The sequence below is a fragment of the Toxotes jaculatrix genome, chromosome 23 (assembly GCF_017976425.1).
Source record: "Toxotes jaculatrix isolate fToxJac2 chromosome 23, fToxJac2.pri, whole genome shotgun sequence".
Taxonomy (NCBI): domain Eukaryota; kingdom Metazoa; phylum Chordata; class Actinopteri; family Toxotidae; genus Toxotes; species Toxotes jaculatrix.
Genome location: NC_054416.1, coordinates 7,193,657 through 7,337,835, shown reverse-complemented (window position 1 = coordinate 7,337,835; position 144,179 = coordinate 7,193,657). Strand labels below are relative to the sequence as shown.

Sequence of the window (144,179 nt, the reverse complement as noted above, 5' to 3'; positions counted from 1 at the left end):
TTAGGGTGTCAGTTTTGCAGCTTAAACAGAATTTGTAGGTTTAAGTACAAGCTATACATCAGGTCAGTGTCCACGTATTGTGCGTTTTTATGTTAAGACCCTGCCAAATGATGATTTCTAATTCAGAGTAATAATTGAAAACATGTGGTCTAACTCTGTAAATGAGTCATTCTGAATGCTGGACCACAATAGAGGATTATTAACTGAGGGGATTCCAATTTACCTCTCAGCCGATTCCCTCAAAATTTCACCGCGTCTCTTTTATATCTCTTGAAACCAATTTGCAATTCAAATTTAGACTCAATGAACTGCACAAGCTATTTTCAGTGAGATAAATATAAGTTAACCCTTGTTTCCCTCTATTGTATCTAGTTAGTTCAGTTAGTTCCTTTGAGGGTCGTTGTGGGGGCTAGAGCCAATCCCACCTGACACTGGGCAAGAGGCGGGGTGCACCCAGGACAGATCACCAGTCTATCAGAGGGCTGACATCTATAGACAGCATTCAGTCACAGTCACTTTCACTAACCTGCATGTCTTTGGACTGTGGGAGACACAGCCAGAGCATGCAGACTGTGAGGCGACGGTGCTAACCACCATGCTGCCCTGTTTTACCTCTGTTAACGGAAGTTTTGTAATCACCAAACCATATTTATTGCTTCATTCATTTGGATTGAATTTCTTCTCAGAAAAAGCCAAAACTTCCATCTTCACCTTGATATGCGGCTCAGCATGCCATGCCAGGCAATTCTCAAGTGTCACTCAGTCATGCTGTTTTCCTTGCTGTGTGCTGCTCGTGGACTGAGAGGAAGCGTCTCATGCAGTGGACCTGTGCAGTGGTGTGTCTAGGTTTTTGGGGACTGATGGGCTGGATGTGGAGAGAGGGATCTTGAATTATGGATTTCCCCCCTTATTTGTGCCTATTTCATGAGTTTAGGGACCTGGTGCTGAAAGAAAGTTTGCATTTATTTTTTTTTATATATGGGTTGGTGAATGGTAGCTGGGTTGGCAAGCTCCCTTGTGTGTTGCACACCCTTGCCCCCCTGAATAACCACCCTTGCAGAGAAACACTGATTACCAAACCACCGACGGGGCTTCAATTGAAGCAATACTCCAACCCAACTGAGTTTTTCCAAACTTACTACAGCATGAATTATGTTGGTTGTGAAACAGATGAGCACGTTTCCTGCACTGCATTTTGCATGAGAATTACGATTGTTGCTACTGCTGGATTATTAGGTTGTTGAACTGTCGTACAGTCTGATGGCAGCGGTCACAAATGAGCACCTTTCTCTTTGTGGCTGAATGAGTTCCCACTGTGCCAGAGTTCATCAAGGAGTGGACGAGGGGGATTGTTAAGAACTGCACTGGTCTTGTCCAGTTCCAGTCTAAAATAGGATCTTGCATTTTAGCATAGTATGCTAATTTTAAATGTAAAATCTGTTTTGATAATGATTTAATTATCTTTTTGATTCTTGCTGCTGTCATTATTATAGTTAAAGGTGTAATGTCCACCAATCTCCTGTATTCTTACGGTAGTTTGTCTCCATTTATTACTTGACTTTTTTGTACCATCTATTATCTGTTACCTGTTTGTTTTTCATTGAGGATTTTGCTGCAGTGTAAATAGTAAATGTCACTGCATATGCTTTGGTGTTGTGCTTGTTACCACTGCTGCTTGTTTTCCATCGTTTTGGAGTTTTGTCCTCTTCCAGCTGACAAACCAGTGTGAATTTATGACACTGCATATGTTGTGTCCTCTGAACTGGCTGAACAGATTTAAATGGATATATTAATACACAGATTCATAGGTTAAAAGTAGAACAGTTATTAGTCCTATTTTCTGACATGTTGAACTTCTTAAACAAGTAATATTTAGACACTGGAATACCAATTATGGTATTACAGGCCAAGCTTGTCTGCATGACATATGACATTTGTGAACAAATGCAATGAGTCTGTGTAACAAATGAGCATGGGCAAAAATTTAATTTCCAGTGTTGCCAAGTGGATGGGAGCAAAAGAAATCGATGGAGAAAATGTGAAGAAGAGAAAGTGCAGGGAAGGAAAATTCAAATAAAGTGAAAAAAGTTCTGGCACATCAATCCTCTCGGCCAGCTGTCGGAGGTGACATTTCATTAGTACACTTTGTCAATAGAGAAATCGTCCGCAGAGAAAGCAGTTGGGTGCAAGTAACAAGGAAGGACAGAGACATACAGAGAAAGAGAAAGCCTGTGAAGACGAGGAAAAGAACACAGTCCTTTTTCATTAGACCCTTCCAGATTCCAGCCACTGGAAATTACCAGCACTGTGGCTATGGGCGCAGTGAGAGAGAAGGTGGGTGTCCCTCTTCCATTTTAAGTCTCTATCAATCATCCACCCTTCACTTTTTACCCCCTGCCGATGTGGCATCGCCCACGTCTCTCTGTCTGTTCAGGGTCCAAGAAAGTTGCTGTTCATCCTTTCCTCCACCAGCCAAGTGGCAGATACATTTGAAGTAAAATCACCGGCATAACGACTCCTGCCATTTCCCATAACGTCCTCATCCATCAATTAAGAGGTTTCCAGTAAGTGGGAGATGGATATGGCAGAATAAGGCCAGACTTTTTGATGACTATAGCACAGTGGGAATCAAGGCCCCCACTGTAACCCCCATCCAGGCTCATAATCACAGCTGTGGCTGCAGGCCGTTTGACGCAAGAGGGGTACTGTCAGTCACAAGACTTATAGACTGCACACACCAATGGTACCTTGTTATCACTGAGTGATTTGGATGTTCCAGTAAAAAAAGTGGTGACTTTTTTCCCCTCAGAGGGCAAATGATTAATCTACAGAAATTAATCAGTTTTTAACCTTATGAAATTAACATTGATAAATCTGTATTTTTGATGCAGTTCCATTTCTTATGTCTGTGGTGATGAGACAGTGGTCTGTTATGGCTTTTGACTTGTGGCTGTGTCTGAAATCAGTCCCTAGGTCACTTCACTTATTCACTGTTCCCTACTTAACACAAGGCAGTTCACACTTTAGTGAGCAGTGCAGTAGAATTTAAGCCTTTTTTGAATCATTATGGTTTAATGACCATAACTCATAGGCAACAGTGATGCATAAAGTATATTTAATTTATAGATCTATCAGCGGTGAAGCACTGAATTGTACTCAAAAAATCAGACTGTACTTAGCCTCATAATCTTTGATCAGCTGGTTAGTTTAATATAACTGACTGTTACTGACTGCTACTCTGAATGACTCCGTCTTTCACACATTTATAAGCATCACGATATGTAAATAGCAGCGTCACCCTGCCAGATTCCACTTCCAAGTGTTCCAACCCTTCACAGCCCACTTAGCCCATATTCCCCCAGCACTTCAGCACAGCCTTTGCTGTTACTAGTTCAACAGCGATCCACTGGGCTTCCCGTTGACTGCTCCTAAACTGCCTGCGCTTAGAAGCTCGCGAGATACACATCACAGGCAGCAAAAGGGGAGAAGTCATCAGTTTTCAGTCTTTTCAAGTGCAGAGTGGAATACCTTGAGGCTCTCACCGTGTGAGACAGCGTTTCCAGATCGAGACATCGCAGATGGCAGAAAGTCAAAATAAAACAAAAAAAGCTGTGTCGAAAGCTTTAGTTTAATTGTTTAAAGTTCAGGGCTGAGGGGAGGGAGGGGGCTTAACACAGTGTCTGTACATAATTAGACCTTTTGGGGTAAACAGATACAGCGCTCTGCTGTTTAGGGGCAGTTGATGCTGTCTGTTGTGTTAGTTTGCATCAATTAACAGTAGATAAATAATAATTAAGTGGCGATAATCAGGATGAGTGCAGGAGATTCAGACAGATTTTTTATGGCACCTCTTCAGCACATTTAAGGTGAAGATATAAGTCCCTTTCAGCTGAAACGAAAAGTCAGCTGAAGGTGAGTTGCTCTTTTCATATCGTTAATGAACTCAAATGATGAAAGATTTAGAAGTATTTTTTTTTGCAGTGGTAATAAGGTAGTGAAATGTGACTCAAGTCAAGAGAAATCTACTGGAGGATCATCTGCTAAAGCATGAAGTTTATCGCTGCTCAACGAAACAGCCTGTCTTAGGGTTTGCCGTGAAACCATTTGCTTCCTTGCATATTGACTGTAGAGCCTTGATGACTGAGTAATCTCTTCAAATCCTTAGATGTTGTCTACTTCCACCCACAGCGGAGCAATCAGAGGACTGCAGAAGACTGAAAATGTGTGATTTTTAGCTGCCAACAGAGCACTTTGTTTAGGAGGACATGGGCAGAATTCTTATGATAAATTATGATAAGTGGTTTTCTTTCATTTTAATTAGATTTTACTAGTTGTTTGTATGAAGCATTTCAGAGCTTTCTTTTTGTTTTTGTTTTTATCACATTTATCCTTGATTGCCCAGATAGTTCTTCACATGTTTTTGTGTAACAATACGAAGGAATAGTCTGATGGACCCATTTCTGAGCTTGGTCAGTGTTGTGTGATTATAATGGCACTAAACCCATGATAATCCAATCTATCAGAACGATGGCCAAACATACAGTAATAAAATCCAAGTAGTAATAAAGTGGAAATATCCTTTAAATTATTCTAAACAGTGTGGCTAGAGTTGTTGTCATGATCATCTGAGCAGCTAGTGTCCAATAAGCTAGGCTGTTGTTGCATCAGCTGCCTCTTCCATCTCATTTAGATCACTGAAACACACACGTCATGGTCCATTATGGTGATTTAGCAAATTCTGGGTGATGCATGTATGACCAGAGCCACTCAGTGCTCAGTGAAGCTGTTTGTTTCACAACCTGATATGATGAAGACGTTTAAATTAACTTCCCTCTTTAAAACTCACTTCATTTATGCCCTCAGTCCTCTGCAGAGTAGTCTCCTGAATGAATGGGCTGTGTCTTTGAAACAAATGTGCAACAGGATAATGGAGGAACTGTGAAAAATGTTTCCAGAGTTTGCACATTGTGTTAAGCCGCCATTTAAAGTCCTGTCAATACCTGCAGCAAAGTATTGATCTCCTGAGTCTTCTGGAAGGTCCAAAGCTTTACAGCGTATTGATAGATTATGTAGATTCACTTTGCGGCGTTTGGATGAGCTGTCTGTGCCATGATATAAGACCATGACAACAATCTCATCTACTTACGTGACTTGAGTTGCTGTTGTGAATTTTAAAATAGGCTTCTGGGCTGCCATGGGCAAACTGCAAATACATTTTGATTTTGGAGAAATGGATGATAAAGGAGACTCTGTATACAGTCTATTTGACTCTATATAGACTTAAATTTACAGTCATAAACCAAAATATCAGTTTTCATTCAAAAAGCTTTCAAAGTTACCGAGAATACTTTCTCAGTTTCATTTAAGTAATGCAGGTGTTGATGCTTCTTTGAGGGGGAAAACAGGATTAGGGAGTAAAGTAAATTGCACTGTCACTTTGTGATGGGTACTGAGGCTGTATTTCCCCGTGACACTACTGCTACACAGACTGACTTAAACACAGATGACAAGGTGTTGCTATGGAGACCCTAGCGAGGAACCTGCAGCGGCCTATCCATGGACAGTTTATGCAAACACAAAGACGAGTGTATCTATAGCTCTGTTTTGTGGAAAACATCAAAGGCAGCCAGGTTAAACACTGTCTCAGTGACATTGGGAATGTTAATTAAAACAAAAGAGCAATGTGACAAAATATTGTTTTCTGAAATATACACTGACAGTAAGGAAAGGAATTCACAGGTGACCACATAGAATTACTGCCTTCAACTGTGAAGTAACTGAATCAGAAAGAAAAAAATAATGATAACAAACCAAATTAAGAAAGTAAACATGATGAACATTATACCTGCTAATGACTGGGATGTTAGCAATCTGATGTTAGCATTTAGCTTGAAGTACCGCTGTGCCTAAAACAGCCTCATTGATCTGTTAGCATGGCCAAAGACTAAGTCCAGTTCTTGTTCAGCTGTAAAATCCCCTGCACAGTGCCCATCTTAATTAGAGTTATTTAATAACCTAATGTTAGGGAAAGTGTGTGTTTGTCAAGTCAGGAACACATTCAGACCCCTGTTCTAAATTGATAGATCAGGTCACTGGCAGGTCACCGTGGACAGCTGGAACATGTTGTAGTTTGTCCAGGTTTGAGGATTTTGCATTTCGCACCTGTTAACTGAGCTTCAACTAGTCAGAGCAGTCATGAATATATCAATCACGGTTGATTTTTCTTCTTCTTTTTTTTAATCTGCAGTTTGAACCGATTAGTGACAGAAATCTGAGCAGCGCATTTGCCAGTTTTCACAACCTCCAAAAGGCAGCCATTAAACGTGTGATTCAGATTCTTGTCATTGTGAGTTATCATTTTTTTTTAAATTCTTCCGGTGTGTTCACAGCTTCAGGTGTGCTGCAGCAAGTGATAGTTTGTGACACGTAACCATGACCCACATAAAAACATAGTTTCTGTCTTCATTTCTCTTTGTTGGTAAAATGACCTAAAAATTGAATAATTCTGGGAACTATGCAAATAGGCAAAGCAAATGACCATTATGATTATGCATCATTGAAATTCAGATGAAAAAGATGAAGCCCCTATTTTGTAACATCCATCAATATGGTAATTTTAACATTTACTCCCCCTGTTCTCCATTTCTTGGTTCTGTACTTTCTACTCGGAGACTTGAAAGCACTGCAGCTGCTTGAAAGCACACAGCCATGAACCACACACAGACACGCTCACAACACACATGCATACACTGTACACACTGCGGCAGCAATAGAATTATTCTATGTAGGTAAAGTGGCCTTTTTTCTCCTTACCTACTTATTCTGATATTAACATTCCAAAATATTAATCACTGAATTATCTTTGGCACAAAAATTTCATTTAATTTGCTCCAGGCTCTGTGGTCTCTAGACAGTCCCCGATGCTCAACCAAAGTATGCAAATAGTGAAGGAGTCTTTGTAATAATTAAGGAATTTTAATTTTAAAAAAAAGGAAAAACACACCGTATCCATTAACATAGCATGTTTTTTCTAGCATGTAGTTGTCTGAATAGGATTGTGGAGATTTAGCTTTAACATTATCAGAGACAAACATGTTCTGTCACTCTTTGGGACGGGGCAATTTTCTGCATTAAGTGATGGGGCTGGTTTTATTCTGCATTGTTCTAATTGTCAGTGAATTCAATGAAAAGGGCAAAATCAACAATGTGTTAGTCCATCTCTAAATACTTCTTTACCCTGTCTATGGCACCCAGCCCCAAGCCTATTTGCTCCTACTGAAGACATAAATATTCAGAAACTGGTCACCAGTATGTAGTTTGTAGTATCATGTTTTGAAAAGGCTAAATAATGTCCTAATATAGCTAGGTGCTGCAGTTTTTAGCAAACATTAGAGGCTTTTTTTCAGCTGCAGATTTGTACTCATTTGGTTCACTGGGGAGTATTTACTGTTTCAAGATGGCGTCTGTGGGTTTGAATCAAAATAAACTACAGTTCAGGGTAATGAAGGAAGATCTCAGTCAGTGCAACTCTGTGGCTCTGTTTTAATAGTTTTTGCTCACCTAAGGAGGTCAGCAGCAAGACTCGTCAGGAAGATGGGATTTTCATGAGATTTATTGACATTAAGGAAACATAGAATATCACCAACCTTGTCCATAAGTAGTTTTAACAGGAATTTAATAGCAGTATTGTTACCTGGTATACAGTACAACATGACATGATGTACCTTTGTAGCAGTGTGAATGGTTCACATCTATTTTCACAAGCATTATTGTTATTTTGCTTTTTTCGTCTACCCCCTGTAAGTGTATAAGGATATCTATGCAAAGTCATCAGGGAGATATGGAGTAATTTTGAGTCATAAGCAGAGCGTAAGTTTATGCTTCAAGCAACAAAATCAGTAATTTCTTGCTATTCATCAAAATAAAAGCGATTATAGGGTGGAGTGCTGCTGGGAAAATTGTTGCAGTGCTCTCTGCATCAACAATACGGGTTTAGGTTTCTCCTCTTCAGCCTGACTAAAAATAAAGCTGAATTGCAGCCAGGGAAGGTCAGTATGGATTATGGAGCACTGCGCTCCCCGTGGAAAAGAGTTGTTTGTTGTCCGTCCCAATGTCAGATCGAGAATCAGGAGGGAAAGTGCCTCTCTCAGCAGGTCCAGACTTCCTGTCAATGATAATCCGATGGAATGGCTGATCTGGGCCGGATGGACTGAAGCCAGCATGGAAGAGACAAGCCGGACAGTCTGGATGAAGCTTGCATAGTGCTCACAAACTGTCCAGGCTGATAAAGCAAGTAGAATAAATCGATTGTTTGCCCAGATTGCATGCTGGATATGGCTGTTTTTAAAGTATTTCAAAATAATGCAGTTAAGCAATGGAGCATTTCTTTTATTCAGCATGTACATAGTGCTTTAATTAGGCCTTAAATCTTTAAATGAAGTGATGTTAGGATTTCTCTGTGCTTAAGAGAACAAAGTAGCCCGTGCCCTTTCAGTACAGTTGTACTGTTCAGGACAGTAACACTTATTCACTGTAAGACAGGAGCACATCACAACTCTAGTGTGAAATCTGTACCTCTGTAACACCTATTGGACTACCTGTGCTTTGGACATCAGCCGGTGAGGCCCAGCTTTAAAATCATTTATACATCTCCTCAAGTTGATTCTAGGCCAACCAGAGGTGTAGTAGAGTTATATTAAGTTGTCCGAATTTGGGAAAAGAGAGAGATATTCACTATAGGAGATAAAATAACACCAGCAGGAACTTGGCAGAGATGGAGGTCACACCTGTGTTTGCTGACAGGACAGCATGTTCCACACTCAGGGCCATCATATCCAGATGGTGAAATCTCATAGAGGTATGAGGTGAGGCCCAATTACTGGAGCTTGAGAGTAAATCTTCTCCAATATTCTTTTAAACAGTGTCCAAGATCTATCTCTGTGTAGCAGCTAAAACCTTTTTGCTTTAAAGAGCAACTGCACCCAGGTAAATGAGCTTCCTTGTGCTGCCAACTCGTGGTGACTGTGTGCTCTTTCCATGCCCTGTGGATCAGTGTACAAGTGGGTGTGGTCCCATGTACAACAGGGCACACCTAACCACACATAGCTTTGATTATAGATATGGTTACACACTGACTCCTTAAAACCCGTAGAGGTCAGTGCATTGTATCCCCCCCCCCAAAAAAACCTTACCTGTTTTCATGGCAGAAGGCTTCAGAGAGTTGATCATTGAACTATTATTTAGGTAACAGGCAACCTCTGTACCCTCTGTTACATACATTTATAATGAAACAGTTAATGTTGGGTCACAGTGGCTTTCTTCCATTTTATCTGAAAGATACACTAGATGCAATAATGTTGTGATAATGGTCAAGTTAGTTAAGTTATAGTATAAGTAGATGGGTTTGGTGTAAAACTAACAAGTTACAACAAAGCAATTCCTGTTGATTTGACAATAACTGTGCTTAAATTGCTACATTCATGTGGTGCAGCAGGCTACTGGTGTTTGTCTACAAAGTCATAACTGAGAGCTTTTGCAGCAGTTAGGCTCTCTACACATGATCAGCGACAGATTCTCTTTGTGCTGGTTTAAAATGTCATTAAACCTAGCGGGAGTGCTACCTTTGGCATTGTGTGCCACTAGCATTTTAATCCCCGCAGCTATGTCCAAAGTTTGATCAATTTAAACTTTGTTCTTGTTTGTTGGTGAACTTTCAGTGAGATGACATAGCTGTCTGCAAGGCAACCAGAAAACAAAACTGTGATGGATGCACAGGAGGACAGTTGGTCGGCCCCTACCCATCTTCTGAAATAAATGGTCTTTGCCGGGATCATTGTTTTCTTTTTCAAATTTCCCAGTTCTGTCCTGCTGTCTTGCATACATGGTGATGTTTAAACCTTCACGACATGTTGCCTCTGCACTGAGTTCTGCATCCCACATTTCTGTGAATATAGCCCATACTGCTGAGCATGCGTAGGGGGGCCTTAAGCTGGAGTTACAGTTAATGCAAGGGGTTAACAGGAGTCCAGCTGGAGGTACCTAAGGCATTGACTTTTGATTTATAATTGAGTTAGATTTCATCCATTGATATCACCTTTGTAAAAGCATGTGTTGTATATGATCAGACCATATCGCGCTTTATATTCTCCACAGTGTTTAAATTCTTTCATTTACTTTGTGATACAGAGCGACAGTGAGCTATAGTGAATTTATTGGACTGAAGTTTGTTGAGAAAGTTACTATTTTTTAACTTCCTCAGCAAACTTCACCAGCATCAGAAACACGTAGGGGAAAGCACAAGCAGCCAATCACAGTTCTTACTGTGCCCATATGGCGTAACCTTGGAGCCTCTGCACATAGCAGTCGCAGGTACTGCGTAGACCCTTGACACAGAATTATAAATCCAACTTAAGTCCTGAGCTAGGATGGCAAAGCAACTGACTGAGTAGATGACCTCCTAGCCAAAAAACTGGTTCAGGTAGATATTTCACCTGTTGTGGAAAGAGCTCTCAACCCACAGTGGGATGAATTGTGCTTTCAGTTCTCCTGCTTCAGAAAACTAAGTTTATAACCACAGACTTTTTCAAAATGAGGAACAGGAAATTCACTGTGTTGATGCCGAGAATGGAGGCTCATGTAATTGTGCCGAAATCTGAGAAGTACAAGTGAGTCATAGAATAAATTATGTGCTGAACACCCATCGCTCAACCAAATGAACACACACAAACACTCAAGCTCACCTCATTTTGAAGATAATTTCTCATCATCGTCTTTATCACTTTTGTCAAATGATTTGACTTCTCAGCATGACAAAGCATTAATGCCCAACATTACCGGCAGTGACGCCAGAGGTGATGCCGCGCCTTCGTGTTTACTTCTGTGTGATTTGGCCACTTAAGCAGTCGCAGCCTATGTCCTTGCGGGAGAATGAGAGAATGTGTGTTTGCGTCCTTGACTAATGCTAATGTGTGATTGATTGATGCATTAAGTAGAAATCGATAAGTAAGCCTTTTCAAAATGAAACAGAATGATGGGCCTTGTGCTTTTTTTTGTACTGTATACTAATTTGCAGCATAGCCACTTGTGTTGTTGATGTTTGTGAGCAGAATTGTAAAAGAGGTGCCACAGTCATAATACCACTATAGAGCAGAATAAAGCAGCAGAAATGGTTGGTTACCTAATGTCCAGGGCCAATTTTCCACTCTGTCTATGTGCTTCATCTTCCCTGCATTGCATAAACAGCTTCTGCAATGTGATTCATGCTGGTGTACTAGTGTGTTCCACCAGATGTCAAATGAGACATGAGCTGTGTCCAAATTTATTCATTCTCTCAACTCCCTGTCCTCTTAGACTCTGTCGTGCTGTAAATTCTGTTGTCATAGAGTTGTAAATTGACTTACCATTTTAATTACTGTATCTGGGTTGTATTTGCCTTTGATCACTGCTTAGCTTTTATATCACATCAATTTTTTTAGTGAATTGGAGGTTACTTTAATATCTGGATTTAAAACCTCTTCATAAAATAATAAATGCATCTCAGCTGAGTCAACAAATGAATTAATCAGAATGCCCTTCAACAACAAGTGGGCCCGTTATTACCAAGATCTTTTCCGAACCTCAACCAAGTTTCATAATTACCAAACCCTAGCAACCGTCTTCTCCCTACTTTTAACCGTACTGTACCATAGCTGCCATGTGCAGATATTACCAAAAGTGAAAATCTTTAAAATATCAGCAAAGAAATTGTTATTGAATGAAATCCTGGGTTTTACTGAATTCTGTAATATCAATTTTACTGTCTTGTAAGAAGGTTGAAACAATAAGTTGATTAGTTGATTGGTTGGATTGGAGAATTAAGGAAAATCTATCAATGACAGTTTTTGCCACTTTTGACACTACAGTTCAATATGAAAACAGTTGTTCAACTTATAGAGTAACTGTTCCCAGTGTCATAAAACCGAAGCCTCGGGAGTCTGCTTGTAAGTTCAGTTGACTATAGTGTGGGTTTGACGCCCTTGTAGCGCTCGTAATATCAGTGTCATCCATGATGGCAAAGAGGTCCAACATTATGACAACCAGCCTAACTCCGTAGGACAGCCTTCACCATATTACCCTTCATCTGTGATGAGTATTGAAATTACACTGACCCATGATGACCAATCCTTTATGTCTGTTGTAATTGTGCGTTCACATTTCCTCAGGTGGCAGCTTTAATTGTAGACCAAGAAGAAACCTGTGAAAGGACAAATGTTGAATCATTTCCAGAAAGCAGGCCATTAATTATGATGTGCTGTAATTGCAGATCTTTGGGGCAGGCCAGTTATTAGATTGAAGTGAAAGCTGGCAGCCCAGGTCCCCTGTGTTTTGGAAATAACTGACACTAACTGCTAGATTGCCACTGCTGTGACTCAGTCACATCAGATCAGATCATATTTACCATAAATAGAGCCAGGGTCATGAGGAGGTATGAGGTTGCAAATGAACACATGGCATGTCAGGACATTTCAGGGAATTATGTGATGATAATTTCAATACTTCATTTCATGTAGTTTGAGTTTGTCTCTTTTAATACGTTTTAATGGCCATTGTGCAGGGCTGATGATGTTTGTCAGCTATGTAAAAAAGTTTGGAGTTGGATCTTGAGATATGCTTCAGACATTTTATTTTCAGCCATTTCCCCATAAGTTTTAGCAGAGAACAAAGCAACACTATGAACAAACAAGATCTTTGGAATGAAGTCACATTGTGAGCATTAAAATCCAATTAATCTGGATCAGCTAAGTGCCCCATCAACAAATATAGATTAGCCCTTAGATGCATAGGTGGAGTGGGTGTGTCTTTGGCGATTTGTCTAGGACTGCTTGGTCTTCAGGTCGAAAATTTATGATTGGTTTCTTCCTCCTGTGTTTAAGATAGCAGCATAAATTGTGACTTGAAGACCAATAAAACACCAAGCAACTGTGCAGGGATGTTTGTGTTAATGTCAGGGTTGTGCAACTGTGGAAGAGTCATAGAGGAAGAGTCATAGAGTCATAATCTAGCATACTGATGATGCTAGAGGTGTAACAATGATACAGATCCCATATATGTCTATCATTTTTATCAATTCAGACACAAAACCTGGTTTTCAGAACATTGTGGGTAAGCAGATAGATGCCTCATGCTGTGCATTTGGCTGTTGTTAAATGAAAGCTTGTTGCAAGTTGAATATGTACCCAGTTCATTATTTCTTCCTGCTGCTCTCCCTGTGATTTGATTTGCTGTTAAAAGAAGCAAACAAATAATGCACCTCTGGAAAACATAAAGACCTTCAGATGATTTCATACTTTATTTGATACTCTTCAGGTCTTCAAGAGTTTCCTTCCGTTCTCCCCCACACTTCCCAATTATAATTCCTCAGCGTATCTCATCTTTTTTTCATTTAGCTATGCATAAGCTTTATCATCCCCCATGTGACCTGACTCGGGGTCTCACTCACACCATCCATAATGGGAATCAATTGTCCTGAGTCACTAAACAATCATTGCCACCTATTTAAAAATTCTTTTGTGTTCAAGTTAGAAAAAAAAGGGAGGCTGCCTCAGTTGACAGATTAATTTGCCGTTTGTCTTGGACTTCTTATCCAATGCACTAGTTAACACACATAGATCCCCTATGGGGGTCGTGGCAAAATCAAACGCTGCCACAGGTCCTCCTGTCCTTTACCATTCCTTGTGGACACACATCAGTGACAGGGTGATGAGAGGGAGGCATGACTGCCCTTTCCTCTACATCTTTGTGACCTTTTTAAAATTTGGAAATAGTGCTCTGGGCTTTCAGTTGCCAAAGATGGGCCCATGGTGCTCAGAAATGAGCTGCTCTCTAGGAAAATTATACAGCACTTAAAAGAAAGGCCTTGGTACAGCATTTGGCCAAGGAGACAATGGGTATGATGAAAAAGCATGGAAAACAAACCACACCGTGAAAACACAAAGCCCCCTTTTTAAAGCCAAACTAAAATTTGTGTTCTACTTCTCTTTTCAACTTTTGAACTAAACTTTTTTTTGTTTAGTGAAATACAAACTATAATGATACTGCAAATATTGTGCATACTTTTCAAAGAGTATAACGCCTTTGTCGGACATATTTGTGGAAAGAGTGTTTAAGCTTCAGGCCTCTGGGGGGGCATTCGCCGTGGCAGCAGCTGACTGACATTTGAGAGCCGGTGTTGCTAGGAGACACAACTTCTGTGATGCGCTACCGTCTGCCTACAAATGTTGATACAAGACATTGTTTTCCCCCGTTTTGAGCAAGCCTACATAGCATTGGTTATGTAATGTTATTTAATGTCTTTCCCTTTGCCGCATTGTTTGTCTTCTACTCAGGATGAGTAGATCCCACTCACAAAGTGAGAACTAGTTAGCTTAGCTTGCTAATGTAAGCACTGAGTCCCACATGACGCTTCTCTTTGTTCATCTTATTTAAAACTTGCTAATTCAGCTCCTGCACAGGTCAGTGTTCATCACGTTGTGCATTATTGATAGGAGGAGAGGTCTATCTAGTGTTAGCTCTCTCTCTTCAGTCCAGTGTAATACTTATGTAGCTATTTCTTGGCAAAAATCAATACTTTAAACATGTGGGTAACTTGTCATGTTCTTAACATGGTCAGTGCCTGATGTTTGATGTGTGCCTGTTCTTTGTGGCTGTAAACACACCACCACTAGTTAATCTCATTGCTCATGTTCCGTTTCAGTGATGGAAACCATGCTTCCCCTGGTGGCTCACTTAAACACACTTGCCCTTTCAGCCCCACTTACCTAATAGCTGTCGGCACATTGATCAACCCCTATGCTGTCTGTCACCTCCCGTGTGCACCGATGAGTTCGGACAGACAGCGTCTCTTGTGTGGCGTTCCTCGTAAGGTACTAGGATCCATGACCTTTACAAGTTTGGACCACAATTTACCAAAAATTAGCGGAGTCCAACATATAAATTATCTGGAGAAAGGGCAGTAGAATCAATTTCTCTTTAGTTTAGATATTACTGTATTTTCTGGGAGGAGAACCAGTGGGACAGAACAGAAAACAATTACGAAGATTTAAGAGCAAAACAAGGAAGGAGATAAGCAAAATTTGTTTGAAAAATAAAGTGTGGGGGTCTTTTAAGAACTGTGAACTTAGAAGTGATCACTATCCACAATTTTCTCTGTGTAGGGAAACTGAGGCTGTATTTCTGTATATCTTCACATGTGGAAGTTTTTCCTCTTCACGGCAAAGTATTATCCACATGCATCATGTCATCTCCATTATAATAAACATCCTTTAAAGAGGCAGCATATGCAGCCATAATCACAGTGTTCTCTCGTCATGGGGCCTTGCTCTTTAAATCCTCTGGTTCGTTTTGGATATCAGGCATTGATATGCTCTCCCCGATGGCACAATACTTTTAAAACCAATTAGGTGGCCCTGCCTCCCAAGACATCACCATTGACAAGTAGCCAATGCAATTTCCATAACAGAGCGATTGGCACCCTCAAGGCCAGTCCCCACAGCATTCAGGAAGGCGCTGCCATGCATCTTAGCATTGTTCTCAATTTACTGGTTTGGAAAGTCACATCATCAACAAGCCAAAGACTTAAATGTCTCAAAAGATTAGAGTCAGCAAAGTTTTGAGCTTTAATTGCCAGTCTGTAATAATGTCATCAGTATAACTCATGACTGGCTTGATGCTCATTACTCTACCAGCGGTGTTTCTCAAGGACAGTTACCAGTTTTCCTTCCTCTCCCAGCGTCTGAGAACACCACGACCCATATTACAGCAATGCAGTGAATCAGCTTTATTGGATTACCTCCCAACCTTGACCCCTCTGTCTGAGTAGGAGGAGACCATCTCAATGTGGGAACTCATCTCCCACTAAACTACTTCAACCTGACTCCATGCTCCAGTAATGTATTAGATCCTTTGTACTCTCTGGGGGTTGTTTATGTTGACCTCTGATGAGGCTAAGTTGAGATATAATGGATGTGACAAACCTCCAGATGAGAAGATACAGAAGAATTATTACACAGTGGCCACATATTTAATCATTAGGAGGATTAGTCATTGATACTAGTCACTGTTTGCTGGTTATTTTAGCTTAAATAATACATACTGGTGCTGCAAGCTTGTCTGCATGTCTTGAACCTTTGAAGCATCTTTTGCCCTTTTAATTGAGATGCCTAAAAATATTGTTGCACTCTAAAGCAAAGCAAATACCCCATAGTTAATTATAAGAAAAACTTAAAAAACAGTATTATTTGTAAAGCTAATATCACTCCTGTTGTTTCCTTCTCTGTGGTAGTTTTACCTCTCCAGGTCTCTGAAATGATTAAAATTAAATAGTCAAAGGAAGAAAAAAAATATGACATTTAGTAATATTTAATTTCTGCGGTGCATTTATAAGTTATATTAACAACTACTATGGGCTATAAGAGCTAACTTGCAGAGACAGTGGATGGAGCATGCACGTATATTGCCATGGTGTTTTTTTCCACAATGTATTTCAACTTTAAAAAGGTCTGTAAGTGACAGCACAAGTGAAATTGAGCAGACACAGCTCCCAAAGTTGTCTCTTTTGTCATGAATTGTCGTGAAATGTCATGATTCAAACATGTCTTTGCTTCTCCATGGTCACCGTTGCCCTTTAGAAAGCAACACGTTGCATTCAGAGACTCAGACCACCACATGAATAGATGTCAAGAGATGTTATCACAAACATTTCAACCTTTTTGAAGTATCAAAAGCCTGCCTAAACATGTCTGAACATGAGGCTGAATTACTTAAGCCTGCCAGGACCCCACTGATGTCCTTGATGAGATGTGATATCCATGTAATCAATCCCAAATGGATGCCTCATGCTCTGAACACTCCCTGCATTATAATGTTTATAGATATATAATCAGGGTGACACAGACAGCAGGGCAGTAGGGGAGATGAATGTGCAGCATATGAAATTTTACATGCTTTGTCCCCTTTTAAAGATCTGCTTTGTGATAAAAGTCTGTCTTATCAGTGCTGGATGCTGTGATAACAGGGGCTATGTTAAATCAGTCTATTGGTAAAACACTAAAGGGACTTTTAAGGCAGTTTTTGTCTGACTGTTGTGAAAGAAGCATGATTTAAAGGGGCAGAAAGAGGTATATCATTTTGATTGAGAGCAATCCATAAGCCAGGGGTGTGAGCAAAATAAAGGAGAAAAACAGTTGCCTCCTGTTAAAGAATAAATGCAATGAAATGTCAAAGTGTCTTTTTTCACTATTTACAGGATCGTCAGAATGTTCCAGTTTAAAAAGCATGAAAATCCTTGGTGCGCAAACATTTAGTTGAGACTGAAACGACTATCTAAAAACCATCAAAATGGACATTTTGTAGTCACATAATCACTGAAAAAGAGCTTCGCTGTAACACTGGTCAGGGCATGTCGCTCTGCAACTGACACAAAACCAAAAAGCCCCAATTGAAAATCATTTCAAAACAGCAGGAGAGCAGTGTAACAGACTTCCAAGGCAGCAGCAGCGGCAAGAGCTGCTGCATCCACAGTCTGAGGCTCTTCAATTGAGTCTCTCTAGTCACGTAAGGTGCGTGGGCGAGTGAAGGCTCTGGTTTCTATGTCTTTGCCGGCCTGTCGGTTTCATCAGCGGGTGCACCGCTCTGTTACTCGACATCCTCCTCCAGAGAAGACACCTGCTGTTTTCATCTTGAAATCTCATGTCGGTCTGTGATCAATCACTCCCTGTCAAGAGAAAGCAATATTGATCCATAGCTGTAGTGTTTGGCTGTTCTGAGTGTGTTGGGTGCGCCGCAGCCTACAGTACTTGAGTTGTTCATCGTTTGCATGTGGCTTTGCTGTATCAATAACGGCACAAAATATCAGAAATTGTCCTGCTTATGGAGCAAAAGCACCACATTCTTGGTGCCTCATGTTTGAGATGTTTGATTTCGGGTAACACAGAGCTTCAGATGTGCCACAAGAAAGAAAAAAGAAAGTAAGTGAGGATGGCCCTTAAAGTGGGTGGCTTTCCTAGCTAATGGTGCTGTCAGTGTCTAATCACGCTGTCAGCTACCATTACGATTAAGGCGTCCATATTGTCTTTGTATTCAGCTTTAGCCTGAACTTTAAAGCGCTTGAATTCTCAGATGGACACAATTACCCAAACCTTAGAGCCCCAGGCTTTTTCAAAGCCTCCCTTGAGAAAACTTTACTACCATAGAATCTCTTTTGCAGGTTATTTCTCTCTTTTCATATGCAGTTATTTTGGTATTTTGTGTTTTTTCTTCCCTTTGCATTGCTCTGCAGGCACTCCGTGCGTCAGCTAACGTTCAAGTTAAGTTATAGGTTTTAAATTGTACTGCTACCAGCCCCCGTGGGGAAATTTGTTCTCTGCATTTGACCCTTCCTAACTATGTAGGAGCATTGTGCTGCCACAGTGCAGCGCCTTGGGAGCAAATCCAGTTCTGAGGCCAGTGTCTGGGTCAAGGGCAAAGACCAAAAATGCATGTCCTTAGGGTGCAAAGAAACCTACACAGACACGTGGAGAACATGCAACCTCCATAGAGAGAGGCCTCTCCATAGAGACAGGCTCAGGCCTCTACCTTACCTAGGTCTAAGCCCAGGACCTTCTTGCTGTGAGACAAGAACCAGTGAGCCGCTGTGCCACCTGTATATACGCATATAAATGAGGATAAGGTTGTAGTAACAGTTTCCTGTGGGTGGCTATGGTGTCATCACAGTTGACAATCAACATTTTCATAAGTGATTTGTGTCCATGTACTGTATGTGTGAAAAAGAGTGAGAAATGAAGTGAGAGAGACAACATGCATGTAATGTTTTTTTCAGAATTGTCTAAACTGTAATTTTTTTTGGTTGATGGATGAATTGCTTAGTCTATAAAATGTCAAATCACGGTTTCTCAGAACACAAAGCAACATCTTTGAATTGCTTGGTTTGTCTGTTTTACAGTATATTCAATATATAATCATATGAAAAAGAACAAAGAAGCAAGTCCACACATTTGTGAAGCTGGAAATAATGAATGTCGGTCGGTCCACAGCTTTGGTCCGGACTGAAATATCTTAGCAGCTATTGGACAGATTGCCCCTCATTCATGGTCTGAGGGGCATCAATCCTACTGATGCTGATGATCCCTTAACTCTTCATCTGGCGCCATCATTAGGTCAAAGTTTTCATTTGATAATACTTTGGTTTATGACCAAACACCCGCAATGACATTTGATCGTTATGAACAGTACACAAACCATTTGTAAAACTGCACACAGTGTATTTTGAAAGCTTTTTTACCTTTGTGATCTAGAGATACAGTGAACTCAACCCACAATTTTTTCTCATTAAAATAATCTGATAATCTCTTACTGCAGCTGCACCTGAAATAACACTTAAATGTATGATGAAAACACATTTTGCCTATGCTAACTGGTTACCTTTTCGGTTAGGATACTGCAAACATTTTCCCTTGGCTCTAATGTTTCCTTGCAGTGATTGATGTATGGCTGTTGGAAACTATTTTGCATTCTCAATTAGTTAAATCAGATCAACCGAACCCACTTTTTGGGGGCACTGTGTGTCAGATTTGACTGCCCCTCGCGTGCCACATCAAAGCAGCTCATAAATAGATTCCTCCCCCAAAACCATGCAAATCAAACATGGCGGTTGTTGTTTGTCAGTGTGCCGACGTTTGTGTGCTCTTATTAATCTCTGTAATTTCAACAGACATAAGTGGGGATGCTATCATTTTTGTGTCACAGGCTGAGCGCTGGAACATTGGCTCATTGGTTATGGTTGAATTATTCATTTGAACCACAGGATTGCTGCTTAGCTATGTGGTCCATGTCAATGACTGTCTGGGGGCTGATGGGCCGAGTGGTGCTGGGAACGGTACGATGATGGGAGACTGAAAATGATGCATTCTCTCGCCGCTAAGTTTTCTCCATCAGCAGAAATGCTACACTTGTTTCTTACCAGCACGATGGAGCTTGGCCGTGATCCAGCATTGCCTTTTTTCATCACCAGCCGTATTGCACAATGAAACATTTTCCACATGTTCAGATATCTGCTGATAAATTGATCTCTACTGCTGCAGCAACATAGTAGTATGTCACAGTGATGCATGTTTTGGTGGAACTGATCATCTCAAACCACTAAGGCTAAGGCAATTTATGCCAACTGTTTGACAGCAGCATATATCCAAAGGTCTTCTTTGCACAGGAAAAGTTCCAGACAAGGTGAAACTGTCATTGTCTTTGAGATGAAACTTTGATTGTGCAGGTTTCTTTTCATACATTCCCACTTTTGACAGCCAATATGCTAATAAGGAGAAATTGAGATTAAAAGACAAGATTGTCTGTTTTGTTACAGTAACCTTAGTTACAGTACATTATTTGTTACTTCATCATAAGAATATTTGGTACTACTTTCTAATAAGGCCCCTTTAATAAAAGAACTCTCAGCTGTAATTAATGGTGTATCAATAAGAAAATAAGAAAATTACTGGCAGATTCAGTGATAGTGGCAGCTATGCAGCCTTAGATTTTTCAGAAGTTATACTTTATACTCTTAACTGATCAGAAAAGCATTAAAAATAGTTTATTACAAATTAATAAGCCCTGTACAGAGTGTGTCTTATTGTGGTACCAAATATTTTTCAGCTGTATCTGTTCCTTTAGTCTGGTTGTCATATATTTAGCCATTATTTGTGCACAGCCAGTTCTGCTGTGGACGTTTACATTTGTGCCAGATATGTTTGGCACCATCATATGAGTCTACATGGAACTTTAATTCCATATGTTGACTAAACTGAAGGATTGCTGGGCCCTTAAGCCCACCAATGATAATGCCAAATAAAATGTAATAGCCCTAGAGCCTATGATTCATGTCTTGATCCCTGCAGCTACATTAAACAAGCATTGATCGTCCCCAACGCCCACCCTAATCCTAATGCAAAAAATAAATACCGTGTAAATTCCCCCAGCAGATATGCCTCCGCTTTCTCTGAGAGACCGTGCCGAGTGTGTGCAATCAATACATGCTTTTGGGTGTAAAATAACCTTTTGATGACCAGTGAGGAAATGCAAGCCATTCAGACCGTTTCTCACACACCCTTATTGATTTCCCCATCTGTGTTTTGTTTCTCCCCCTCTCTCTCTTCACTCCAACATGCCGCCACGGTCTCTTCTTTATTCTGGTGTTCAGTGGAAATCCTCTTACTTTCCAAAACATGTGGAGTTGTAAATTTAACCGCACATGTGGTTGTGAGTGCAGGCACAGGGGTAGCAGCTCCTGCTCCACCCCTTCTCTTTTCTTCTGTGGTTTTAAAGGTTTGTTTGGATGGTTCGCTTCCCCTCTGGGGTGAGGGGGAAATCTGTCCTGCTGCGCTTACTCAGCTGAGCAACCATCGCTACAGTCCACTTAGTCATTTCTTTTCCTATTCAACTCTCTTTTTTAGAAATGTTGCTTGGTTTTGGAAAGTAGTGGGGAATATGGAGCTGCAGATCCTTTGTTTGGTAAACAGATCTCAAACTGAAAAAAATGGTAAAAGCATTATTTAGGACAGGAGGAAGCTGGATATACAAGTAAAGTTGATCGGGCCTGTGAGAAAACTGAATCAAATTAAGTTTTTGACTGAGTAGAAAGACATTGGTCACTGGTATTTTCACCTCCCTGACCTTTAAAACTATTTAGAAAGTACCTTATAATATTTGTGTGTATGCCAATTGCTTTTAAACTGTCTGCCAGTTTTTTTATATACATAATTTCCCATCTTTGCTTTCAATGTGTTGCACAGAAAGACTTTTTTTTTGCCTTTTAGAGATAATGATGTTTTACATTCTCTTAAAAATCTGGCCTCATTTTCTATAATTTTGATCCAATCTCTCCTAAAAGATAGCTACTGCATCCAAATATTTGAACCTCATGGTCCCTGGTTGTTCAATATATTTAATGAAATATGTTAATAAATCTCCCTGTTCCACCAGAGTAAGCAGCTCCAGTGCAGACTCAGCTTTCTTTGTGCACTCTGGCGCGGGCCAAATAAGATTTGTGCCCTACATCGTGGGCATTTACTTTGTCTGACGGCTTATTACTGTGCCCGTGTTGCAGCATAATCTACAATGGGATGGGAGGCTAAGACTAATTTGCTAGGTCGTTAGGTTAAGGGTAAAGTTATCACACGGAATGAGAGTCTATTGCAGATAAGCCTGTGAAGAAAAACAGATGATATAGAGTGAGTGGTACAAAATAAGGAATAGGATAGCAAATTAGAGGCAGTTTTTTTATTGCAGTTTGAAAGATTTGGACTTATCTCATAATTCATTTTGTGTATAAAGTAAAGCATAGGATCTTATGAAAATGCAGCTCTTCTTGAAATCGCCGGAGGGTCTTTTCATCGGATTATAGACGAGTCAAAGTAGAAACATAGGAAAGAGTAATTGATATTTCGCAAACAAGTGTTGAATAAACCCGCAGGTGAACTAATCAATCTTCTCATCACTTGGATGTGTTGGTGCACACGTGCCTGGGCCCCGTTGTTCATGTAAGAGTCGATATCAGCCATTGATTGTACATGTGCAGAGTGCAGGAACCTTTGTTTGAGATAGGTAATGAACATCTTAAGTGCTTCGTGTCAAGGGGTTTGGTCATAGCTAGCGTAATAATGAATGCAAGCTTCTGTTCTGTCAATTTGTGGTTGTTTGTGAATGGTTTTCTAAGTGTATTTGTGACACAGGATATCATAACCTGTAACCATACATGGCTACGTGTCTAGGATTCTTTTAGTACGTTGGCAGGGGAGCTTGCCTCCCATCTCTTGGCGGAGCTATCCCTGCAGCAGCTGCTCCAAGACATTGTCATCATTCTCCCCATAATGAGCCCAGGGTGAGATGGGAAGGTTGGGCGGTAGGGGTGGGGAGTGCCACTCGGTGTTGAGGGAAAAACCCTGCAGTGACACAAGCTGTCTACATGGACACGTGTGAGCGCCAGACTTTCTGAGACTCCTCAGGTGAACCAATGAAGCTCCCTTGTTAATGGAGTTTTGTAAAGTGTTAACACTAATCTATATCGATCTATTTGATCTTATACCTGTCATATATTTAAATGTCATGCAAACCTATGGTAATAAACAGTACTGATGATCTCATTGTCAATGGGAAAATACAAGTGCAATTAATAAACCTGTAATAGTGTTTGACAATTTTGCCACATCACATTATCATTTCATGCCCTCTCGCCTCGAATCACTTCATAGCAGGCGATGACACCTAATCGGCCGCAATTGTTGCTAATCAGTGTAAAGATCCCTACAATTTCTTAACTGCAACTGCTTCCTTTTCCCCCTCTCCTCTCTGTTTCTCAGGGCCCAAGAACCTGAGCAGAGAGAAAGGCAATTAAGCTAATGCAGTATGGGTGTCATAAGGTTGTAGATATTTCAAGAGCAGAGCAATTTACCACTTGGAAAAAGAAGAGAGGGCTTGCATAAAACATTCTACTCTCTCCCAGATTTATTATGCTTTTAGTTGTGTTTTATGTGATACAATTAGCGGGAGGTGCCAATAAGGCTCGCAGCTCAAGGACGTGGTCATCGCCTGGCCATCTGTCATTAATTGCATTCTCCTGTTATGCGGCAGGCAGGCCGGCGAGTGGGCAGGCCCAAGGGGGAAGAGTTGAGCTGTGTGTCACAAGGCACATCACACCACAGGTGTGGATTTAACATTTATGTCAGTGTGGATCTGTGCTTTAGTGGATAAAAAATAGGACGGTGGACTTGTCCTAGAAACAGTTTAAAGTTAAGAACTGAGCTCTGAATGTTCCTCTGATTGCAATGTAACTTTCAGAGCTGATTTTTGAGGAGTTTAATTGTGAGACTTAGGACGAATTCAAATGTCAAGACATGCAGAGGATATCTTATCATTAGAAATGGCTGTTTTATATTTATTAGAATAAATGACTAATGCTTTCCACAAAAGCTCCATCACAGGACAGCAAAAGCCTATACTCAAATTAGAAATTCAGCATTGTCATACAGCAGCCCATTATAGCCTTATCAACTCCTTTGGCTGTGTCATCTTCATTAAGAAGCAAATGGGAGTAGAACTGCAGAGGGCAGCAATGATATGTACAGGGATGGTCCACAAGTGCCATGTTATCTGTGCAGAGGGAGGGGAGACCTGACTGCAAATTTTCCCATAGTGCTCACACACATCGGCAGCGCGTATGACTTATGTCTTTGGAGCAGCCAAGTTGGCTCTTAATCTGCTCTTTTTAATCAAGAATCTGGGACTAGTTGGCTTTATGGGGTTTTATGTGCTTTACATTAGTGTGTAGTCTGATATCTGAGAGAAAACAGGACATCACAACACCCAGAGAATACAAAGCACCTGATCTTTTTTTTTTCACTACTGCAGTAATGGACATGCTTCTCTTCATTTCTGGAGAATGCCCACTGATATTGGTGTTTCTAGTGCTTTTTAACAGCTTGTTTCTATGCTCCAGCAGCATGACAGTAACACCCTTTATCAAGAGCTGTTAAGGTGCACTGTGAAAATTTAAAAGCAGGTGTGAAAAGCTTCCTATAGGTCAAATAAACCCGGTGTCAGGCTGATGTGCTTTACTCTACAGTCTTTTAATTCAGAAATGAGTACAGTATGCTTAGCCACAGCCAAGAACATTAATTTGCCACATTAAACAACATACAGCAAATTTTCCCTGTTTGAAAATGGAACAGTTAACACTTGAATTTTCCATCCTGTAGCAAAAAGTCAGCTCAAAAAAACACAAAATAACATAGCATGATGGACCACAACTGTAGAAGAACATGCACAAAATTAAAAGTAGTTGCTGAAAATTTCAGTGCGTGAACATCTTATATTAGACTGAGTCCACACCCTCCACCAGTGTGTCACTGATGTTTGCAAGCTTAATGGGATTTGATCTAAATTTAGAGGGATCATGTCTCGCTTGTATTTAAAATTTGGATTGCAGATACCTGGGCAAATTGCTACTTTGCGCAGCTTTCTGACAATGTGTCATGACAAGGAAGACTCACTGCTGCCAAGAAGGACACGAGACATGGGGTCTATTTTGGGGGAAGCGGGAGGGGAACGGCACCATGTCCTCCTCTCATCAGTGAGAGCGAGTAAAAGCAAGATGGCACCCTGTGGCATTGTTGAAGGACAGGTGGGGAGATGAGTTCCTGACACACTTTGGCATGTGTGCGCAAAATCAGCCGTCATGTCTGGGCTTGACAGCATTCATTTTGTCGGTGAGGGTTTGACTTGACAGGCTGGCAGAGATGCAAATGATCATTTCCTGCTCTTTTTTTTTGTTCCATGCAAGCCAAAGGTTGGCAGGCGAGCGTTGCTTAAGCATTCAAGGCTGCAAGACTGGATGTCTGGTCCATCTTTGGGTTGGTTGACGGACTTGTGATTGACAGATTTTTATGAGTGAACTGGCAGAGTACATGCAAACAAATAGACAAGGGCAAAGTCAACATGTTTGAAATCTTGGAGGTCTGGTGAAAATGCGAATCCTACTGTTTTGATTGGCTCAGCATCAAGCAGAAAATCTAGTGAAGATTAGCATCACAGCATGCACTTTTCAACATATAGTCAAACAGCACTGAAACTGTGACATGAAAAAATATGGAGTTTATCTCAGTCTTCTAATTATGAATTAATTCAATAAATGTGCAAATCGGTTCATCTGAGACATCTTGAGATTTGTAAATATTTTGAAAGTATTTGTTAAAGGGGGTGCAGAAGAATAGGCACAGAAAGGGCTCGCTGATGGGCTGGGGAATAGCAGGCTGGGATACACCATCTGGCCTATTCTGCATATTCTTTCCATTTGAATTGCAGATTGGAGGTAGACGAAAATTTTGGAATGTGAGCGGTGGCAGACTTCACAGGGAAACGACCAAAGCAGGAACAACAAACCGTTTGAGGGCGACCGTTTTAATGAAAAATAAGGACAGCAAGGGCTAAATTAAGAATATGTGACTTGAATAGCCCATTTTGAACTACATGCATTGACTTGTTGCCTTGATGTCGAGGAGAAAATGCAAAGAAATGTCAGTGTTGTAAAGCTTTTACTGCTAGTGAAGAGAGTGTGTAAACATTGTAGTAGTAACCTGAAGCCTCTATACCTCTTCAGACTGAATGGATGTTCAATGCTAAATACAAGGCCATGTTTTAAGAGTTCACTATTTCTTCCTAAAGGAATACTCTGACTGTTTGGGAAATATGCTTAATTTCTTGCCAAGAGTTAGATGAGAAGGTCGAAACCACTCTCACATCAGAGACAGATCCAGAAGGGGATTAGCCTAGCTTTGCAATGACTGGAAGCAGGGAGGAACAGCAAGCCTGGCTCTCTCCAAAGTTCAAAATGCTAAGGCTCACTAATGAAGACGTTTTATCTTGTTTAATGTTTTATAGCATGCTAGTGAGCTTTAGAGGTGTTGATAGGCCCCCTTTTTTAAACTTTGGAAAAGGCCAGGTTAGTAAGTTAGTTTCCCATGCTATGAATATTGTTAGTTAGCTAAGTCATTTGACTCTTTATTATATCTCCATATTCCATTTGCAGGCATTGTCCTATCTTTTCAACCGCATCCCATGTTCTTCGTCAGTGAGTGCAATTTGCTAAGTTGTCATGGAAATGACTCAGATGACTCAGATCATGCATTAGGTCAAGTGAAGATTTGTGGTTGTTTTTGCACATATTTGTACATTTCCAGCAAAATCCCACTTTTTAAATGTGCTGATTCATTTTCTGTGCAATTTAAGTAACCTCGAGTTTGTGCACCTCATTGCTATGGTTATAAACTTATGCGCTGTTATCGTCACCCTTAATAATTACAGCCGTTCCATTCCCAAGAATTTTAGTTTCACATATCTGAGATGTGTGTGGACCCTTGCACCCCCATCATAGACAATTTCAAGGACTTTGTTTTACTTAACACTTTAAAAATGTCGGCCATAATGTGCAACTGTGGTCAGTGTTTATGAACAACCATAAAGGCAAACTTAGTGTAGCGTCGCAGCCAAGCTATTATACAATAAAAGTTAATGTCCATGAAGAGAGGAGAAGAGAGGAGAGGACAATGCAATCATTAAATAAGAAATTACTGCTGTGTCACTCAAATGAATGCTGTGCATAATAACATCATTGTAGGTTTTAGTGCAGTGGTAAATGCACAAAACTTCAAACTGAACTGACAAAATGGAAAAAAATAGCTGTTTTAACATGGCCAAAAAGAAGAAGATCGTAATGGGATTTGGTACATAAGACAAACCTAAAGTACATATTGTGATTTCTCAAAAGTGAAAACACTTAATAACACCCCAAGGCATTGAAAAACAGATCTGCAGAGTAGTTTTGAGAGGGAGCCAGAATATATGAAACTCTCAAAACTTGGCCACTGACTCAGAGCAGACATAGGAAAAATCAATAGAAGCAGATGCCCTATTTTCCCTTCGTCTTGAAAACAGATATATAAAAAAAGCCCTATCCTCAAAGGTTAATGCCTGTTCTCTCGGCCCATGTAGGAGCACTTGAGCCTGGGGACACAAGGTCTGATGGAAACGGGAACTGGGATGGAGTGTACATGGTCAGAAACATCTCTGGCATTTCATCCTCCTCTGGAAGTGATGCAACGCTGCCTTGACATTACTCAGCCCAGAGAAGATGAATCAGGTGCAGAAAGAGCCCGAGCCACAATGCAGTATCAGGTTTTTGAGGCCAAAAAGGTGCCGCTATATTGAGGATGTCAAGTGAATTTAAATTACATACATGGATTTATGAGTGATTGATGAAAATACATTAAAAACACCACAATCGAGAATAGAAATGCTTTAACTGGGGTGAAATGGATTCAGCTAGAGTCACATTCCTGATTCCTTAATGTGTGCTTAAAAATGTTCGTTTATAAAACACATTCAGTCTTTATAGTATTGTTCAGAGCTAAAAGCAGTACACTGGGATAATAGAAAGCTTCTGGTGGGTCACACAAATCTTTTCTTGCCCTTGAACTTAAACTTATTTTTGTCATAGGTTGAAGTCATAACACATTATCTGAATGAGTATTAGTGGGTTGCGGCCACTCGATGTGGGAGGTTTTCAAGAGGCAACATTATGAAAGTGCAGCTGTATGTATTGGGTATCGATGTTAACTCTTTCTTGCTTGAGTTCAAGGTTCCAGCCACTGTACGCCTTTTTGTTGACAGTAACTTCATCAAAAGAGCTTTGCATAACATATTTCTTTCCGATTACATAAAGCAGTGCATCCTACGCTTCCCAATGGCAGCTCCAGACCACCTACTTGTTAACAAATACTTTTGGGAACAGCACATTTAAAAGAGCGATTATTAAGCACCTTTAATGTGCAGGAAATTATTTTCTATTCGGTATTTCAGGACACCAGTGTGTCACATTTTGGACTTTGTTTCAAGGAGGTTTCTGAACAGAAGGAAAGACTTTCTGCAGACAAAGGCAGAGGAGCAAGCTGACCCCAGGAAAGGACACACAGCTAGCTGCCACAGGCAGAAGATTACACTTTATCACATTTAAAGGATTGGGACCTTGAAATAATGCACCTTTAATATAATTACCTGCCAGCAGCGCAAGAGGGGAAAAAAACACACACACATCTTTTGACTGTCACTTCATATCTGGCCTGACCTTCGGTGAGCCACTTAGAATTTCTGCTGGCGTAAAATCTTTTGTCCTCCTAAACTTGATTTTCGTTTCAATTGGGGACAGAGGTTTTTACTCCAAGGCCCGAACAGTTTAATTAAGTCTTTTCCTTATCAGTGTTTTTTGATAAGGTTTGTAGAATTGGTTCAAAAGGTGTATTGATTAAGGTAACTACAGAGAAGTAAATGTAGCTTATTTTAATTCTCAAACTTTCCTAAGAAGATTGGAAATCGTGGAGATCAAGACTGAAAAATCAGAAAAGCCTCACACAGTATGAGCGGAAAAAAAATTAGAGGAGACTTGCATTGTTTTACTTTATTCAATCCACCTGACAGTGAGTTCATGTTATCTGGTTATCTGGTTTCTTATTTGGAGGGAGAAGTTATATTGCTCTGTTTTTGCCTACCATTTCCTATTCTTAATCCTATCTACAAAGCTCTGATTTTTTTTTCCCTCACCTTGGAGAAACACCATTAAATGTTTTCAGCAATAGCCATTCAGTGTCAAGAAATGTGGAAGACGATAATTGAAGAGTAGTTCAGTTTTACTGTGTTAGACAACAGTCTTCTTTAGCCTCTGTGTCTTGTCAGTGTGTTGCCATGAATCCTTTCAGCCCAGGGGTGTGTTTTTCTTTTTTTTTTTCCATTTCTGACAGAGTAACCGCTCAAGACAGGTTTGTTGCCCCTAATGGTAGATGAATGTGTCACTTCAAATGGGACTCTGGAGCTTGTATCATTAGTATGCCCTTGTCATTACCACCAGTAACAGCAAATGTGGCCAAATCAACCAGGACTGAAATTTTATAACTTCTTTCAAAATAAGCTTGTTTTGATGTGCTTTAATGACCAGCCAGTAAAATGTGTTAAAGAGCATCTTGATTCATGCTTGATTCATCATTTTTAAAAAAGTCTGTGCAAGGTGACTCCTCCAACATTAATCAAACCTTATGAAACATTACCTTGCTGCTTCCAGGCTTCATGCGTGTTAGCTATTGCTGTTCTTGATGGGGTCAGCTGGATGTGTTTGCCTGGCCAGATTATAACTTGATTGGCTCCACTGGTAATGATCTGCATTAGCTCCATTATTGGAAACTATAAAACGCAGCAGAGAATGGACTCAATCTTGTTAATATCAATTTCCTTAATGTTAAAAGCACTGAGGTAAATATCTAAAGGGAGATGTAGCGGAAAGATGGAGAGGGAAGGGGAAGGACATGTTCTGATGCACTACAGCAAAGCGAATGCGTATCTAATCTGGCACCTAGCTCTCCTGGCTAATGTCTTGATAGGGCATAAATGGATCATTTCTGCCCTGGGAAGATTTTCCCTGGTGCAGCTTAAAAGAAAGAGACTGAAAAATCTCTGCCTTTTCCCTGAACTGTGCCTTCTGTTCTCTTACTGTTGGTGTAATATTTTCTCTGTCTCCAGCCTTATTGATTTCGGATTACAGTCGCTTTATGTTTCCCTGTATCTCGTGCTTTTGTACAGTGAGATACCTCACAATGCTGCCTACTGTAGTGTAGGTTTACAGCTCATCAAGCCCAAGGGCTGTTTATAGTCCTCGGTTACATTGCTTCAAATGTCAACACAAATTCCTCAACATGTCCATGTTGACGCTGGAGGAAGGACAAGCACATACATACATCACGTCTTTGCTTTGTCACGGCTGAAATGAAAGTACATTGCTGGGTGGAGCTTGTTGGAGTGTTGTGTTACCCTGTTTGCCAGCAGTGGCGCAAATGTTCCGAGCTGCACTATAATAATCTGCCTCTTTGATGCTTTGCAAGGTCGAGATAAACCACTATCTTTTTACTGTTTATAGAACCTTAGCTGTGCTGTGAAGTTTAAAGTACAAAATACCCGTCAGCACATTCTCCTCATAAAATTGCGTTGACTTTGGAGTGAAGCTAGAGTGAATACTTCGTCAAGCGAGTGACTCAGCCCTTAATGTATGCTTTCATATGTAAATGTTTGACCAATGGATCATTTTTGGAAACGGTAACCATTCCTTTTAGTATTTGCTGGACTAATCACATATAGGAGGCGAGAGCCAATAATGTGGCGATGCTGCGAGTCAACAATTACCCAGTGGATGGTGGAAATGACAGGGTAGACGTCAGCCGTTCCCATGTCCCCACTCGCCACGATTGATGAGTTCATTTATCTCTCCCTGGCCTGTCTTCTGCCTTTTCGCCCCTCTGTTGCTATGAAAATGAATAGTCCATTTAAAATGGAGAAATCATGCCCTGAAAAAAACCTGTCTTTACAATACCACAGAGGCATATTTATTTCATCTTAAAGGGGAGGTTTGAGGTCACCCTCCAGTCCTTTTCCAGTGACATTTTCCGACTTGACATTCTGTGACATTTCCAGTTAAATATTGCTGATATTCCTGCAGAGGAATTAAAAGCATGTCTAAAAGGGACACCAGCATTAAAGCTCTTTCTCTCCCTCTCTATCTTCCTCCCTCGTTCCCTCCTTCTCGCTCCCCTCTCTGTCTCTTCATCCTGAACGCTCTGTTTCCCTCCTCTTCACGCAGCAACACAGGCTTACATGCACTACCTACTAAGTGTGGTTGCATCTCCAGGTATTAGAGGAAGTCTTTTTAATCCAAAAGGATTACCAAAAATTCTATCACCCAGAATATACAGGAGACAGACACAAAGTGTGTGACTGGAGAAAGCTTATGATGCTATTTTAAGCAAAAATTCTAAGATTTAGATGCAGGAACATTCCAAGAAGCACACATGCAGGAGAGACAAAATGGCCTTAACAAGTGGCCTACATATGTAAAAATGGATGGGATGAAAGAATATGAAGAATCTAAATTCACTCACTAGTGCTAAATATAGTTTCTGTGCATTTTTTTTTTTAAATTTAAGCCTACAAATAGAGATGTTTTTGTTATTATTTACACCGGCTACTGTAACTGCCAGTTGTACGCACCGTTGCATAGCGAACTGAACTACACACAGCCATCTGAACGTTTGTTAATATAAAGGATACTGATAAGAGGAGCTTTAAGCTTTAAATTAATGGGCTGCATTTGACCAGTTAACACTGACATACGTAGTTAGATATGTTGGTTACTTCCAGGCTGGCTTTTTCCTGTGGTTTGTCATTATGCTCTTCTCGTCCTTGGCGGCAGAGCCAGGCTCTGTATCCGGCTCGGACTGATTCATGCGCCACGTCTCCACTCCCCACACATCATCCGCACTCATCACAGAGAATCTCTGTAAATAATCCATGATAAATATGGTACTACACCCACCTATAAATCTTTGTCATTAGAAGCCTCTGGATTTCATTTTCTACTTCCATTGCCAACAGGATAATGATCAGTGCCTAGGGTCACTGAGCAAAACCATAAATGAACAGAATTTCTAAACCCTTAAACTGTTACTTTTATGAGTGGCTGAATTTTCACTTTGGAGACTGCTGTTCGCATCTGCAGAGACAAGCATTTTAACATTTGGACTGAACCACAGAATCAGATCTGCAGCAGGATAGTAATTGATTGTAATCAAAATGTAAAGTAAGTCTGAGCCATCTCGCTAATGGATTTAATAGTTTATTTGACTGGAGAGGTGAATCAATCTTAAGATATTGACCACAGGATCCTGAAGGATTAAGGATGGGCCAAAGGGTCGCAGGGCAGACCAGTGTTTTTGCTGCGAGAGGGCTAGTGCTTGGATAAAGTCCTGGGTTCTAAGCAGTTTAGCATATTGAATGGAAATTAACCTTCCTCTGAGAGAGAGCCCAAGACAAGCAAATCCTCTTTCATTTGTTAATTCATTCATTAGTCCAGGAATGACAGGAGTACCAAAGACGCTGTGATGCTCAGTTTGCAAAAGTTTGCCAAAGACAAAATTCTTTCAGTAACTTACAGGGAGCTGTTTACTACATTCTGCCAGTAGGAAGTTATTAATATTGGATAGATTTCATTTTGAAAAACAAACACGAAAAATTAAAGCGTTTATAGCCCCACTTTGGGTGAATAAGGGGCTTGCCATTAAAATTATGTGTACTTTCTGTTGCCAGGTTCCACTGTGAATATTTCCTTGAGGATAATGCAGGATCAGGTGCTCATGATATTGACATTGTAAGCATCGTGGTGATGGAGGGTCTCAGCAGTTTGTAGCCCTCAATGGAGCACAAACAATAACTTCTCTAGCAGCCAGTGTCAGAACCAATCAATAGCACTGTAAAAAAAAAAAACTCTAGTGAATAAAATATGGATCATGAGCGCTCACAGCCTTCATCTCACATCCGTGGGTATATATGCATGTGGCATATTTTCTCAGTAAATGGAGATAAACCACCGACCTATCTATTTACGTGCTGTTGACACTGGCACCCGACCATGCAATCAACACAGAGCACTCGCTTCAGTTTGCAAAATTAGAAGTGAAATTTTTGATTGTGCCATTAAAGAGGGCCCTCATTATGACTTGGCAAGGACAATTTGCATGCTCTATTCCACAGAATCTGAATGAGGCTCCAATCAATTATGCTCATTATCCAGGCAACTGATTGCTATGTGGTCAGACGCGAACCCTGCAGAGGTAGTGCCGTGGTTACCGGGCAGGCTAACAACGCACACGACACACAATAGAAAAGAAAAAAAAAAAGAGGGAGAAAAACTTTAGCAGCTGGCTCTTTTTCTCACGTGTGCAAACATGCCCCCCCTGCACACACACAGACAAGACAAAGAAACAATTCATTAATCAATTCATTATCAAATGTTTTGATAGTTTACTAATTGTTTAAGTCATTTTTCAAGCAAAACACTCCCACTGTTCTCTGGCTGCAGCTTCTCCAATGTGAGCACTTGTTGTTTTTCTTTGTTTAAGATCACTGTGAGCTATAAGTCAAAACAAGAAATTTATAGACTTCACTCTGGTCTCTTGGAAATTCTGATGGATATTTTTTCACAATTTTTTGATATTTCATTGATTAAAGTGTCTTTATTTGGTTGGCTGTAACAGGATCTATGGATGGCACTATAAAGGCCATTTGAGTTTGTTTGATGAAGAAATATTTACTCAAGTGGGTGACAGTGGTAATGCTTGTCCTCTCTGATATTGTCTGTGATTCTTGAGATTTTTTTTACTCAAGCCCAGGTAGGATTAGAGTGTAGAGCTGCATAACTCTGGAGGGTTCAGGAATCTTATTGAACATGTATTGTTGAGGTAAATGTGTGGAGTCAAAATTTGATTTAATTGAACTTCTGGCTGCAGAACCTGGTAGAGAACAGTGTGCACACCCCATTCCTTTATTCGAAACAATAGCCTATAGTAAATTTGGGAGAGAGAAATTTGTACAGTAACTTGATAAAATCATATCATCATGATGTGATGAGTTGATAAATCATATTGAATAAATTTTGCTCAAAGAATTTAATGTTAAATCTTTGCACTTGTAGCATAACACAGGCAAAAGTTAAAGTCAGTGACATCAGAGACAATAATAGCTAGATAACACAGTCTTTGGATGAAGTCATGTCTTCAGCTGTGATATTGTGCAAGTCAAATTATTTTTATCAGTGAGCTTATCGGGGAATCTCGTAGCTGTGATGTACTGTAACTGCTGGCAGACGTTAAAAAGGTTGCTCCCGCCCACACACTGTATCTGTATTGTAGATGAGAGAAGCCTCACCCACCACCCCAGTTTAAATATTAATAATAACGTAAGCGACCTGTGTTTGTCTGAGTTTTTGTAGCTTCAGAGGAATCCCCCAGCGAGGCTCCCCTAACAGCCAGGAGAAGAGCTTGCGAACATAGTGCCCACCGACACTTTGCCAACTTGAGGAATGCCTTGGCAGTTATTAGATAAGGTTTCCTTCGCCTTGTGGTTGTAACCAGACTGCTTTACTGCCACGGGCTCAGCTAGGCTGCAGGGCAATATTTGCTCTCATGAGTATCTCCAAGATCATGCTGCTATTGGCAGGTTAAATGACTGGACAACAGCCAAATGCACGATGGCCTGCCACAAATCAGCTCGCCCCTCTGGCAAATATGCTTCTGAACAGAGACACAGTCAGGGATGGATGCTGCATTTCAGTGTTTGTGGAGGAAACACGGTGGCCTCAGTAATCAATGCTGGATTAACCTCTCTCATCAGAGAGATATTTGCAGCCTCAATTTAAGCTACCACCGCTCATGTTTTGTGCATTAAACCACAAATACCATGATTGCTTTGCCTATTTGCGCTCGTCTATAGAGAGTTGTTCTTGTTGACAGAGCTATTAGTCTGAGAGATACCACAAAATTCATCATAGTCACCCTGCGGTTGTTTCACAAATTCATCATTTCATTACTTTTCCACAGAGGGCGGCGGCGGGGAGAGGGCTAGTGGAGACACCATGTTTGTGATAACATCAAATTCCCTGAAGAAAACAAAGCACTGTGGTGCTGTTAGGGTGTGGCGCGTTGGAATAAAATGCCCACTAATCGCCAAAACAAGGGCAGGAATTAAAATGTAAATTCATGAGTGCTTGGTTGGAGGACCTAAAAAGGTTTTCATTATATCTTGATCAGAAAGCCATTTATCTCAAGGCTCTCAATAAGTCTGGCCCCCTAATCTGTCGGACAGATAATTAATATCTGCTTATTGAGTAAATGAAAGTCATTATCTTGATTTCCTTCAGATAATTTATCTGTCTGTGCTTCACACTGAGGACACTTTATGGTGTGGGCCACTTTACCTCAGCAGGCATTGATTACAGCCTTAATATGTGCTGTTAGGCTTTTTTTTTTTTCGGACATAATCAGCTGGAAGGTCAAGTTGCTCTTTGTCAATAAAACAAATTACACGAACAACATTAAAACAATACATTAAAACCATGAGGATCTGTACAGAACTCCAGACACTTTGGAGCTATTTCTCCTCTTCCTCTGGACATGCATCAACATCAAACCACTCCTCTTTTCTTCTATTACAATGCCCCCACATCACTACAAAGCCCACTCTCAAATGTAGATCACAGCACACATCAGGGCGAGAAACCATGGCAACCAACATACATACATACATACATTGATTGCTACTTTCACTGACTATGTACGGGCAGTTAATAAATAGTTTGCTGCATTAACACGGGCACAATAGAGAGTCTGTAATTTGAAAATGTGTTTTTAAATGATGTTGTAATTACTGATTTTCACATTTACATAATAAATGCAGCTATGTCTGACCAGTATTTCACAGCTCACACTCTAAATGTCACATACTGATGTGCATGAGTGGTCACTGACTCAAATAATGTTGTTAAAAGCTGATTTAATGAAAACACTGCCTAACAAATTTAATTGGTCACTTCCAGTGTATAAGAATGCTGAATATTTATTATCATGTTCTTATTTTTGTCTTTCTTTCTCTCTACAGGATACGTCTAGATAATAGGAGGAAGATCTGATCCTGGATCCTTTGCAGCTTCGACTGTAAAGTAGGTCAAAGGAAATTCACAGGTTGGTGCCTTCGAATGCCAGCAAGGGGCCATTCTTGGAGGGGAGAAATTTGGGATCACCTCAAACCACAAAACAGTGAGTGTCCATCTTTTGCTGACTGTCTTTTTTGACAAATCTGCAGAATTTCACTCAGAGGGGATTGGGTGCTTTTCTCAATCCTGACTCAACTTTATTGATTTAGGCTTAAAATAAGGTACGTTCTCAACACCACCAAACATTGCCTTGGATATTAGACATTTGTTCTTTTATTCCCCTATTCTTTCTTGTGGGATTTGGTTGAGCAAATCAGCAGCGTCTCTGTATCCATGTCGTGCTGTGAGCCCTCAGGGGTGAGTGGAGTCTGTGGTGCTTATCGCCCAGGTGGACATCCAGCTAGAGAGGCTGCCTCAGCCCAGGCCAGGCGCCCCCGCTGGCAAGCCTCTGGCCGGGTGCCTTGGCTTGGCTGCTCCCTGTCGTCTGGCTCAGCGGGTGGGCTGCGGTCGGCGCTCGCTGACAGGGGTTGTCCCTCTGCCCAGCGGAGGCAGGGCTGGAAATAAAAGCAGTGTGACTGCTCATCTAATGGGCCGAGGCATTACCGCGAGATCGTGCAACTGATGGTGTTGTTCACACTTGTGTGCAAAGCCAAGCAAACATACAGTTGGTGGTTGGCAGGGTTGCGTGGGATGTTCATGCCTTGGGCTTAAATTTAAACCCACCGTACAGTAGTAGCCATTGTGGCCATCCTCCTTTATCCTGCATCTGCCCTACATTAAGGCTGCAGGCAATTCTTTGTTGAACCAAATCAGTGCACTGTCAAACAGAACTCAAGTGCTCTTAAGCAACTAGTTGCCAGACCAGAATTTATAATTTGCAATCATTTAAAAGAGAAGCAAACTTGATTTTAATTTTCAAAAAATCCTCAAAATGCAGCTCCAGCAGTGGGAGTAACACGAGGAGCAACAGTAATCATGGAAAAATACTTGTACAATGGTTACGTGTGGAGGTTGAGGCTGTATTTATGAGCTCAAATAGCAGGTTTGCATATTACTTTTTTTTTTTAAACCTTTTTTTTTAAAGGAATAATTTGACATTTGGGAAATATACTTACTCACTTACAGATGTGAATATAAATACTATTTCATAAACCCCCACAAAACCATAAATTGGTGATTATACACTTTTTTTCTGTACAAATTAAGCAATATATATAATGTTCATTTGTGAACTTTAAAGGTTAGCAGGCAGATTTTGTTACCTACCTGCCTGAGAGTAGTATCTATCCTCTCATGAGAGTAGTATCAGAAATGAGAGTAGCATCATCCTCTCATTTAACTCTCAACAAAACAAATATGTGTATTGCCAATGTTCCAAGCTATTCTCTGAATATGGAGCTGGAGCCATGAGATGGTTGGCCTTGCCTAACATAAAGGCTGAGCCTAGCTTACTTCTCTCCTATTGAAACACATACCTGTCAACACATAGCCTTAGAGATCAAACTCTCAGAAAGATAGCTGATGAGCTTATTTTCCAAAAATGTCAAACTATTCCTTTAAAGAATAGAAAGCACTCAGTCAAGTCCGTGTGACAGGAGTGTCAAATCTGCCCAGGGTGAAAAGGCAAATTTAAACCTGTCCAGGAGCATTTTCTGTCACTTCACTGTGTCTGTCCTGTCTGTAGGAACCTGAACAATAACTCAGATTCACAATAATTCTGTCCTTTTTTGAAAAGAAGCAGTCAGGCTGCAAGAGAGAAGGTGAGATAGACAAAAAAAAGCGAAGGAGCGATGGCTGTGTCTCTTTACAAAGCAGATGTTTGGCTTGTCTAATGTTGAGGCTCGTGATGTATAGGATCTCCTCTGTCCTGTCTGCCAGGCCCCTCGGGGATGAAGGGTGGTGGGGGTTGGCGGTGACGGTGGGCAACACTTGCTGGAGACTGACAGGAAGCTTTATCTCGAAATCTCTGTCACTCACCCACGTTTAGACCTTCCCTCAACTTTCGGAGAGCTGTCATGCCGCGGTTTGCCGCTCAACTCCTCTGTGTCCCACCGCCGCCTCCCCCTCGTTACGTAACCTGCCACCTCTATCACAAAGACCCGTTACAATCCCCAAGGCCTAGCACACAAACACACACCCTGCACGCACATCCACAGCACCAGGGCTGGAATGAGATCCAACTGCTGTGAATGTGCACGGTGAAGGGCGCTACAGAATATGTGAGTGAATGAGGTCCATTGCAATGATAATACTGATCATACAGTGCTGGAGTCCAAAGCAATTTCCTCCTCTCTCCCCAGCACCTCCGCCTCTGTATCGGACATAACATCCTGAGACGGCGGAGATTGGTGGCCAGGATACTGAATTTTTCATGAGGCAGGAAAGGTTAGATAAGATCCTCCCACGAACTGGAGATAGTGCACTTACAGATCTGTCTTTGGAGCCGAATGGTAAAAAATAAATTTGAAAGGCTCAGGTTTTGAATGTGACCCCTTAGCTAAAAGAACATCCAGAGATGAAATGTTTCTGAGCTCAGAAGTATAGAAACAGGTATGGCCGTGGTACATCTGAGGCAAAATATGGATGTAATTTATATAAAGTTAAAACAAATTGATATCAAAATTGCCCCTGATACTTCATATTTTTGTCAAGTCACATTTTACAGCTTCAACTTTTCTTTACCCACAAATTATAATGGGTTACTTGACAATTACAGTGATTGTAAAGGATAAAGGAAATGTGCCTTTTCAGTTTTAAAAAAGAAAACGGAAGAAATAGCCACTTACAGGAAAAAGGAGACGTAATTCTGATTGTTGTAATAATTTTTCATTTGCACACAAGAGGCAGGAAAATAAATATAAAATGACTACAAAAGCAATAATAAGGCAAAACCGGCAGTGTGATTGTATGAGTGATGCCATTGTTCAGGCAGTAGACGGTTCTTAATTTTTTAATTTTGAATAAACTGGAGAAAGGAAATGTGTTGCTAAAATTTCAAGGATTTATTTCAGTTTCCTCAGTCATCCATTTAATTTGTTAACTTTTAGCTGCGTTTAGCTTATGGTGATATTTGCTGTAGCAAGACATGTTTGCTAATGTAGGTACAGCATGTGTTTCATAATGTTTGGTGATAGAGAAATGTCATCAGAAACATCCCCGTGATGATACTTCTGTTTTACTCCAAATGGTTCTTGGGGAAGAAGATTACAGGCTTAGATACAACCACAAAGCCGCAACTAGGAGGAATCCAACACAGAGATGGGAGTTTGGATGGAGGGGAGGCTTGATGGTAGGCCTCATAAATGCCCCCTGGGGCTTTCTGAAGGCAGAGACATCTACAAATATTTCCATAATCACCGAAAAGCCCAGTGATTGCCAGGCTCAAAGCCCAGATGTAGCAGACAACATGTTTGAGCTCTTAGTCGGAAAGGTCAGTAGCTGCTCCTCAAACATGGATAAAAAGCCACGCTGCCATTTCCAGTCTCATTCTCAACCACAGGTTGCGGTCTTTTCTTGACAGGAATGAGCTTCTTTCCCCACAGCCAAGACAAGATAACATCAGAAGGCCAGAGCGGCGCAAATCGTGTTTTTCACTCAAACTTCCCAGCAGTGTCTAGCTCTGTTTTTACTTGGCAGTAATGTGATGCAATTTGGTGAGTTTGTTTTGGCCCAGATCATTTAAGAGTTTGTGTGTGTGTGTGTGTGTGTGTGTGTGTGTGCATGAATCCAACATAATTATCGTGTGTGTGAATGTTGCTGGTCATAGTCAGCCACATCTTTTTCTTCCTGGCATACAGTAGCCCACCTAATCAGCTCAGTCTCAGCTAAACCTCTCACTGCCTCACTGGAAGCCCTTCAATTGAGGACGTATTTTGACATGCAGGTCAGCTCTAAATTAAGCTTGCATGACACTAGCAATAATCAAGAAATGGCATTCCATTTGTGTTAAACTCTGCTTGTTGAGCTGACCATTAACTGACTATGACTCACCACTTGTTTGGCGGCTACAGTGACGTGTGCCAACTCTTTTGCAAATAATGATTAAAGGACTTTTATTGGAGTGAGCTTTTCATGTTGCGGGATAAAAATGACCTTTGAGTGCTTTTCAGAGCTGAAGAGTTGTCAAAGCATTATGTGGGAGTACGAGTTGATGGGTATGTAATTTTTGGGGACGCTATGAATTTGTTTTCACATCGGTGTCGGCAAAAAGAAGTCTGTAAAAATTTATGAAAGCTGTTCACCACAAGAAATTTGTTGTCTCAGAGCCCATTGGTAAGAAAAAAATCGCTGCATTTTTAATCACTCTGTTGAACAATTCAGGATTATGTTTAAAAAAAAAATTGTAATTCATGTCAGTTCAGTCTGCAGAGCTTGTAGCCTAAGCTCATTTTACCATATTAAGGATCCCTTTGATAATGGTTGGAACTGCCAAATCAAGGGCAGGTAAATATTCCAGGAGTGCAGGTAGTCACATCCTCTGACATCCAAGGACATATTTGGTATAAGCAGGCAGGGAAGCTGGGCGAGAGTCCCCACGACTTGTTTGATGACCCCTGCGAACGTGCTTTGATAAATATGTATGTGTTAGTAGCGTTTTGTGCAGTCGGGCAAGGTTACTGTACAAAGGTGAGTGTTTGTAAATCCAGGATGGACGCAGGCCACGTTGTTGCACACAGCGATTAGACAGTTGTTTCCCCCGTGCTGAACAAAGTGAGCTCTGCGAGCGGTACATTAAATGAGGCTGCGTAAATCGCCCATCATTGTCCGACCTGTCTCTTTTACGAAATTACATGCATATACAACTAAACTGCAACAGCAAATATGTTTTGAAGGAAATGGAATCGCTGGCTGGATGATGTTCAGACACAACGTATTTCTTTGAATGAATGAAGCTCTGCATTTATTAATAGCAGAGTCACCAGGAAATGGCTGGGGTGGATGGCAGGCTTACAAAGCACAAGCAAACATAACCATAACCATAACCAGGTGCTATAACGCTGTAGTTCTACAAGATCAGATATTTTGGCAGGAACCAAACACATTGCCTGTGAACACTTCACTGATAGGTTCAGTATCAATGTGTTTGCGACTTGGCTTGGGGGAGGCCATCTTGCTGTCGGGGAGCTAGGGGAATGGCAGTAGTACAGTTGAGTGTGAAAGTTCATTATTTACTGTGGACATGGTAGTATACCTTCTAGCTTTTTCTGTAGCTTTCAACCACACCCTACGGACTTCCTCTGTAAATCGAGTTAGTCTTGCATGTGATGTAAAACACATAACAGGCTATAATTATATTTAAATATATAGTATATAGTACAGTTTTGACATCACTGGTGTCCATCTTTGCTCGTTACATCAGTTGTCAATTTTCTTGTGTTACATCACTGCACCGACTTCCAGTGTAAGATGCATATGTGCGTGCATGTCGCCGTTCCTCCTGCTATCAGCTATACACTTTTAAAAAATAGTGTAAATGCCATCAATAATTTAGGTTTCCTACTGGCATTATTATTAATATAAGTATATTTAATGTGTGTTATATTCTGTAAGTTAAATAATAGTTCTTTTTTGAGTGTGGACAGAACAGTTCCTCTTTCGATCACTTTGGCTAAACATGGCCTTCTCACGTCCCAAGGGGGTAATCACTACATTTCCCAGTGATGCCTGCTTGGCTAAGCAGTTTTAATACACAAATCAATTTTGCATTACCCCCTTCTGGCTGTGAGTGCTCATAGTGTTAGAGCCATGAAAAATTGATGGGCCTTAGCATGCAGATTGCAACCCTAGTGAATCTTAAATCTTAAATCTGGCCGGGCCTTTTTTTTTTTTTTTTTTTTAACAAGATTGTGTCAGTGGGGTGGGTTGACTGTTTGTTTTGCTTGTAAAACTGTTGTTCTGCTTTTTCACTTGGGTTGAAAGAGAGACAGCTGCTCCAGTGGAGAAAAAAATGTTAAGAAGCACAGCGTGAGAAAGTATGATGTGTGAGGGGATGTGAGGAGAGAGACAGAAAGTGAAAAAGTTTTCAGTAACCCCAAGTGACACACACACAAAAAGACCCAGACAATATAAACAAGTATTCTTCCCGCTTCTCTATATTAAAATGTCTTAAATATAATGACCAGTATCTTAAAGAGCATTTGTTTTAGCCACAGCAATTATATTGTGTCATTTGGTGAGCCGCTCTGTATTTGACCAGCTGATGACTTGACTGCTGAAAGAAATTATAGCGCCCATAATTAGCTTTCACTATGAAATGAAGCTATCATGGGAGAGAATGAGAAAATTTCACACTTTGGAAATTAGATTTTGCAAGGTGCTGTGTCGATGTCCTTGAGTATAGGCACATCAAAAGCCTTTTTGTTCCCCTCTCACTCAGGCCTTTCTTTGACAAATACAGACAAAAATCTGCAATGAACAGCAAATTGAACAGCAAAGAGGCGTTTTGAGGATCTAACTGCCGCATTTGCTAATGTAATGATTTCTTTCAGTCCAACAGAACGGGAGATCTCTTCATTTATTCCTTGCTCTTGAGATCTGCTGCACTGGTAATCACAATTAAGTCTTTTTCAAGCATGGCTATGAGATTTTATTATGTGAATTTTTTCTTGCATCACATCAACATCAAATTAACTTTAAAATTACGTAGCATGTTACCAACACCATTTGTCTGTTACTGTTTCAAACAGTGGTCAGGACTGTGAATTTCTAGCACGAAATGTCTTTAAAGATGCCCTGTGGAGTTTTTTTTGTAAACAAACAAGTTATTTTATTGCATGTTTGAGGCTTTGCATTGTAAAGTAAATTTTGTGCACAAAATGGGGACTTGTTAAAAAATAAATAAATAAAAGCACCGCTGGTGGTTACAAACTCCACAGGATACCTTTAATGTGCAAAATGAGCATCAAATTTGCATTAACAAGTATGAAAAAGACATATTTATGGCCATAAAGAGTTAAAGTGTGTAGGCATGGTGAAAACCATTATACAGCCTGTCAAAATATGCACTTTATCTGAACTTGTCAGTGGTTCTCAAACTGTGGGGCAGGCGTGGGGAAATTGAAAGGGGGGGGGGGGTACATGGATGATCATGAAGAAAATATGGAGTGAAGCTAAGTTGAATGAACATGATGTATGATGGGAAAATAAACAAGCAAGAGTTAGTTGATGCTATCGTTATGACCTTTGTTGGATCCTTTTAAAAATCAGAGCTACAGCTAAGGGATCGCATGTGTAGAAAAATCTACTTGATTACTCCTTCACAGTGTAAATGTCAGAACATGGCTGTGGACGGAGGTGGCATATGTACAGAAAATTTAGCACATGTAAAAATAAGAAAACTGTAAGTGTGATATACTTTAGCTTTGTCCAGAGCACAGTAGTCCAGTGAAACTCATATGGATGGTGCAGGCAAACTGGTTTGGTGGCATCTCATACATACTGCTCATATACTTTAGTACTGAACAGGGTTTTTTTTTATAGTGGAAGTCATGATTTCTGGTGTGCACAAATCTAAATAATCTGGAATACATGACTCCAAAAACAGGATGCTGCATTGTACAGTTTCTCTATGGAGAAGGGGGTTTGTTGCCATGACAATAGTAATGTCACTTCAATGGCAGAGATGTTAAGATGGCGGGTGTGTTGCATTTCATATGCAGGTGCTATGCACAGAGGAGAAGTGATACAGATAATGGAATCAATTTCCTGTGATTTCTGAAGCAGAGAGCTTGCTGAGAAATAATAAAGGAATTAAATGAGCTAGCGCTAAACATCATTCACCGGTTACCGGCGGCTATTTGAGTTCAGATTGCTACTTAGCCGGTAGAATTGAAAAAAGCCAGACTTTGCTTCCTCTCATTATTCGCTGTGATTCCTCATAAGTTCACTTTTTACCGCATGAACAAAATGCACAGGAGGGCTTCAGCATTTCTTTTTCAGCCACATTTTTTTCAAAAAAATGTAGGAGAGCAGCTGTATAGTCAAAAGCAGTGTTTTTGGGGGGGGGACTGACTGGAAGGAACAGAAGGAGGGCTTTTACCCTTTAGACAACAGCCTACACCACCTTAAAACAATGGATAAAATAAAGATCTGTAATTGACTCTACAACAGTGATCATTTCCCATTCATCACATGGCTGATTTGCAGGTCTTGTTATTGCACATACAGCAGCAAGTAATCTGATCAGTTTGCTGCTGTATTTGGCTATCAGATAGTTTGTTGCAGGTCAGTGACAACAGTTTTTTCTTACTATGTGTCTGTTCAATACTAACATGCTTATCTTGTACTTTTGACCTGTTCAGCCTTGTGAGCATCGATGTCCCCAGAAAAAAAAAAAGAAAAGCTCCTTTCACAGATTAAATTTTCCATGGAAAAAGAAATTCTCTGAAATCTTGGTTGCACTTTTTATTGAATCTGCTGTCAGCTCTGGGAGGTTAAGGTATGACATATATAAAATGACATCTGAAAATGATGCTGGGTGCCTGTGAGCTGAAACTTTAGGCCAGTATCTAAGTGAATTTGGAAATTTTGGGTGGCTATGCCTATATGAATTTGACTTCTCTGTAGGTCAGTATCCACCTGTGCCAGGATGCTTACTGTTTTCACAAAATATAAAGATCAAGTAAATCCAGGTGAAAACATTATTCCTTATTGGATACTCTAATTAACAGTGAATTATAGGTGGTGTAAATAAGGGGAAGCAGATAAGTTAAAGCTGCACCTATCAATATTTTATACTAACACTAAATCAATTGGCTATGTGTAATGTGAAGGGGGTTTGTCATAGTGGTGCCACTGAGAATTATAACCCAAATCTGGTGTGTTAGCCTCTTTCTGCTGTTTTGGTTTTATGGCCTGAAACCTTCAAGTACCACTGGCTCAGTTTCAGGTCATGATATGAAAGGTGAAAATTAGAGAAGTGCCTTTAATATTGTGATATTATGTTAAGTGAGGAGTCACTAGATGTTAAAAGAATAGACTTTCTTCCTGTAAACATGAACATACATTCTCATTTCTTCTGTTAGTTGTCCACTTTCAATTCTTTCTCATTCAGAGAAAGATGTAAGTATGGTCTTTAGAGTGACAGCACTAATCTAAACCATTTTCAAGATTTGTTCCTTATCTTGTCTGTAGCTTTTGTAACCTTTCCAGCAGTTTCATTATCGTCCAGCTTCTTCATCAAGCCAGTATACTGAGTCTGTAGTCTGCAATGTTTTCTTGTCTCCAACACTTTTCAATTATGTTTGTGGTATCTGGAAACAGCAGAGTGAAAACTATCTGCCTATTCCTCCTCTCAGACTAAATCCTGCAGACCAATTTGGGTGCTGCAATAAATTTAGCTCACCATTATGAAACACCGACTTGTTTGGCTACAAGGTGGCTCGGTCTCCCATCACTGGACAATCCCATTGATTGGACAGTCCTCTGAACATAATTTTAGACGTGTTGAAAGGGACATTAGCTGCCTGTGCAAGCTGTTCCGGGGAATATTGGTCCTCTACATCAACTCAAAGAGGCTGGGCAGCCAAGCAATTCTCCCTCAGCCTGTTCAGTGACAGTGAGCCGTAATACAGCAACTTAATGCATGACGGCTGTTATGTTTACTGCACATCCACACGTGTCATTTCAAGGTGTGATTAGTTTGGCAATTAAGCAATTGAGGCTAAATGACACTGCTGTACGTGAAATGTTTTCTTCATCATTATTTTTTCTGTCTTGGCGCAAAATTCCTGCCTTTTTTCTTTTAGGTTTTAATGCTTTGAAAATTGATTATTAACTTAAATATTCATCAGGCTTTGTGTTTACCACACCAGTCAAAGACTTTCAAAAATGCGTCTTCTACCAGCCAACTGACTTCTACATATGCAGCAGACGATATAACAGGCTTATGGTGTGCCCCATATATCCCCTTGAACAGTAAGCCAGGGATCATCTTTCACATCATCATACATAAGAGACTTTACTGTATGGGAGCAAATTTCCATATACAAGTTGTACACTTGAAAATGATTGACATATCAAGAAAGGTAAATTGTATGTGCTTTAAATAAGCCTTATAGTTAGAAGACATTTATCGTCAGTGAAATGATGTGTCATGTCTAACGGAATAAAAAGGCGCACAGATTCCCATTGGCTTCCACTGAGCTGTTGTTAGTCTTCCTGTCTGTGTAAAATCATAATAAAAGTAAAAATAATTTAATTTTTACAGAATCAGTGGAACATATGACAGTACAAACTTTGGGAAATGGGACACAAAAATAGTACCTAATATGTAGGGAAGCAATTATTAATCAGTGGTTATGGACCTTTTAGCAGCTGATTTAGTGTTAATCAGGAGTGACTCACTGTTCAGTATGCAGACTCACATATGTAGGAACTAATCATGAGACATTCGTTCATTAATATACTGTAGTATCCAGCAGTTTGTTCTCAACTTACATATGATTTGCTATATTATTCCTTGCAATTAATTAGCAGTTAGTTCCAGATTTGTTTTTATTCCTGCACTGGGACTGCTTAAGATTTTGTATATTCCACATTAGAAAGGGTCACCTAGTTGGATTTAATGTGTCTTTTCTATTAAATGATCCTAAACCATGTAGAAACATGAAGTTAGTGAGGGGGATAATGTTGCTGTTGTATATCTATGTGTCATATGTGTGCTATATTTCTGTGAGCGTGTGCGTCTGTCTGTTAGCGAGAAAGGGGAAGGGAAAAAATGGTGAAGGAGAATGGGAGAGATGTGAGTGGCCCATCTATGAAAGCGCCATTAAATTGTCAGTTATGATGGATGTTCCGCCTTTTCTGCATTAACTGGTACATTAGAAGTCATTAATTCTTCAGGATGTGCACTGGAGATCAGAGCCTCCCAGGGGGTCTCACTGCCTTGATAAAGCAAGGGAGAGGGAGGAAGAGAGAGAGAGGGATGAAGGGAGAGATAAAGAGGGTGGAGTGCACTGGCTGAAAGAAAAGAGAAAGAGAGATCCTTGCGGCGTGATGACCGTTTTTGATTTAGATGCCTCCTCAGTTTGTGTGAGTGGCCTTGAGCGGAGAGACTCATGCGAGGGTGACTCTTTCACTGCCTGCAATGGACATCTGAGGCGCAGCCTTTTGTTCTGTCAGAGGGGTGGCAGAAAACACAATTAGCATTGTTTACAGCACTTTTCGCCCAACGACAGATAAGTTGCATTTTGTCAGCCAAAGTGTGCTTTTAAGACCACATTTCATCCTTGTCTTTTCTTTACGCTCTGTTATGTTAGCTGCACCTTCAAAAGGTCACATAAAACCTCAGAGGATGGTAAAAAGCAATGCCGTATTTTCGTATTGGTGTGTATTTTCCTCAATTACTCACCAGTCAGGGATGATTTTTACTATAAAGCAATGTATGTATGTTTTCAGAAAACAGCAATTAGCTCACTTAGTTTTTCATGAGCACTGGGGATGGATATAGTGGAATAGGTTTCCTCCTAACGTCCTTTGTAAATTGTCAAACCAGAAAACAAAATTTCACCGCCAATTAAACAACAATTACTGGACATGGCGTACTTTGATGGGTGACTAGGAATTGCTCACAACATTGCTAATGTGTCTCTCTTCTTCTCCCACACACGGGGCCTCTCTGATTTTCAAATGAAATCTCGAAAAGTAGACGAGAGCTAAGTTTAAACATCACAAAAAGCAAGCAATAACAGCAACAGACTAATGGAGATTAAGCATTTCTCTTGCCCACCTCTGTAGAAACTAAATAACCTAAATAACACCCTCAGGATTTGAAATCATCCTGTAGCTCCTGGAGGTTTTATTTTGATGACCTGCTTTGTACAAGAGCAACCCCTACCATCTGTTGTGTTTAAAAGCAGTAAATATGTTAAACTGGGGGTCAACAGGGACAAATAGAGGAAGTTAGCGCCTCATGCAAAGCTGAAACAAAGCTCCCATCAGTGTCCCGCAATCCCCCAGTTATGTTCCAGTCGACCATAACCGGTGCCAGGTATTTATCATGCCATGACAGGAGGTCACAGGCAAGTCGCACAACTATTGTTACTATCCTCTGTATGTACTGTCAAACTTTCTAGGCTGAGGCCGTAGCTGCTTTTTCTCTAGTTCTTTGATTAATGTATCCTCTCATCCTAAAAAAAAGAGAGATAAGTGCAAATTGTTCTGAAGTTGGACAAGTTTTCTCAACTGCAAACATGCGTCGCTGCACAGTGCGTCACTGCACAGTGCGTCACTGCACAGTGCGTCACTGCACAGTGCTTTACTCACAAAAAAATCAATTTTTTTGTAAACAATAGTAAATCAGTCATCCCTACAAAAAATGGTTTCAAGTCTAGGTCTCACTTTTAACCTTCTCAGGCTTTAACTTCCCAGTTTAGAGGTCCAAAAAACCCCTCTGTGAAGAAGTCCTTCTCTAAAGAAGTTCTTCCCTCCCTTTGAGGACGATTATGATGATGATGACGGCCTTGATGATTGAGGTCTTTGAAATTCTCCATGTAGACTTACTAAGAGATAAATTACACCATTTGAACTTGAATTCAGTTACAAATGTGGCACAATCAAGCTTTTTTTTTGTGCTTCAGCATTGTCAGTGTTAGCGACTGAAAGTCAGTGACTGCCAATATTAAAATAAACCATTCAAACTGGTTTTTCCATTATGCAAATAAACATGTATTTCCATTTCATGTATTTGACATAAAAAAAATAATCATAACAAAATTCAAATGCAAAAGCACCCATTGCTCTCTCAGGTCTACAGTAGTACATTTTTTGCCCATTTGAAAATTAAATTTTAAAACTATTTCACATTTGAGTTCATTATAGCAATGGCAGGTTTGTACTTGTACTTTTGGATTTTTCACTTTTGTCACAGGTCATGCAAATGGCAAATAATATTTCTCTTCCACAGATTTTAAAGTGCCATGACTGTTAAAATTGGATGTTTGATTACCTGTTAGATTGATAAATAGCAATTTAATTGAAAAAGCAGCAGTTACATGGAAGCCCAAGACGTCTCAGCGTACGCTTGATCAGATTAAGATCGATCTTGGGTCTAAACATTGTCTCGTAATATTAAAACAGAATAATGGTTGGTTGGCTGTGGTTTTCATTTAAGTACCCATTTAATAATGGTGTGGCTTCACAACTATTTCCAGTCACAATCGTTCATTTTCACCAATGATAACGGCCTTTCTGAGTCACACTTATACTTTTGCTCTCATCAGCAGACAGCCATGTGGTTGAGAGCTGAATGTTCCCACCTATTAAAATGTGTCAGAAATATTTCATATCTATTACACAAGCAGAATAAAAAGTTATTTTCTGAATCTAGTTTGACTGCACACCACATGTAGATCTTTTTCCCATCTCTCTCTGCCATATTGAATATGCCATATCTACGATGTAGTAGCAGTACGTAAAAGGAAAGGAAAGACCTCCCAGTGATCGTGTGTGTGTGTTTTTTCCTTTATGGTTCCTGTCTGATGATGATCGTGGCTGACCCCGGGGGCGTTAAGCGTGCCGAACCTTCACTCCATTACTCCACTTCAATGCAGCCCACACATTTTGAGCACAGAGTTGAATGGAGAGGGGCTCTCTAAGCACTAAACCCTCCACTGAGCTGGCTGACCTGTGGCAGATTTTTCTCATCTCCCAAGACCTTCCTGGAATACACACTGGGCCTGACTAATTACTCTTAAAAACAAGTGGGATGTGGGTGGTTTGTAATTGGCAAGTGTCAGGATCCAGTGAAAGATCACTCGTCTTGAGGGCATGTGTGTCTGAGCCTCCCATTCATGTAGTCTCTCCTCAGCCAGCTGATTTCTATGCTGCTGTGCTTCCCCACTGTTTTATTCTGCGCGCAGTGAATTTGTTTAAATCAGTGTTTTTTTTTTTGTTGTAATGGCGAAAAAAAAATCCAGAGATTTGAGATGTGAATTGGCAGGAAAAAAAGCAGCTTTTACACGAACATCAAAGAAGTATATTTTAATTAGAGTTACAACCTGTTACAAGTGTTTATTCAGATGCAAGCAGAAAGCAGAGAAAGAGGAAATTCAGGGGCAGTGTTTTGAACTCATAGCTGCAAATTGGCCGGCCAGCTTGCCCAGGCGATGTGGAAAACAAGCTCAACAACGTTGAGCTGTGGTGTGATCTCAAAGTGAGTGGGTGGGATGCCATACATTACAAGTGGCATATCCACTGACACGAGGCAGCTAGAATAGTGCCACTCTGATTCCAATTAGAATCCAGCAGTGGCCACATAGCTAGTAATTATAGTGTTAGGGAAAACTGGACATTTCTTTTATCTTTTTGCAAAATGTTTGCTAAATATTTTGTGAATTGTAGAGTGATACATCCAGCTGAAGATATTTTTGTCGGAGGCAGAGTTTCTGTTTAGTAATTCAACAACACGGCTCCTTTGGGAGCTTCTTTCTTTGCTCGAGGTATGAGGTGGAAGTTGTTTTACTTGGTATGACAAGGACTCGTATCGACGTCCACTGAAACCTGCTGCCTGAAAACGTGGGATACCATCCGTAGAAAATGTGAAATCCGTTTTCTCACGGCCAGGCGGGAGCCGAGGCCTGCTGTTTAAGTCAGCCTTCATCGGTTCATCATTCTCAATAAAGCCGTGCGTCCAATACCCTTTTCAAGGGGAGGCGTAATTACAACGCATTCAGGGCGATTATGCGGGGGCATGAGATGGCAAGCAAATAATAAAGGAGATTTCACTTTAGCTGTCACATGACATGCTGCTGAATGACAAAGGAAAACACAAAAAGAAGGAGAAGGAGGTTTCAAAAGACGTATATGAGATATGCCAAGTACATCAAGAGCGACCTTAAACTTTTAAAAGAAAAGATATTGGAAATGGAATTATGAACTGTCATGGGCAAAAGTACTAAGTCATTTCCTTTTCCCCCATGGCCATTCACGGCCTTTGCAGTGACTCTAATATTAGAAAATATTACTGCAAGAATTATTTTCTGACATTCAAATGTTATTGCTTCCACCAGAGTGTGTGTGTTGCTGCTCCCTTGTTCATTTGGAAACTTGACAAGTATGACAGTTAGAGAAAGAGAGACATTACGGGTGGTTTTTGTATTTTATTTTATTTTTTTTTGTTTCTAGCCGGTAACCCCACACTGTCCTACTGGCCTAACTCTCAGCAGCTTCTTGGACAGACCATAAATGTATCAATAATTGAGTGTCTCACTAAAAAGGGTGGGGTGTGGGGGCATTAAAAATTTTATGGTTTGTCATTATGCCCCCCCTCTAACACCACCACCGCTACCTCACCTCCCACTCTTTCCCTTTTTGCCTCAGCGGTGTCTCTCTTCCTCTCCAGCAGGAAGCGCCGTGATATAGAGACATCTCTCAGGAGCTAAGTATTCCCACCATGCCTCAGACAATGCCCTCAGCTTCACAAGAGCTTTTAAAAGTATCCACTGCTGAACACCACTGAAAAGCCACAAGGAAGCAATGCGGATAAAACGAAGCTGACTTTCTCATCAGATGTTGGGGACTAGTATTGTTTTTTTGCAGGGATGGATTTGTAATTTAATAAAACATACGTAAAACATCCATTAATCTTTTACATGTGAACATGTAGTGTAAGTATTAATAGATAAGGTTATTTAACCCCTTAAAACATGTCCTCCCTTTAAAGCAATTCAGCAATGTAATTAACTTTTTTTTAAAAAGTCATGTCTAAATTCATTGCAAGGCTCTAAGGATGTGAAATTGTTACAATGGTTAAATTCACATTAGAGTTAGAGTTAGCAGTTAATACTAACTATTGGTTGGTGAGTCTTTTCTTCTTTAATAGTTTTACAGTACCTAAGAACACATACAAACAAAAGGGGGGGGAAAAAAAAAGAACCAGCTACTTTAATCGGAGGTGTTCACCAGGCTGAACTAATCATGTAAATACTTAAGTGCTGCTGCATCAACAAGTCAGGCGATAGTAATGCAATGTTGTGTCTAGACACAGCATTTTTCCTTTAGTTTTTTTAAGGTGGGGGGGTTGGTTGGTCAGACATTCAATAATTTATAGCTGTTTTTCCATTTTCCTGAGGTGCCGAGTTTCAGAGCTGGCAAACAAGCGGTGCCAAAAGTCTTTCTGTACATGTGTTATCTTCAGGTTTTATTGTGTTAGGGAACTGTGTGAAAACATCTTGCTGTTAAAAACACATAGCCATGACTCACTCCCATGTTGTCCACACTGCTGAAATTAGGTTGTGAATCTGTCATAATTTGCTGATGGTACAAACTGTTCCACATGCACTCAGATTACTCAGAGTTTCCTCGTCTTCTGAGTTGTTTCAGGCGTAACAGAGCGGCTCGTGGCCAGCCTCTTCCCGCTGACCCGTCTTGACAGGAGGCCATTTTGTTTCTCTTGGTATGTGTCAAGTTATCTTCTATTTTTTGCTCTTCACGGTTTCTCTGTGTGTACACTGTGACATGGTGGTCCTTGCATGTTCACTGGAGCATAAAATTCTGTCGTTACGGACAGCAGGACTCTGGTACAGTACCTGGTGTTTGACAGCCTCTCACACTGTCTCTGCATTTGATGACAGTGCTTTCGTGCCATCCGCTGGTTGTTGGTGTTTCACCACGCATACAGATTGTGACTGTGTGCCTCTTAGCAGAAGCCCCCCCAGGAAAACTGTCAAATGTGGAGTTTTGTAAGGTGAGACTTGCAAACTCCCACCATCACCAGGATTGTGTATAGGTTGGTGGTGGCTCTATACATATTTGGAGGAGGAGGATTCCTGTGTATTCGTTCTCTCCACACCCACAGAGACTTTTGTTTTCAAACTGCGGGGGCGGCGCCTCCCCAGGCTCACGCTGCAGTTCCAGTTACCTCCAGAAACAGCCCTGCTAGTGAGTCAGTGGGTCAGGGGGATTCACCCAGCAGCCTGTCATGCCACAGCTTCCAATTACTTGTCTTTCACCCGCCCAAACCTCCTCTCATGAAGCTTTGTTTTACCAGCACCCTGAAACATATCTCAGCTACACCAAACCTGTCAGTGGAAGGGCTTTTAGGAGCCCACTTTGCCCTTCCTCTTTCTCTCTTGTTTCTTTCCTCCCCCTCTGCCTCATTCCCAGAATCCTCCCCTCTTCCTACACTGCCTGTGTGTCATCCTTCTGTTCTAATGAGAGGCAGGGATCAGCAAGGCAGACCCCTGGAGTTTGACAGAGCTACCTGTTGTGCCTCCACATTTCTTCCTCCATAGCTCGCTCTCTCTCTCTTTTCCTCTCACACTCCCTCTGTCTCTCTCTCTCGCTCTCTCTCCCTAAACACCAGAGCTGTCGACTCCTGGCAGTTTGATTCTAAACTGTTCCCCCGTGTCGGGAGTAGCTGCCATGACAGAGAATAAAACGAGTGAAATGTAGAGTTTGTAGTGAACAATGTGAGGATTGGCTTCCTCTCTACATGGTGAGTGGAAGACCAGAGTTTTCTTTCTTTTTTTTTTATTCAGTCTTGGAGGGATTCTTTGTATTTTCTTGATTTTTGTGAAAGAAATAGTTCAACATTTTGGCAAATACACTTATTTGCTTTCCTTCCAAGAGTAGATTTGTATCAGTCTCATGTCTGTACATGTTTAGCCTGGTTTAGCATAAAGACTGAAAGCAGGAGGAAACAGCTGGTCTGTCCCTGTCCAAAGTTAAAAAAATATATATTTATATATATCTCCTAACACCTCCAAAGCTCTCCTATTTACATGATGTATCTTATTTATTCAAATCGTACATAAACAGAAATGTAAAAATGCCCAGTTGTGACTTTAAGGACGTTTCGAATGTGTCAGTCCTGTCTTCTGGCTCCACAGTTCTGGTGTTAATTTTGTCCCAGATTCCTTCCTGTTGTCCTTCCTCAAATCCCTCAGTTCTTAAAGTATCAGGCCCAGATTTGTGTTGTCTGTCTGAGCCGGGTTGTCTGCGTCTTCCCTGTGTAGCTTGTACACTGACTTCTTCTTCTTTCCTTGTACATTTCCATGTCCCCTGAACAAGAATCAAACGATAAGCAAGTGTACTATCAGGCAGGATAAACAAATGCTTTGCCTTGTTAATAACAGATTAAAAGAAAACTAAGTTGCAAATTAGCTGCAAAACTTTGGTGTTGTGTAAAATCTATCAGTTGGATCTGGCTTGTGTGAAATTCAGAAATGTCAGCGCCACGGTGAGAAATCCTAAAGTAGCATGAAACGCAAACAAACTGTAGGATTTAACTCCCACCTCCGCGGCCTCAACACTTATTCACTCACACATCATGGAGATTGAGAAATCCCTCTGCAAACTGTGGCACACGTGCCATTGTGCCTTGAACGTATGTTGCTCAGGTACGGGTTAGGAAAAAGACAAAGAAAACCAAACTTACTTTTTCCCTTCACAAGTTCAGCTGAAATATTATCTAATGGGGTGTTTTAGCCTTACCAGCAGTTACCATGGCAGCTATATAATGAGTGACAGCAAGAGCTTTTGAGCAGCCACAAGTGTGGTGCACTGTTTCAGCCTGGATATTTCAGTATTAATGTAGATCTGCTGCAGGTCAAGTCAGATTGTCTTTATTATTTGAACTGTGACACTTCACCATCTTAAGCTTTAACTGTCTTTATCATGCAGTATAACTAGAACATGTTATTGTATTCACTGTAAAACTTGATGGCAGAGGTGTAAATGGTGGCACCATTTACAGCATCATGTTTTACCAACTTGCTTTCAGTGGTGCCCTTGGCAACGTTTTCTTCTTTTCCCTCTTGTCAGTGAGACATTGTCTCAAAGAGCTGTTTTCATTCAACCTAAGTGCTTCTAATTTGATTTCTAAATAAACAAAATAAAAACTGCGATATGTAATTAGACTGATTAAATAGATTTTTATTCTTTGTCCTTTTATGGTAATGACTTTATTCTGCAATTTCTGTTGCTGTAGTGCATATTGTGATTTGCTCAATGCAGCAAAAGAGGAAGAGAGAAGAGAGGAAGAGGAGACAGTGAGAAAGAAAAAGACAGACACTGACTTTTCAGGCTCTCACTGTTCAGCTCACACACCGCTGTCAAGTAGGTCAATGCAACAGGCTTGACTGATTTCTCTTCTGTAGTGTTTTTGTCCAGGCTCTCGCTGAGTAGGTGCCATGGTGGATTCACCTGTTTGATAAAGCTTACGCAAATGCAGAGTGATCTGCATGTCTGATGTTGCGTTGAGAGACTTCTGTGGACTTGCTGTGGCCAGAGAAATAGATTATTCATTAACCTAAACAAGTTAAATAAATAAGTAAATAAAGATAAGTCACCAAATCAATTTAAACACCAAAAGCTTTAAACCCTGTAATGAAGTTCATCTAAAGTTCATCAAATGCTATGGGACATATGATGATCTTTAAGCTTGGATGATTTTTTTTTTTTTTTTTTTTTTTTTTAAGGACAGATAATCTCCATGGGGACCAGCTGAGCCGTTCTCATTGAAGTCATCTCCCTTCACAGTTGTAGATTTTGGAAAATGTTGAGCGTAATGACTTGTACCCTCCACTTCATGGGCCCTCTTCCTGCACACGCGGCTGCTTCAAAAAAGACCACATCTGACTCATAATAGACCTCATTAGACTCGTATTGAAAACGCTCTGAGCCGGCGTAACTTAGCCTCACTGTTAGCTGCTTTTTGCCTCTGTGTGTATGTTCCATTAGAGAATTAAAGATTAATTGCCACATTTCTCCAGTTTAAAGCATTGATAAATAGCAGCGCGAATCACTAGTGGATCCAGAAGATTAATGTCGTGAGATTCGCCCCCTTTAGATAGCTATTGATTTTGATTTGCTCAAAAATGCCTGTCTTCTCTTCCCAGGAGGGCAGAGACTGTACAAAGCACAAACCAGTTCTAAATTACATTTTGTGAGGCAAGGCTTAAAATATGAGCATTGTGAATTAAGATTCACTTAATTGGGCAGCAAGTGGTTGTACTGAAGAGGTTACCAATGGCAACAAAGGATCAAATACTATATTACATAAGAAAATTTATATTCAAATCAGGCATTAGTGAGGCACAAAATTATTAAATGTGTTGCCTCTGTAACCTTTTTGATGTCAAGGGACTCTTTCCAATTTTAAAATGACGATACTGTCTATAATATTTCTACTTCAAGAATCAAGCCTGTCCCCCGTCTAGCTTCAGCTCCTGTCTCCTGCTGCCCACAAAACCCTGCAGAGCACACAGTAGCACAGGCAAGGAGGAAGACAATTGTCTTTTTGTGGTTGTCACATTTTTACTGTTCAATCTCAGTCTCAGTCACAACAAATCAGAGCGACTGAAGCATTTCGTCTGTTTCGACAGGGGGTTCTTTATTATTTGTGCACCACTGGGAGGTAGTCTTCTAAACACGGGATTATGCCCATTGTGATCTGCTTAAGCACACCGTATTAGCCATATTCTCATGAAATCGCATGAAAGCCACTTTGAAACGTAGGATGCTTCTGATATGCTTGTGTCAGGGGAACAGGCGCCATATCTGGGAGCGCGTGATCTCAGATTCAATTATGGTTCCATTTTAAATGAGATATCTTTGCTGTAAAAATCCCAGATTGTAGTGCTTTGAAATGGAAAGGGAGTAATTCACGAGACCTATGTGTGATCTGCAAAAGAGAGTCGTATCAAACGGATTTGCGATGCCAGTCTCTGTAGAATATTCATCCTTTTTTTTTTTTCCGCTGCAAGTGCAGGTACATTTAGCATTGCACAAGAATGGGGGAAGATACAAGAGCATATGAGACTGTGTTGATGGAAAATTGCACATATACAGCTGCTGCTATTAGAGCACAAGCTTGTATTTGGAGGCCTTGGCACTGGGCTCAACGTGACTGATGCTCACTGGGTGATTAAGACTCTCACAGATATCTTCTTTCTTTTCAGTCGTCCTTCTATGATTCTCCCCTTTTTCTTATTTCTGTGCTTCAATACAATTCTGCAATGACAACAACTCCACCATGAAAAAATCTCCTTCTTTCTCTTCAGCCTTTGAGTTACATGTAAGTTTCGAGTGGATGTCTGCGAGACCCAACATCCCAAACCTGTTGAACTCAATCAGTGGAGCTAAGATGGACCAGTGGTTGCAGGTCACGTAATCTATGTTGAGGGAATGTTTGTCTCTGTGATTGAACAGTCCCCTGGGTCTACGTTAATTGAGCTCCCTATAATCACACGCAGACCCATATGAGCAGTGTCTTCAGCCCTGGAAAAGGTGGTTGAGATTATCCTCTCGCCTGCGTGTTCCATTTTGAGACAGAAATCGAAATAGATTTTTGTCATCCTCTTTCACATTCTGACTGACACCTAAAGATTTCTGACTCACCCAGCTCTTCACAAACATGTACAATATGATGAATCCCTGAAACTTTTTGATAGGTTTTCAGTAAGCGTGTCGGTGGCATTTATGCATGCTGGTATAGCGTGGCTCAGAGGATGGCAGTGTTGGTCCACCACTTTGGTCTTGACTGATGTTCGGTAGGATTGATTACATGACATCTGTACAGACGTTGTGAGCATGTTGGCTTTTTTTGCTCTTTGTGTTTTTCCCCCCCAAACATCCGCTGTATTAACTGTGCATGTATTAGCTAGCTATCTAACTCACCACTTTTTACTGTTATTTTTTTTTCGACTGCCTCTCTACTTTTTCCTGTTGTCTCTGTACATTTATGACTCGGAGACACGTTGCCTCCGGATGAGAGTCAGTTTTTCACTCAAGCTGAAACATTTTCAACTGGTGCGGACGTGTCTTTGCCTTAATTTGTGTCTCACAGGGCAAATTTGTGTCTGCATACATTGACCTCACATGCAGTCACGGCATCTCTAGTCTAGATTAGTCTTAGCTTAAAACTTTCACGATAAATAAATGCAGCTGAGAAAAATCTTTCCCTTTGCCTCACTTTCAGTTCTTTTGAGTACAGCATTTGTTGAAGTAGATCTCTCCACCTGCTACGTTTTCCTGACTGTGAATAAAGGAGCATAAACATATAAGCTATACTCTACACGGCCTTGAACCACAGCAGTTGTACATGAATGAGCAAGTCCTCTTTGTCCTCTATGGATGCATTTTCAATCACATCCCAATAAATCCCTCCGCGATAATGAATGAGATACATGCTCAATTCATCTTCCCGGTAAAGCTAGGCTGTCTAATTTGTACAAATATTTCTTTGGGTGGAAGCAATTAACTGTAGTGATGCACTAATGTGACACTGCAGAGCTGAATCATACCTCAGATGGTGAACCAAAATAGGATCCAGTGTGTTTCTCTGTAGTTAAATTCATTAGGGCGGAGAAGCCATTATCTCAGCAAACCGCCATGGCTGAATAATTAATCATCCCATCACTTGTTTGTTTGACCTGAATGTATAACATTTATCCCTCGTTCTTCGCTTCCTAATGAAATCCTTTCTTTAATTTGAGAAAAATGTTGGCTCTTTCTGTTTAGTCCAGCAAAGTCCTAGCTGACTCCTGATTTGGCTAATGCATAATAAATTGCAATTATCAGGCACTTTTGAAATACAAGGACAGGAACACCTTGAGACATAACAAGAGGCCTTTTGGATTTCACAGACATGACCACATAATTCTTCGGCTCAAAAACTTTGTGAGTTTTGTATGTCTGCATGTCTTTCGAGTCAAATGATTCTCAGACATTTTGTCATCTTGATTATTGGCTTGATCAGTTGTATATGATCAAGCTAATTATTGGCTTATATTCAGATATGTTACTTAAGTAAAAGTAGCAATACCTCAAATTTGTACTTAACTACAGTACTGGAGAATATGTATGTATTTAGTTACTTTCTTTTCAGAACTATTTGGATAAAATTGTGGCTTTTATATTAGAAACACCAAGTGATATTTTTGTCCTTGAGAAGCTGACATTTTGGAGCCACAGCGTAAGGCTTTCACATGTCAAAGGGCAAAACACCACAACAATAACAGTCGAAGATGGAAATAGATTTTGGCTGACAATAACCACAACTAATCACATCAGGTTTTTATGCTTTTCAGCCCTAATAAAATCCAAGTAAAACACACACTGTGTTCCGACATCCTTCGTTTTCCTAGCCTGATTTTTCTTACTGTAATTGATTAGTGGGTGAAATGATACAGTGATTGACTGCGCAGCATGTGGCTGGTAAACAGTTTTAAAAGCACAGATTGTACTGTAAATCGACCTGTGCTTTTGTTAGCCAGGTTGGCAGCTGCAAATAAATAGCCTTTTTAAAGGACTGTGCTATTCAGTAGAAAAAGAATAATTTAAGGAGCTTAAAGAAATACACTTATCTGAAAGAAATTAGCTCAGACTAACTTGCCTGTGGTCACAGTTTGACCCCTGTGTCTTCAGTGTTTAGTGTACTATGATGCTCTTGATGAAGGAACACGAGCCTGTGTCATCAATTAAGACGCAACGTGCTAAAGCGTTACTGTAATGGCGTTATAATGAGCATGCAGGACAGAAAACGAAATAAACACTGGAGACACAGAGACGAAACTGCTGCTAATCAAAGAGCTTATTTTCTCAAAAGTCGGTGTATTTCTTGTGTAAAGATCTGCGCCAGAGGCTGAAGACAGAGACAATTGGCTTTCAATCAGACAAGAGCTCAGAAACTCCCTCTACTTCTAAGACATTTGGATTTAAAAGGGAGCCAAAGATCAAATTGCACTTAAGAGACAAAGTGTGAGCAGTCTAGAGCTGCTGTTTAATGATGCCCTTTGTTTGTTTTCTGGGAAATTCACTTTCTAATCTCCTGGACTCTGTGAAGGTTTGCCAGGGAGTGGTGCCACATAAAACCCCTTGATTTCTTATTTTATCTGTGGACAACCAAATCGATCGTTGTCTCCCCTGCACCTGCTCCCGCTTCCCCTCCCCTGCACCCCCAAAAGAGATAGGCCCACGCTGTCCATCCTGCTCTCCAATGAGACTATTTAGACCAGGCTATTTCAGGGGGAGAATGAGGCTTTGGGTGGTCAAGAGCTCCTCAGTGTCTCCCAAAGACAAGTGTGAGTAAAAAAGCATTGAAATTTCCCAGGATCTTGACACGTCTAATTGAGATTTCATGCCCTATTTTCTCAGGAATCCAAAACCTCGCTCTGTTCTACTGCAAGCAGTATTTCCCCAAGGATTGAGATGAAAGAAATTGTTTTCAGGTTTTATTTGGTTTTTGTTGCTTTAAGGGTTTTTTTTTCCTTTTTTCTTTTTTTTTTTTATCACGCTAGAGCAGCTTTTCAATAAAAGTGCCCTTTTTTTTGTTCACTAGACGAAGTGACTGCGGTTGATTTGGTTTGTCTGAAAGGTAGTGAAAAAATGAATTCCAATAAACTTTCTATTTCTTTCATCATAATAATTCATTTCACTGCATGCATAGATTTGTCGTGAATATTGCAAAAAAAAAATGCGATACTTCTCTCCTTCTCGTTCATTTTGATTCATCTGACCATCACAGAATGCCTTCAGCTGTTCTTGGCTGTCAGTCAAAATGTTTGACAAAGGATTTAAAAATTGATAATGCTCCTTTCAGTCTCCTTGACCTTGAATATTTGATGTCAGAACATCTATTATATTGGCAGGAAAATTGTCTAGGTTTTCACTTTCTTAGTGTCTGAGGTGTGGAGAAAAAACCTGATGTGCCGTGTTTTTGGTGTACGTTTTGGCATAGGGCTGTATAAAACTATTAGATTAAAAAAATAATAATAATTTTCAATAAATCCCATTTGTCCCATATCAAATATCCCATATCAATTTGTCTAGCTGTATTAAGTGCTTCTATGTCACACTGTCATTTTTACCTCTGTGGTCCCTGTGCTCCTGCAATGACATCACCCAGTCTTGCATTACATAGCCCTAACAGTCACAGTGGGAGCACCAGCTTCCCAGCAGGACCCATATTGGATGGTCTGCAATCAATGACATCATGCACAAGCATCAACCTCAAATACCATGGGGAAATATACAAAAAGGGGTAATGATCTCAGCCCCCCCACTGCTTTTTTTTTTCTTCTGGTGTAAAGCAGGTGACATGACAGCAAGACATTAGCAGCACAAGAGCAAAGACATTAAGTGATTTTGTTCTTCGGGGTTTGAGATTTGATGTTCTTTCTGTTTGTTCTTTTTTGTTGTTGTTGTTGTTGTTGTTGTAGTTTTTGTTGTATTGTGCTTCATGTTTTTAGTGCTTACATAAAAAGTATTCAGAAAAACTAGTAAGTTACCTGGAATGGAAGGAAGTTGAGGCACAGTAAGGCTGACTAAAAGGAGAGAAGATGAATACATAAACTATTTTTGTACATTACATACAGTACCTTTCTCAGTGTACTTTGTAGAATATAAATGCTTATAAAACTGAGTGCTTCTATTATATAAGGCACAGTATGAACTTTGATGGTCCAAGACAGCTTCAGGAGGGTGCCCATATAAATACTGGAACAGGTTTTTCTTGCTGTAATCATTCTTCCTGTTCACACTGGTCATTAGATCCTTTTATAATGCACTTTCCATGTATGTGAGTGGGGACGGTGTCCACAGTCCTGTTCAATGTGTAAATCTATGCAGAAGTTCATATTAACTTCAGATGAACTTCTGCATAGAAGTTCATCTGAAGTTAATATGATGCTTCAGCGGTTTGAGTTAGACAAATAAAGTGGATATCTTCCACGGTTACAGTCTCTTTATCACTAAATTCCCTGTTTGTGATTCCACAGACAGTGTTTATCTTTGGAAAATATCCACTTCATTTGTCTATGTCCGACTGCTTAAGCCTCATATTTTCTTAACTTCAGATAAACACTGGAATACATTTATACACAGAACAAGACCGTGGATTTTGTTCCCCGTCACTTACACTGGAAACTTGTGCACCTGAGTACTGTTTAAAGAAAGACTTATATTTATATATATATATATACAGTCTCCACTCTTATTAGTAATTTTGTGACTCCCCAGGACTAGCTGGAGCCCTAATCCTCTCTCTGTGATGTATTGAAGGTGAACGTGGCTATTTTTCAAGCATTCACTTCAAAGAATTCTCAATTTTTCTTGTAACTGATGACAGTTAGTTACTAGTCGACATTTTTGATGTGCATCCTTTTCTCTGAAAGCTGAAAATCACAGCGATAATCCTGTGGATGTAAAATCAAACGCTGCTTCCCACACATTGCTTTCAGTAGTTAGATATAAGTTTATTTTCAGCACCGAAATAGAGTCTGTGTCTGTGTTGCAGCTCTGTAACAGAATTGGGTCTTTGTGTTTGTGGAAGACCTAAAATTTTATTTCCTAAAAATTTAAAGATTACATGGATCATATGGTGATATATGAACTGTACTCAGGTCAGGTGTGGGACAGGAGTTAAAAAGGATGGTATGTCTATTCAGTCTTAAGTTATTGTAGTTGTTCTGCGACTTCCTTCTGATCACAGCTTTCTTTTGGCTAAAAGTGATTTTTTTTGCAGCAGTTTTGCTTATTACCCTCTTTTGCAGCCTTTGAGGAAGCTAATTTCTGCATATTTTTTGTCCAGTCCCAGCAGGGAGCACTAATAATCACCTCAGTGCAACACTGAGACCATTGTCACACAAGTGGCCCCAGCACAGGGAACGTTAATGTCTCAGAGGAACCACTATTGACATATAGTCTCTTTGCTAGGATCTATTGGAGAGACAGAACGCCTGTGTGTGATAAAATGCAGGTCTGTCAACCTCGCAGGCTGCCAGTAAATGTGCAAGGAGAGCTTGGAGGTCAAGAGCACTCACCCCTGACATTTAATAGCAGGAGGTGGGACCCACTGGATCAGTCATACAGATTATCAATGAGCAGAGAGGAGATGAGAGGATCCAAATGGAGAGGGGATTAAAATGGGAATATTTGCTCTGTGGCACTGGGGGTGCGGTTTTCTCTTCTTTTTTTCTTCTCTTTTTTTCATCATTGTGGTCATCTGTAAAAGAAAGCATCAACTTTCATTAATAAAATATATTTTTCATCACCGTACCTTACAGCAACACACGAGTGGGGTTTCTAGTCATTAATTTTCATTCACTGTTTGTTGTAGGCTGCCATTTGGATTAATTATGAGCATTTTCCTTTGAAGTGTGCTGTGGTGGAGCAACATTTTGATCTTATAGTTAAGTAAAAGTAGCATAGTACCGCAGTTTAAAAATACTCCATTACAAGTTAAAGTCCTGCATTAAACATTTAAGTCCAGCTTTTAACACAGCATTTTAATATCACATCCGGCTGAAGTGAAACTAAAGTACTATATACTGCTGGATACTTTAAACTGTAACTGATGACAAGTTTGTAAAATTTTAATCTGAAAAGTAACAAGTAAGGTAATGAAATAAAACTTAATAGAAGTATAAAGTGGCATACAACTTTAAACTGTACAGTACTGAGTAAATATATGTAATTAAAATACTTAGTTAATTTGAGTTTCACTCATTACTCCACCTCTTACATGTCAGATTAGGTCACAAGAGGCACATGTGATATGTGACATAGGATATTTTGTGATTAATGAGTGACTCAGGCCCCCTCCCAAAACCCCCTTCCCCCTGCTGTGCCTAATTATTGACCTGGTTCAAGTTGAAAAAGATTCCCGATCTCTACTGCCCAAATGGTTTCAAACCTTGGTGCTCCACATTACAAAGATGGATTAGGTTAATGACCCCGGCATTGACCTGCATTCCCTCCAAGGGGGTGTACATATTACATGTGTGTTCATATTTGTGGACCTGAAATATAGATGACTATCTGATCCCCCAGTCAGGTTTGGATGCTAGTGCTTTCTCTCCATTAGAGTTATATTGCCTTACAGTAAAGAGTCCCCTGATGAACCTGCTTGCCACCTTTTAGCCCATGGCCAATAAGTACTGTGCAGCATTACATAATTGCAGCCCTCAGATGAATGTAATAGTTCTTGTAGTCAAAATCCTCTTCTGTTGTTTTTGTCTTGTGTTGTTTTTCCTTTTCTTTTGGGCATCTGATTAGATTTTATGTACCTAATTCCTTTTAGTAGTAATGTTAGTAATGTTCCAATATTACTTTCTCTATTTCATTGTGAGGGGACATATAATGAGGTGAAAGTCTAGTTTGTTTGGTTTTTTTTTAGAGGTTTTCCTTTAAGGCCACACCCCTTAGACAGCCAACCATGGGTGTGGTCAGGAAGCTGTTTGCCACACCATCAGGGTGCAGGTGAATGTTAGAGCAGGAAGTGGAGCTGACATGAGCAACAAAGATGATGTTTGACATACAGCAGAGATGGCTTCTATTGACAGACAATCTGTCTGTTGTTGGTGGAACGGTGTAGAGAAAATGAAACTCGTGTAGAAGCTAAACGCTGCTGGTTGAATACTTTGTCCTCGGGTGAGGGAGTTGCAATGTGCAAACCAGGCAATTGTCAGTTCTACAGGAAAAGGAAGAAGGCAGTGATCTGTTGTTAGCTGGTTCATCAGAGTATTTAAGTCTCCTGAGCCTGCCAAAATCCCTTTTTATTTGATTCGTCCGTGTCATATTCTAACTGTAATAGCGTTTCTGAGGGTGCAAAGTCAGATATGTCCATTCTCTCACGGTGTGCTGTGCCTCTTTGTCTCCTTGGTGGAATCAAAATGGTTGTTTTCTTACTGCTCTCTGGGTACGGTGTAGCTGGCCAGGAGCGTGCTGTGAGGGCCTGACAGGAAGATGGTGCTGGACCAAAGCTACGGGAGTCTGGTAAGATTTCCTCATGATTGTTGCCTTGGCTGCCACGCAGTGAAATCTCCTGAGAAGCATAATATTTAATACACCAGTGCTCAGAGAGCGTTTTTGTATTTATTCAACCCCAAGCCTAAATCATTGACTGCTAGACTGTGATAATATCTCTGTGTGTTTAACTTAATGTAAGTCAGACTTTAAGAAGGAGCCCAGCTGTACCTGAAGTGAAAGAGTTTGTTGAGATGACAAGAAGAATTAGCTTAGCAGCCCCCTTATTAGGTGTTAATTTGCTGCCTCCTTATTTTTCCTGTCTTAGTCTATTCCTGGAAACAAGTCACACACAAGTACTGGTGCCCTTACATTTCCCTGATTTATCCTGATATATTGACCCTTCCTTGTGTCTGATCTTTTAAATATAATCTACCTTGTGAGTAAGACTTCCTGACATTCTTTTGAGACACACTTTTATAAATCACGATTAAAAATAGGGGCAATAGGTCCATGTTCTTTCATTTTAAGAATTCTTATATGCTATCTAAATGCTAATGATCTAATTGATATTTGTGGGCATGAATAATTTCCCCAAAGCCAGAAACCAGAGCAGGGAGACTTAAACATCTACTGTCAAGACGTAAAGCCTGGAAATACCGTTTTTAGAAGATGGATTTTGATTTTTTTTTTTTTTTTTTTTAATCTTAAAATATTTGACTTTTGTCATGCACATTTTGAGTTGAGTTTCAAAACTGGACCTATAGCAAACTATTTTAATGGGATTTCAGTCAAGCTGTATCCTAATATTACATTTCACTTGCACTCTGTTTCTAACATTGTGTATATTCAGTGATACACTATGTACATCCCTACAGATTATATACTCACGTTAGTAGTACACCATGTCAGCAATTCCAGTTCTAGACATTCATGTACTTCATGACGTATGGTGTGTGCCAGCAGACGTCAGAAAGCTCGCACTAAATTTAACTTTGAAGACAAAAGAAATAGAACAAACTGCATTTTGAAATACTTTTTCAGTTTCCCAGCTGTTACTAAAGCTGAGATTTTTTTTTTTGTTCACTTATTATCCAGCTGTGAGAAACTTCTCTTTTTAATTAGTACCATTATTCTATCACCTGGATGTCTCCGAATCCACCTCCATTTTGAAAATACACAGAAATAGTAGCCTGTAGAGAAAGCGAGAATTGCAGGGTGCAGCAAAAAACTTAATGAAACTGAGTGATATTTTGTTGAACATTTGACTTCCTGCTGTGTATTTGTAAGATATGCTGTTTGAAAGCTGGTCATACTACAGATAACTTATTGGTACTGAAAGTGGAAACATTTTATTCATGAAAATTTTAAATAAAAAGCTAAAAAAAAAGTTACATTTTCAAGTAAATGCACTAATGTGCATATAAAATGTTTAATCTTATATAAGTTTTGTTTTCAAGCCATTTACATAGTATGTAAGTTTTCCAAACATTTTGATTTAGACTATGTTGCAACACAGTCTATGAAATTACTAACATTACCTCCAGTAATGAATTGATGTGACCTATAATGGCAGCGATCATAAATGAGCGCTCAGTTATGCCTCTCATTGCTTCCTGTTTACTGTGGTTGGACCAAAGGTTAACACGGACTATTTCAAAAGTTTCTACAGCAAACTTTTTACTTTATACTGAGTCTTAAAATAAGAATAAGGATCATAATAACGTTAGAAATCTAGAGCAGTGTTTTCTTTCTCATTTCATTTTGTATATCCTTTCCCCCCCTGACAAATTTTTGTAGTGAATGTATGTTGCAGCAGTGGATGGCACAGATTTTACATGCCTAACTTTTCGCACCATTCATTTATTAATTCGGTGCTCTTTGTGCTTTAATATTCCTTTTCGGTGAGTGAAGTGTGTTAGTTGTGTTGTGTTCGCAGTTGAAGGGATTTGAGGAGATTTCTGATGCAAACTATTTAACAGCATGTCAGTAATCCTGTCAGTTACTGGAAAGCATTGAGAAAAGCATAAATCTGGACATACACATACAGGAAATATGAGTTTATTGGACAGTGTATAAGGTGTCATTGCAGGGTTGGATTTGCACTAATCCAGGTCCCATTGTGTTTTCTGCAGTGAGCTTATGAGCCTATAGCCTTTTGCCTGTGCTACTGTATAGCCCTACATATGGAAATACTCTTTTCTGCTGAAAGCATCGATCTCCCTTCACTATCTACGCAAGCCTAACTGTTGCTCCACCCTCTGAAAGTCGACAAAAGATGTGCATGGGATAAGTCTGCTGCCACTCCTTGTGTGCAGTGTGTGTGCCTTACCAGTGTGCATCGCGCCGGCGCTGCTGTAATATTACTACAAGTAAACCTCAGAGGAAGCGTTTTTATTTTTTATTTTCTTCTAATGTTTAAAATATGTCAAGGGAGCCCAAATGAACGCCCACATGTGCTTCTAGTCTGTAGGTCGAGTACTGAGGGTTGGCCATTGACTGCGAGTCTCTGAGGCAGACAGTGAGGAGCAATGTAGGCTGCTCCACAGATACTGTACTGGAGAGCTGCGCTGTCCGCGGTGCTGAACCCTGCTGGATTTACGCTCTCTGCGCCGACAGGAGCGGGGGTTTGCAGCAAAATCAGGCTCTGGTTTCAGGTGTCTCATAGGAACAAGTGATGATCTGAGAGAGTTGAAATGGCGCAAACAGTGAGAAGGGGCATGGTGTGGCGTAAAAAAAAAGACGGTGGATGATGAGTGTGGTCGGCCTGTTAGGGGACTGTTTCGGAGTTGTTTTATTGCCTCGTGTAGGAGCTGAAGTGGAGCATAACCTCCACGCGATTCCTAACACGTGAAATCAGCACACAAAGCTAACATGAATTTAATAGGGTCAGTTGTCCCTTTCTTGGAGACAGTGGCAGCGGCGGTGGTGTTAAAAAAAACACACACATTTGTGAGGAAAAGAGAGAGAGAAAAAAACCGAAATACACTCAAGCCATTGTATTATTCCCGCCTGCTGCACCGTGCGTGTCTCGGCGAGGCAATGTTTGACTTCAAATGCCATATTTAGGAAAAAAAAATGCTTGATCGCTTTGAGTGACTGGGGCGAGGACGAATGGCATCTTGTGATTTGCAAAGACGGCTGAGCCCAACGAGGACCGCGTTAGAGCCAATAGTGTTGGAGAGCCTGTGTGTGCATAAGCGGTGGATGGAGCTACTCAAGGTATACTTCCGCGTCCAATGCGTGTTCATGTGTAGGTTGAATGGATGAAACGGAGAGAGCGGAGAGGTATAGGCATGCTGTGATACGGCCCTATATATTTGCCGGCAGGACTATCTTCCTTTTAAAGACAACCTCCTCCTTGCATTGGTTTCCACTCAGTGATGTCGCGTATTTGTGTGGCGCACCTGTAAAGAGCGAGACAGGCAGAAGCCGGCTTTTTTTAATTATTTGATTCCTTTTATTTCTTCTGTTCTTTTTCCTTATGTTTCATGCATTTGCTGAAAGGAAATCATTTCTGTGTTTTGATTTAATAAATATTTCATTTCCTCATTTTATCTTGTTTGTGTTGGCTTTTATGTTTCCAAGTTTGAACTAAGAGAGCGGAATTCATCATTTTACAAGCTATTGGCCAGGTGTTTCATTCAGAGATTGTTTGCCTAAGGACGTCCATAACTTTCATTTATAGAAACGGTAAGATATTTTTTACACATTTGCTCATTCACCTGAAACATTTGAAATCGATTTTTTGTTTTTCCAGCCTGTGTCCATTCTTTGAGGACAGTGTGTAGCTCAGATCGTGCTTTCACTGTAGTCTCAGGCTGTCTTACTGCATGTGAACGCGATAGGAAAGTCACCGTGATGCATTCATGTTTCCATTGACGGCTGATTTTCAACTCTGAATTGCGGTGCCTTGGCTTATCATAGACTTACACGATAGGATAAGTAGGCTATCTCCGCACATGTGCCCGTTTCAAAATCTCCCAAGGTTTCAGACATGGACGGACGCTGTTATTGCTCTAGTGTGTAGAAATATAGGCCTTGGCAGAGTGCTGAAACGTGGGATCCGCATAGTAGTCGGTTGTTTTTACCGCATCTAAAGTAAAAACGCGATCATGTTGGAAATATTACGACTAGTAGCGCTGCTTGACATCTAGAATTTCACATTGGGAGTTGAAATAATAGCTGAATGAAGCAAACTACCCAATTGTGTTTGACTTTGTAATCTGAGCTTTTGCATCAATATCATAACTTGAATTTTATTTAGGATCTAAATGTGAAAACGTGGCCAAACAAATGTGATTTAAACTTGGAGGTAGGCTATTGTAATTCTTGAATTTAAAGGTAAAATGTGTCCATAGGGCTGAAGATTGTGTCTAACTCTAAAAAGACTAATGCTATATAGGTTAAGTGCAGCCTGTGTGTTGCACTACTTGGAGTTTGCTGGTTATTTTCTAAGTTCTGCTATCATAGGCATATTTGTATGCTATTTCTGAATTTCCATGCAGGTCTAAATTGAACAGTGTAGACAAGCCTACACTTCCTAGTCTTCTTCCTTCTTCAATCTGTATTTGGATCCTAACCTTTTTTTTTTTTTTTTAAATCCAAAGGCAACTTATCAGTAGGCTATTCCCATTTGGTTTCTTTTACATGCTACTTATATTAATGTCAAATTCATTTGTCTGTCCTGCAGGCAGATAAATAATATCAGTGAGAAATCTAAAATAGAAACAGCAATGTTTTTAAATCCCTGTCCTAAGTGTAGTGGACCAAATTCAACTGTCTCTAATATTGCTGGTTTCCTCTGAACAACCCTGGGACCCTTGTGGCACCCACGGGCAGCTTTGGGGGCCTTTGCAGGTGCATTGTTGCGTGTGTTTTTTTTTTTGTTTTTTTTTTGTTTTTTTGGTGCACTGACACTTTGCTTGACATGCTATCTAAACATATCTGTTTAGATAGCATGGAGCCTAAGTACACCTGCAGCAAATCAATTAGTTAATAGTTTATTTCCGGGGTAGAGGCAGCGTCTTCGCTGATTGGCCGGGGGTGCGTTTAGTTTACTTAGGGTGGCCGCGTTCCCGCCACCGCCCCCTATTCTACTGCGCCAAGACTGCGACCTAAAGTTTGATGTCTGCAGACTTTACATCAATAAATACCCGCGACGCCGATTCAACACTTCAAGGTAAGACGCCGCAAAGGAGCAGTGTAAAAAATACTGACAGCTAAAATCAACTGTGACGAAAATGTACTCAAAGAAACAGCAATTACGACGCCAAAGCAAACGAGCCATTGTCGCTAGCAAGGCCAAACCAAAGCTGATGCAGCATGGCGGACATGTTGCTAGCAGAACTTCATTGAAAATATTCCTTATTTTAGGCGTTGTGTGTCCCGGGTTTGTTAAATACGTCCTTTCTGTAGTAGCTAACCCACAGCCAAACCTCGGTGCTAGCTAGCACGCAAGACTAACTATAAACGCTAAAAACGGAGTTTGATAAACGCCGCAGACCACACAACAAATGGCTGTGCTACATGAAGCTTGTTTTCGGTAGTGGTCGCATTCGGCTAACCGACCACGCCGCTTCCTTGTGTAACTTTGCGACCAACGTGGAATTAAACTTTAGATGCCAAATAGGCTTAAAACGAATTTTCACAGTCATTTGCTCTAAACATGGTCTGAGAGAGTTCACGTTGTAAGCAGTGACTTTTCAAACGATGCAGTGAATGTTGGTTTGGTAGCCCACATTAGCCGCAGCTGCACCACTGATTCGCCAATTACACAAAGCAGCTTCGGTTTGTAGTCCACCTAATTAGCAACACCTTTCCTTTAAAGTCGTTTGGTTTCAGCAGCCACTTTTACCTTTTTCTAACATAACAATAGATTTAAATCAGACTTTTAAAAAAACAAACAAACAAAAAAAAAAACAACATGCATAGACAAATGGGTATCTGGATAAAAGTAGCAGGTGTACTTTTTATTAGGATGCTTTTCCATGTCTAATATTTATTTCCAGAACTTTGCAGAAATCCCCATCAGATTAAAATTACAAAATAAGCAGAATGTTTCAGCTATGGATTTATTCTTTGTGCATACACAATTGCTATTCTTTCAACAGTAGGGGTTTGATGACAGTTTTTAGACCAGAATCTCTGGTATAAACGGAGGCATATTCTTTGTAGTTGCTTTTTTTATGCTCATGGATGTTGTATGTGGCCTTGAATATTGAGTCAGGTGAATGTGTTGAAGCCACAGGCATTTGAGTTATAGTTGGCAGTCTGCAGTGAGTAATCTCCAGTTGGTAGGTCATGGAAAGATTACATATCGTCCAGCCAGCAGCTAAAAGCCTGACCAGTTAATTTACCAGGAGGCTGCCAAAACACAGGACATCTGTGGTCCTGTGGGTATAGGGGGACAACCCAGCAAAGAGGAGATGGGGTTGTTTACTGGAGATTTAGAGGTTTACACAAAGAATTCACATGTTGTAGTGCATTGTTGTTGTTGTTTTTTTGTTTGTTTTTTTAACTTTATTTCATTATGTAAACTTTTTGCAAAATCAGCAAATATTGATTCAAAATGAGAAATATTTAGGACAGATGTTTAAGGTAGAGGAAATACAGTCTGATTAGCAGAGCAGAAATGCAGTGTTTGTTGCTGATTAACGTATTTGGTTGCGCTGCTGTTTGTGTGGTCATTTGAGTAAATATAGTAAAATATTGTAATTCTTTGATTGCAGAAAAAAAATGCCTGAATCAAGTTTGATTTTTTTTTTTTCTTGGCCCTTGGTGTTTGTGGATTTAAGAGTGCTGTTACTTAGTGTAGTGATATTATGCAAATTTTCCTCTTGATATCAGTAACGTTCAGAGAACAAGAGACCGTAATTCATATTAGCATCAATGCAGACCTAATCACAAGCTCAGCTTTAGATAGATGCCAACATATTCCTATTTCTATATCTGCTGTTTTTAGGCATTTTTCCTTGTCAGTGTTCATGCAACTTCCGCAATTGCAGCAGCCTCTGTGCTCCTGAGAGGGACAAGAGATAAGAGCGGTTGTCTTTATGTATTATTGAGCCCCCACGTTTGCCTTTCTAAATAAAGGCTGCTGACAGAATCACTAAAATGCAGGACAGTGAGCGAACTTCCAAAGGCCACATCACTGTGCTCTGTACAGCAATGTGTGCCGCTGTCAGAACTGGGTTAGTGTACAGTTGGTGGCTTTAGCGAAACAAAAAAAAAAAGCAATTTTGCCCCCTTTGTCCTTCTTAAATGCCCATCCCCCTTTCTTCTCTTTCTGGCCTTCCCCTCTGCTCTCTCCTCTGCAGCTGATCTAGTCTGGGCCCTGTGGATGGTGCACAGGACTGTTTTCATTCACTCCCTATTGTCTGTTGGCCACAGGGTGGCCCTCCCTCTGCATGTGTCGGTCATTACTGGAGGCCAGCATTGCAGTGTCCCTGAACTCTGTCACAGCATCACACAGGCTTAAATATATCACCATGTCCCATGCTCTGTGTAGGAGGGATGTAGTGAGTTTTGATTTGTGTAGTCAATGTAATATAGTGATGTTTGGCTGTATTAGTGTGTAAAATAAGCTTTGTGGTGTCTAAACATCCTTTTAATGCTAAATTATTGGATTGGACCTTCATGGTATTGTAATGTCACTTCAGACACTGAAACATCACAACCTCAGTGATAAAAAAAAAAAAATGGTGCTAAATGAACTATACGTGTCACTTTCTTTTTAGTTTTAGAGACTCTGACTTGGCAAGTATGTTGTTTGTATATCTTTGCTTTGTCTTGCATTTCCAGCTGTTATGTCAGGTAATTCTGAAGCATTGGCCTTAGTATCTAATATTAAGCTTAGGTTTAGCGTCATACTGTCAGCCTTTTGTTCTGGAGCACTGGCCTCAGTGTCTAATAATTATCTAATATTGAGCTTAGCTTTAGCATCACACTGTCATTCTTTTTTTTTGTTTGTTTTTTAATATAGCCTGTGGACCTTTTTATATAATGGCAGTATCTTAACAATTATGTATTATGTTAAAGATTTCACTCTCAATCTGTTCTTTGCTGCTGTTACTCTGAGTTTCATCAGGAGTAAATTGTCAGAATCAGTACATCTGACTACTTGGCATTAAATAATAATCAGAGGAACCCCTGAGTTGATACTTATCCATAACTAATAGTCTTGGTAATTAATTTGATCATAACAGACTGATTTGTTCTAATGGAAGAAAAAAAAAAAGAAAACTGTGATATCGGAGCAGCGAGTATGAAGGATATACCTTTCCACAACCAGTGACTTGTTGCTATATTTTTCCATTGGTTCTCTAACAGCACCAAGCCAGAAAGAATGAAAAATGCCTCTGGTCAAAAGTCAAGTCAGTATTGATGAACATGTGTTGCAGTCTCTTGAGCAATATAAATTACCCAACAGAATTTTGTAAAGGTCGAACTGGTTTTTCTACCAACATTGCTGGATTATTCCTTTTTCCAAAAGTGCTGGTGAGAAATTGTGCGCTTGTAGTTTGGAGGCAGACTGCCAATTATGTCTCAGAATTGCGTCACTTTACAGTATTATTCTGACATGCTCTGGCTGGCACTACCCAGCTCTCAGCCCTACCCAGTGTAGCTCAGCACCTTCAGGACAAGCTTTATACATCTGTGTTGATAAATTTTTGCTAATCTTTAAATTTTAGACTACAAAGAAAGCTGGCTGGCCTTTAGGAATGGTAGCCCAAAGGATGCAGTAAATCACTGAGCAAAGTTTTGAGGTGTGGACTGCTGAGCAACATATCCTCTAAGAGATGGGAGGCGTCCTGCCAGCATGAGGTGTAGTATATAAGATGTGCAGCAGTGTTCCCTTGCTTTCAGGAAAATTAAAATGGTTGAAACAATTTAACAGAATCAGATGCAATTAGATTCAATGTAGTTAAATCTTTAAAGCTTAAAAAGTGTGTATTTGAGATTTACCAGGTGAGGTATATATAATTTTTTTTTTTTTAAACAGAGAGAGAAAGCAGTTCAGCGTCCATGGTTGCATGCATCCAAAAATATAACCATTAGTTAGCTCTACAGTTTTTGCACCACGGGGCTGTAACCTTATTTTTCTCATCAAGGTACAGGTGATTTTTTTTTTTTTTTACAGCATTGCATGCTGTAGAGTTTGCTTTTGTTCACTTCAGTGTGTGTGTGTGTGGGTAGACTAGTCACATCTATGTTTTCAGCTGTGATATTTTGAACTGTTACTTGTGGGCTTTTAGTTTTCAAGGACAAGGCCGTGCATGTCAGTGTGTGCACTCTGGAGTTCTTCACTCTGCAGCTTGTCACGCACACTTGGTCAATTTAATCCTCTGAGGAGCTAGGAGCAGAGATTCGTGCCTCCTCACTTTTAAGTGCTCAGTGTCACAAAAGTACATGCTGATGTCACTTTTGGCTTCAGTTCAAGTGAAAGAAGTTCTACAGTTATTCAGATCTGTAGATTGGCTTTCCCCCCCCCCCCCTCCATTATGTATGTCAGAATCTTAAAACTTTTTGTTCTTCTGCCTTTCCGCTCATCAGCCGAGACAATATTTACAGTATGCCTATTTTCTGTTTTGATCCCATGAAAGGTGTTTCAGAAATGGCCTGTACAGTTTAGTGTTTGTGCAGTATTACTAGCAAAGCTTTAAATGTGTGAATTAGTGTGCCCACACTAGAAAGGACAAAAAAAATTTAAATCACAATGTGTAGGCTGATATTTGTGGATTCCTATTGTATGTCAGTGTTAACAGAGTTAAATGTATATAACTTTGTCGCTTCCCTTCTTTATTAATCTCACATCTTACAAAAAAGGAGATGTAGATTTGCATGATGGCCTTAACTCATGCTGTCGTTAATTGAAATTAAAATGGCAGTCTAAGTATCCTCAAGTGGCAGTAGTGACTTAAATACATCATTTTAATTTATTTAACTTTGAGCTAAATGAACTTTGGTATTCTTGGGCATAGGCTACATTTGTCATAAACTTCTGTTCTCAGGTAGCAGTGCATATGTTAGAGTTATACATGTGAACAGGATTAGGGCTGCAACTAAGAATTCATTTCATTATGGGTTCATATAGTGAATGTTTTTTTATGTTCATTTTGTTCATCATTTAGTCTGTAAAACTTCAGAAAATGGTGAAAACATGACCGTGCTGTGGTACAGGTATGAAATGTTGTCAGGTTGCGATTGGTTACATATCAGTTGATTTACAGCTGCACTTCAGTCACGAGTTTGATCAGCTGTGAAATGCTGCTTCCAAACTCCCACTCAGTCACTTTTCCGTGTAATTAATTAGCACAATCAGTGAGCTGCTAAAACAGAGCCAGTACCACCAGCTTCAGAGGTTGAAGGGTAACACATGGCGAAGTCGCAAAAGTATAGCATGTGTTGAAGTATCTGAGTGGACTACATGTAAAGTAATGCCTAAGCTTTATTAGTTTTTGGTTTTGAATGTCCCTTATGTTTTTTGCATATTGTCATAGTGACAGTGCAGATAACTTTAGTGTGTGTGTGCAGTCAGAAGTGTTTGCTATATTTGAACTGGGAATCACTGTATTCTCTTCATAGTAACACTGCGTGCGGAGGCTTTTCTCCCTCCTGTGAGAAGGCTTTGGGATCTGAGAGTACCAATAACTAAACACGCTACACTTTAATGAGTCCTAAAAGGCAGCCGGCTCAGTGGGGTAAAATTGTGGAGGTGGATGGTTTATCCTAGCAATGATGGGAAAACAAAAAAAGAACCTTGTGGTCTTTATCTGGGGTTGGTTTCTGACGAAAACCGTGAGGCAAGGCCTCTTGGGGAACAAGATGCTCCGCACTGAAATGCCTGCACTTAGAGGAGACTGCTGGCTGGCTGCACACAGTGAAAGCCTTGACTGAAATTTTTGGGGAGCGGCGTCTTGCCAAGCTTCCTCTTCCAAGTGTTTATCTAATGAAATATTTCTGCCTTGTGGCACTATCTCAAGCGGGACAATAGCCAATGTTTGTGCTTTGTACTTAGAATAAAAGGTGAAACATATGAAATGGAGATTGAAGTAAGTCATTTTCTTCAACAATATGTTCTCTTGTGGCCTGCGTTTCTTTCCGTTACTATGTACGTGGGGGAGGCTGCTTGTTGAGTGGTTAACTGCTTTTTGCGTTTTTTGGCACATGAGAAATTTTGGCTGAATATCACTTGGGTTTTTTTTAAAACTCTGTCCTTGTATCCTTTCTGTCATGTTAACAAAACAGCTAAAAAAGTTTAAATGTGAAAACAGTACTTATAATTTGCAGCCACTAACTGGTTTCACTTTGAGACAAGTAACAGATGGAAAGAGCAGCAGGACGGTGAAGCTGACCCTGTGAAGTCAGCTTCAGTCAGTTTTTTGGGGTATGGCGATAATTCAGTATTGTCATTTACCATGTTTGTTGTTTTAGTCAAATAAAATGCATAACACCTGAACACAGGTCACTGCATTTTTTCCACTGAGCTGTGATGCCACAATTCATAATAATTCACATTCACATTTCATTAGTGTTGTCTGGAGTGGAGTTAGAGTAAAAAAAACTGATTATTTATAAGTATATTGTTACCAAGAAAAGCCACTGACAGCTGTATTTATTGGAGTTTATCGTGGCCTGATGCCTAAAGGTGCTTAAAGGTGCTCTTCTTCTGTTTCCATTTTCTGTATGGGGTAAGTTTTACACATCTTCAGTCACTAAGTTACAGATTGGGATGTTAATGATTAATTGAAGATTGATTTACCACCCTGGGACATCATTTTTTCTAGTACGACAGGACAGGAGTAAACAGTACTGATAAAATACTCTCTTCTTATGTAGTTTTGTGTCAGAGTTGATATACGTTGTGATACAGTGAGGGCTGACATACATATTGTCTCATGGTATTTGCCTCCAACCCTACAAGAGGAACAGCGCAGTAAAAGTTGGTGTTCACACCCTGATGTGTTGGGAATTCAGTGTTGACGCATTAAGCACTTGTCGTCTGCAGCAGTCCATCAACTTTAACTCGTTTAATGCTTTGCCTCCTTTTGCCATTTCTTTGCATGCTGAAAAATGTAACAGTAACAGGCTGTACACATCACTTGTTAGAGATGCTCATACCTCATGTGCCCTGGGAGATTTAGGCAGCTTGTTGTAGTTGTATGAACCTCATGCCTGTGTTTCACCCTCCTGGTTAAGCTCCTTGGCTGGCAGGCGAAAAGATGTGACTGGCAACACCATCTGCGTCAACATGAAGCAGCAGTGAGAGATCACATTCGCATAGAGATGGCCACTCCTAAATTTGTAGATAAAGTTTTGATGGTTGCAGTTATTTGTAATTGTTATAACTTTTAAAACATGAGTAGCATCTCGCCGGTAAAACATTGCAAAGACATAAGTGTCTTTTCTTTCAACCAGTTTGGCAAGTTAACCTTATACTGGCCTTTGACAAACTGTTTGCCCTTTGTGAGGCTTTGAATTTTTCCATAGTTTTTCCTGTTCCTTATCTGCGTGACAGCCACATACACTCTGCTGAGGTTATTGTTTCATCTAGTGAATGAAATTCAGCTGTCATGTGCATCGAAGCTGTATGGCTGTAGTTTGTATTTTTGCTTAGCTTATGTAGTCAGTGGGTTTCGACCCTGGCTTTGGGACATGACGAATCAAATGACTCATGAGTTTGCGATTGTGCACTGCAACGTAGCCAGTGCAGTTTGTCCACAGAATAATCAGAAGCCTGAAAACAGCGGTGGCGAGGATGGACATATTTCAGGAAAACATAACGAGTCCAAGTAAAACAAACAAGTCCATGTACGCCCATCTGCCCTGCCTTCAGGCAACATTGGCCTGAATGTTCAACTTTAATTGCAGAAATATATAATTGACATTATGCCACTTCATTTTCATTTGTAAATGCTCCTTTGATAATTTTTTTCAATTGCTTAAATTTCAAAAATAAAAACAGAAGTCCACTGGAAGTTCACAGTTTAACCTGATGTCTTTTGAAAATTGCTCCTTTTGTCAGACCAGCAGTCCAAAAAAACATAGTTAACATTATGAAACACGAGCAGCGAGTCTTATCATTGTCAAGCTTAGTTATGTCACTGCCCCTAACAGAGAACAAGTCAGCCAGTAAGCACAGTCATTATGAAGCGGCAAGCTGTTAAGTGATGCTGCTACTATAATGTTGTATTTTCATGTGTGCACTGAGGAATCTGTGCATTACGCCATTTTACACATGGCTTCTAAACTGCTGCTCCTCTGCAAACACTGGGGCGAGCATATTGCGTGTGACACGGGATGTCGTATAATTCAGTTGAGAATGCGCTGTTGTGAGGAGGCTCTGGCACAAGCTTCACCACTCGAGCACAGCTTCTTGAACACAGCTGACTGAACTGAACTGAAAGTATTGGCTTGAGTCCATTACGGTCCTGCCGCATCACAGTGAATTCTGTAAGAAGTAATGGGTAAATGAAAGTGACTGATTTTATTTGTTTTGAAGTAAAAAGCACAGAGACTCCTGATAATGGGGTATGGCGGGGGAGCATCTTGGTCATGTGCTGACAGAGGGGGTCATCTGACCATTGATACATGCTTTTAGATTGAAATGAGGAAAAACAAACTGCCTTAAACTCTCTTAGAAATCACTGAAACCGTAACATGTCCGTGGCTTATCTTAAAGGCAGATTAAACTCTTGGTCTGAGTGCCTGGGGTGCATTAAATCTTCCGATGTTTTTCACCAGTTTGCAGTGTTTTATGGCTAAATGATGTGTGTGTCTTAGTGAATGTTTTGCAACTGTGTTCCTCTAGTTCTCCAAAGAAAGGGATTAACAGAAATGTGATTTCTCATATCATCATTACTTATCTGGAATCAAAATTTGAATTACCATAGTAGTCTCTTTCTGCCTAAATAGTGTCTGTTATCTGCCATTGTTTGTACAATTTTTGTGCACTTCAGAGAAAATGTAAAATAATTAACGGAACTATTGGCAGCAGGTTATGTTGATCAACACAAACTATTTTTCTTCCCTTTGTAATCCTGATTAGCCCGCTCCGTGCTCTGGCAAAAACATACATGTTCACCCTGCTGTGAAGCTTTGTGTACACCGAGATTCACTCTGACATTCTGAGTAGAAAGATAGCTGAATGTCTGGATAAGTAACACTGTTAAGTACTTTGTCATGTTTTAGTCAAACCGTCAGAGTGGACTCTAAGCTCTCACGCTCACAGTACACCTCCAGTTTTTCACACTTGGGTAAACTGAGGTCGTGATTATTTTCAAATCAAATAAGAATCAAGAGTGGATCTACAGCTGTTTGATCTGACTGACACCGAGCTGTTTCCTGCTATTTGCCAGATTACCTGCATTTATCTACGCCGTAACGCGCAGCCAATCACTGCGTGTGACAGTGACAGCTGAGCTGTGCCAGTGTTGTGATACAATTAACAGGCAGAGAAAAGCAGCTTGTTCAAAAAAAAAAACAAAGGTCATGACAATTTCAGTCATGACTTTATTTTCATCAAGATTCAAACTACTGTAAAGACAAGAAATATCTAGCAGGGCAAAAGTCTTTAACTGAATGTGCATAGGAGATTAGAGGAAAATGCTGTTTGAGAGCTCCAGTATATGTTTGACATCTTGGGAAATGTTAGATAGGGAAATTTTAAAATTTGTTTTTAATTTGTACATCATCCATCTCTCTGCGTATGGTGAAACATTAAAAATGGCACATGGACCATGGTATGCGATGCTCTCCACTAAGAAATATCGATCAGGTTTGTTGGGTTATACCTGTCTGACAACTGCAATTCTGTTTCCAGCACTTGAGTAGAGAAAATCGATTTGCATTTGAGTTATGACATTTTCACCAGATGCAACCAACAAGGTGAAATAAATTCATAAATAGGATGCTAAATGCTCAGTCATCTGTGCTGAAATTTTGAATTTTTTTTTCCACTTTAACATCATTCTATAGTCTGTATGTGGATTTGTATTATAACTTAAACATATTATCCATAGAGGCACAGGAGAGAGACGTATTTGTCTTAGGCCACAGTCTGTGGAAATAAATGCTGTGATATTCATTCTGCCCATTCCCTTTTGTTTTGCATGACAGTTTGACTATGGAGAGCATCTGTATGCAGTGACAGCTAATTTTTGCAAGGTTAGATGCAGCTTTAAAAAACACTGATGTGCAGTTTCCCTCAGGAATTTTGTAAATGACCCAAAAATAAAGTTTATCATTTTATTTTGTATCTGCTGTGATCAGTTTTTCGTATTTTAAAGCTAGAACTAAAAAGTTTTTTAAAATGCACTAGTTGTTTTTATTGTGGTGATTGTAAGTAACTACAGGGAAGTTACCTGTACAGATTGCTTTTGCTATAAACTGCATCAGTATGATTTGGTAGATTTTCAGTTCCTCATTTTTTACCTCATTGGTAATGGAGATTTAAGTCTGTTGTAATTATTGGTGAACGCTTATCATCTCACCTTGTTCTCACTAGTTTCTTTAAGAAGTATGTGTATGTTAAGACTTATGGGAAACTTGCAGATTATTTTATTGTGGATGTTTGAAGTTTTAGCATGTTCTGTGCTAAAGACTGGCTAAACAAAAGCAGGATGTGTCAGCGTAACTTAAGCACCAGCTCTGTTGCTGGATCGGAGCAATCTGAGCACACCAATTGATTTGTGCCTTCTAATTTTAGTGAGCGTCTCTGTGCAGCACTCCCATCCATTTTACTAATTGCCATTCCATGCTTATTGTCCAGATGTTGTGGCCAGGTTTTTCTCTTGACTGAACACTCTACACTTCTTGGTTTTGCTGTTTGCTCCTTACTGAAGATGAATTGTGACTAAGTGAAACATTGCCTTTTGCCTTCTCCCTGGTTTAAGCCAATCTGCATGGACAGCTAGTTCAAAAAAAATATAGCCTCCTTCTCTTCTCCCCAACAATGACATGTGATCACCTCTGACTGTTGCTTTTGTTCTTGTTGATCTAACATGAAGTACTTTTTGTGTCCACATTTTCAGACGGCAACTCCAAACTAACATGGCAGTCAGACTGTGCGATGTGGCTTCTCTGCTTAGAAGTGGTTCGTGGGCGCCTGAGCCTTGGACTGGGGTCTGTGGCACTTCTTTTTTGAAATCATACGGCCAGAAGGCCTGCTTTTTGTCTCAGTGCTCAGGCCATACCAATGACGTTAGCTCTCAGTCATATTTCGATGTTCAAACCAAATTTCTCACGTGTTCAATTTGGATTCGAGGCACTTTTCGAGGTTTTGTGAATGAAAAGCTCCCAAGTTGTTAACGTTTGACTCTATTGGTATGGTCTAAACCTGTCTGCTAGCCTGATATGTTTTTATCTCATAGAAAATACTTCAAAGTTACGATGTCATGGGCCCTGTGCACAAATTAGTCAAAATGTGATTGCCTAAGAATAATATGCATAGTTGTGTGATGACACTGTGATCTGCTGATTCTGCACATGGTGAATCTGTTAACAAAGGATGACTCTTCATACATTAATTTGTTGCTGGTTGCCTTCACTGATCATTATATATCGTTGAAGGCCTGTTGTCCGACGCTAGCGTAGTGATGGCTGCAGATTTGGTGCTGCTACAGGCTTTGCATATGTAGTTTATTTTGCGGACTGAAATGTTTCACTTTGGTCGCCACATTTAACCTTGAAAGATATGTTTAAACATGTCACCTAAACTTTAATATTGCTTTTTCAATTGTTGAGCTTCTGACAGATTAATAGACCGTCACATTGCTTTCTTTGTTAAAAGTCTCTTCTGTTTGCTCAGAAACAAAAGCAGCTATCATGAATAGCGGAAAGAGAATTCATTGTAAAGTCTTTTTTTTTTTTTTTTTTTTTACTATTTTCAACTTTCTTGTTTGTTTTTTTTTTCAGCTGTGGTAGCAATGCAGGACCCAACATTTCACATTTAGTGAGATATTTATGTCAAAGGCACACACTTACATAATTGAAAAGCCTACCCCAACCTGTTCTGAGGTCAGGGACAAAGTATTGACATTCACAGAAAAGCAGCGTCTACTTTTTTTTTTTTTAAAAATGTCCTCACCTACAGTGTTAGTTCTCCTGTGTTATATTAAATTGTGGTAATGCACAATAAAAACACAGCATGGCAAATCTTTTTGACAGTCAGTACTTTGCACTTGTATGCTTCCTGCAACTTAATTGCCTGATGATCTTTTGTTCAGATAAAAATCTCCAGTTGTTAATATTCCAACAAAACAATGTTTCAATGTGTGAAGAGCGTCCTTTTTTAACTATCTGGTATTTTTGATGTGTTTTGTTTGATTTGCATGTGGTTTTGACTTGATTTCTTTTTTTTTTTTCTTTCTGTTTCTTTAGCAGGTAATTGCTGCCATGGAAACACAGCTGTCCAATGGGCCCACTTGCAACAACACAAGCAACGGTCCCTCAACAATCTCAAACAACTGCTCCTCACCTGTAGAGTCAGGGAGCATAGAGGACAGTAAAACTAACTTGATAGTCAACTATCTGCCTCAGAACATGACCCAGGAGGAGCTGAAGAGTTTGTTTGGAAGCATCGGAGAAATTGAGTCCTGTAAACTAGTTCGAGACAAAATAACAGGTAACGCCTCTGATTGCATTACTGTGGCTGGTTAGTGGCTTGGGCCCAACTGATACTGTGTGCTCTCAGTGTATTGTCTGCTATAATATGCATTCATTAGGCCATTAAATTTAATCTGGCACATGGTTAAATTTTGAGATTGTCAAACACATAGATTTAATGTGTGCTGAAAGTAATGAATACAAACATTTTTCTTCACTTACTAACATTAACATTGAACCCAAGTAATGTATCAGTCTGGCCCTTCTAGCAGTATTGTCCATGTCCAAGCTTTTTTGTTTATGCATGCATAGTATGTGATTTCCTCTTTGTATATGTGACATTCAGCACCATAAATTATGGACCTTTTTGCCCCCAATAAATGCAAAGGCCTTCATTTTGAAAGTCAGCCAGTCATTCTGCATCTCATTATGGAGAATAGGGAAACTGAAATAGATACTGTGGAGTACAAAGAGGGTGTTCCCTCGGTTCTTTACCATTGGAATGTCAAGGGACTTTCAGATTTAATTGCACTATTACATTCCTTATAGTTGGACAGGTTAGAAGACTTGTAAATGATTTCAGGTTGTTTTAATGGGAGGAATGCTCCTGGAAGAGACACACACTGACATGGCCTGTGTGACATGAGCGGGTAGATAATGGCTGAGGCTGCTGGATTTTTACTGCTTGCTGTTTTGGTCAAGGTTACTGAGACCTTCCTCCATCTGCTCCTTATAACGCAGTCCAGTGGTCAGGCACATGAGCCCCTCTGGCCTTTTAAAGGGTGTAAACACACATCTGTTTCATTTGCTTGTGATCCTGAAACATCGACAGCCGTAGGTGACTGAACATATCTTCCCACTGAAATGAGGCTGGAGGGCAGAGGGCTCTTATTGAGAAGCACTGTTGAACTCGCAGGCTAGAAACCTGATAATTATAGATTATCTTTATTCTGAGACTCCAAGGTAGTCACCTTCATTAAATTAACATGGAAGACGTGCGCCCAACCACATCTGGCTTTGAAATATTAATAGTGTTCAATATTTCACAGTGCTTATGTATAGCTGACCACTATTCACAAGTCTGTCTTTGCTGACTTTTACTGGAAACAAACGACAGTAAGAGGTAGACCACAAGACAAGGGTGGTGCCTCTGTAGCGATGTAAGGTGTTGGGGGCTCTCATTATGCATTTACTGAGTTTATACATTTGGCACGCAGTGATGATGAAAATTTTCGAGTGTTTAGTCTTGCATGGTACAAACACCCTTGAGTAGCATGCATACAAGAAATGCGTTTGATAATGTGTGAAATGGGTTGAGCTGAATTGACAAGTGATCCTCGTTTAAAATCAGTGTCGAGCGCAGTCTGCTTGGGTGATTGAACATAAATGTGCTTGATATGTTGCATATTTAGTGGAGTAAGTGTGAACATGGCACTCCGCGTAATTTAAGTGCAAGGAGCTAAATGAAACAAGTTGTTTGAAATCAGTCTGGCCCTGAGTGAAAAGGACCCACCTTAAAGTCGGGCTACGAATGTACTGAGGACTGATGAATTTATGGACTGATACTTGAAAATCAAGTTTGTTATTGTGGGTGACTTGTACACAAAAAAAAAAGACATTAATAGATGAGCAAAACTTTTACCAAAGCATGGGCTCATTTATGTGTAGCTTACTTGTTAATATATTAAACAAATGAATTAAAAGCAGAAAGGAAGACACAAATAAATACGATCAGACTGCTTGACCTTGTAGACTTGCTCTCCTTTAATGTTGATCTACATTAGCACCAGTCAGTTGTTTACAGGGCTGTGTAATAGTTAATTTAGATGTTCTCAATTCCTAAAAGTAGACAGCGTGGTCAGGAAAATTTAATTATGTCTGGGAATCTAATGTCTAACAAGATTATGTTTTGTCTGCATACAGGGCCACTATAGTAAATAGAGGATATAGCTGGAAAACTTGCTTTGAAGGAAGACTTCATTTGAAATCATAAGGGCAAAAACATTTATTTTGAACCACTCAGGCATGAAATATATGAAAATATGCTTCAGCAGTACAGACCGAATGGCAAACCATATTTCCCTTTAACCTCAATTGTTTGCTTTTCTTGCATTTTTAGTGACCACAGACATTTAAATACCCAGCCTCACGCTACACAATATGTGACCACACGTTTAGCATTTACATGCAGTCTAATCTCAAATGCATCTGAGTTTTAGCATTTTGGGGGTATTTTCTACCAGCAACCTTTGTTTGCATTAACATCTATGTCTCTGCGCGCTGTTCCTGTGCTCCCTTTACGTGGTACTGTGAATATGTCAGTTGCTGATTTTAGTTTGCTCTCTGCAGAAAGCAGAAATGTCAGCTTTTAGTGGAGCTGTTAAAGTTTGTGTGCATATCCGTGTAGAGTAGAGTTTTACTCGTGTTCATCTTATATCCAGTTGTGTGAAAGTTGTACATGTTTGTGAAAACTTGTGTCATGTGAATTTCTACTGCACACCTTTTACTCTGTCATGTTGGATTAAGGATGACAGTTGCACCAGCACCTTCACTGAAACAAAGTGTGTTGATGGTCTGTTTACAGCACAGTTGCAACGGCTCTCAGCATCAGTGATGATCTGATTTGGAGTAATTAGTCAGATAAAAACAAATTGCCTTTTTATTAAAGAAATGTGAGCGTAGACAATTGGAAAGGGTGAGTTCTTAGCTCCTCGGCTGGTAGTAGATGTCTTATCAAACAGCACACCTAAGGAAGGCAAATTTCTTTTTAGGTAAATGAATTTAAAAAAAAAAAAAAAAAAGCCCTGACAGACAAATTCAAGCTCATGTTTGTTTGGCTAAAACTAAACAGGTAGCTACATTTATTGAATGTGTGCCACAGTTTGAGTTTCAGTTGTGTTTGGTTACGTTCCTGAAATTTAGGGTTTAGAAACCTGCTTTTTAATCCCAGGACTGAGTCAGAAAAGGGGACTGATTCCTGTTGAGCAGTAGTTTTTATCAATCTAGGCATTTAAATGGCATCCATTTGGTTATACAAGTAGGAGCATGAATTGATAATGCAGCTGCACCGAACAACAGTGACTAACAGGCATGCTATTATAAAATAAGCAGTTCAAGTAGTATTTTTTTAAAAATCCTTTTTAACTGTTAAAAGCTTGAATTGGGGCAGAAAAAACTGACTTCAGACTCGGTTGGGGGAAAAAAAAATTTGGCCCTTAATGCTATTCAAAGCCTCCAAGTCATTTCTCAGGAATGATGCTCTGATTTCAATTTCAGCACTACATAAAACCCTATCCCCTCCAGACTATGTTGCTTTTGTCTCTCCCTTGGCCCTGTGGCAATGGATTTAAGCCAGCCTACATCTGTGTACTGGTGCTACATCAGATGCTAAGTAATCACCAGAGAGATGCATGCTTCCTCTTTGCTTTAAATGCTCTCGCCTTGGCTGCTGCTGCTGCAGCAGCAGCTTAGTCTTTGTGTCATTTTCCTCCCACTATGGGCAGCACTAGTCTTTTACTGGAAACTGGGTGCAGTTGTCTGTTTGAAAGTGCATCCCAGCATGCTGCCTCTGCTCCTTAATGACAGCTGAAAGTTGTTCATTATAGGGGACATGTTTAGAGGCTCCCACTTATAACAGTGGCTGTAGCAGATATTAGATGTTCCATAGGAAGACATCACTATAAGGGCTTAGCGTGCCCACATACAGCATGTACAGTAAAACACAGTGAGGCAGGCGGTTTGCCCTCCAGGCTTAAGTAAGTGTCATTTCACCAGCTTATTTCAAAGGCTCGGCATGTTTCTCCTGGCTATAACAGTCCCTGAGATGCAAGGTGAAATTAAGTTTATGAACTTCACTTGATCACAGCTGAACAACCCATGAGAGCAGTGACTCATGGTGGGAAGACAGATAAAGTCAGTATGATGCATACAGGGCATTCAGATGTGCAGTACAGTAAAACTTAATAGCAAAGCCGCAAGCAATATTTGACAGCTGAGCGTCTATATTTTCTATCACTGTAATATGTTGTTTTTGAAATACATATTAGGTTTTTATATTGTCATAATGCAACATGTACATACATGTGTATGTGATTCAGGTCTGCAGTATCTCAAATTTGAACTTATGACTTAAAAAAGGAAAAAGAAATTATGAATGTAAAGAGGCTGATGGTTAAGTACGGACCCCTCTTGTGTTTTGTGCTTAAATGTGATACCAGTGTGAGAATACTAACTCCATCTAATCTCATATAAAGTTGTAGATAAAATTCAAGTTGCTTATGCACTGTATTAATATGCTGAAGCTGCTTGAGCTGGTGAACTTGACCGGCAGTAGAATTGCGGAGAGACCGAGCAGTGTGGGTGGAGGAAATTGAATTGCCTCTGTGCACATAAAGAGTGGGTGTCAATCTATTGTACATTTTAGAGATAAACTGTAGAGAGAGGGGAACACATTGCACCTCGGCTACTGCGCTGTCAGATGAGTTTGTGTGAAAGCAGAGCAATTGCCTGTCATTTTTAATTTAAGATATGATTGTCAAACAGTTGGTTTGAGAATTTACGATGGGTTGTAAACCAAATAGATGTTTGTTGGAAAAGGGTTTGTGACCTCCTGTGTTCTTCATGCTCTACCAGATAAGAAATAAAGACTGACTGTTCGTCAGGGTGTATTACTGCCACTTTATTTTCTGAGCAAAACTGCGTTTGACGTCGTTCACAAATGATTCATAAAAAGCAGTTTTGTCCATATGTAGTAGTGATACATTGTGGGTGTTTGTGTCCAGCAGTTACTTTTCAGTTTTTATTATGTGTGATCGTGGATGTATTTTCTGGTCTTGTGATTGCAGGGCAGAGCCTAGGCTATGGATTTGTGAATTACGTGGACCCGAAGGACGCAGAAAAAGCCATCAATACTTTGAATGGCTTGAGACTTCAGACCAAAACCATCAAGGTAAGATGTCATCTTTTTTTTTTTTTTTCTTTAATTGCGAACCGTCATTGACACTTCCGTTCTAATCCCCAGTAGGCGAGCTAATCAAACAGTCGTATTGAACTCACTGAAATCTGTTACCATTCATGTCTGATTGCAAAAATCCCAGATATGCCGTTCATGTTTAGCTCTCTGGGTTGGAATCGAAGCATAATGAGGCTGGAGAAATGTGGGGTGGAAAGGGAGCCTATTGTTAATCTGGGCACAGGCGGCTTTGCCTGGGCCTCAAGTAGAGCAGAACTGTTTCTATGGTTGCATGTGCTGTAGCACTGCTGTATGCCTTTACAGGGAGGTGGCTGCCATTAGCATTCATCAGGCAATGTAGCACTCAATGTGCTGGTGGAAAAACTCATTTGCTTCATATAGTGCTGCAGGATTTGTGGATGGTGGAACCAGATTATTAGATGTGATATTATTTCACAGTGGCCTTACAAGGAGCTAGCCAGATCCCCTCTTACATTGGACAGAGGGTATTAGAGAAAATGTCCGTGGGCAAAGGCACATTTTCTGATTGAAAGTCATGTCTGAATAGTACGAAATTTCTGAGGTGCATGCTTGATTATTTCTGTATTTAACATTTAAATATGAACGTGAAGATGTAGCATGTTATGTCAGTGGAAGATGTGCCATATTATGAACCATACCACTTAATTTCTGTGAATCAGACATCGAACACATCTCTCTCTCCACCTCTCCTTCCTCGCTTCATACCTCTGAAAGTAGAACATGGGAAGATTTTTTTGGTATATCACACGTCCAAAATTCTCTAGCTGCTCTGTCAGAAGTGCAAATAAACCCCAGTGAGGTAGAGGAATATACTTTGCAAATATTAGCATCAAATGAAGTGTGAAGGTGAGACTGCGAGGAAGGCAGAGATGAGAAGTGAGGGAGTTGCCTGGCTGTGGGCAGGGAGCTTTAGCTTTCACGTTCACTTTGTCAGCCTTCCCTTCAGGGCAGGAGCAGGGCGAGTTTTGAGATAGGGTGACCAAGTGGAGTTCTTATCGATCTCAGAGCGCCTAAGAATCCCTTTTGAACATTTAATTAAAGCGAATGAATTCTTTTTTTCCCTGCAATCCATTGCGTAAGAATGCAGAGAGGGACGTGGTATAAGGCCATTTAACACGTCTGACACTGTAATTAAATAGCTGTGGTGCAGTTCAGGTAATTGACAGTCGAGTCACAAGGACTTGCAGCCACCAGACAGAGGGAAAAGCAAGATTCAGCAGACTCTTGACTCCACACCATTTCTTTCTCTCCTTCTCCTCCATTTTTTACACATTAATTCCTAAATTTAGGCTGTATGGGTTCCTGTACGTTATTGTATAAATGTCTGCGAGACTTGAAACACAATGGTGCACAGAGAAAAATGAATTTATGACTACTCAGGGGTGTAATGGTGTATTGATCCACAGGACCCTGATGGCTCTCTGGTCTCCCTCTGTTTTCTGTTATTTGCCTATTTATTGACAAATGTCTGTTTATGCTGCATGTTTATGTAGCCCGGTGCCGGGGGCTCTCCAAATAGTGTGACTTTAGACACAGGAAAGGGGCGAGATTAATTTTAAGAGGCAGCCACACTGCAATGTCTGAAGCAATTTTCAAGAAATGTTAAATTTATTTTTAAATGAGAGCTGTCTAGACAGGCCTGATGCTACATCTATCTCTGTCAGGTTTCCAACCGAGTTGATGGACAGAAAAAGTGCCAGTTTAACTTTGTCTGGACAGACTGATTTGTCACTGTCCATTTAACTGATAAGAGTCACTCTAAAGTTTGCACTGGGAAAAGAAAAACAGGGTGACAAACAGACCATGGAGGAGACAGATTATTGCAGTGCACCACCCCATTGTTGTGGGACCTAAATGATTATTAAAACAATCAAAAGCTTAGCATTTTGTTGTTTTGCCCCACGTTCATGCCTATCAACAAACAACCTGTCAACAAAAGTCTGTTTAGTCTTTTGTATCTATTCATTTCACAAATATTTGTTTCAATTGGTCTGAACACACTTTTGGAGTTGTTTTCCTATAAGTCATTATACAGGCTTTTATTTGAACAGGTGAATCCTGTACTAACAGGAGCTGTGAATGCTGGAAATATTAGAAAACCTTCCCTTAGCAATTAGTTTCTCCATCTTAGAAGTACAAGAATTTGTATTGTTATGTACTCTGTCTGCTTTATAATACTGTTTTCAACATAGCAATAAATGAATGGAATAATACCAACATGCAGTCTGAGGGAGCACCCTTTTTTGCCACATACACAGTATCATGTGGTCTGCATGTAAAATAAACTGTCATGTTTACTGGCTGAAATGAGAGTGTGCTGGTGGTCATGTGAACTGTCTCCGCCTGTAGGTGTCCTATGCGCGTCCAAGTTCCGCCTCCATCAGAGATGCAAATTTGTACGTCAGTGGCTTGCCAAAGACCATGACTCAGAAAGAACTGGAGCAGCTCTTCTCTCAGTATGGACGCATCATTACCTCACGCATTCTGGTGGACCAAGTGACTGGTGAGTAGAACAGGACAGCTGTCCCACGGTTTTTGCACCCCTCACCTCACCTATCTTATTTCTGTCTTTTTTTTTTTCTTTTTTTAACTATACCTCTTTCCTCCCCCTCCGTTCCCCACTGACCTCCTAACAAAATGACACAGCTAGGCCTGAGAAATGTATCAGAGGTGGTGGTATGAGATCCCCAAAAAATGCAATTTTCCACTAGAGGTGTTCATAAATATGCATAGATGGATAGAATATGAAATGGGTGTTAAGTAGCAGGACTCAGTGCTTCATAATTTCTTTTTCCCTCCAATCTCCTCTCTGCCTGCACTTACCTTCTCTTGCTCTCTCCCCGTCCCCAAGGTGTACATGCAATGCCTGTTTCATGGCAAGAAATTAAATGCATTTGGAGCAGTTATATTCTCTATTTCTCAGCTGTCATGTGGAAGCAGAGCCCTTATGAAACACTAATAAACAGAATCTTTCACCGGGACATTTCCCAATGGTTCTGTCCATGTGTGCTGCCGAAACTTATAAAGTTCCCTCGGCCGTGCATTATGGGAATGGTTGTCTTTATTTCTCAAACGTAAAACCACTCTTTTCAAGAGAATTCATTTTCTGTTTTATGTTAGTATTAATGAAGCAGTCCATGATCCAGCTGTAAGAAAAGGTGAAATGCAACCCCCCCAAAAACACAAGGCAAGATTGCAACCCGCTTTTGCTCACAAACCAACAGACACAAAGTTACTTGTTTTTTCTTATGCATTTTAATATAGTGACTCTCAAGGACAAAACGCATATAAGAATTAAACATTATGAAAATGCGCTCTAAATCAAATATTACAAAATACTAGAGCAAATTCAAAATGCAAATATTAAGGAAAATGTAGCTCTTAACAAGAAACAAAGCCAACATTAAAATAATAAATATGCAGCAGGGCGTACTACCACAGTCAGGAAGGGGGACCAGAGTGATGGACCTCTTTTTGACTTGGCAAAGATATTGAAGCTCAAGGCTCATTGACAGACAGCAAGAAGAAACCAGACCAAGATCGAACAGACATGCATGGATGTCCCAAGAGGGCAGTAAGAGGTAAATAAGTTAAAGGAAAGATATTTAAATAAACGTACATCTGTTGTCTTAGAGGGTTCAAGTGACTTTATGAACTGTAGGTCATTACACAAAATAGCTAGCTAACACTCAAATGTAATGTAGCCAGATAACTGTAACTTGATAATCTAGCTGTCTGAAGTTTGTGTAACGGTCATGAATAAACGGTTTCCTTGTGTGTGGGTTTTTCCCACCTCTTCCTGGCGTCTTGGGGACGTCTGTGCACATCATGATCTTTAGTCCTGGTCTTGTTTCTTCCTGCTGCCTGCCAGTATCCCATTATGTGAAAGTTTCATGTTGTTGCTGGTGCATAGTCAAAACCAGTCCACTTTTTCACCTCCCCCATTTTTATCTTTTACTACACATTTCTCCTGTGCTCTTGGTATTTGCAGCTTTTCTCGATTTGGAACAGGTCACTTCTAATGTTTGTTCTTCAGAGTTGTTATTCGGTATTTGTGGTGTTTCTGGATGTGGATCACATTTTCTTAACGTCCTGGTAATGTCTGGGATGTTTCTGAAACAAATGTAAGTGAAATGGGCCCGAGATTTGAATTTGAATAGACAGTTACACAAAATGCAAGTCTTCCTTGTATAAAAAATATATTTAAGTTGGTTGTGCTTCAGGTTTTTTTTTTTGTAAAAGGTTTTTCATCTCTATATGCTCTGCTCAGGCGTTTCCAGAGGGGTTGGCTTCATTCGTTTTGATCGACGAGTTGAGGCTGAGGAGGCCATCAAGGGTCTGAACTGCCAGAAGCCGCCTGGTGCCACCGAACCCATTACAGTCAAGTTTGCGAACAACCCAAGCCAGAAGACCAGCCAGGCACTGCTGTCCCAGCTGTATCAGTCACCCAATCGAAGGTACCCAGGACCCCTCGCACAGCAGGCACAACGCTTCAGGTAAAAGGGGCACACCAAAAAAAAAAAAAAATCTGATTAGAGCCAAGCCTAGTTAATACTGCTAGTGATGTTGAATCTGTTGACCCTTGGAGGCTTTTTGAGATTTTTGAAATTAGCATTTAAATTGTCTCACAGCAGTATTATGAAAATATTCTGTGTTGGAGCTCATCAATACTCTGGACAGAATAATTCATTCCCATATTCACATTTTCAACTTTGCTGTGTTCCTCCTGTTGCCGATGTAGGCCTACGACACAATTAGGCCTGAGCAGGTTTTGACAAATATGGAAATGAGATGAGAAATACTCTGGTGGATAATTCAATAGGTGGTCTGAAAGTTGTTTGTTTTTTTTTGACAGCCTAGTTAGTGGCTGTAAATGTGAAAATGAATCCCTAAATGAATTTGCTCTTCAGTCCAGTTTGACCTCTGTAGTTTAAAAAAAAAAAAAAAATAGTGGAAATTGAATTTTTATGTAATATGGTGTAAAAGCAGCAATATTTCCAGCCTGTTTTCCACTTTCTACATGACGTGAATGGATTCTCTTGGCTGTGTTGTGTAGGTTGAATATCAATAAACGAGTTCAGTTAACAGGTTAATAAGAACATATCAGTCTTGGGATTTACTTGAGTGAAACAACTGACTTTGATTACGGTATCAGAACTATTACTCATCTCTGTCATCCTGTCAAAATGCATCATCAACCTCATAACCTTTCTTTATACATAAGTTAATGTGTGCCTGGTGTTTATTTTTTCTCTTTATTTAGGTTGGACAATCTGCTGAACATGGCCTATGGAGTTAAAAGGTAAATTGATTTTCTTTTTTAGATTTCATGGGCTGCTTTAATTGATCCTGAGGGAAATTCAGACCTAACATGAAGGAGCTGATGGTATACTTCTTTTCTTTTTTTTCTTTTTTTTTTCTTTTCTTTTCTTTTCTTTTCTTTTTTTTTCTTTTCTTTTTTCTCTTTTGTTTGTTTTTTTCTCTTTGTGAGCTCTAGGCAATATTACATACGTACTGAACTCTGCATAAGGGTAGCACTGATTCTACATGAGGTTGTTGATCAAAGAAGAATGCTCTTGTGTGCACACATTAATTTTCTCTGCAAACAAATACATACATAATTCAGCCAGTGTGAGTGTATTAGCCTATTTTGTCTTAACAGCTAGCGGTGATGTAAATATTTAGTGTGTGTGCACGATGCAGACAGATAGACTGTGTGTGGTTTGAGTAGATAAGGGAGGGCCAGAGCCAAACATGCTCCGAGGAGGAGACCGGTGATGGGTGTCACTAAAGTCTTCCTGCTCTTCTGACTCAGGATGATTGTTGCACAGTGTTTTAAAAGCAGTAATAGTGTGTGGACGGTGCTGCTGGATGCAAATTACCACAAGCAAAATAATACTTTGCCATTTCTCTTAGCATTTACACTGAAGCTGTGTATTTGAAGAGTGTTCATGATGATGGCTGATTATTACTGAACACAACTATACGACATACACTCTTACAATTCCCTAAGGTAAACATAACCATGTGCTGTCATTTGCACTTTAAACCTAATTTTGACTGATAATTATCTGGTGTGTCCCTCTCTGAAATAAGGTTCGTGACAATGATGCAGTGAAGTGCTTTAATCTCAACATAATGTCACAACATGTCTAGATTAAAGCATTGTCTACGCTGCTTGTCTACATAACAAAGGACAGAATTTTACAATCTCTTTCTTGCTATTGCACAAAATTGCATACTTGTATTTTGAGCTCCAAACTCTTACCTTGATCTATTATGGACAGGCCTGTCCTGTTTTAAACTTTGTTGCGTCAGACGTCTTTCAGGATTCGCCAGGATACCAGTTTGTCTAAGTTCAGTTTTATAAGAATGCCTTCCTGGGCTATGATTGAAGTTCAGTCCCCTGAAAGCTCAAAGGCCCATCACCGGCGACAATAGACTTGTGATTTCTTTTCTGCCCAGCTCGTTCGCTGACGTCTTGGTTGCCAAATCTCTCTCCGGGTCCTTGATGCTGGGAGCATACCTGTCATGGTGGATGTTCCCTGAGAGGCCAACTGGAGCAGCTAATCTTACGTGACACCTGCTGCAATAATTCATAGGCTTTCCATGCACTTTGAATTTTGTTTCTTCCAACTGCAAAACCACATTTACCAAAGGCCAGGACTTTTTGCGTGCCATTTTACTCCAGTCTTGGCACAAATTCTGACTTGGATATGGTCCTTATTTACCATTCATTTGCCAGTGGTTGGTTTTGAATAAATAGCTCCGTGCTCTTTATGATCTGTAGCTCAGTTATAACACAACAATGTGCATGGGTTATTTTTCTGTGTATTGCCTTTTTTTTTTTTTTTTTTTCAGCTTTATTATTATTATTTTTTTTTTATTTATACATTTTTTGGATTTGTAATTTATCTTTTTATTTGTCATTTTTTTTGTTATTTGTTTTTTGGGGGGATTTCCTGTCTTTTGGCTGGCTGAAAATATATATATATTTAGACTTACTAAAGAGTGTTAACACTGTACAGTTGTAAGGGTAATGTAAACATAGCACTGAATGAAGTGCAGCTTGTGCTGATCCCTGTAGAGACTTGTCAGATTCTGTTAGGATTGTTGGCATGATCTCTTGTCTGATAAAAAGGCCAGTTTTGCCCTCATTTTGGTTCTTGCCTTGAACCATGTTACTTTTTTGTGTGTGTATTTTACAGCAGGTTCTCCCCCATGGCCATTGACGGGGTGACCAGCTTGGCTGGCATCAACATCCCGGGGCACGCGGGCACTGGCTGGTGCATCTTCGTCTACAACCTGGCTCCAGATGCAGATGAAAGCATCCTTTGGCAGATGTTTGGGCCGTTTGGTGCGGTCACAAACGTCAAAGTTATTCGCGACTTCAACACAAATAAGTGCAAAGGATTTGGTTTTGTCACCATGACTAACTACGACGAGGCAGCCGTGGCCATCGCCAGCTTGAATGGATATCGCCTCGGAGACAGAGTGCTGCAAGTCTCGTTCAAAACCAACAAAACACACAAAGCCTAATACCCACTGAGATTGTTTCTAGAAAACTCAGCAGAAAATGGAAACAGAAAATGGAAGCGTATCGACAGAAACTTTCTACATTAGTAAAAACAGCTTTGTAAATCAGTGTTACGAAGAAAAACAATATTTAGCGTCCAACAATGTGATTTTCTTTTTTTTTCATTGCTACGCTTTCAATCTTCTCAGTATACTTTAAAACAGGAAAAAAATACTGCAGGTTTTAATGCCTGTGATGTTGAATTCTCTTGCTGTCTTTACAGATGGACCATCTAAAACGTTACTATAGGTTTTGTCATTTTGTTGCACATCTGCTTTGAAACAGTAAGTCTTGTAAGGTTATGTGTAGTGATTTTCTTTGTATTTTTCTGTGTCCTGATTTGCCTTAGGTGCGTTATGCCTTCAGTGGTTAGCAAGTACTTATTTTGATCTATTTGAGGTTTCGTTGATTTTGCAAGTATTCCGTTTATTGTAATATGAGTTGGTTATTGGTTGGCTGCATAATGTTGCTTATTGTAAACTTAACGGATAAAAGACAAAAAAAAAATTCTTAAAGCAGTACCTTGCCAAAGAGCTAAGAACCTCTTTGATGTGGGTTTAAAAAGCATCTATTTTTATAAAAAGAAAAATTTGGAGAAACTTTTTACTGGACCTGGAACAAAATATTTTGACTTGGATACTTTGAGAAATATCTTCATATGACACCTTGTGAGCTTTTGAACTTTACAAGAAAGTTTGCAGTGGTTGAAATTTCTGGAGAGATTTATGATGTAAAAGATACCTTTTGAGATCTTTGTATTATCTTTAGATTATAGAATCAATGGCAGTGCTGGTTTCATTTGTAAAATCATCTGTGGGTCCCCCACTCCTCCCCCTCCCCCCGTCATCCTGGTTGTTATGACTAGCAACTCGCTTTCCGATTTGATTTGGAAACGGACAAAAATACAAAGGTTTATTCGCAAAAAGTGCATGCAAAATTATAAAGTGGAGCTATCTTACAAGGTCAATGGGGGATAAAAAAAAATCAGTTCTTCCTAAAGGATTCCTTTCAGACGGAGCTCATGGTGTTTTGTGGTGTACCTACGATATATCATTAGACTGATTTTGTCTTAATATCAACCAATAAGGGTTTTTACATACTTTGTATGAAAGAATGAGGACAAGCCAATGAAGGCAGCAGCTTAAGAAAAACTAGTCTGAAGAATAGAACGGTTTACTCCTGAGCTTTGAGCTATGTAAATAAGTCCTTTTTTATGTTGAGTATTTGGCAGACTTCTTTTTGGTTCTAGTTTGGACTTCATTGGAAAGTGTGATATTATATATATTGGTTTCTTTTTTTCTTTTATGGAGTATGTAAGGTTATTTTCATTTTGAATATTAACCTTTTGATTTCAGTTTCCCTTCAGTTGAAAAACTTGATTTGTTGTCCCATGGACTAGCATTACAGTGCATCAGATTTGTTGGTCGTTTGGTCTGTAGATAGTCTTGCTTCGTAAAAAAAAAAAAAAAAAAAAGGTATTAAGAAACTATAGACATTTGTTTTTGTTTTTTATATATAAACATTATAGATATATATTTATGTGGTAAAGAATGGATATAAACCACAGTTTTGAACTTTGATTTTTTTTTTTTTCATACTCATATATATATATACGTAATGCATATAACCTGTCTTTAAAATCGTAAAAAGGTGTATATTGCTTTATTCACTTCGGGGGAAGGTCAGTGAAGCAGTTCCATTAACAATAGCAAAATTGGTTGCAGGAGTTTGTCGAATAACATCTAACTCATCTTGAACAAACAAATGGAGGCCGGTCGAGCCTTAGATGCACTGAATACTGCACCTGCATCCTGCTTGGTATTTAAACCAATTACTAGTCATGCTTCCCCTTAAATGAGCAGTGTGCTATGCATTATATAATTATCTTTGTAACTGCTTTTTCTTGTTTATCTATTCCTTCTTTGTGTTTCTTGTAAAAGTTAAACTTTAAGTCTAGATGAGTTGTGATACTTGCTGCTGTGGGGTAGAGAGACATTTTTCATGCCTGACCTGTTACTGTTTAGGAGGGAAAAAAAAACTTTTTCTTTTTTGTAACTTCTTCATGATGATTTGGTCTTGGAAAATTGTGCTGATGGTCCGACATGAAAAAATGTTCCCTCCCACCCCTCTTATCTCAATTCTTAATATGAGAATGATTATTTATTTGAAGTTGTATAGTCTGACTTGGTTCACAGCATTTTTGGAATAGAATATCTTTTGTTGAGTATTTAAAAGGATGTACATGTTCTTTACTTTGTGTTTGGATACTTTGGATTTTTTCCATGTTCAGTACATCAATAAATAAGTTGAAGGGCAATGCAGCTGAATGGATCCTATCATTCCTCGTTCTTCTTTGCTAAAAATGTTTTTGGTCAGCTAAGATGTAAAAATCTCAGAAATTAATTTTCACCACTGTCTAGTGAAATTTAAAAAAAAAAAAGCTCCATTTAAAGGAATAGTTCCATCTTTTGGGAAATATGCATATTCATTTCTTTCTCAGGGTTTGAGCGGGTTGATACCGGATTGTCTGTGGTACATCGCATCAGTCTTCCCATCTCTCAGCAAAAAACATGAATGAGTGAACTTCCAAAAATGTCAAAATATTCTTTTTGTTGTTGTTTTTGTCTGTAAATTATTGTCTCATGCTTTTGTTTCAGAACACACCATGATTTTTGTTTGAGCTCTGAGTGAGTGAGTGATGGTCATGTTTGTTTCACTTGTTCGTTCATTTTATTTATTTTTGTCTGTCTGTTTTTGTTTTTGTATTTATTTTTGTCTGTCTGTTTTTGTTTTTTTTTTGTTTTTTGCATGACAGTTTATGGTAAAGTTAAAGAAGAACTCATACATTGTTATTTAAAAATTTACAGCTTCAAATGTCTGGAAGATGCTAATCTGTTTTCAGATTACCTCCACAGATGATTTGGGCAGAGTTCGGGTGCTATCTTGAATGTGGTGTCACAGAGAGCAGCTCACGGCTTGAAGGAAGAAGCCTGATATAGAGTATTGATTTTTCTTTTTTTTTTTTTTTTTATCTCATGCTCCACTTGAGGCCGACAGCCTTGCTGAAGATGAAATGGCCTGCTTTGAAGTGCGCTTCCCTACTGCGCAGCCACCTCACACTGCCCGACTGTCATTTTAGGGGCATTGCAAGGACGCAGATGGGAGTCACTGACAATACCACACTGCCTTTTTGTAAAGCTTGCTTGTATGAAGTATTCACTGTTTTGTTTTTTGGGGTTTTTTGGGGTTGTTGTTTTTTGTTTTTTTTTGTTTTGTTTTTTTTTTGGGGGGGGGGGGGGGGGGGGGTTCCAGCATATCAGTTTAATGGAAACAATATTTATGGCATGCTCAATCATGTAGCATGTCATGTTTGTCTTGTCTCGTGGATGATAAGGAGGCTGATCTGTGCTCTGCTTAAAAAGCTTTCAGAGTCTCTCTGATATTTACTGTGCCATTAGCCTGAATGTTGCAACAGAAGTAATCTTCTGTGACAGCAGTTTGTACTAAGAAAGGAGTGGTTTTTGCAGTTTAAATGCATCCCATATGTCAAAATTAAGATTGCACAGCACTTTGTGTGTTTGTCGTGCTTCACTGGAAAAATATTGATGTGAGGAGCTTTGGCTGGAGCGACGGTATGTTTGTTTTTTTATCTGGCGTATTTGAGGCTCTTCTGCCAGCTGAAGCTGGGCTTATCATGGCAGACAAGTTCTGTGATTGGACATCTTCTGACTATATGTTGTGACCACATGCTGTGAGTAAAAATGGGATTAGGCTTTGTCATTAATGGCCACCGCAGATGAGTTGGTGTTAGTTGATGTCACGTCCTTCTTAGTTATTTGACATAAAGAAACAGATTTTCAGTCAGTGGGGTTCCTCTCGCAGTGCGTTGAATCATCAGGGTTTTGACTGGTGGCTGAAAATTACTTTGACTCCTCTTTTTAATGCTTTGGACTAGCAGGCATTCAGATCACAAGATGAAGTACAAGGGATGAAAATGAGCTTTAAAGGGGACATTATTTTATCCTGAGTGACGTCTCGGTTCTTACTATGCAGAGGCCAAAATATTCGCAAAAGAGTCGCAAAGATATGGTGGAATCTGAGTTACTGTGGCCTTTCTGTCAGCCCGTTCTCCTCTGACCTCTCCCTTCAACTGTTTCTCTCTGGTTTTGGCAGATTTAAACTCCAGAGACGGTTGTGCATCAAGATCCCAGGAGACCAGCAGTTTCAGAAATACTCACACCAACTCGTCTGGCACCAACAATCATGCAACGGTTAAAAGTCATTGCATGATCTGTATGTGCTGCACTGATTGGCTGTTTGAATGAATGACTGAATAAGCAGGTTCCTGAAAAAGTGCTTGGTGAGTGTGTACACAGTAATGGCACAGTTTTATTTTTAGCTTCTGTCACTATTTCAACATTTATCCATGACTTTTAGCTAACTGTTTAGACCTCTCAGCTCATTTGCTAGTTATGTATTTGTACACATCGTGTTCAGGTGTTAAAGATGACTTGGTATGTGGATGTTCTGTAAAGTAAAATTGTAGTTTCCTTTTTTTGAAATGAGCTTAGCTAGATGTTCTCCCTTGCAACGGCAGAAATACACCTGGTTGAGAGTAACTGGTCGATAGAGTAGTAAAATGTGGCGGGTGCTGTCTGTGCTCTTTGATTTAGCTGTTTTTACACAGTTGAGTGCATTTTGTTGGTATAAAAACCTTCATCCTGTATGCCCTTGATGTACAGTAGCTGTAAAGTGATGTAGCTTTGACCTACAGTTCCCACATGGCCAGTATGTGGCGATTCGAGCTCCGGCAGTGTGTCCTCTCTACATCCTCTCTTTCCCCTACCCTACATTTCAGTCTGTGTTAATGAAGAAGAGGGTCACACAGATGGTCCCTCCATTATCATGCCACCCATTTGCTGCTCTCACCCTCATAACCACCCCCCCCCCCCCCCCCCCCCTTTGTTAAATCTAACATACTGTAGCATGGTATGTAATGAGACAGGAGATAAATAAAACATGCTTGTACATTTTGTCCAGAGCTGCTGATGTCAGCAGGCGCACGTAAACACATCTGCATATGGTCTGTCTGCTGATGTGATTTATGGCCCAGCAGCTTTTCTATTACGCTCATTTATAATTTGCACCTACCCTCCCGTTCAGATTCTCCAGCATCACTGACACAAAGGCCTTTTTAGTCTCACGCTTTTCTCCTATTGTGTTTGTGGAGAGCTAGTATTCAAGCGCAGATAACTGGGATAATGAAGAGTTTGTTAATGACAGCATGTTTGGACTTTTGAGCGCAAAAAGCGACAAAGCTGCAAAAGTTGGAGCCCCAGCATTCTGCGTTCATGCGCACTCCTTTCAGCTGTTATCGCTGTGAAGTTGGTATGCATCGAAAGCTTATATGGACCTGAAAGAGCATGAGATACCGTGAAAAAAATTAAACTTAACTGTGGCTCTTTTCTGTATTTACTCTGATGGATTGACAGGTCAGATATAAAAGTGACATATTTATCTGAATGGTGTTTATACTTTTTCCCTCAAAATTGTTGATTTTAAGTCTTTTGTGAGATTTCTGAACTGGACCAGGTAGATGTGCGTGGCACCAGCTGTGTCTGTCTGAGAATAAGGCAGACATTGATGCAGTTCTCCCCATCGCGGCTGTTTTGTAACAAATACTGGATTTTATTTTGATCTTGCACTGCAGCACTCACTTTGTCGAATCAGAGTTTTTGCGCATCGTGGAATACATTTTAATACAGATAGGCGTTTTGGGGTGTGAGCAAAGTGACGCTCCTCAGGAGTCCATCAGAGTCATTTTCAAACAATGAAACATGGCAAGATGCTTCATTTCCCCTCGTTTTCAGTCACAGATATTGCGCCATGCAGAAGCTACAGTACATTAATTCCTCTGCTGGAATTGGGCTGGATTGAATCGGAAGAATTTAGGATTAAATGTATTTACTTTCACCACATTACCCAGTAACTGTTTGACACAAACAAGTCTCAACTCCCCACGTCCCAAGTACAGAGTGAGGAAGTTTGAAGCCAACATGTTGAGACAAAAGTTTTTCCCCTCAAATGTTAAAGTAATGTGTGAGTCCCGTTTTTCCTGTCTCACTGTCTCTGTGGTGAATAGTGCTAACCTCAGTAAACCCGTTGCCAACATCTGGTTTAGCTCCCTGTTACCAGTGAGCTTGTTTGTGTGGTCCTTGACATTACGAGCCCCCGAACCTCACGGCTTGACCCTCTAGGTTAAAATGCATGCGTGTCATTTATCTCACTCTCCTCTGATTTACAGGGTGCTCCATGCACAGTTGTTCACTGAGTATTTGTCCTCTGCAGAGCATCATCTTTCATCCACCGATGAAAATGCTCTTGAACATTTAAAATGAAGAAGCCTTTAAGCTGATTGGGGTGGAGTGGACGAATAGTGGTCCTTTATGTGACTTGTATATGATCCCTTTAATGGTCCAGTGTCACAGGTAATTCATAGGTAAATTGACAAGTGCCTTCTCTGTGAGTGAAGTTCTTCCATTAAGCACAATGAGCGGTTCCAAAGGGTTAGACGTGTTGCACCTGTGTGTTTAAGAGGACAAGTGGTGATCAGCGGTCCTTGTCGATTGTGCACAAATTCAAATGAGTCAATTGCAAAGTTGAAAACAGTGAAATGGAGTCAGAGTAGCATTTTTAACCGGCTTGGAATTAATTAAATGTTGAAGGTCAAAGGAAATAAGATCCGTTTTTGCTTTTTAATGCACTGCAAGTTGAGATGCCCTGTTCCCCTTGCTGCCACTGAGCGATGCCATGTGGCTTATACAGTCTAATATACGATATTGAATGCTTCTCTTTTGCATCATATTTCCATTTTTCAGACATGAATGAATCCTGCTCAGTACAGGGCCTTGTTCTGCTGTCTTCCTGTTTCTCACAGTCCACAGTCAAACATGTTCAGTGATTGGATTTAAGTTCTTACATCACAAATGGTTGGAGCTTGGCTTCCTCCAGCCCTGTCAGATCAGCACTGACTTCCATCAACAAGGCATCATCTATCTTCCCTAACGACGGCTCCGTGTTGTTCTCCCTATGAGGCCTTGGCACCTCCGTTCCATAATGAGGCAGTGAAGAAAAGGGGTGCAGATTAGAATAACAGCCTTAACTAATCCATAACAGGCCGATGAGGCGCCACGTTTGGGGAAACCGTGTCATTTCTCATTTTGCAGTGCCATGGCAAAATCTCTCCTCTCCTCAACCCCCCACGCAAAACAAGCCCCAAGAATAGCTGCTGTGGCAAGCCGCCGGCACAAGGACGGTAATCAACAAAGCATAGCTTCTTCTGTCTCTCTCTCTCTCCTTTTTCTCAGCTCCCGCCAATAGTCTGAGGAGAACAGACAGGAAATCCATGCGTCTGACTGTTGACTTTGGAAATCAAAGATGAGTTTCAGTTTGGGGGGAAACTACTGAGGACTCCAACCCCATCTCTGGGACACAGGCTGTTCTGCCAGTGATTACTATTGACAAGTTTTGTTCTTTAGTGATGGGCAAATGAGGCTTTCTCGAAGCAGCGAGGCTTTCCGGGCGATAGTTTTTGAAAATGCGTTAATTTCTCAAGGCCTTCAGTGCTCACTAGGGGCACCTGCTGGTCACAAGAATTCACAGCAGGCTGGTTTATTGTAGATTAAGACAGGAGAGGACTTTTGAGACATATCATGATATCCATGTAAGAGAACCAAATGTGTATTATGAGCTATCATAGAAATAATAGCTGCAACCAGTGCACTGCTGTGCTCCTCTATTCTATTGGGAGGTTGACGCAAACTGTCACAGTATTGTAGTCTTGCAAAATCCTCAAGAAATCGACTCAGGTCAGAAGAGTCACATTCCTGTTGTGCAGCAGCTTTAGCTGGATTCAACCTGAGTGTCAGCTTCGTTCATCACAGCAACACAAGCTGCTGCAGTTCTGGCCGTTGTCCACCAACTGCACAGCAACTGCGGACAACGATATGAATGACAATGGCAGGTAAAGCAGAGCATCTTCTGTTGCATGCTGGAGTCAGGTTTATGATTTGTAATTTAATTTTGTTGCAGCGTCAGTGCTAGAACAGTTTACTCTGATGACTTTCCATTTTCAAACTCCCTCATGTGCCTATGTAAAATGTCATTTTGGCTGTGAAACTAAGATGCTAAGAGCTTGCGTTAGGACAGAGAGGATTTTGGACATTCTGGCCAGACTGTAATGCCCCACTGTGTGTGCGGCTAAATGCATTAATGAAAGCTCAGCAGGAGTGTGTCTGTTGGTTCTGCAGAAGCCAGTTTCTGTGTCTTGCGCATATGGATGTGTTTTGCATGTTTATGATGTGTCCATACATCTACATGATGCGAGTATTGCGTTGCCGTGTTTACATGTGTGCTAGGCGGAGGGTCAGGTAGCTGCCGCCTGCTTTGCCAGCATCTGTTCTGCTGTAATAAGGCCTGATTTAAAGTTGACCAGAGCACACCAGGAATAGTGCCTCGTCCCTCATTTCCTCTGCAGCCAGTGGAGATGAGATCTCTTCCCAATATTTACCCGGGGAATAATGATGTTTGATTTGACTCTCTTCTGGGTGTGTCTCTGTGAGGGCTATTTTCGCCCACTGCTGCCACTGAGAGAGAAAACAGACAGAAGCTATGTCCACAGGAGGAAAAAAAAAAAAAAAAGCTTCAGATCATTGTTTATGGATGATGCTAGGTCGGAGTATTTCTGTGCTTGGCCTTCAGAATGTAGAGCTGCTGTGTTGCACTGTTGGTAGCGTGACTCACACTCTGTTTCTCAGCTTATTGCATTTCACTTCGATGCTCCTGACCAACTCAGGTTAGATTCATTGTGAGGACGCTGCATCTGAGAAGCTTAATTGAAGGAAAGAGAAAGCAAGAGTCCCAATAAGCAAGGACAGACATGTAAAAGACTGTCTCTTTGTGGTGGTTTTGCATCTCCTTTTGGTCATTTAGCATCTTTTTGTAGACATTTTGTGTCTCTTTGGGGTTGTTTTGTGTCCTATTTTGTCTATTTGCAGCCATTTTACATCTTTTTGTTTCATTCTAGATGTTTTGCATCACTTTGTAGTTGTTTTGCGTCTCCTGGTTGTTCTGGGTCTCATTGTGCACTCTTTGTGGTTGTTTTGCATCTCTTTGTTGTGTAATTTGGCATGTTTGTTTTTTTTCTGCATATCTTAGTACTCCTGTGGTTTTTGTCATTGTGTATGTGTTTTTGTGGTCATTTTGCATCTCTTTGTCATCATTTCAGTCTCTTTGTGGTCTTTTTGTGTCTCTTTGTAGTTGTTTTGTGTCTCTTTGGAGTTGTTTTGCATCTTTGGAGTTGTTTTGTGTCTTTGTTGTCTTTTTTTGGTCATTTCTTATCTCTTTCAGGACTTTTGCATGCCTTTCAGTGACATTCTACGACTACAGCGACAAACTCAGGTGCTGCTGTTGCTGCTTCAAAAACTGCAGCTGAACTTGAGCATATGGAAATGAAGACACACTTTCTTCCCAGGGCCCCGTGACCTCTTGGCTTGCGCCTAGTAAGCCTGTTCAGCAGTCCATCTATAACAGTGAGAGAATCTGCAATAAATGTTTTTAATTGAATTAGTAACATGGATGGATCTATGAGATTTATTGTGAATTTGATTTTAATGCTCTAATTTGATAAAACATTAAAGTGAGCATTTTAGCGTAGACAGAAATGGAGACATGTGCTGTCAAGGCTTTATTAAACCAAATTACTGATGATGTATACTGACTAACGTTGCTTTTAGGAGAAAAACAATGCAAAAGAAGGGAAATACTTAAAACTAGTTAGCCTTTCTAACACAGCACTTTATTAAAATGTCACTTTTGATTGGAATTTATTATGTGCCCTGTCCTCTGGGATTGTGGGTTGTATTTACCCACCATGAGTTTCCTCAGCAGCTCAGCTCGAACGCTGCTGACATCCCAGCTACAGAAACTCAGTGTAGTATTTACCTCATTACAGTCTGCTCTCTCTCTGAGGAGCAGAGTCATTTGCATGGCTGCTTGTCAAACCATGTTAATATTGACAAAGATTTGCACCCATTTTAATCACGCCACGTAAAAGGTATACTAAGTTGTTTATGACTGCTCCACCGCTGAGCAATAGGCACATACCGTACTGCAGTGCACATTAAAAAAGATTGCACTTTGTTCCGAGCAGCGATTGCAAATCACAGACATCAGAGAGGTAGAGGAAAAATAGATGACTGCAATGGCAGTTTGAGTCTAACGAAAATGCATTTACATATTAAACCACACAGCAGCGTGCGGAGCGTGGCTCTGTTTGAATTGCACGCTCCAGCCTGCCTCCCCTCATTGCAAGGAGTAGCAGGGGCCTTGCCGCTGTGACTGCAGTACCGTAAATTTGAAGTTGTTTACGGATGCTGCCATCTTGTTGCGCTCCGGGAGGGAAACTTGGAGCGGGGCCATTTACCGGCAGCTTGATGAGAGTGCAGTGAGGCGAGTTAATTAATACAACATCCCTGGGCCCACAGGCTAGGCTGCAAAGCTAACCCAGGAGGGAGGAAAAGATGGAGAGAGGAATGTGGAGAAAAGGGACAGAAGGAATTATGGCTATATACACAGAGAGAATAACTGTGAATAATAAGGCTAGCAAAACACAATGGAATGACACAGCTTAGCCATCTTCCAAATCCAAAACCAGGATCAGAATACAGGATTCTGGTCTTTGACTTGTCTGATGTCCAAAGGTGATCAGTGAGGTGCCAGGGATTTACTCCAGCTCCAACAAAATTTTTATGTACATGTTTGTATGAATGAAAGTTGAACCTGGAACCATCCATCTTCACCACCCAAGTGAAGGTGGTGTCTGTCTTTTTCCATCCCAGTCGTAAGGAAAAATGTTCTTAATGCTCCTGACCTGATGATCAAATGGTCACAGGTTCGCTTTTTTTCCCCCCCACTTTTTAACAGTTGTTACAGGTGAATTTGGACAGTGCTAGTCTTTTTGTCAGGACATTAGGAGGTGTCTAAAGTGCTGTGTTTGTTGTCTTCTACTACAACGAGACATTTTCTGCTAAAAGGGACCATCAGAGATATTAGTTCAGTTGATACCAGACAGCTTTGGAAGAATATTTCAGATTTAGATGCTTTACATCCATTACATAGGCATCTGCTACTATCCCATTCTAGTTTTCTCCTGGAATAACTGGATACTACTTCCAGCAGACGTGTGCTCCAGTGAGAGGAGATTTTTTAAAAACACAAGTGTATCGAGGTGCAGCCTACTCCAACATAAACTTGAAACAAATGGATCCACTGGCCTCTGTGACCTCTTAAACAAACCAGAAACCAAGCAACTTTGGTTTCCCTTCCCCTTCAACCGATTTTTGGTAAACTGTAAGCTAAGATGTTTTCACCCGTAGCACCACAGTTGCTGCCTCCCCTTAACGTTGCCTCAGTGAGAGAACTCTTGTCTGTTGAGCTCCATCAAACAAGAGAAAAACTTGCTTGGAGACAGAGGAGTCCGTAGGGAGGACCTCGCCTCCTCTCACTCTTTCTCTCTCCTTCTGTATCCATTTATTTTAGCTGGCAAAAAAAACAACAACTTTGGGAGCAAGGTTGTCAAACAATACTTTTTTTTTGTTCCCCAGCTGAGGTGCAGTACATGGGGGGGGGGGGGGGGGCAAATAACAATCTGCAAACTCAGCTTTCCAAGAGTATTCTTTATTATAATTCAGGTAGACTAAGGAATGTCTTAAAGAATGGCTCAGACTGTCCACTGCTCTTCTATGCTAAACACTGGTATCATTTTTTAATAATAAGCTCCCTCATTCATTGACTAAGTTTATCACGTTTGCAAATCAGCCAAATGACGGCAGCAAAATACTGTAAATAGCATGCCTGCCAGAAGACACAAAAGAGATAGGGGGCTATAAATACCCTGAATAAATCCTCCTCCTAATCAGGAAGCGAGAGAGGCATGAGTTGTGTTGATATAGGAAACTGGTGGCTGAATCCCATTTTAAATGCTTTCGCCAGCTTTTCCTTTTGGTTAGTGTTTAGCATTCACTTGATAATTACCATATTAAAATGCATGTAGGAGTCTGTGCAGTTGTGGTGGGAAAAGATAAGGCTGCGAGAGTAGGGAGGGGAAAAAAAAAAAAAAAGTCCACCGGAGGCCTATCAGTCAGTTCTGAATTGCTTTATAATTACTGAGATGCACAGACATAATTTCCTTCTAAAAATAATGCAAAGTTTCATTTCCCTCCCTTGCCTTAATGCTGCTGTGTATGGGGTGGAAAACTCTCCCCCCACTTTCTCTCTCTCTCTTTCTCCCGAATGCATTAACTTAACCTCTTCCTGTATTAGTCGGTGTGGTGCCATGTTAAGCACAGTGTAGCCTAGTTTCTGCACAGCGTGAATGTTGCTGCCTCCCTGTTTTGGGATTGGAGAAGAATCCAAATTCTGACACATTGGGGTTGTATTCATGAATATGACATACTGTCTAGCAAAAGTTCTTTTAACTTGTTGGAGTTTTATTTGCATAGATTTCTCATAAGTTTTAATCTTTTGTGTATGCTGACACAAAATGAAATTATTTTTGCACAAAGTTTACCCTATACGAGCACTTGGATCTGTCTGTATTGCTTGGCCTTAAATAGACTAAACCTGTTGACTGCAGACAATTTAATGTTTTTTTTTTTTTGGTTTTTTTATTTTGTTTTTAGGCCAAGGCATGGCTGGATGTTTTGGGTTTTTTTTTGGTGGATCTGCCCTTTTTATACCTGGAACAGAACTCAAGTCACAGAGAGGTCAGTGTTGTGTTTTTCCTTACACTATAGTTCAGATTAATTTGGGTTATTTCAGATATATGTTTTAAAGGGAAACTACACCTGTACACATGAAAATCTGTTTACTCTTCGTAGGGAGAATCCTGATGATCAGGAGCAGGACAGAAAGGCTGAAACACAAATTGGGATGTAGCCAAGGAAAGGAAAGGACAGAAAAGGAAAGAACTGGAAACCAAAGGTTGGAGTGTGTGTGTGTGTGTGTGTGTGTGTGTGTGTGTGTGTGTGTGTGTGTGTGTGTGTGTGTGTGTGTGTGTGTGTGTGTGTGTGTGTGTGCGCGTGCGTGCATGTGTATGTGTGTGTGTGAGACGACGGGCAGGTTCTCCTATGATGAAATATTGATGGGGCTGTCTTTGATTCCGCAATAGGTACTTTTGATCCAGATCTGTCGCGGCAGTGGAGACACCGTCACCACCCCCATTCTTCCTGAGGTGTATCACTGGTCTTTTCGCTTTCGAAAAATGCCATCCACCCCTCCACTACCTTTGATCAAATGTGTAGACTTTGAAGAAGAACTTATAGAGATCAATGATGTGTGTATATAGGCAGGCGGATACTGTAGGTCTGTAACTCAATATGTTGCGGTGGGTGCTGGATGAGTGCCAATGACGGGGCTTTGCAGTTAGTCAGTTGTTGACTTTTATTTATTACGACTGCTGCTGCTGTAATTGATGACTGAATCAACACGGTCTGGAAAAATAACTGCTGACTTCTTTGCTTTTTTTCAGCTGAACAGCGATCGTGTCTCTTTTTCCTCACAGCACTGATCTGAAATTTAAATCCAATTCTTCCAAAAGAGAGCAAAAGCAAGCACTCTATTATTTAAAGAGACAGATTTCATTCACAAAAATCTCAGGGCATTGTTCAAGCTACAGCTCCTGAGGCTACTCTGTCAGTGTGTTCACGTCTCTTGTTCAGCTCTTTGCAGATTTGTAGATCACCCCAATGCATCTTTACACGCTTTTCTGCCTCTTTTATTCTCTTAAAAGAGTCAAGTGCTCTATTCTTTTGTCTTTCTACAATCCTGTGTGTGTGGTGGGGGGGGGGGGGCGGGGGGGGGGGGGCGGGGGGGGCGGGGGGGCAGGGGGGCGGGGGGACATGGAGAGTACGATGTGACCAGTGCAGCGTTGTGTCCCTGGATAATGGAGTAGAGAGCCATCTGTCTGTCTGGCCAGCCATCCGTCTGCATCCTCAAATCCTATCAGTGTGTCTCACCTGCTAATGAAAAGCTAGCAGGTTCTCTGCTGCAGCCCTTAAAATTGATGACTTCCCTGCACAGCGGAGGCTGCTGTGCACACTTGGCTCTCCACCATCACTCTTCTTCTTTGTCTCTTTTCCTTTCTAACCCTCCCTACAGCTCGCTAACACTGAGTTTTTCTGTTCTACCTTTTCAAGAGTCCACTTGTTTGATCTAAATCTGGGGAACTGCACAGCGAGCAAATATTAGCTGCTGCAAAACCTGGCAAGGTTATGATCCACAGTCTCTGTTTGCCTCCTTCTCTAAATGAAATTCTGGTATTTGTTTTGAAAACTAAATTGGCTCCTCATTGTTTTACCCAAGCGCTTATAAGAATCCAGTTCTTACTCTCCCCCCCCCCCCCCCCCCCCCCCCCCCCCTCCCAGTAACCTGTATTATGTAACACAAAAATAATGGCCCAGCCTGGCCATGCTATATGTTTGAAATGCAAAGCAGCGACGCAAAGACGCAGCTTTGTTAATAATTGCCATAATTGTATAAGTATGTGGAAACTGCTACACAAAATGGAGCAATGACTATTATCAGGTTGATAACCAATAATTACTTACAAACTCTGTGCTCATTAAGCAGCTCCTGTGGAGAAACTGAGCTCAATATAGCCCTCCAGAATCCCTCCACTACCCTCGCCCACCAGGATCCCGCTGCTCTCCGTCTCCCTCTTGTTATATCCCAGTTTCTCTCCTCTCTTTCTTTATCCAGATTCTGCTTTTCATTCCATCTGTTATCCGTGTTGTTCTGTCTCAATCACTTTCTGTCTCCTCGCTCAGGCTTGCTGGTCTTTGTCCCCCCTTCTCTTTCCCTTTCCTCGGCCCTCCATCCTCTATCTGTGAGTAGTGATCACCATAATCTTTGTCCCCTCTGCACATTTTGCTGCTAAATCCCAACATCCTGTTTATTTATGTACAGGGCATGCTGCTCTCCACCTCCCCTCCTCTCTCTGGTCTTCCTCTCTGTGAAAGATTAACCATCCCCTCTGCATCTCTTCTCATCTATCATCCTAATAGGGGCTACAAGAGGGAAAAAACAACAATTTGCAGAGGGAGAAACAGCCACAGAAGGGCAAGGAAAGTGTTTGGATTGCCACTGTCGATCAAAGTTCCGGTCTGTCAGTGGTTTTATTTGCGCAGCACTGGTGGCACAGGACCAGAGCTCATCCTAACAGATGGCTGAAATTGTCATGTTCAAAGGCACATACACAAACTCTTCACCTGTAAACAGCTAAATGGTGTTTATGCTGATGTTAAAGTGGAAAGCACTTGTTTTCTTCAGAGTACTACACGGGCCCAAATCTCATTCCCATTCTCTTAGTGTGGTCTGACATGGAGCCGTAAATAGCCCATGAGTAGATAAAAACATGAATCTCTGATGTTGGGTCATGTCTTTCATTTCAAGAAAAGGGTCTTTAAATTCCAGTTAAAGGAACTTTAAATTCCAGTTAAACCCCAAACATAAACATCTAAGAGGTCTGATATGTAACATTTAAAAGTAGAAAGTGAACAGGTTGATCTGCTGTTAGCTGGTCTTTTGGCACCAGCTTCTGTTGCACTCTATAAACTGGGCTCACTATCTGAGATTTTTATTAAAAATTTTGTGTCTGTGTGTGCTGAGCAAATTTTTCAGTATTAAGCTGGTAGTAAAATGTGTTTACGCAAAAGGAAAAAAAGCAAACACTGGAATAAAAAAAAGTAAAAGCACAAACACCCCATGGATCAAACCAAGGTCTGTTTGATGTTATCTAGATATTATTATATAAATAAATATAAATAAACTAAAACCCCATTGCAAACACCGCTACAAAGGTATGACATTATTAGGTTTTATGTAAATTAGCAGCAGCTCCCAACACTGTTGATTTGCGTCATATCCCTGTGGGTCAATTTCAATTTGTTGCCAGTGTTCTGTGTTTTGTCAGTGCACTTTGTCTTTGTTTGATATATGCTGTCATAACTCGGGTTGTTCCCTATGACATCTGAAGCCATCTCACTGTTTTTGTTTTTTGTTTTTTTTAAAGCACTGCACCTGCACTTTGGGCACATATAATTTGGCCTCTTTTGAGCCAGAAGTTGAAATGAAACCTAATATGAATTCTGTGGTTACAATGGTTACTAATTGTGCCAAATTAAATGTGCCCTGCATATTGTGGTTATTTTATGTAATTTATGGGAAATCTAAAAAAAAATGCCCTTTCATTCCCAGGCCCTGAACCTCCTCTCAGCCAGCCTTGTGCACTGTAAGTGGGAGAAGCCAACTGCGGGAGGCCCCTGGTAACCACATGCTATCACAGCTCGGCCTTCCAGCCTCCAACCGCGACACGCTTACACTCATCCACTCCACAGGGGAAGTGTTGAGCCTCGCTTGCCGACGTGAGAGCACAAACACAGAAACATTCACCCTCCACTAGGATAGGCAGTGCTGCTTATACCAACACTCCCTCCCTCTCCCAGTTTCACATTTCTCTCTCTCCCTTTCTTTGTCTGCTTCTCCCTTCACTGTTTTCTTCTCAGTTTATCGCTCTCCTCCTCTCAAAGTGCAGTTTTCCCTCAAGCGTCGTCTTGGTCTCTGTCATTTTTGCTGTTGCTGTTTATTTCTCTATCTGTATATCTTTCTCTTCCTCCCTCTTCTTTCTCATCCTCCTGTCAATATTAGTCTTTCTTCGTCTGCATCTTTATTTCTCTCACTCCTCTTCATTCCTATATGGTGTCACTGTGTTCTCCTGCTGAGAAAAGCTTGTGTGTGTGTGTGAGAGAGAGATGCTAATGCTACTCTGCAGTATCTCTGCAAAGTGTTTTTACATACTGTAGATTTTTAGTCATCATACTGTTAGTACGACAAATATTTTTGGCTTGTTGGGCTTTTGTTTTGGCATTTTTCAAGTAATATTCAATTGTGGGCACATTTGTAGCTGTTCAGCAAAAGTTACTTTGAACAACAAACAGAATTAGGACCTGACTTTGCAGTTCTGCTCAGCTCTGTAGAAACTCATAGCATCTTTCAGCTCATTGTTTTGGTTTTACAGGCCACAGTTTTACTGTTTTGACTGTACGTTCAATTCCCAGCACCAAACAACAAAGTCAGCAGCTAGCTGGTGAATTTAGCAGATAAAGAACCAGATATTTCTTTCAGGTCTTGGTGGAGACCAAAGACCTGAGAATATTGGACTTAAATTAATGCGGTAGTGTTTACAACCTTTTTTCTTATGTCCCCCAAGTGCCCACAAAATATTTTCAAGGTATTTTCAATTTTTTAAGGAAAAAAGTACAGTTGTATGAAATTTTCTTATTAAATGAAAAAAAAATATTTTGGAATTATTTGTTCAAGAATAGTAACTACTGAAACAAACAGCGACAGCAAAGTTTTTTACCTGCTACAAAAAAAAAAAAAACAGGATCGCAAAGACTTTTATAATGTTTTATGTTATGTTAAATATATGATCATATCAGTCACTTAAAACTAAATACCTTCACAAATAGAAGAGATACTAAAGCTTTTAGTTGCTGTATCCGCTATGCACTCTGAATCATAAGTCTGGGCCTTAAACTGTACATAAATGTACTGTAGTCTGACAGACCAAGCACCTTTAAATTATGTTGTCTGCAAAACAAAAAATACGTAGGCTAGAGGCTGACTGTGAAGCGTCAGTATCGTGACTGAATAGGCTGGAGTAAGTGTGGACGCCAGGGAGATGGATGTGACTGTCGCACGCCGACTCAATGCGAGCGCCCTTTTTTCCCTCTCAACCCTGAGGGTGTAACTGGCCTCCCTTCAAAGGAGGAAGCTTAAAAACAATCTCCAAAAGAGTGAAAGCGGCACTGGGATGTGGTGGGCGTCGGTCAAGCAGTCAGTCAGTCGTCAGGGGCCCCGCTGTCTCCCGCTCCATAGAACAGGTAGCCTGAACTAGTTTCTACAAAGCTGAGTTGGAGATTTAATGCAATATAAAGCCTCTGGGCCCTTTTAGCAATTTGGAGTCAACACACAAATACACCCACGTTCAACTGGAAAGACTTTCCATCCCTGCCCCTTCATATGCGAATGTGTTGAATAGAGGTGTGTAAGTATGTGCTAGTGTGTGTCTGTGTGCTGTGTGTGCTCAGCATGTGCTCAATTTCCCTTCTGAATCCTTCCCACAACTCCCTCCTTCCCCTTTCTCATCTGTAGCAACACATCAGTGGTCTGTCAGTTTAAAAATCAAGTACAGAAACTCACACTGCTAGCTTTTTTTTCCCTGTCCAACTAACTGTCCAATAACTGTCCATTTAAACTGCTGTCTTCCAACATTTTTCCCACCCACACTGTTCAGGTTGAAGCATGTAAGTAGTTCAACTCATTACAATCATTGAGTAAAGTGAGGAGTTGTCGACACCTTGCAGATTGTTGAATTTCTTTCCCTTGTGAAAGCAGGTTTTATCCAAGGAAAAGTTCTTCATGAGACACCGTCACATGGCCACCATATGGCAGTGATGCAATATAAAGTTTTCTCCAGCTGCCAGTAATGAAATGTTGCCTTTTGCAGTATTAGAGAGACTGCTGCTCTTGACACTGTCTGTGTGATTGGCAGCATTTCCAGCTGCTCATAGAGTTATGAGACTGTGAAGGCTTAGGTTTTTTTTTTGTTTTGTTTTTTTTTTTGTGCTGACATCATCAGCTTTGGCATCTGTTGCATATTTGAAGCCCTGCATGGTGTACAGTGATATTGTGATGCTTCCATAAGATTGTGGGGAACATCCTTAAAAAAACAGTTTTTGTCTTGCCACTTCAGTTCAGTTGATCGATTTGAATGTTTTCCCTTACAGAAGCAAAATAAGCATGATAATTATAGTGTGAGTTTGTCAGATTTTGCTGTATAAACACATCTTAAGTTAAATCAGCACTCCAACTTAAGCAAAAATAACACGTAGTGTAGGCTGTGTTGTTTATGAGTTTAGTTTTGAAGAAGTTTTTGTTGAAATGCCTCTTGGCTGACTTGGTTGACACCTTCAGCAAACTTCACCATTATTCAGAAAAGTGAAGATGAAAGCAAATAGCTAGATTTGCTATCAAATAGAGCGTGTGGATGGCAGCTGAAACCACATAAATAAAAAACAGCAGTCCCTAGGCTACAAAGCCTGAGGCTATTGCGTTGCTAGCAGGCAAACAGCCACCCAGCTGCCCCAGCAGGGCAGGAATATATCAGACAGCCTATTGGATACCTGACAGCTGATTTAGCTCCCCCTTAATGAGCAGAGGGCTCTGCTGCAAAAACACAACAATCTATTGCATAACAACATTATAGATGAACAGTATGAAGTGACTGGTAACGCTGGAAGAATTTTATGAAATCAAGAGATGTTACATTGAGTAAACAATTCAGTATGAAATAATTGTTGAAAGTATGTAAATACAGTGTAACTGTAAGACTATATTAATGATGCTGTAGTGTACTTAGTCTACCTTAGTGTGATAATGCATATTACATATAATGTGAAAGTGCTGCAAAATGGACTTAGAAAACATCATGCTACAGCAAGATTTTTTCTTAGACATTTTGATGCCTTACCATACTATGATGTTTTTCACTCAATTTTGAAGCCTTACTATACTGTCGTTCTTTTACTGCATTTTGATGCCTTACTGTACTATGATGTTTTTCACCCAATTTTGAAGCCTTACTATACTGTCCTTTTTTTTACTGCATTTTGATGCCTTACTATACTGTGACATTTTTTACCCAATTTTTTTCAATTCAATTCAATTTTATTTATATAGCTCCTTCCACAATCAAAATTGTCTTTACAGAGACCCAGAGCCTGAAACCAGAGCAAGCAAGAAGAACAGGAAGAAACCTTGAGCAGAACTTGGCTCATGTGGGGAACCCTCCTGCCGATGGCCGGGCTGGGCGAAAGGAGGAAAAGGAGGAAGATAGGACAGCTGGAAATGGAGGAGAAGGAATAAGGTAAGGCAATTTTGATGCCTTACTATACTATGAGGTTTTTGACTGCATGTTAATGCGTTACTATACTGACATTTTTCAACCAATTCAATTTCAATTCAATTCAATTCAATTTTATTTATATAGCTCTTCCACAATCAAAATTGTCTATACAGAGACCCAGAGCCTGACACCCCCTTTTTAACAGGAAGAAACCTTGAGCAGAACCTGGCTCATATGGGGGACCCTCCTGCCGATGGCCGGGCTTGGTAAAAGGAAGAAAACGAGGAAGATAGGACAGCTGGAAATGGAGGAGAGGAGGAGAAGGAATAAGGTAATGTAATTTTGAAGCCTCAATATACTATGTCGTTTTGGACTGCATTTTGATGCCTTACTATAGGATAATGTTTTTCACTCAATTTTGAAGCCTTCATATTTTAGTATGGCCTCAAAAATTAAAAAAAAAGTCATAGTATAGTAAGGCGTAAAAATCGGCCAAAAAAAGTCATACTTTAGTAAGGCCTCAAAATGTCATAAAAAACATCATACCGCTAAACTATGTCGTTTTTTACTTGATTTTGATGCCTTACTATACTATGACATTTTTCACCCAATTTTTTTTCAATTCAGTTCAATATTATTTATATAGCTCCTTCCACAATCAAAATTGTCTTTACAGAGACCCAGAGCCTGACACCAGAGCAAGCACTTAAGGCGACAGCGGCAAGAAAAAACCCTTTTAATTGGAAGAAACCTTGAGCAGAACGTGGCTCATATGGGGGGACCCTCTTGCCGATGGCCAGGCTGGGTGAAAGGAGGAAAAGGAGGAAGATAGGACAGCTGGAAATGGAGTAGAGGAAGAGAAGGAATAAGGTAAGGCAATTTTGATGCCTTACTATACAATGTCATTTTTGACTGCATGTTGATGCGTTACTATACTGATGTTTTTCAACCAATTTTATTCAATTTTTTCAATACAATTCAATTTTATTTATATAGCAGCTTCCACAATCCAAACTGTTTTAAAACACTTTACAGAGACTCAGAGCCTGACCCCAGAGCAAGCACTAAAGACGAGAGTGACAAAATATAACTCCCTTTTAACAGGAAAAAACCTTGAGCAGTACCTGGCCTATATGGGGGCCCTCCTGCCTATGGCCGGGTTTGGTGAAAGGAAGAAAACAAGGAAGATAGGACAGCTGGAAATGGAGGAGACGCAGAGAAAGAATAAGGTAATGCGCTTTTGAAGCCTCACTATACAATGCCGTTTTGGACTGAATTTTGATGCCTGACTAAAGATTCAACTTTGAAGCCTTCATATTTTAGTATGGCCTCAAAATGTCATAAAAAATGACATAGTATAGTAAGGCATCAATATCGCGCAAAAAAAAGTCATACTTCAGTATGACATCAAAATGTCATAAAAAACGTCATAGTATAGTAAGGCATCAAAATCGGCCAAAAAAAGTCATACTTTAGTATGACCTCAAAATGTCATAAAAAACGACATAGTATAGTAAGGGTCAAAATCGGCCATAAAAAGTCATACTTTAGTATGACCTCAAAATGTCATAAAAAACGACATAGTATAGTATGGCGTTTTTTTCGGGCAAAAAAAGTCAAAAATTTTTTCGGCCCCAAAATGTCATAAAAAACGTCATAGTATAGTAAGGCGTCAAAATCGGCCAAAAAAAGTCAACATTTTTTTTCGACCTCAAAATGTCATAAAAAACGTCACAGTATAGTATGGCGTTTTTTTCGGGCAAAAAAAGTCAAAAATTTTTTCGGCCCCAAAATGTCATAAAAAACGTCATAGTATAGTAAGGCGTCAAAATGTCATAAAACAACGTCATATCGCTATACTGTCTTGTGTTTTACTTGATTTTGATTTTTTACTATACTATGACATTTTTCACCCATTTTTTTTCAATTCAGTTCAATATTATTTATATAGCTCCTTCCACAATCAAAATTGTCTTTACAGAGACCCAGAGCCTGACACCAGAGCAAGCACTTAAGGCGACAGTGGCAAGAAAACACTCCCTTTTAACAGGAAGAAACCTTGAGCAGAACGTGGCTCATATGGGGGACCCTCCTGCCGATGGCCGGGCTGGGTGAAAGGAGGAAAAGGAGGAAGATAGAACAGCTGGAAATAGAGGAGAAGAAAAGGAATAAGGTAAGGCAATTTTGATGCCTTACTATACAATGTCATTTTTGACTGCATGTTGATGCGTTACTATACTGATGTTTTTCAACCAATTTTATTCAATTTTTTCAATACAATTCAATTTTATTTATATAGCACCTTCCACAATCCAAACTGTTTTAAAACACTTTACAGAGACTCAGAGCCTGACCCCAGAGCAAGCACTAAAGAGGAGAGTGACAAAATATAACTCCCTTTTAACAGGAAAAAACCTTGAGCAGTACCTGGCTTATATGGGGGCCCTCCTGCCGATGGCCGGGTTTGGTGAAAGGAAGAAAACAAGGAAGATAGGACAGCTGGAAATGGAGGAGAGGCGGAGAAAGAATAAGGTAATGCGCTTTTGAAGCCTCACTATACTATGCCGTTTTGGACTGCATTTTGATACCTTACTAAAGATTCAACTTTGAAGCCTTCATATTTTTGTATAGCCTCAAAATGTCATAAAAAATGTCATAGTATAGTAAGGCGTCAAAATCGGCCAAAAAAAGTCATACTTTAGTATGACCTCAAAATGTCATAAAAAACGACATAGTATAGTATGGCGTTTTTTTCGGGCAAAAAAAGTCAAAAAATTTTTCGGCCTCAAAATGTCATTAAAAACGACATACCGCTATACTGTCTTGCGTTTTACTTGATTTTGATTTTTTACTATACTATGACATTTTTCACCCATTTTTTTTCAATTCAGTTCAATTTTATTTATATAGCTCCTTCCACAATCAAAATTGTCTTTACAGAGACCCAGAGCCTGACACCAGAGCAAGCACTTAAGGCGACAGTGGCAAGAAAACACCCCCTTTTAACAGGAAGAAACCTTGAGCAGAACGTGGCTCATATGGGGGACCCTCCTGCCGATGGCCGGGCTGGGTGAAAGGAGGAAAAGGAGGAAGATAGAACAGCTGGAAATAGAGGAGAAGAAAAGGAATAAGGTAAGGCAATTTTGATGCCTTACTATACAATGTCATTTTTGACTGCATGTTGATGCGTTACTATACTGATGTTTTTCAACCAATTTTATTCAATTTTTTCAATACAATTCAATTTTATTTATATAGCACCTTCCATGACAAAATATAACTCCCTTTTAACAGGAAAAAACCTTGAGCAGTACCTGGCCTATATGGGGGCCCTCCTGCCTATGGCCGGGTTTGGTGAAAGGAAGAAAACAAGGAAGATAGGACAGCTGGAAATGGAGGAGAGGCGGAGAAAGAATAAGGTAATGCGCTTTTGAAGCCTCACTATACAATGCCATTTTGGACTGCATTTTGATGCCTGACTAAAGATTAATCTTTGAAGCCTTCATATTTTAGTATGGCCTCAAAATGTCATAAAAAATGACATAGTATAGTAAGGCGTTAAAATCGGCAAAAAAAAGTCATATTTTAGTATGACCTCAAAATGTCATAAAAAAAAACGACATAGTATAGTATGGCGTTTTTTTCGGGCAAAAAAAGTCAACATTTTTTTCGGCCTCAAAAGGTCATAAAAAAACGACATAGTATAGTATGGCGTCAAAATCGGCCAAAAAAAGTCAAAAAATTTTTCGGCCTCAAAATGTCATAAAAAACGACATAGTATAGTATGGCGTTTTTTTCGGGCAAAAAAAGTCAAAAATTTTTTCGGCCTCTAAATGTCATAAAAAACGACATAGTATAGTAAGGCATAAAAATCGGCCAAAAAAAGTCATACTTTAGTATGACCTCAAAATGTCATAAAGAACGACATAGTATAGAATGGCGTTTTTTTCGGGCAAAAAAAGTCAAAATTTTTTTCGGCCTCAAAATGTCATAAAAAACGACATAGTATAGTATGCCGTTTTTTTCGGGCAAAACAAGTCAAAATTTTTTTCGGCCTCAAAATGTCATAAAAAACGACATAGTATAGTAAGGCATAAAAATCGGCCAAAAAAAGTCATACTTTAGTATGACCTCAAAATGTCATAAAGAACGACATAGTATGGCGTTTTTTTCGGGCAAAAAAAGTCAAAATTTTTTATGACCTCAAAATGTCATAAAAAACGACATAGTATAGTATGGCGTTTTTTTCGGTCAAAAAATGTCAAAATTTTTTTCGGCCTCAAAATGTAATAAAAAACGACATAGTATAGTAAGGCGTTTTTTTCCGGCAAAAAAAGTCAAAAATTTTTTCGGCCTCAAAATGTCATAAAAAACGACATAGTATAGTATGGCGTTTTTTTCGGGCAAAAAAAGTCATACTTTAGTATGACCTCAAAATGTCATAAAAAACGACAGTATAGTAAGGCATCAAAATCGGCCAAAAAAAGACATATTTTAGTATGACCTCAAAATGTCATAAAAAACGACATAGTATAGTATGGCATTTTTTTCGGGCAAAAAAAGTCAAGAATTTTTTCGGCCTCAAAATGTCATAAAAAACGACATAGTATAGTATGGCGTTTTTTTCGGGCAAAAAAAGTCAAAAATTTTTTCGGCCTCTAAATGTCATAAAAAACGACATAGTATAGTAAGGCATAAAAATCGGCCAAAAAAAGTCATACTTTAGTATGACCTCAAAATGTCATAAAGAACGACATAGTATAGAATGGCGTTTTTTTCGGGCAAAAAAAGTCAAAATTTTTTTCGGCCTCAAAATGTCATAAAAAACGACATAGTATAGTATGCCGTTTTTTTCGGGCAAAACAAGTCAAAATTTTTTTCGGCCTCAAAATGTCATAAAAAACGACATAGTATAGTAAGGCATAAAAATCGGCCAAAAAAAGTCATACTTTAGTATGACCTCAAAATGTCATAAAGAACGACATAGTATGGCGTTTTTTTCGGGCAAAAAAAGTCAAAATTTTTTATGACCTCAAAATGTCATAAAAAACGACATAGTATAGTATGGCGTTTTTTTTCGGTCAAAAAATGTCAAAATTTTTTTCGGCCTCAAAATGTAATAAAAAACGACATAGTATAGTAAGGCGTTTTTTTCCGGCAAAAAAAGTCAAAAATTTTTTCGGCCTCAAAATGTCATAAAAAACGACATAGTATAGTATGGCGTTTTTTTTCGGGCAAAAAAAGTCATACTTTAGTATGACCTCAAAATGTCATAAAAAACGACAGTATAGTAAGGCATCAAAATCGGCCAAAAAAAGACATATTTTAGTATGACCTCAAAATGTCATAAAAAACGACATAGTATAGTATGGCATTTTTTTCGGGCAAAAAAAGTCAAGAATTTTTTCGGCCTCAAAATGTCATAAAAAACGACATAGTATAGTATGGCGTTTTTTTCGGGCAAAAAAAGTCAAAATTTTTTTCGGCCTCAAAATGTCATAAAAAACGACATAGTATAGTATGGCGTCAAAATCGGCCAAAAAAAGTCATATTTTAGTATGACCTCAAAATGTCATAAAAAAACGACATAGTATAGTATGGCGTTTTTTTCGGGCAAAAAAAGTCAACATTTTTTTCGGCCTCAAAAGGTCATAAAAAAACGACATAGTATAGTATGGCGTCAAAATCGGCCAAAAAAAGTCAAAAAATTTTTCGGCCTCAAAATGTCATAAAAAACGACATAGTATAGTATGGCGTTTTTTTCCTGCAAAAAAAGTCAAAATTTTTTTCGGCCTCTAAATGTCATAAAAAACGACATAGTATAGTAAGGCATAAAAATCGGCCAAAAAAAGTCATACTTTAGTATGACCTCAAAATGTCATAAAGAACGACATAGTATAGTATGGCATTTTTTTCGGGCAAAAAAAGTCATACTTTAGTATGACCTCAAAATGTCATAAAAAACGACAGTATAGTAAGGCATCAAAATCGGCCAAAAAAAGTCATATTTTAGTATGACCTCAAAATGTCATAAAAAACGACATAGTATAGTATGGCATTTTTTTCGGGCAAAAAAAGTCAAAATTTTTTTCGGCTTCAAAATGTCATAAAAAACGACATAGTATAGTAAGGCGTTAAAATCGTCCAAAAAAAGTCATACTTTAGTATGACCTCAAAATGTCATAAAAAACGACATAGTATAGTATGGCGTTTTTTTCGGGCAAAAAAAGTCAAAATTTTTTTCGGCCTCAAAATGTCATAAAAAACGACATAGTATAGTAAGGCATAAAAATCGGCCAAAAAAAGTCATACTTTAGTATGACCTCAAAATGTCATAAAAAACGACATAGTATAGTATGGCGTCAAAATTGGCCAAAAAAAGTCAAAATTTTTCTCGGCCTCAAAATGTCATAAAAAACGACATAGTATAGTATGGCGTCAAAATTGGCCAAAAAAAGTCAAAATTTTTCTCGGCCTCAAAATGTCATAAAAAACGACATAGTATAGTATGGCGTCAAAATCGGCCAAAAAAAGTCATACTTTAGTATGACCTCAAAATGTCATAAAAAATGACATAGTATAGTATGGCGTTTTTTTCGGGCAAAAAAAGTCAAAAATTTTTTCGGCCTCAAAATGTCATAAAAAATGACATAGTATAGTAAGGCGTTTTTTTCGGGCAAAAAAAGTCATATTTTAGTATGACCTCAAAATGTCATAAAAAAACGACATAGTATAGTATGGCGTTTTTTTCGGGCAAAAAAAGTCAACATTTTTTTCGGCCTCAAAAGGTCATAAAAAAACGACATAGTATAGTATGGCGTCAAAATCGGCCAAAAAAAGTCAAAAAATTTTTCGGCCTCAAAATGTCATAAAAAACGACATAGTATAGTATGGCGTTTTTTTCCTGCAAAAAAAGTCAAAAATTTTTTCGGCCTCTAAATGTCATAAAAAACGACATAGTATAGTAAGGCGTAAAAATCGGCCAAAAAAAGTCATACTTTAGTATGACCTCAAAATGTCATAAAGAACGACATAGTATAGAATGGCGTTTTTTTCGGGCAAAAAAAGTCAAAATTTTTTTCGGCCTCAAAATGTCATAAAAAACGACATAGTATAGTAAGGCATAAAAATCGGCCAAAAAAAGTCATACTTTAGTATGACCTCAAAATGTCATAAAGAACGACATAGTATGGCGTTTTTTTCGGGAAAAAAAAGTCAAAATTTTTTATGACCTCAAAATGTCATAAAAAACGACATAGTATAGTATGGCGTTTTTTTCGGTCAAAAAATGTCAAAATTTTTTTCGGCCTCAAAATGTAATAAAAAACGACATAGTATAGTAAGGCGTTTTTTTCGGGCAAAAAAAGTCAAAAATTTTTTCGGCCTCAAAATGTCATAAAAAACGACATAGTATAGTAAGGCATCAAAATCGGCCAAAAAAAGTCATATTTTAGTATGACCTCAAAATGTCATAAAAAACGACATAGTATAGTATGGCATTTTTTTCGGGCAAAAAAAGTCATACTTTAGTATGACCTCAAAATGTCATAAAAAACGACATAGTATAGTAAGGCATCAAAATCGGCCAAAAAAAGTCATATTTTAGTATGACCTCAAAATGTCATAAAAAACGACATAGTATAGTATGGCATTTTTTTCGGGCAAAAAAAGTCAAAATTTTTTTCGGCCTCAAAATGTCATAAAAAACGACATAGTATAGTAAGGCGTTAAAATCGTCCAAAAAAAGTCATACTTTAGTATGACCTCAAAATGTCATAAAAAACGGCATAGTATAGTATGGCGTTTTTTTCGGGCAAAAAAAGTCAAAATTTTTTTCGGCCTCAAAATGTCATAAAAAACGACATAGTATATTAAGGCATAAAAATCGGCCAAAAAAAGTCATACTTTAGTATGACCTCAAAATGTCATAAAAAATGACATAGTATAGTATGGCGTTTTTTTCGGGCAAAAAAACTCAAAAATTTTTTCGGCCTCAAAATGTCATAAAAAAAGACATAGTATATTAAGGCGTTTTTTTTCGGCCAAAAAAAGTCATATTTTAGTATGACCTCAAAATGTCATAAAAAAACGACATAGTATAGTATGGCGTTTTTTTCGGGCAAAAAAAGTCAACATTTTTTTCGGCCTCAAAAGGTCATAAAAAAACGACATAGTATAGTATGGCGTCAAAATCGGCCAAAAAAAGTCAAAATTTTTTTCGGCCTCAAAATGTCATAAAAAACGACATAGTATAGTAAGGCGTCAAAATCGGCCAAAAAAAGTCATACTTTAGTATGACCTCAAAATGTCATAAAAAACGACATAGTATAGTAAGGCGTCAAAATCGGCCAAAAGAAGTCATACCTTAGTATGACCTCAAAATGTCATAAAAAACGACATAGTGTAGTATGGCGTTTTTTTCGGGCAAAAAAAGTCAAAAAAATTTTCGGCCTCAAAATGTCATAAAAAACGACATAGTATAGTATGGCGTTTTTTTCGGGCAAAACAAGTCAAAAAATTTTTCGGCCTCAAAATGTCATAAAAAACGACATAGTATAGTATGGCGTTTTTTTCCGGCAAAAAAAGTCAAAATTTTTTTCGGCCTCAAAATGTCATAAAAAACGACATAGTATAGTATGGCGTTTTTTTCGGGCAAAAAAAGTCAAAAAATTTTTCGGCCTCAAAATGTCATAAAAAACGACATAGTATAGTATGGCGTTTTTTTCGGGCAAAAAAAGTCATACTTTAGTATGACCTCAAAATGTCATAAAAAACGACATAGTATAGTAAGGCGTCAAAATCGGCCAAAAAAAGTCATACTTTAGTATGACCTCAAAATGTCATAAAAAACGACATACCGTTATAATGTCTTGTGTTTTACTTGATTTTGATTTTTTACAATACTATGACATTTTTCACCCAATTTTTTTCAATTCAGTTCAATTTTATTTATATAGTTCCTTCCACAATCAAAATTGTCTTTACAGAGACCCAGAGCCTGACACCAGAGCAAGCACTTAAGGCGACAGTGGCAAGAAAACACTCCCTTTTAACAGGAAGAAACCTTGAGCAGAACGTGGCTCATATGGGGGACCCTCCTGCCGATGGCCGGGCTGGGTGAAAGGAGGAAAAGGAGGAAGATAGAACAGCTGGAAATAGAGGAGAAGAAAAGGAATAAGGTAAGGCAATTTTGATGCCTTACTATACAATGTCATTTTTGACTGCATGTTGATGCGTTACTATACTGATGTTTTTCAACCAATTTTATTCAATTTTTTCAATACAATTCAATTTTATTTATATAGCACCTTCCATGACAAAATATAACTCCCTTTTAACAGGAAAAAACCTTGAGCAGTACCTGGCCTATATGGGGGCCCTCCTGCCTATGGCCGGGTTTGGTGAAAGGAAGAAAACAAGGAAGATAGGACAGCTGGAAATGGAGGAGAGGCGGAGAAAGAATAAGGTAATGCGCTTTTGAAGCCTCACTATACAATGCCGTTTTGGACTGCATTTTGATGCCTGACTAAAGATTAATCTTTGAAGCCTTCATATTTTAGTATGGCCTCAAAATGTCATAAAAAACGACATAGTATAGTATGGCGTTTTTTCGGGCAAAAAAAGTCATACTTTAGTATGACCTCAAAATGTCATAAAAAACGACATAGTATAGTATGGCGTTTTTTTCGGGCAAAAAAAGTCATACTTTAGTATGACCTCAAAATGTCATAAAAAACGACATAGACAGACAGACAGACAGACAGAAAACTTTATTAATCCCCAAAGGGAAATTAGGTTGTTCCAGTAGACCGTGAAGAGTAGATAAAATAGGATAAAACAATATGAAATATACAAATATACAAACAAGAACTCCAGTACTAAAAATATGTATAGATAAAAATAGAGATAAATAGAAATAACAAGAAATAAAAAAATGAAAAATAAAAATCTAATACAATAGAAATAACGAGGTGTTAGAACATATGGTATATACATAGGAAGGTGCTGTGAGTAAGGTGCAGTGGAAGGATGGTGTTTAAGGCTGATGGTAGTGTAATGTTACTGAAAATAGCACAATGTAATGACATAATAACAGTATATAGTGCAATAACATAATATAATAACATAATAACAGTATATAGTGCAAGTAGTATATATATAGTAAGATATAGTAGGAGCAGTAATAATAATAATAATAATAATAATATAATATACATTACGATAATTATTGTAATAATTATAGTATAGCATTCTATGTCTAGCACACATTGTGGCAATGGTATATTATAATTATGATAATAGATAATAAACACAGTAAGAGTAATAGCAACGATAATTATAATATGTGCATGAGTAGTGCAAACTGATACAAATATTGCATGGTGATACAAATATTTATGATATATAATATCAATATAAAGTGTAGGCACATATCACTCAGTGACAAACGACATTGAGTGAATGTTCCAGGGATAGTTGGTTAGTCTAGAAGTGTTATTGTGGCTCTGGCAGAGGTAGATGAGTTGTATAACCTGATGGCAGAAGGTAGGAATGATTTCCTGTATCGTTCCTTAGAGCATACATAGAGCATACATAGTATAGTATGGCGTTTTTTCGGGCAAAAAAAGTCATACTTTAGTATGACCTCAAAATGTCATAAAAAACGACATAGTATAGTAAGGCGTCAAAATCGGCCAAAAAAAGTCATACTTTAGTATGACCTCAAAATGTCATAAAAAACGACATAGTATAGTATGGCGTTTTTTTCGGGCAAAAAAAGTCATACTTTAGTATGACCTCAAAATGTCATAAAAAACGACATAGTATAGTATGGCGTTTTTTTCGGGCAAAAAAAGTCAACATTTTTTTCGGCCTCAAAAGGTCATAAAAAAACGACATAGTATAGTATGGCGTCAAAATCGGCCAAAAAAAGTCAAAATTTTTTTCGGCCTCAAAATGTCATAAAAAACGACATAGTATAGTAAGGCGTCAAAATCGGCCAAAAAAAGTCATACTTTAGTATGACCTCAAAATGTCATAAAAAACGACATAGTATAGTAAGGCGTCAAAATCGGCCAAAAGAAGTCATACCTTAGTATGACCTCAAAATGTCATAAAAAACGACATAGTGTAGTATGGCGTTTTTTTCGGGCAAAAAAAGTCAAAAAAATTTTCGGCCTCAAAATGTCATAAAAAACGACATAGTATAGTATGGCGTTTTTTTCGGGCAAAACAAGTCAAAAAATTTTTCGGCCTCAAAATGTCATAAAAAACGACATAGTATAGTATGGCGTTTTTTTCCGGCAAAAAAAGTCAAAATTTTTTTCGGCCTCAAAATGTCATAAAAAACGACATAGTATAGTATGGCGTTTTTTTTCGGGCAAAAAAAGTCAAAAATTTTTTCGGCCTCAAAATGTCATAAAAAACGACATAGTATAGTATGGCGTTTTTTTCGGGCAAAAAAAGTCATACTTTAGTATGACCTCAAAATGTCATAAAAAACGACATAGTATAGTAAGGCGTCAAAATCGGCCAAAAAAAGTCATACTTTAGTATGACCTCAAAATGTCATAAAAAACGACATACCGTTATAATGTCTTGTGTTTTACTTGATTTTGATTTTTTACAATACTATGACATTTTTCACCCAATTTTTTTCAATTCAGTTCAATTTTATTTATATAGTTCCTTCCACAATCAAAATTGTCTTTACAGAGACCCAGAGCCTGACACCAGAGCAAGCACTTAAGGCGACAGTGGCAAGAAAACACTCCCTTTTAACAGGAAGAAACCTTGAGCAGAACGTGGCTCATATGGGGGACCCTCCTGCCGATGGCCGGGCTGGGTGAAAGGAGGAAAAGGAGGAAGATAGAACAGCTGGAAATAGAGGAGAAGAAAAGGAATAAGGTAAGGCAATTTTGATGCCTTACTATACAATGTCATTTTTGACTGCATGTTGATGCGTTACTATACTGATGTTTTTCAACCAATTTTATTCAATTTTTTCAATACAATTCAATTTTATTTATATAGCACCTTCCATGACAAAATATAACTCCCTTTTAACAGGAAAAAACCTTGAGCAGTACCTGGCCTATATGGGGGCCCTCCTGCCTATGGCCGGGTTTGGTGAAAGGAAGAAAACAAGGAAGATAGGACAGCTGGAAATGGAGGAGAGGCGGAGAAAGAATAAGGTAATGCGCTTTTGAAGCCTCACTATACAATGCCGTTTTGGACTGCATTTTGATGCCTGACTAAAGATTAATCTTTGAAGCCTTCATATTTTAGTATGGCCTCAAAATGTCATAAAAAACGACATAGTATAGTATGGCGTTTTTTCGGGCAAAAAAAGTCATACTTTAGTATGACCTCAAAATGTCATAAAAAACGACATAGTATAGTATGGCGTTTTTTTCGGGCAAAAAAAGTCATACTTTAGTATGACCTCAAAATGTCATAAAAAACGACATAGTATAGTATGGCGTTTTTTCGGGCAAAAAAAGTCATACTTTAGTATGACCTCAAAATGTCATAAAAAACGACATAGTATAGTAAGGCGTCAAAATCGGCCAAAAAAAGTCATACTTTAGTATGACCTCAAAATGTCATAAAAAACGACATAGTATAGTATGGCGTTTTTTTCGGGCAAAAAAAGTCATACTTTAGTATGACCTCAAAATGTCATAAAAAACGACATAGTATAGTATGGCGTTTTTTTCGGGCAAAAAAAGTCAAAATTTTTTTCGGCTTCAAAATGTCATAAAAAACGACATAGTATAGTAAGGCGTAAAAATCGGCCAAAAAAAGTCATACTTTATTATGACCTCAAAATGTCATAAAAAACGACATAGTATAGTATGGCATTTTTTTCGGGCAAAAAAAGTCAAAATTTTTTTCGGCCTCAAAATGTCATAAAAAAACGACATAGTATAGTATGGCGTTTTTTTCGGCCAGAAAAATTCGAAATGTTTTTCGGCCTCAAAATGTCATAAAAAACGACATAGTATAGTATGGCGTTTTTTTCTGGAAAAAAAGTCAAAAATTTTTTCGGCCTCAAAATGTCATAAAAAACGACATAGTATAGTATGGCGTTTTTTTCGGGCAAAAAAAGTCAAAAATTTTTTCGGCCTCAAAATGTCAAAAAACGACATAGTATAGTATGCCGTTTTTTTCGGGCAAAAAAAGTCAAAATTTTTTTCGGCCTCAAAATGTCATAAAAAACGACATAGTATAGTAAGGCGTCAAAATCGGCCAAAAAAAGTCATACTTTAGTATGACCTCAAAATGTCATAAAAAACGACATAGTATAGTATGGCGTTTTTTTCGGGCAAAAAAAGTCAAAATTTTTTTCGGCCTCAAAATGTCATAAAAAACGACATAGTATAGTATGCCGTTTTTTTCGGCCAAAAAAAGTAAAAAAAATTTTCGGCCTCAAAATGTCATAAAAAACGACATAGTATAGTATGACGTTTTTTTCGGGCAAAAAAAGTCAAAATTTTTTTCGGCCTCAAAATGTCATAAAAAACGACATAGTATACTATGGCATTTTTTTCGGGCAAAAAAAGTCAAAATTTTTTTCGGCCTCAAAATGTCATAAAAAACGACATAGTATAGTATGGCGTTTTTTTCGGGCAAAAAAAGTCATACTTTAGTATGACCTCAAAATGTCATAAAAAACGACATAGTATAGTATGGCGTTTTTTTCGGGCAAAAAAAGTCAAAAATTTTTTCGGCCTCAAAATGTCATAAAAAACGACATAGTATAGTAAGGCGTCAAAATCTGACAAAAAAAGTCATACTTTAGTATGACCTCAAAATGTCATAAAAAACGACATAGTATAGTATGGCGTTTTTTTCGGGCAAAAAAAGTCATACTTTAGTATGACCTCAAAATGTCATAAAAAACGACATACCGTTATAATGTCTTGTGTTTTACTTGATTTTGATTTTTTACAATACTATGACATTTTTCACCCAATTTTTTTCAATTCAGTTCAATTTTATTTATATAGTTCCTTCCACAATCAAAATTGTCTTTACAGAGACCCAGAGCCTGACACCAGAGCAAGCACTTAAGGCGACAGTGGCAAGAAAACACTCCCTTTTAACAGGAAGAAACCTTGAGCAGAACGTGGCTCATATGGGGGACCCTCCTGCCGATGGCCGGGCTGGGTGAAAGGAGGAAAAGGAGGAAGATAGAACAGCTGGAAATAGAGGAGAAGAAAAGGAATAAGGTAAGGCAATTTTGATGCCTTACTATACAATGTCATTTTTGACTGCATGTTGATGCGTTACTATACTGATGTTTTTCAACCAATTTTATTCAATTTTTTCAATACAATTCAATTTTATTTATATAGCACCTTCCATGACAAAATATAACTCCCTTTTAACAGGAAAAAACCTTGAGCAGTACCTGGCCTATATGGGGGCCCTCCTGCCTATGGCCGGGTTTGGTGAAAGGAAGAAAACAAGGAAGATAGGACAGCTGGAAATGGAGGAGAGGCGGAGAAAGAATAAGGTAATGCGCTTTTGAAGCCTCACTATACAATGCCGTTTTGGACTGCATTTTGATGCCTGACTAAAGATTAATCTTTGAAGCCTTCATATTTTAGTATGGCCTCAAAATGTCATAAAAAACGACATAGTATAGTATGGCGTTTTTTCGGGCAAAAAAAGTCATACTTTAGTATGACCTCAAAATGTCATAAAAAACGACATAGTATAGTAAGGCGTCAAAATCGGCCAAAAAAAGTCATACTTTAGTATGACCTCAAAATGTCATAAAAAACGACATAGTATAGTATGGCGTTTTTTTCGGGCAAAAAAAGTCATACTTTAGTATGACCTCAAAATGTCATAAAAAACGACATAGTATAGTATGGCGTTTTTTTCGGGCAAAAAAAGTCAAAATTTTTTTCGGCTTCAAAATGTCATAAAAAACGACATAGTATAGTAAGGCGTAAAAATCGGCCAAAAAAAGTCATACTTTATTATGACCTCAAAATGTCATAAAAAACGACATAGTATAGTATGGCATTTTTTTCAGGCAAAAAAAGTCAAAATTTTTTTCGGCCTCAAAATGTCATAAAAAACGACATAGTATAGTATGGCGTTTTTTTCGGCCAAAAAAATTCGAAATGTTTTTCGGCCTCAAAATGTCATAAAAAACGACATAGTATAGTATGGCGTTTTTTTCGGGAAAAAAAGTCAAAATTTTTTTCGGCCTCAAAATGTCATAAAAAACGACATAGTATAGTATGGCGTTTTTTTCGGGCAAAAAAAGTCAAGATTTTTTTCGGCCTCAAAATGTCATAAAAAACGACATAGTATAGTATGCCGTTTTTTTCGGCCAAAAAAATTCGAAATGTTTTTCGGCCTCAAAATGTCATAAAAAACGACATAGTATAGTATGGCGTTTTTTTTCGGGAAAAAAAGTCAAAATTTTTTTCGGCCTCAAAATGTCATAAAAAACGACATAGTATAGTATGGCGTTTTTTTCGGGCAAAAAAAGTCAAAATTTTTTTCGGCCTCAAAATGTCATAAAAAACGACATAGTATAGTATGCCGTTTTTTTCGGCCAAAAAAAGTAAAAAAAATTTTCGGCCTCAAAATGTCATAAAAAACGACATAGTATAGTATGACGTTTTTTTCGGGCAAAAAAAGTCAAAATTTTTTTCGGCCTCAAAATGTCATAAAAAACGACATAGTATACTATGGCATTTTTTTCGGGCAAAAAAAGTCAAAATTTTTTTCGGCCTCAAAATGTCATAAAAAACGACATAGTATAGTATGGCGTTTTTTTCGGGCAAAAAAAGTCATACTTTAGTATGACCTCAAAATGTCATAAAAAACGACATAGTATAGTATGGCGTTTTTTTCGGGCAAAAAAAGTCAAAAATTTTTTCGGCCTCAAAATGTCATAAAAAACGACATAGTATAGTAAGGCGTCAAAATCTGACAAAAAAAGTCATACTTTAGTATGACCTCAAAATGTCATAAAAAACGACATAGTATAGTATGGCGTTTTTTTCGGGCAAAAAAAGTCAAAATTTTTTTCGGCCTCAAAATGTCATAAAAAACGACATAGTATAGTAAGGCGTCAAAATCTGACAAAAAAAAGTCATACTTTAGTATGACCTTAAAATGTCATAAAAAACGACATAGTATAGTATGGCGTTTTTTTTCGGGCAAAAAAAGTCATACTTTAGTATGACCTCAAAATGTCATAAAAAACGACATAGTATAGTATGGCGTTTTTTTCGGCCAAAAAAAGTCATACTTTAGTATGACCTCAAAATGTCATAAAAAACGACATAGTATAGTAAGGCGTCAAAATCGGCCAAAAAAAGTCATACTTTAGTATGACCTCAAAATGTCATAAAAAACGACATAGTATAGTATGGCGTTTTTTTCGGGCAAAAAAAGTCATTCTTTAGTATGACCTCAAAATGTCATAAAAAATGATATAGTATAGTATGGCGTTTTTTTCGGGCAAAAAAAGTCAAAATTTTTTTCGGCTTCAAAATGTCATAAAAAACGACATAGTATAGTAAGGCGTTAAAATCGGCCAAAAAAAGTCATACTTTAGTATGACCTCAAAATGTCATAAAAAACGACATAGTATAGTATGGCGTTTTTTTCGGGCAAAAAAAGTCAAAATTTTTTTCGGCCTCAAAATGTCATACAAAACGACATAGTATAGTATGGCGTTTTTTTCGGGCAAAAAAAGTCAAAAATTTTTTCGGCCTCAAAATGTCAAAAAACGACATAGTATAGTATGCCGTTTTTTTCGGGCAAAAAAAGTCAAAATTTTTTTCGGCCTCAAAATGTCATAAAAAACGACATAGTATAGTAAGGCGTCAAAATCGGCCAAAAAAAGTCATACTTTAGTATGACCTCAAAATGTCATAAAAAACGACATAGTATAGTATGGCGTTTTTTTCGGGCAAAAAAAGTCAAAATTTTTGCGGCCTCAAAATGTCATAAAAAACGACATAGTATACTATGGCGTTTTTTTCGGGCAAAAAAAGTCAAAAATTTTTTCGGCCTCAAAATGTCAAAAAACGACATAGTATAGTATGGCGTTTTTTTCGGGCAAAAAAAGTCAAAATTTTTTTCGGCCTCAAAATGTCATAAAAAACGACATAGTATAGTAAGGCGTCAAAATCGGCCAAAAAAAGTCATACTTTAGTATGACCTCAAAATGTCATAAAAAACGACATAGTATAGTATGGCGTTTTTTTCGGGCAAAAAAAGTCAAAATTTTTTCGGCCTCAAAATGTCATAAAAAACGACATAGTATAGTATGGCGTTTTTTTCGGCCAAAAAAAGTCAAAATTTTTTTCGGCCTCAAAATGTCATAAAAAACGACATAGTATAGTAAGGCGTCAAAATCGGCCAAAAAAAGTCATACTTTAGTATGACCTCAAAATGTCATAAAAAACGACATACCGTTATACTGTCTTGTGTTTTACTTGATTTTGATTTTTTACAATACTATGACATTTTTCACCCAATTTTTTTCAATTCAGTTCAATTTTATTTATATAGTTCCTTCCACAATCAAAATTGTCTTTACAGAGACCCAGAGCCTGACACCAGAGCAAGCACTTAAGGCGACAGTGGCAAGAAAACACTCCCTTTTAACAGGAAGAAACCTTGAGCAGAACGTGGCTCATATGGGGGACCCTCCTGCCGATGGCCGGGCTGGGTGAAAGGAGGAAAAGGAGGAAGATAGAACAGCTGGAAATAGAGGAGAAGAAAAGGAATAAGGTAAGGCAATTTTGATGCCTTACTATACAATGTCATTTTTGACTGCATGTTGATGCGTTACTATACTGATGTTTTTCAACCAATTTTATTCAATTTTTTCAATACAATTCAAATTTATTTATATAGCACCTTCCATGACAAAATATAACTCCCTTTTAACAGGAAAAAACCTTGAGCAGTACCTGGCCTATATGGGGGCCCTCCTGCCTATGGCCGGGTTTGGTGAAAGGAAGAAAACAAGGAAGATAGGACAGCTGGAAATGGAGGAGAGGCGGAGAAAGAATAAGGTAATGCGCTTTTGAAGCCTCACTATACAATGCCGTTTTGGACTGCATTTTGATGCCTGACTAAAGATTAATCTTTGAAGCCTTCATATTTTAGTATGACCTCAAAATGTCATAAAAAACGACATAGTATAGTATGGCGTTTTTTTCGGCCAAAAAAAGTCTTACTTTAGTATGACCTCAAAATGTCATAAAAAACGACATAGTATAGTAAGGCGTCAAAATCGGCCAAAAAAAGTCATACTTTAGTATGACCTCAAAATGTCATAAAAAACGACATAGTATAGTATGGCGTTTTTTTCGGGCAAAAAAAGTCATACTTTAGTATGACCTCAAAATGTCATAAAAAATGATATAGTATAGTATGGCGTTTTTTTCGGGCAAAAAAAGTCATACTTTAGTATGACCTCAAAATGTCATAAAAAATGACATAGTATAGTATGGCGTTTTTTTCGGCCAAAAAAAGTCTTACTTTAGTATGACCTCAAAATGTCATAAAAAACGACATAGTATAGTAAGGCGTCAAAATCGGCCAAAAAAAGTCATACTTTAGTATGACCTCAAAATGTCATAAAAAACGACATAGTATAGTATGGCGTTAAAATCGGCCAAAAAAAGTCATACTTTAGTATGACCTCAAAATGTCATAAAAAACGACATAGTATAGTATGGCGTTTTTTTCGGGCAAAAAAAGTCAAAATTTTTTTCGACCTCAAAATGTCATAAAAAACGACATAGTATAGTATGGCGTTTTTTTCGGGCAAAAAAAGTCAAAAATTTTTTCGGCCTCAAAATGTCAAAAAACGACATAGTATAGTATGCCTTTTTTTTCGGGCAAAAAAAGTCAAAATTTTTTTCGGCCTCAAAATGTCATAAAAAACGACATAGTATAGTTCAAAATCGGCCAAAAAAAGTCATACTTTAGTATGACCTCAAAATGTCATAAAAAACGACATAGTATAGTATGGCGTTTTTTTCGGGCAAAAAAAGTCAAAATTTTTTCGGCCTCAAAATGTCATAAAAAACGACATAGTATAGTATGGCGTTTTTTTCGGGCAAAAAAAAGTCATACTTTAGTATGACCTCAAAACGACATAGTATAGTATGGCGTTTTTTTTCGGCCAAAAAAAGTCATACTTTAGTATGACCTCAAAATGTCATAAAAAACGACATAGTATAGTAAGGCGTCAAAATCGGCCAAAAAAAGTCATACTTTAGTATGACCTCAAAATGTCATAAAAAACGACATAGTATAGTATGGCGTTTTTTTCGGGCAAAAAAAGTCATACTTTAGTATGACCTCAAAATGTCATAAAAAATGACATAGTATAGTATGGCGTTTTTTTCGGGCAAAAAAAGTCAAAATTTTTTTCGGCTTCAAAATGTCATAAAAAACGACATAGTATAGTAAGGCGTCAAAATCGGACAAAAAAAGTCATACTTTAGTATGACCCCAAAACGTCATAAAAAACGACATAGTATAGTAAGGCGTAAAAATCGGCCAAAAAAGTCATACTTTATTATGACCTCAAAATGTCATAAAAAACGACATAGTATAGTATGGCATTTTTTTCGGGCAAAAAAATTAAAAAATTTTTTCGGCCTCAAAATGTCATAAAAAACGACATAGTATAGTATGGCATCAAAATCGACCAAAAAAAGTCATACTTTAGTATGACCTCAAAATGTCATAAAAAACGACATAGTATAGTATGGCGTTTTTTCCGGCCAAAAAAAGTCATACTTTAGTATGACCTCAAAATGTCATAAAAAACGACATAGTATAGTAAGGCGTCAAAATCGGCCAAAAAAAGTCATACTTTAGTATGACCTCAAAATGTCATAAAAAACAACATAGTATAGTATGGCGTTTTTTTTCGGGCAAAAAAAGTCATACTTTAGTATGACCTCAAAATGTCATAAAAAATGATATAGTATAGTATGGCGTTTTTTTCGGGCAAAAAATGTCAAAATTTTTTTCGGCTTCAAAATGTCATAAAAAACGACATAGTATAGTAAGGCGTTAAAATCGGCCAAAAAAAGTCATACTTTAGTATGACCTCAAAATGTCATAAAAAACGACATAGTATAGTATGGCGTTTTTTTCGGGCAAAAAAAGTCATACTTTAGTATGACCTCAAAATGTCATAAAAAACGACATAGTATAGTATGGCGTTTTTTTCGGGCAAAAAAAGTCAAAATTTTTTTCGGCCTCAAAATGTCATAAAAAACGACATAGTATAGTATGGCGTTTTTTTTCGGGCAAAAAAAGTCAAAATTTTTTTCGGCCTCAAAATGTCATAAAAAACGACATAGTATAGTATGGCGTTTTTTTCGGGCAAAAAAAGTCAAAATTTTTTTCGGCCTCAAAATGTCATAAAAAACGACATAGTATAGTATGGCGTTTTTTTCGGGCAAAAAAAGTCATACTTTAGTATGACCTCAAAATGTCATAAAAAACGACATAGTATAGTATGGCGTTTTTTTCGGGCAAAAAAAGTCAAAATTTTTTTCGGCCTCAAAATGTCATAAAAAACGACATAGTATAGTATGGCGTTTTTTTCGGGCAAAAAAAGTCAAAATTTTTTTCGGCCTCAAAATGTCATAAAAAACGACATAGTATAGTATGGCGTTTTTTTCGGGCAAAAAAAGTCATACTTTAGTATGACCTCAAAATGTCATAAAAAACGACATAGTATAGTATGGCGTTTTTTTCGGGCAAAAAAAGTCAAAATTTTTTTCGGCCTCAAAATGTCATAAAAAACGACATAGTATAGTAAGGCGTCAAAATCTGACAAAAAAAGTCATACTTTAGTATGACCTCAAAATGTCATAAAAAACGACATAGTATAGTATGGCGTTTTTTTCGGGCAAAAAAAGTCATACTTTAGTATGACCTCAAAATGTCATAAAAAACGACATAGTATAGTATGGCGTTTTTTTCGGCCAAAAAAAGTCATACTTTAGTATGACCTCAAAATGTCATAAAAAACGACATAGTATAGTAAGGCGTCAAAATCGGCCAAAAAAAGTCATACTTTAGTATGACCTCAAAATGTCATAAAAAACGACATAGTATAGTATGGCGTTTTTTTCGGGCAAAAAAAGTCATACTTTAGTATGACCTCAAAATGTCATAAAAAATGATATAGTATAGTATGGCGTTTTTTTCGGGCAAAAAAAGTCAAAATTTTTTTCGGCTTCAAAATGTCATAAAAAACGACATAGTATAGTAAGGCGTTAAAATCGGCCAAAAAAAGTCATACTTTAGTATGACCTCAAAATGTCATAAAAAACGACATAGTATAGTATGGCGTTTTTTTCGGGCAAAAAAAGTCAAAATTTTTTTCGACCTCAAAATGTCATAAAAAACGACATAGTATAGTATGGCGTTTTTTTCGGGCAAAAAAAGTCAAAAATTTTTTCGGCCTCAAAATGTCAAAAAACGACATAGTATAGTATGCCGTTTTTTTCGGGCAAAAAAAGTCAAAATTTTTTTCGGCCTCAAAATGTCATAAAAAACGACATAGTATAGTAAGGCGTCAAAATCGGCCAAAAAAAGTCATACTTTAGTATGACCTCAAAATGTCATAAAAAACGACATAGTATAGTATGGCGTTTTTTTCGGGCAAAAAAAGTCAAAATTTTTTCGGCCTCAAAATGTCATAAAAAACGACATAGTATAGTATGGCGTTTTTTTTCGGGCAAAAAAAGTCATACTTTAGTATGACCTCAAAACGACATAGTATAGTATGGCGTTTTTTTCGGCCAAAAAAAGTCATACTTTAGTATGACCTCAAAATGTCATAAAAAACGACATAGTATAGTAAGGCGTCAAAATCGGCCAAAAAAAGTCATACTTTAGTATGACCTCAAAATGTCATAAAAAACGACATAGTATAGTATGGCGTTTTTTTCGGGCAAAAAAAGTCATACTTTAGTATGACCTCAAAATGTCATAAAAAACGACATAGTATAGTATGGCGTTTTTTTCGGGCAAAAAAAGTCAAAAATTTTTTCGGCCTCAAAATGTCATAAAAAACGACATAGTATAGTAAGGCGTCAAAATCTGACAAAAAAAGTCATACTTTAGTATGACCTCAAAATGTCATAAAAAACGACATAGTATAGTATGGCGTTTTTTTCGGGCAAAAAAAGTCATACTTTAGTATGACCTCAAAATGTCATAAAAAACGACATAGTATAGTATGGCGTTTTTTTCGGGCAAAAAAAAGTCAAAATTTTTTTCGGCCTCAAAATGTCATAAAAAACGACATAGTATAGTAAGGCGTCAAAATCTGACAAAAAAAGTCATACTTTAGTATGACCTTAAAATGTCATAAAAAACGACATAGTATAGTATGGCGTTTTTTTTCGGGCAAAAAAAGTCATACTTTAGTATGACCTCAAAATGTCATAAAAAACGACATAGTATAGTATGGCGTTTTTTTCGGCCAAAAAAAGTCATACTTTAGTATGACCTCAAAATGTCATAAAAAACGACATAGTATAGTAAGGCGTCAAAATCGGCCAAAAAAAGTCATACTTTAGTATGACCTCAAAATGTCATAAAAAACGACATAGTATAGTATGGCGTTTTTTTCGGGCAAAAAAAGTCATTCTTTAGTATGACCTCAAAATGTCATAAAAAATGATATAGTATAGTATGGCGTTTTTTTCGGGCAAAAAAAGTCAAAATTTTTTTCGGCTTCAAAATGTCATAAAAAACGACATAGTATAGTAAGGCGTTAAAATCGGCCAAAAAAAGTCATACTTTAGTATGACCTCAAAATGTCATAAAAAACGACATAGTATAGTATGGCGTTTTTTTCGGGCAAAAAAAGTCAAAATTTTTTTCGGCCTCAAAATGTCATACAAAACGACATAGTATAGTATGGCGTTTTTTTCGGGCAAAAAAAGTCAAAAATTTTTTCGGCCTCAAAATGTCAAAAAACGACATAGTATAGTATGCCGTTTTTTTCGGGCAAAAAAAGTCAAAATTTTTTTCGGCCTCAAAATGTCATAAAAAACGACATAGTATAGTAAGGCGTCAAAATCGGCCAAAAAAAGTCATACTTTAGTATGACCTCAAAATGTCATAAAAAACGACATAGTATAGTATGGCGTTTTTTTCGGGCAAAAAAAGTCAAAATTTTTGCGGCCTCAAAATGTCATAAAAAACGACATAGTATACTATGGCGTTTTTTTCGGGCAAAAAAAGTCAAAAATTTTTTCGGCCTCAAAATGTCAAAAAACGACATAGTATAGTATGGCGTTTTTTTCGGGCAAAAAAAGTCAAAATTTTTTTCGGCCTCAAAATGTCATAAAAAACGACATAGTATAGTAAGGCGTCAAAATCGGCCAAAAAAAGTCATACTTTAGTATGACCTCAAAATGTCATAAAAAACGACATAGTATAGTATGGCGTTTTTTTTCGGGCAAAAAAAGTCAAAATTTTTTCGGCCTCAAAATGTCATAAAAAACGACATAGTATAGTATGGCGTTTTTTTCGGCCAAAAAAAGTCAAAATTTTTTTCGGCCTCAAAATGTCATAAAAAACGACATAGTATAGTAAGGCGTCAAAATCGGCCAAAAAAAGTCATACTTTAGTATGACCTCAAAATGTCATAAAAAACGACATACCTCTATACTGTCTTGTGTTTTACTTGATTTTGATTTTTTACAATACTATGACATTTTTCACCCAATTTTTTTCAATTCAGTTCAATTTTATTTATATAGTTCCTTCCACAATCAAAATTGTCTTTACAGAGACCCAGAGCCTGACACCAGAGCAAGCACTTAAGGCGACAGTGGCAAGAAAACACTCCCTTTTAACAGGAAGAAACCTTGAGCAGAACGTGGCTCATATGGGGGACCCTCCTGCCGATGGCCGGGCTGGGTGAAAGGAGGAAAAGGAGGAAGATAGAACAGCTGGAAATAGAGGAGAAGAAAAGGAATAAGGTAAGGCAATTTTGATGCCTTACTATACAATGTCATTTTTGACTGCATGTTGATGCGTTACTATACTGATGTTTTTCAACCAATTTTATTCAATTTTTTCAATACAATTCAAATTTATTTATATAGCACCTTCCATGACAAAATATAACTCCCTTTTAACAGGAAAAAACCTTGAGCAGTACCTGGCCTATATGGGGGCCCTCCTGCCTATGGCCGGGTTTGGTGAAAGGAAGAAAACAAGGAAGATAGGACAGCTGGAAATGGAGGAGAGGCGGAGAAAGAATAAGGTAATGCGCTTTTGAAGCCTCACTATACAATGCCGTTTTGGACTGCATTTTGATGCCTGACTAAAGATTAATCTTTGAAGCCTTCATATTTTAGTATGACCTCAAAATGTCATAAAAAACGACATAGTATAGTATGGCGTTTTTTTCGGCCAAAAAAAGTCTTACTTTAGTATGACCTCAAAATGTCATAAAAAACGACATAGTATAGTAAGGCGTCAAAATCGGCCAAAAAAAGTCATACTTTAGTATGACCTCAAAATGTCATAAAAAACGACATAGTATAGTATGGCGTTTTTTTCGGGCAAAAAAAGTCATACTTTAGTATGACCTCAAAATGTCATAAAAAATGATATAGTATAGTATGGCGTTTTTTTCGGGCAAAAAAAGTCATACTTTAGTATGACCTCAAAATGTCATAAAAAACGACATAGTATAGTATGGCGTTTTTTTCGGCCAAAAAAAGTCTTACTTTAGTATGACCTCAAAATGTCATAAAAAACGACATAGTATAGTAAGGCGTCAAAATCGGCCAAAAAAAGTCATACTTTAGTATGACCTCAAAATGTCATAAAAAACGACATAGTATAGTATGGCGTTTTTTTTCGGGCAAAAAAAGTCATACTTTAGTATGACCTCAAAATGTCATAAAAAATGATATAGTATAGTATGGCGTTTTTTTCGGGCAAAAAAAGTCAAAATTTTTTTCGGCTTCAAAATGTCATAAAAAACGACATAGTATAGTAAGGCGTTAAAATCGGCCAAAAAAAGTCATACTTTAGTATGACCTCAAAATGTCATAAAAAACGACATAGTATAGTATGGCGTTTTTTTCGGGCAAAAAAAGTCAAAATTTTTTTCGACCTCAAAATGTCATAAAAAACGACATAGTATAGTATGGCGTTTTTTTCGGGCAAAAAAAGTCAAAAATTTTTTCGGCCTCAAAATGTCAAAAAACGACATAGTATAGTATGCCTTTTTTTTCGGGCAAAAAAAGTCAAAATTTTTTTCGGCCTCAAAATGTCATAAAAAACGACATAGTATAGTAAGGCGTCAAAATCGGCCAAAAAAAGTCATACTTTAGTATGACCTCAAAATGTCATAAAAAACGACATAGTATAGTATGGCGTTTTTTTCGGGCAAAAAAAGTCAAAATTTTTTCGGCCTCAAAATGTCATAAAAAACGACATAGTATAGTATGGCGTTTTTTTCGGGCAAAAAAAGTCATACTTTAGTATGACCTCAAAACGACATAGTATAGTATGGCGTTTTTTTTCGGCCAAAAAAAGTCATACTTTAGTATGACCTCAAAATGTCATAAAAAACGACATAGTATAGTAAGGCGTCAAAATCGGCCAAAAAAAGTCATACTTTAGTATGACCTCAAAATGTCATAAAAAACGACATAGTATAGTATGGCATTTTTTTCGGGCAAAAAAATTAAAAAAATTTTTCGGCCTCAAAATGTCATAAAAAACGACATAGTATAGTATGGCGTCAAAATCGACCAAAAAAAGTCATACTTTAGTATGACCTCAAAATGTCATAAAAAACGACATAGTATAGTAAGGCGTTAAAATCGGCCAAAAAAAGTCATACTTTAGTATGACCTCAAAATGTCATAAAAAACGACATAGTATAGTATGGCATTTTTTTCGGGCAAAAAAAGTCAACATTTTTTTCGGCCTCAAAATGTCATAAAAAACGACATAGTATAGTAAGGCGTTAAAATCGGCCAAAAAAAGTCATACTTTAGTATGACCTCAAAATGTCATAAAAAACGACATAGTATAGTATGGCGTTTTTTTCGGCCAAAAAAAGTCAAAATTTTTTTCGGCCTCAAAATGTCATAAAAAACGACATAGTATAGTATGGCGTTTTTTTCGGGCAAAAAAAGTAAAAAATTTTTTCGGCCTCAAAATGTCATAAAAAACGACATAGTATAGTATGGCGTTTTTTTCGGGCAAAAAAAGTCAAAAATTTTTTCGGCCTCAAAATGTCAAAAAACGACATAGTATAGTATGGCGTTTTTTTCGGGCAAAAAAAGTCAAAAATTTTTTCGGCCTCAAAATGTCATAAAAAACGACACAGTATAGTAAGGCGTCAAAATCGGCCAAAAAAAGTCATACCTTAGTATGACCTCAAAATGTCATAAAAAACGACATAGTATAGTATGGCGTTTTTTTCGGGCAAAAAAAGTCAAAATTTTTTTCGGCCTCAAAATGTCATAAAAAACGACATCGTATAGTATGGCGTTTTTTCGGGCAAAAAAAGTCAAAAAATTTTTCGGCCTCAAAATGTCAAAAAAACGACATAGTATAGTAAGGCGTCAAAATCGGACAAAAAAAGTCATACTTTAGTATGACCTCAAAATGTCATAAAAAACGACATAGTATAGTATGGCGTTTTTTTCGGGCAAAAAAAGTCATACTTTAGTATGACCTCAAAACGTCATAAAAAACGACATAGTATAGTAAGGCGTAAAAATCGGCCAAAAAAGTCATACTTTATTATGACCTCAAAATGTCATAAAAAACGACATAGTATAGTATGGCATTTTTTTCGGGCAAAAAAATTAAAAAATTTTTTCGGCCTCAAAATGTCATAAAAAAACGACATAGTATAGTATGGCGTCAAAATCGACCAAAAAAAGTCATACTTTAGTATGACCTCAAAATGTCATAAAAAACGACATAGTATAGTATGGCGTTTTTTTCGGCCAAAAAAAGTCATACTTTAGTATGACCTCAAAATGTCATAAAAAACGACATAGTATAGTAAGGCGTCAAAATCGGCCAAAAAAAGTCATACTTTAGTATGACCTCAAAATGTCATAAAAAACGACATAGTATAGTATGGCGTTTTTTTCGGGCAAAAAAAGTCATACTTTAGTATGACCTCAAAATGTCATAAAAAATGATATAGTATAGTATGGCGTTTTTTTCGGGCAAAAAAAGTCAAAATTTTTTTCGGCCTCAAAATGTCATAAAAAACGACATAGTATAGTAAGGCGTTAAAATCGGCCAAAAAAAGTCATACTTTAGTATGACCTCAAAATGTCATAAAAAACGACATAGTATAGTATGGCGTTTTTTTCGGGCAAAAAAAGTCATACTTTAGTATGACCTCAAAATGTCATAAAAAACGACATAGTATAGTATGGCATTTTTTTCGGGCAAAAAAAGTCAACATTTTTTTCGGCCTCAAAATGTCATAAAAAACGACATAGTATAGTAAGGCGTTAAAATCGGCCAAAAAAAGTCATACTTTAGTATGACCTCAAAATGTCATAAAAAACGACATAGTATAGTATGGCGTTTTTTTCGGCCAAAAAAAGTCAAAATTTTTTTCGGCCTCAAAATGTCATAAAAAACGACATAGTATAGTATGGCGTTTTTTTCGGGCAAAAAAAGTAAAAAATTTTTTCGGCCTCAAAATGTCATAAAAAACGACATAGTATAGTATGGCGTTTTTTTCGGGCAAAAAAAGTCAAAAATTTTTTCGGCCTCAAAATGTCAAAAAACGACATAGTATAGTATGGCGTTTTTTTCGGGCAAAAAAAGTCAAAATTTTTTTCGGCCTCAAAATGTCATAAAAAACGACACAGTATAGTAAGGCGTCAAAATCGGCCAAAAAAAGTCATACCTTAGTATGACCTCAAAATGTCATAAAAAACGACATAGTATAGTATGGCGTTTTTTTCGGGCAAAAAAAGTCAAAATTTTTTTCGGCCTCAAAATGTCATAAAAAACGACATCGTATAGTATGGCGTTTTTTCGGGCAAAAAAAGTCAAAAAATTTTTCGGCCTCAAAATGTCAAAAAAACGACATAGTATAGTATGGCGTTTTTTTCGGGCAAAAAAAGTCAAAATTTTTTTCGGCCTCAAAATGTCATAAGAAACGACATAGTATAGTAAGGCGTCAAAATCGGCCAAAAAAAGTCATACCTTAGTATGACCTCAAAATGTCATAAAAAACGACATAGTATAGTATGGCGTTTTTTTCGGGCAAAAAAAGTCAAAAAAATTTTCGGGCTCAAAATGTTATAAAAAACGACATAGTATAGTATGGCGTTTTTTTCGGGCAAAACAATTCAAAAAATTTTTCGGCCTCAAAATGTCATAAAAAACGACATAGTATAGTATGGCGTTTTTTTCGGCCAAAAAAAGTCATACTTTAGTATGACCTCAAAATGTCATAAAAAACGACATACCGCTATACTGTCTTGTGTTTTACTTGATTTTGATTTTTTACAATACTATGACATTTTTCACCCAATTTTTTTCAATTCAGTTCAATTTTATTTATATAGTTCCTTCCACAATCAAAATTGTCTTTACAGAGACCCAGAGCCTGACACCAGAGCAAGCACTTAAGGCGACAGTGGCAAGAAAACACTCCCTTTTAACAGGAAGAAACCTTGAGCAGAACGTGGCTCATATGGGGGACCCTCCTGCCGATGGCCGGGCTGGGTGAAAGGAGGAAAAGGAGGAAGATAGAACAGCTGGAAATAGAGGAGAAGAAAAGGAATAAGGTAAGGCAATTTTGATGCCTTACTATACAATGTCATTTTTGACTGCATGTTGATGTTTTTCAACCAATTTTATTCAATTTTTTCAATACAATTCAAATTTATTTATATAGCACCTTCCATGACAAAATATAACTCCCTTTTAACAGGAAAAAACCTTGAGCAGTACATGGCCTATATGGGGGCCCTCCTGCCTATGGCCGGGTTTGGTGAAAGGAAGAAAACAAGGAAGATAGGACAGCTGGAAATGGAGGAGAGGCGGAGAAAGAATAAGGTAATGCGCTTTTGAAGCCTCACTA

General features: G+C 38.9%; 1 protein-coding gene and 6 long non-coding RNA genes across 12 annotated transcripts; all 7 read left to right on the top strand.

Annotated features, from left to right (window-relative positions):
* The first annotated feature begins 80,878 nt into the window (after positions 1–80,878).
* On the top strand, positions 80,879–95,064 carry elavl2 (ELAV like neuron-specific RNA binding protein 2). Of its 6 annotated transcripts, none has more exons than XM_041031153.1 (7): positions 80,879–80,965; positions 82,223–82,466; positions 87,292–87,395; positions 89,790–89,943; positions 91,711–91,936; positions 92,704–92,742; positions 94,649–95,064. In XM_041031153.1, exons 1-7 carry the CDS (start codon positions 80,894–80,896, stop codon positions 94,977–94,979), a joined length of 1,170 nt encoding a protein of 389 aa, XP_040887087.1. In that variant the 5' UTR covers positions 80,879–80,893; the 3' UTR covers positions 94,980–95,064. The 6 variants fall into 6 exon arrangements, with proteins under 6 accessions (XP_040887087.1, XP_040887084.1, XP_040887082.1 ...); XM_041031150.1 differs by having other exon boundaries at positions 80,894–80,965; positions 82,226–82,466; positions 94,652–95,064; XM_041031148.1 differs by having other exon boundaries at positions 80,894–80,965; positions 82,226–82,466.
* A 23,053-nt stretch (positions 95,065–118,117) lies between these two features.
* Positions 118,118–124,086, top strand: LOC121177137. The gene is made up of 3 exons (XR_005893178.1): positions 118,118–118,174; positions 118,337–118,461; positions 124,030–124,086. It is a non-coding gene; the product is annotated as an uncharacterized LOC121177137 (long non-coding RNA).
* A 78-nt stretch (positions 124,087–124,164) lies between these two features.
* LOC121177135 lies at positions 124,165–126,814 on the top strand. The gene is made up of 3 exons (XR_005893177.1): positions 124,165–124,221; positions 124,384–124,508; positions 126,758–126,814. It is a non-coding gene; the product is annotated as an uncharacterized LOC121177135 (long non-coding RNA).
* A 78-nt stretch (positions 126,815–126,892) lies between these two features.
* On the top strand, positions 126,893–129,141 carry LOC121177298. The gene is made up of 3 exons (XR_005893212.1): positions 126,893–126,949; positions 127,112–127,236; positions 129,085–129,141. It is a non-coding gene; the product is annotated as an uncharacterized LOC121177298 (long non-coding RNA).
* A 78-nt stretch (positions 129,142–129,219) lies between these two features.
* LOC121177303 lies at positions 129,220–132,682 on the top strand. Its single transcript, XR_005893215.1, has 3 exons — positions 129,220–129,276; positions 129,439–129,563; positions 132,626–132,682. It is a non-coding gene; the product is annotated as an uncharacterized LOC121177303 (long non-coding RNA).
* A 78-nt stretch (positions 132,683–132,760) lies between these two features.
* LOC121177302 lies at positions 132,761–138,930 on the top strand. The gene is made up of 3 exons (XR_005893214.1): positions 132,761–132,817; positions 132,980–133,104; positions 138,874–138,930. It is a non-coding gene; the product is annotated as an uncharacterized LOC121177302 (long non-coding RNA).
* Positions 138,931–139,008: 78 nt separating this feature from the next.
* Positions 139,009–143,748, top strand: LOC121177301. Its single transcript, XR_005893213.1, has 3 exons — positions 139,009–139,065; positions 139,228–139,352; positions 143,692–143,748. It is a non-coding gene; the product is annotated as an uncharacterized LOC121177301 (long non-coding RNA).
* Positions 143,749–144,179: the final 431 nt, after the last annotated feature.

Coding starts and splice junctions, on each gene's coding strand:
- elavl2 (XM_041031153.1), top strand. CDS start 80,894: ATGGCAGTCAGACTGTGCGATGTGGCTTCTCTGCTTAGAAGTGGTTCG. Junction 82,467..87,291: donor AGTTCGAGACAAAATAACAG/GTAACGCCTCTG, acceptor TTGTGATTGCAG/GGCAGAGCCTAGGCTATGGA. Junction 91,937..92,703: donor CAGCAGGCACAACGCTTCAG/GTAAAAGGGGCA, acceptor CTCTTTATTTAG/GTTGGACAATCTGCTGAACA.